At 48.1% G+C, this 142,889-nt stretch overlaps 3 protein-coding genes, 1 long non-coding RNA gene and 2 pseudogenes across 9 annotated transcripts; 1 reads left to right on the top strand and 5 right to left on the bottom strand.

The window, feature by feature from the left end:
* The first annotated feature begins 6,105 nt into the window (after positions 1 to 6,105).
* Positions 6,106 to 32,857, top strand: CTSB (cathepsin B). The gene is made up of 10 exons (XM_067567597.1): positions 6,106 to 6,210; positions 17,847 to 17,999; positions 20,968 to 21,053; positions 22,631 to 22,745; positions 23,551 to 23,669; positions 25,372 to 25,457; positions 26,839 to 26,985; positions 27,906 to 28,022; positions 29,043 to 29,171; positions 30,776 to 32,857. Exons 2-10 carry the CDS (start codon positions 17,874 to 17,876, stop codon positions 30,871 to 30,873), a joined length of 1,023 nt encoding a protein of 340 aa, XP_067423698.1. The 5' UTR covers positions 6,106 to 6,210; positions 17,847 to 17,873; the 3' UTR covers positions 30,874 to 32,857.
* A 2,643-nt stretch (positions 32,858 to 35,500) lies between these two features.
* On the bottom strand, positions 35,501 to 56,289 carry LOC137166042 (squalene synthase-like). 5 transcript variants are annotated; one of them, XM_067567602.1, is made up of 8 exons: positions 56,102 to 56,289; positions 53,928 to 54,025; positions 48,704 to 48,887; positions 43,331 to 43,459; positions 42,187 to 42,378; positions 40,869 to 41,045; positions 40,410 to 40,562; positions 35,501 to 37,612 (listed from the first exon to the last, which is right to left on the bottom strand). In XM_067567602.1, the coding sequence occupies exons 1-8, from the start codon at positions 56,201 to 56,203 to the stop codon at positions 37,391 to 37,393; spliced, it is 1,257 nt and encodes a 418-aa protein (XP_067423703.1). In that variant the 5' UTR covers positions 56,204 to 56,289; the 3' UTR covers positions 35,501 to 37,390. The 5 variants fall into 5 exon arrangements, with proteins under 5 accessions (XP_067423703.1, XP_067423706.1, XP_067423705.1 ...); XM_067567605.1 differs by lacking the exon at positions 56,102 to 56,289 and adding an exon at positions 54,422 to 54,475; XM_067567604.1 differs by lacking the exon at positions 56,102 to 56,289 and adding an exon at positions 54,359 to 54,377.
* A 2,318-nt stretch (positions 56,290 to 58,607) lies between these two features.
* Positions 58,608 to 62,756, bottom strand: LOC137166043 (endonuclease 8-like 2; annotated as a pseudogene).
* Positions 62,757 to 78,969: 16,213 nt separating this feature from the next.
* On the bottom strand, positions 78,970 to 96,373 carry LOC137166039 (squalene synthase-like). 2 transcript variants are annotated; one of them, XR_010923540.1, is made up of 9 exons: positions 96,272 to 96,373; positions 92,832 to 92,929; positions 89,891 to 90,074; positions 87,232 to 87,360; positions 86,271 to 86,462; positions 85,070 to 85,246; positions 82,917 to 83,069; positions 80,777 to 81,230; positions 78,970 to 79,402 (listed from the first exon to the last, which is right to left on the bottom strand). XR_010923540.1 is itself a non-coding variant. In XM_067567598.1 (9 exons), exons 1-9 carry the CDS (start codon positions 96,287 to 96,289, stop codon positions 79,394 to 79,396), a joined length of 1,167 nt encoding a protein of 388 aa, XP_067423699.1. In that variant the 5' UTR covers positions 96,290 to 96,353; the 3' UTR covers positions 78,970 to 79,393. The 2 variants fall into 2 exon arrangements, 1 of the variants encoding a protein (XP_067423699.1); XM_067567598.1 differs by having other exon boundaries at positions 81,024 to 81,230; positions 96,272 to 96,353.
* A 17,529-nt stretch (positions 96,374 to 113,902) lies between these two features.
* On the bottom strand, positions 113,903 to 138,164 carry LOC137166041 (endonuclease 8-like 2; annotated as a pseudogene).
* On the bottom strand, positions 125,401 to 128,181 carry LOC137166034 (uncharacterized). The gene is made up of 2 exons (XR_010923536.1): positions 128,046 to 128,181; positions 125,401 to 126,017 (listed from the first exon to the last, which is right to left on the bottom strand). It is a non-coding gene; the product is annotated as an uncharacterized lncRNA (long non-coding RNA).
* Positions 138,165 to 142,889: the final 4,725 nt, after the last annotated feature.

The raw sequence follows: 142,889 nt of genomic DNA, 5'->3' as shown, positions 1-142,889 counted from the left end.
TTACAATAGTACAATAGTAATCCGTTTCCAGAGGCTGTCTTACATACATTTCCACACACCCCTTTATGTCTACTGAGGGGAGGCAGTGTGGCCTAGAAGATAGGATACCGGCCTGGAAATCGGGAGACCTGGTTCTATTCCCAGCATGGTCACTGGCCTGCAGGGTGACACTGGGCAAGTTCCTTCGCCACTCCGTGCCTCAGTTTGCCCATCTGTAATATGGGAATAATGATGCTGACGTCCTTCGTAAAGCACTTTCAGACCTCCTGATCTTCTTCTTCTTCGTCTGGCATTGGTTTGGTTTGCAGTGATCAGTTTATAGGTCAATGTCCAGGTTTGAAACCCAGTTCACTGCATCAGGGGTAAGTCGGTGAATGTCAGTGAGGCTATCCTTAAACAAATTCTTAGGGCAGGAGGAGTATATGTGTTCCACAATCACAGCCCGGGCTACTTCTCATTTTCCACTGGAAGAGTTTCTGGATACATCTTCCATGCAATGTTCTTATGCAGTTAAGTCTGCACCATTCTTTCCGTCGCAGGTCAAAGCCTGGCAGTTCTTCAGTAGGGTCAGTAATAAGGTGCTTATTTGGGAGATTGATAAGATATCCCAGGTTGCACACCATTGATTATCACCATTGAAATCCATCAACGTACCACTGAGAATCCAGAGGGAGTTCCTAGATTTTAATCTTGGTCTAGGAGAATTCTTCAGGTCATTGCGCAGGGGGATTCTGGTGTTTTGGTTTACATTGGAGAGGAAGTTGGAGTTTGGGAGTCCCTCCGTATTTTTGGAGGGTGAAGATGGGACAGAACAGGGAGTCAGTCTCTTGGAGTTGACATTAATGTTCCCGAGATTATCCACATTGCCGTTTAGTTGTGTATCCAGGAACTTCGTGTGAGAGCTCTGGGCCTTCACCTGTGCACAGTTGTCCCCTGCAGAGTAGACTAGGACTAATGCTGCTCTGCGCAGTGTCCTGGGACCAGAACCCCAGGATGTTCCCGCCAGCCATCTTATGAGGCTCACCCTCGTCTTAATCTTGTCTCAGGTGTTCTCGTGGTGTCCTTGGAAGGTCGGGCTGCGATCCAAGGTCACTCCTAGATATTTTGGGGTGGCTTCATCTTTAACTAGCTCACTGCAGAATGTCACTGTAAGCTCAGTTCTGGCGGTCTACTTCCAAAAGTGGAAACTTTGGCCAAATCCTGAAAAAACAAGGGTCTCTGCCTTCCACTTAGACAACAAGGCTGCCAAGACTGAGCAGACGTCCTGATGAGTCCCTCTTTGAGGCAACGGAGAGGGAGCACAAGGGTGGAACCAAAGCCAAAGGAGGCCAGAACTACTGTGGAAGTACAGAGCCTCCACACGGATGGCCCTGTGGATCCCTGAGATATCTCAGGCTACCTGCAGGGTTTATGGGTAGGCCAGACCCTCACTTTTTCCTTCAGTGGACAAACCCTGCCCTCCAACAGACGAGTGCAGGGGGATCTTGCACCACGTCCTGCCCTAGGTGGCATTACCTTGTCCAGGTAAGATCTGGCCTCTTGTGCTTTCTGCCCCTGCCTGGAGGGACCATTAAGGACAAGAGGCCCTGGCTTTAAAGCATGCGGTAAGGAATGTGTGGCGAATGCATGCTGAAATTGGGCTGAACTCAGCAGCCGGTGGAGAGTGAAGTGATGCTTGTTACCTCCTGTTGCTGAGGATGAGTGAGGGTGGGTACAGGAGAGCCCCGGGCAGAGGCTGCAAGGGAAATCACTGGTATGAGCATCACCAAGAGGAAATGCCAGGCAACCAGGCAGCACAGGGGCAGCTGGAACGACAAGGTTAGTGAGTTTCTCCTGTGCCCCCTTCCTATCCTGGAGCTGGCGCTTGGATTAAAACGGAGGCAAAGGGAAATGCACTGCCTGTAAGTTGGTGATGCCATTGAGAATGTCACAACTCCACGACTGGTCTATTTGACCACCGGGGCTCTGCCCTCCCTGCCCCTCTGATGATCTGAAGCCAAAGCCAACAGCTTAGCTGCACTTGTCCAGGAAACGCCTGTGGGAATAGATTCTTGCTTACCTCATCGATTCCTTATTTGTCTTTGGGTTAAAAAAACCAACTTCCCTGAATCACGTGAGTGTCATCAGATATTGCAGCTACAGAGAAGTAAATCAGGTGCTCACTGGGGGCCACCCGGGGGGGGGGGGGGAGGGGCAAAGGCAGCTGATCAACCTTCTGAATTATGGAGGGGTCTCCAAATTTCCCACAGGCAGGGTGCCCCACTTGGCACCGCTCTACTACGCCCATAGGCACATCTCAAATTCTTCTTCTCCGGTCTCTCCTCAGACAGGAAGCATCTCAGTCCCCCTCTGAGCCTCTCCTGACTGCTCGCCCAGCACCGTCTCTTTTCCGCAACACAGCAAAACAACCAACCCCAAACTCTAGCAGCTGGATTTTGTGGCATCCGCTTTCAATCTGTTGCTCAACTTGTGCAGAGAAGCTGATTTTTCAAACAGGTCAGTAGGGGTTAGTTAGTCAATAATACAGTGGCTGTTGCTGGGCAAGCTCAAACATTGAGGCTTTAGCCATTGTCCCGTAGAAAATCTGACATCATTGGCTAGTTTCTTAAAGGTACAGGAGTAGCATGGGATCCAGTGATAATACTGAACACTGATGTAGCGCTTTTCATGCATTACCGAATCAACTTTCTCAAGTGGTATTTCCCTCATTTTATAGACAAAGAAACTGAGGCAGAGTGACTTGGTCAAAGTCTGCATCAGAGGCAGGACTTGAACTCAGGATTTCTCAGCGCCCAGTGCCGCTCTGGGACAACTAGACCAGTGTGTAGTTATTACAGTGATGGACCGTCAAGCAGATTAACGGCCTTGCACAATTCTCCTTACCCGTTGTCCATGGAGGGGACATTTGGGCAGGCAGGTATTTAAATTGTAATTGCCATTCATGTTGTCATTGATCAACATGGGACGAGGCAGGAAGATGTTTCCCCAAGGCTGGAAAATGTCTATGGCAGTTTTGCAAGATATAGATAAACGAGAGGCAGAATCTGACCTAAGGTCCTTGTGTATCCCACATGACCACAGTGTTTGAGTTCCTCATATTCACTTCATGTGTTAAATCTCGCCACTCCCCAGTGAAGTATAGACGTTTTTTCTCCATTTTAGAGACGGGGAACTCTGGGTACGTCTCCGCTACAATCCGAGGGGGGGATTGCAGGCCGCACATCTAGACATGCCTGAGCTAGATTAAAGCTAGCTAGCTCGAGCGCCAGCCCAGACTAACCATGCATCATCCTGGGGGGGCTCGTACAGCCTGCCCTTAAGCAGCTTCATTGCCATGAGTGTCCGAGCTAGCTAGGGCATGCCGCCAAGCTGCAATCACTACTCTAAAAGACTTGCCCAAGGTCAAGTGGAAGCTCATGGTAGAGCAAGGAACAGAAGCCGGGTTTTCTGAGTCTCAGGCTTATACCTTAGCCACTATCCACCTTTCCTTTGGTGCTGAGCTGCATTAGCCCACGGCTTTGGGGTTACAGTAATCACCACATTTTGACCTGGAGATCAACTTCCTGCATTTCATGTGTCAGCAAAGCCTGCGATAAGCCCTGATCCTGCAACTTTTTTCATACAGGCAGCGACCTGGGCCCGCGCAGAACCCTACTGAACTCAGTAGGGTTCCGCCCAGAAAGAACGATCTGCCCATGTAGTATGAGCTGCAGGATCACAAGGCCTTGAGACTTGTCTAGACGAACAGTTAGTGTGCAGCGAGCTGGGGTGTAAATCTATCTCCCACTAGCCTGCCGTGCGCTGGAAGTTCCCTAGTGGGCTTTGATCCACTCCCATTTCCAAGCAGGCAGATGAAAAGGCACTAAGGGAACTTCTGGTGCACGCAGCAGGGTCCACACACACACTTAGTGCAAGGCAGGCTAGTGCGAGGTAGATTTACACCCCAGCTTGCCACAAACGAGCTGTTTGTCTAGAGAACCCCCTAGTTGTAAATGGATCTTGATCTTCTGCTTGCCCTGAACAATTAAGCTGAGTGGGCAATGTTCTGTCATGTGCTGAGATGACTCAGCAGCATCCATGCATCCGCCATTGCTCACAAGTTGAATTGCATGCATTTTCAAGAAGATAAAACAGGAACAAATGTTATAGAAGTACCACGTTGGCAGATGGCAACTGGAGATATTTCCCACTCTAAGGCCTGGTCCACACTAGGAATTTCCATCAGTATAGATACGTTTCTCAGGAGTTTGAAAAATCCACCCCCTTGAGCGACACAGCTATATTGACCTAACTCCAGGAGTAGACAGCGCTAGGTCGATAGAATAATTTTTTCCATCAACCTAGCTACTGTGTCTCAAGGCGCTGGATTACCTACACCAATGGGAAAATCCCTCCCATCAGCATAGGTAGTGTCTACACTGAAGCATTACAGCTGCACCACTGCAACAAGCCCTAAGACTCTGTTTTCAGCTGCTTATAACTTTGCCAGACTTTAACCATTCAAACTGAAATTTTCCATGCTGGGTGTCCACCTCAGGCTGACGGGGGATTTTTTTTTTGGGGGGGGGGGAAGAAGAGGAGGAATTACAGCCAAAATGGTTCATCCATTTCCAAAAACAAAGCCAGGGGAAAATATGCCATTTTTCACATGTTAAAATGTTCTGGTGGCCTTTTCCTCCAGAAGCTCTAGCACCTCCATGCTTTGGAGCAGGGATAGAAATCCAGCAATGGGTGATCTTTGTGTCAGGCATGTGCCTTTTGCTGTCCCTGTAAAAATCTGCATTTCTGCGTCACATCCTTCCTTAGACAAAGGGTAAGGTAATATCTTTTATTGGGCCAACTTCTGCTGGTGAAAGAAACAACCACAGGCTCAGATCCTCAAAAGCATTTAGGTGCCTAAACATTGGCATAGTTTTGGAGGAGGCAGGGGGGACATTGCTCCCTGCCAAAACTGCAAGTCCAAGCAGATGCAGAATTTCCCCCCTTCCTCCCCTTTGTACAGTCCCATTGGCCTGACTGGAGCTACCCCCAACCCCAAGTATAGAAGTCAAACCACATCTCTGTGCCTACATCAATTTGAAGAATGAGCCAGCTGCTAATGCCACAACACATTACATCATACAGTCCAGCAGTGCACTTTGGTAATAAATCCAATGACCGGATCAGTCTCTTCCACTTGTGACTGTTATGATTGCATGGATGTTCTATGGTGCTATTTCAGGGGTCATAAATATAAAGACAGGACTTTGGGGGGCACTAGGGATAGGCTGTTGATAGGACCGATGGCTGCAAAAATAAATGGGGACTTTCGCCCAGCACAGCACAGTGGCCTGAGCATAGCCCTCTGAACCACAAGGTCATAAATTCTACTCCTGCCTTCGCTATATGACCTTAGGCAAAGCGCTGGGCCTGGGAAATGAGGGTAATAGCTGAGATGCTTCATCATTTGAGGGCTGTAGGTTTGCCTGGCAGGAAGGAAGGCTGCTTCTGTTCCAACGGTTCTATGCAATGCATCCTTGCAATGCCTGGAGAAGGGGGAGGGGGACGGAGGGGGAGGAAGGGGACTTTGCAGAGATGCACCCTAGCAATGCCAGAAAAAAAAGGGGGGAGGCTGGCTTTGCAGGGATGCACCCTAGCAGTGCCTGGAGAAAGTGGAGGGGAAGGGGGCTTTGCAGGGATGCACCCTAGCAATGCCAGAGAAAAGGGGGAGGCTGGCGTTGCAGGGATGCACCCTAGCAATGCCTGGAGAAAGGGCGGGGGGGGCTTTGCAGGCCGCAGAAGGGTCGCTGGTGGGTGGGGGGCTGCGCTGCCAGCAGGGGGTGGCCGCTCCCCTTGACGCCAGGCCGAGGTGATGCACCTGGGAAAGACCTAGCCGTGCCCGAGTTAAGGGGGCCCCTCAGGGCGGAGGGCAGGTCAGCTGCAGAGGAAAGCCGTCACATGACGCAGCGGGCTGGGCGCAGTCACATGACCCGGCGGCTGGGTCAGGCGCTGCCGCTGTTGAGGGCGGCAGCGGCAGCAGCTGCGGAGAAACCAGCCCACGTGGGGTGGGTGAGTCAGCGCCGCGCGCCGGGCGGGGCGGGGCGGGGGCAGCCGAGTGCAGATAAGGCGGCGAGCGGCGGCGCGCGGCTGAGCTGTGCTGAGCTGCGCTGCGGGGTGACTCGGCATCTGCACTTGCATCTGCACGCGGGGTCCGGCCGGCGGGGCTGGCAGGTAAGGGGCGGATGCTGTGCTCTGGGGTGGGGGAGGGGCAGTGGGGTCCTGGGGGGGGGGGGGATGCACTGGGGCAGAACGGGTGGGGGAGGGGTAGTGGGGGCCGGGGGGATGCACTGGGGCAGAACGGGTGGGGGGAGGGTTTGCAGGGATTCCCACGCTTGTGCTGGGTAGGATTTCCTGGTGGGGGGGAGGGGGGAGTCTCTGGGCAGCCATGAACGCAGGACAGGAGGGTGGAGGGTGTTGTCCTGTGCTGCAGAGAGCTGTTGGGGGCTGGGTGGGCAGAGGAGCTGCGGGGGGAGGGGATGGGTAAGGGCTTTTCCCCTGCCTGAGCTTCCTGGTTGGGTGGGGAAACATAGAGGCTGGGGATGAGTTGGCTCAAATTGTGCAACCATCCTGGAGTGCCAGGAAATGTGAACCAGGGGATTTTCTTGCTGTGCTGAGTCTATGCTACAAGGCACAAATCTAGGCTCTCCGAGGTGTCTGTATTAGCAGATGGACATCATACCCCAGACACTCACTGCCTCTGTTATTGCCTCTTCCAGCTTCTGAATTGTGACCTTTCTAAGGGTCCAGCTTCCTGCAGGGGCCAGGGCCGGGGAGCCCAGGTAGTCACTGCAGAACTGGGGTAGCCCTGTGCTTAGGAGCTTGCGTATGACATTGACAGCCATTTCCTGCTATCTACTGATGTATAGCCAAGATCCCTATGGAAGCTGACTTTCTAGCAACAGGCTTGATCAGTGGCTGTGAATGTGCAACCAGTTACCAGGGCCTCTGAGGATGTGTAAACAACTCAAGGCTTTTAGGGAGCCCCAAATGAGTGAAGTCATTCTCCTTATGAATTCTGTTGGCCTGTCAGTTTCCTAGATGCAGCTCTCAGCAAAAAGAGAGAGTCTGTAGATTTTATCAGCTAACTGCAAAACTTAAGTATCTTGTCTGGAGGGGGTGAAGAACGTGCAGTTGTCATGCAGCTGCATTTCTGGACAGCAGTAAGATTTCTGCAAAACCCAGTATTAGCAGACATTTTGCCTCGCTGTGGTGTTGATATTGAGATCTCTGGTGTAGTGAATGGATAAACAGTCAGCACGCAGGGAGGAAAGATGGTCTTATGGTTAAGGCACTGAACTGGAATTCAGGAGATTGGGGGTTAATCCTTATCTCTGCTGGGTGTTTCTAGTGTGACCTTGGGCGTGCCACTTTGATCCTGCTTTTCAGAGTTACAGAGCAGCCACTGTTCCCTTGACTTCAATAGGAATGTTAGGTGTTGAACATCTCAAAAGACCAAGCCTAATATTAATCTTTCAAGCCGATATCCTTAAAGGTATTTAGGCATGTAATTGCCATTGATTTCATGCCTCTGTCTCCCACCACTAAAGATAGCATAATACTTCCTACCTTACAGGGTGAATGTGACTGTTACTAATGTTTGTAAGGCACTGAGGCCCTAGAGATCAGGGCTGTGTAAATAAATTGTGGATGGGGCAGGGAGGCATTGTGATCCCTCTAAGTTTGCAGAACAGGCAACATGAGGAAGAGGAGATGCAAGGGGCAGAATTTGTGGTGTTTTTAATAATGGACTTAAGGCAATCTGTTTTAAACACTGTTTTTTGGCAGCAATATGGCGGAAAGATCAATAAAGAAACTAAATACAAAACTGGGAGGAGGAACTTCCCCTGCAAAACTCTAGCAATGAATCATCTCTAGTGCTAGTCCTGGAAATCTTTAGCAATTACCTGTAAAAGCAGAGGGTTTTTTAAAATTTTTTTACTGATAGATGTAGCCACTTAAGGCTGGTAATATCTGATGATTTTTGCTAATGCCAGCAGTTGATAAAATACAACCACTTCTTTTTAGAGCTAAAATGTAGGAGCAATCTTTTGTAATGAGTCCTGAATCAAGTGGTTCCAGTGATAGCTGAAAGTAGGCCCTGATTCTGCACTGTGGGGCTCTGTGCCAGCTTAGACAGGTGCTGCTTCAACCCAAAGTCTTCTCTTGTTTGTGGCCCCTTTATTTTGTGCTCTGTGTCCCTTATCCATATCTATCTGCCTGATTGAATTGGCTGCCTCCCCCATTGGTAAATATCAGTACTGGTTGTAAAGATGGTCTGAAGGCCAGCTTTCCAATCTGGAGCAGTAAAATCATGTGCTAATTTGGAGACAGCACCCTTAGAGAGGCTGCTTTCCCTTAATTTTGACTGTTTACCTGATCTGGTTTGCATGTTTTTAAACCTCACACTGGGTGTTTTGTCATCTTGGTTTTAAGATTTCACTTGCACTTAGCAAGGAACCACACATGGACAGCTACTTCCTTCCCCCCACCATGGTTCATGGGCTTAACAGGCCCACAGCCACTGACTGCATTGCTCTTTCCTGGTGTACAGGATGAAAGTGGTGGCTGCTGCCTTACCTTCTAAGAGTGATCAGACAAAAAGCTTTCTGCAGCCAATGGGACATGCCATCGGGTAGCTCTTCTGCAGCTTATCTGCTCCTGATGTTGGTCCCACCCTGCAGCAGGAATCTGGCTGTAAAAAATTTGATAATTTGAGGCCATGTCCCTATGAGGGCTTTGGTCACTGATGCAGTTACCTTGGTGCAGACCCCTAGATTGTGTAGATGTGTGCATGCCACAGGGTTACCCCTCTGCAGTAAGGGTTAGCACTAATCCAGCTATATCCTAATGTAGACAAGACCTGAGGAAAGGGAGTGTTGAACAGTGAATGTGTGGTGCATTTTTAGAATGTGAAGGCAATTCAGAATCTAACATAAGAAGCGTCCTGGGGGCAGAGATTGTCATTCTCTGCCTCATGCAGTCCCAAACTGATTGTGCACAGCAAATCAGTAATGCAGCATATTTTAGGACTGGTGTATCCAAACCATAGGGACCTTATTGCACAGTTTGGGCCTGAAGTGCTGTTGACTGCATGAGACCTGTCTGCTCCAGGATAACTTAGCCAAAAACTCCAGTCAGTTTTTAAAGTTAAATCTACATTAGAAGTGCTTTTCTGGCATGTTATACTGGCAACATGCTTCTAGTGTGGACACACCTCTGGGCTTTGCCCCCATATGGTAAAACCACACTTCACAAGTGAAATGAGCTATAAACTGCACTTTGATGGGTATAGCTATGTCTAACACTAGGGGCTTTTGCTAGCCCATCTGTTTGTGTCAAGGATCATATTTAATGGACATAGCTATACCTGCAGGAATCGGTAGTGTAGACACAACCTAAGAACTGGGTCAGCTAACAATTTTGTAATTGGTTCCATAAAAACTGTTCAGACCATATGGAAGCCTCTTGTAGACCAGGGCTCCAAATGATTGAAACCAGTTCAGCTGAACTGGTTTTGAAACTAGTTAGAACTCTTGGGGGGGCGGAAGCAGGCAAACCCTGGATATATGCATATAGCTGGAAGATAGTCTGTAAACAGTTTTTAACCAGAACTAACCTAAATGCTGCAGTGGGGTGGAATTTCTAGGGTCACATGCTTCAATGTTCAGGTTTTCTTAAGATGCAAAGCCTGAGATGTTACTAATCAACAGACTGGAAAGGGCCAGACTCCATTCATTCTTATCTTTTTAAAGGACATCGCTTTAAGTAGCTGTGAGTGGCTGCATGAGCATTTAATAGCCGCTCTTCTGTAAACTTTCTAATCTGTACCACTTGAGTCTAGGTCTTGGGTAAGAATCTGGATTAAACTTGGTTCGTAGAGAATCCTCATAAATGAAGTCAAGCACGTTTTAAAGAGAAGCAGCTTTTTAACATCAAACAGGCTCACTCTGTTTAGACCAGAACTGCGAGTGGCATCAGGTATGCAAGGATAGTTTTTTACCAGCTTTCTAGCCTCCATAACAGATTGAGTTTTGCAAAGAATAATGAGGAGATACAGCTAATGTGTGTTTAAAACTGTTCGCCTTTGGTGATGATGCAGTGATGTCGACAATAAATCTGGGGTCTGGTAGCTTTATAACCATATGAGTTACCAAGTTAAAGCTGGCAGTTCATCAAGCAAAGTAATATTGCTTTGTGTCTATGCCTGCTTTATCCTGGCTCCAGAGTCATGCACAGAACACTGGCAACTAATGCAACAGCCTTAACGGAGGGACACGGTTCAGGTTTGTCTTCAGAACAGAGGAAGTGGTTACAGGAGGATTCCAGACTTTATTTTCAAGTTATTGTGCATCTAAAATCCCAGACCAACCTTTTTGGTTTTTTACAGCTCAGATGTTGGAATGATTTATCTCCACCTCTTGCTCAAGGATATAAAAGTGTGAGGTGGAGAGTATTGCATTCGCCTACAGATGGGTAAACTGAAGCACTGGTGTGACTTCCCCAAGGTTAGAGGCAGAAAGAGAATCTGGGAGCCAGGGTTCTGTTCTAACCACTCCCACCTATGATGTGGAAGAGTTTTCTGGCTACTTACTAGTGAGTGAATAGTTGCTAAAACTCCAGCATCTAGTGCTTCTGTGATAATTGCTTCAAATGAGAACTGAATTCATTTTTAGCCGGGTCTTAACTCTAACGAGTGAATCCTTTTTTGGGGGGTAGTGGTGTGTCACATCAGAGTAGTACTGCAGTACGGGAGGGAGTGATGCATTCTTCAGTTCTCTAAATCTGTCCAGCATAACATGCTGCATGCATTGGTTCTCCCCTTTCCACTGGGTGATTAGGGGAAATACATATGGATTGGTTTGCAGCTTCCAAATCGGCTTGTCAGTTGGGGAAATAGTTGAAATGTGATCAGGTGGGTGGGAAGACACTACAGTCCTAGTCTCGTTAGCCAAAGACTAGTTTCTGGGTCCAAGTATTTGTTCCTTTTTTTGAGACCAGCTCCCAGAGGCTTCTGGTTTCAGATTGCACAGTAAGACCGAGAATGAAACCATTGATCACATGTCTAAAGTGTCCTTAACATGTGGAAGTGAAATAACCCCTTTGGAGGCTTCTGGCTCTCATTAAACTTGTGACCAGGGATGATGATAGATCTGGGGGAACTTGCTCAGAGTCTGCAGAGTTTGTTGATTTAAAAAAAAAAAATCTTTTAATCCCATTGGGGCCCTAATTGTGTTTTAACATGGATTATCACTTTGCCCCCTTCAAGCCAAGTGGTGAAACTCTTGACTCAGCATTATACTTTGACTCCCTTGCAGATCAAAGACATCAAGGTATTGTTCTCCATTGTGAAGATTATCTTTGCAATCGGAAGAGCTAGACAGCTTAAATATGCAGAGGAGCTCTTCTATATTTGCCATATAGCAGGGCATAGAAGTCCTGGTTGGGTGGTGTGGGGAGTTTTATGCCAGTAAAGCATCTAGAGTTTGCCATCTTATGATAAGAGAGACATTTTTTTAGACGCAGCAAGGTTTAAGAGTATAAATCCCATCTTCTAGTGTGATTTAGATACTTAAGCCCCGTTTTCAAAAGAGATGTAGGTACTCTTGACAGCTTTATCCAAAATCTGTGTCTCTTCTCCCACCCTTGCCTATTGTGGGTCAAGATGCAGTTGCATGGGGACTTGGAAGTGGTTGAACAGTCCGTCAGTCACTTTCTCCTAACGCTATTTTGTTAGAAAGAAACTTGCAGTGAAGATCAAATGCTGCCATGAGACTTGTTTGTAAAACCTCCGGTGGATTCTGCCTGAGCAAGCAGCATCCACAAACTACATAAAGGTTGGATGCAACCTACTTTAGTTGTCTACTTGCACAAAGCATGACCTCAGCTGGTTCAGTCGATTATAGGGCTGATTCATTCATACATAAGAGAGCATACTACATGAGGGAACATAGTTCAGAAGGCTGTCAGTTGGGATTTTAACTTTTGTTTGACTTGACCCGATCTCACTTGCAGCTTTCTCTTGAAGTTACTTAACTGCTCTGTGCCTCCGTTTCCATATCTGTAAACATGGAGAGAACACTGCAGATATGCCAAGAAGTAAATATTTGTAAAGCATACTGGTCCTAAGCATTGTGAAGTGCAAATCTCCATAGCACTATACTTGAGACACCAACAATTCTTCATCTAAGAAACTTTTCCAGGCTCTGAATTTCCTACTGTTAAGGGTGTGATACTGACTGAAAAAATTTGAACTGATCAATTGCAACTGAAAAAGAAAACTGAGTGTGGGGAGAAGAGGAAGTGATGGGGGCAGGAGGAAATATTAACCAATTTCTTCAGTGTGTAAATCGAACCACCCCAGCCTGGCTTGTGAGGGCATTGGGCAGAGAAACTGGTGCTTAACTGAGTCTTTTTCTGCTTTGCTTTTCACCTTGAACAGACTTAAAGCCTCTTTAGAATCTTTGTTATGCCCTGGGCTGGCATGTCGAAAGCTGGCAGTCAGACTTCTTTTGTTGAGCCACTTCAGCAAATGTTCTGCTATTTGAGGCTTGTAAGAAACTTCGCAGTTGCTTCTTCTGCCGGACTCGCTCCCTGATAAACTAGGCATGTCTCTTTTAAAAAAAAAAGAGAGAGAATACCATGCAGCATGTTGAATTGCTTTGTTGAACAAATACAGAAGAAGAATCAGGCTGCTTAAAACCTGTGTGTTTCCTCTCTGGCTGAGGACCAGACTGAATTGCAGAGAGTGTGTATTTGTTTTCAGTTTGGTTCTGGCTCACTGGAGAGCAACTTTCTCTCTGTCTCAGTATCTCAAGTTGCAGAATCTGATCCAAATTCATGCGCTTATCTGTCTTTGATTTTTTTTGTACAAACATACAATGCTGTCTACTAAATCTCAAGCTCTGCAGAGCTGTCCTTTAGAATCCCACCGATTGCCCTATTGTCTAAAACCAAAACCCCTCAGTTTATGAAGTGCTTTAAATGCCAGACAAATGCCAGGCACATCTTCTGATCCTTTTGAGGTAGGAAAGAACGCCCATCCTACAACAGCAGTTCAGTGACCTGCTCAAGACCACGGAGTGAATATTAGATTAGAATAGAGTTTTAGGCTAACACGTCCTCAGAACACTTAGGGCCAAATTTTCCAAAGAGCTCTTAGGGAGACTAAGGTTCTGCAGAATTTAAAGTTTTACTGAAGATTCGAGCCCTTGTGGCTGAGAAGAAAGCCATCAGGATGTGACTCATTGCAGCGCTGGCTCTCTTAGGTCTGCCGACACTTGTGGCCTGATTCCCCATTACCCTGTGTGGCCTACGTCAGTGGTGAGCGAGTGTAAAACGACTTGATAGCGAGTTACGCTCGCTTTCCACTGACGTAAATGGCTACTTGAGGCACAGGCTATTAGCTGCTTGTGTGAAGGGCTCAATTCTCCATGTTCAGCCTGAATGTTGACTCTGAAACCTAATGACATCATTGCTGGTGTGCTGAATGTTTCTGCTAAAATGAGAGCAATAAGATGCTTATCCATTTTGTTGGCGGCAGCAGCAGCAGTTCTAACATGAGGCAGCTTCTTCTCGGTGCTTTCTGAACCCCCTTGTCCAAAGGTGAGTGGAGGTGGGTAGAAATGAGACCTGTCACTCACTAGCAAGTGATGCTAATTGCAACAGCTAAGGGCTGTAGTTGTATAAGGGCCAACCTCCACCTCTGCAGGCTGTGAGCGGTGGAAGGAGGCAGCAGTTGAAGTGGAGAAGGAGATCTCGAAAGTGCAATATGGATGAGATGTTGAATGACTCATGCTTCTTAGTTGCCATTGGTGAGCTCTGTGGTCGGGTGACCTTGGCTCTAAGTTAATAGAAGCTTATTGCATGGCAAAATAGCATACAACAAATAATCTAGTAAAGATTTGGTCGAAGTATCCATCGGTAACTGTCAGTGGCTTGACTCCTTTTTCGGTAAAAGGAGGCTTTCTGGAGGGTGCCAGGGGATGTAATTAAGCAAGTGTAGCACCTTTAAGGCTACTGGGAGCAATGGTTGGTTTAGAAACTTTAGAATTCCTGCACTTCTCTCCCTGCAACATAATCCAAAAGGGGAGGATGAAGATTGCTCAGTAATACCAGTGACTCCTTTCTGGGCATTGGGTAGGACCAATACAGACTAGCTTTTGTGTTTATAGCTCGCCATGTATAATTAAGGGGACGTTTTCAGTTTAAAAATCACACAAGTGTCTAAAATATTTTTACAAGTAACTCCCAAATTCATTAGCACTAAAAGTGATAAGAGGAAAATGATGTTTTTTCTCTATCAATGTTTGTGCATTGGACAGTGTTTTGCGTATTGTGAGGTTTCGCAGTCCATCCCCCCCATGCTAGTCAGTTCCTCCTATCTCTGTAGACCTTTGCACGCAGCAGCAGGGGAGAGAAACAACTTACCATATAGGAAAATGTGACTAAAAACCACAACAGAAGAGGATCTGTGGGCAGCATCTAACGTCTCTGTGAAACACTGACTAGATTTCAAGTTGTGTCCCACAAAAAGTTGTAGTCCATAGGACTAGCCTGCTTGCTTGCATATATATCTTTTTCTTATGGATTTAATGGCTTGTTTTATTATAGTAGCTTTATGGATTTGTATTAGCGTATCTTGGCTGTAATGCAAGAAACCTGCAGGCCACATCCTGAATGATGAGCTAAGGCAAGTTAGCGTACGGGAACTTTAGCCTAGAGAAGTGATGATGCGCTCAAGCAATGGTTCCCAACCTTTTTGGCTCGAGGGCCACAAATATAATTTTTACAACCCTGAAGGGCCACCAGTCTCCCGCCAGCAGCCCTCTTCTTCCCCCCCTGCGCAGCTGGAGGGAAGGAGTCCAGTGAGGCAGATCTCCCGTCCCCTTGGCTGCAGCAGGGAAACTGTGCGCTCCACCTGGGTCTCTAGGCAGTGTCTCCCTTCTGCAGCCAGAGGGATGGGAGATCAGTGCTCCCCTCCTTCTGGCTCCAGCAGGGACCCCAGAGCCTGTGGACCCAGGTGGAGCGCTTTGCCTTGCTCCCTGCTGGGGGGGGGAAGCACTGCTCTCCCATCCCCTTGGCAGCAGCAAGAAGCCTGCACTGGCAACGCGCTCTGCCTGGGTACTTAGGCAGCAGCTCCTTTCTGCAGCTGGTGGGAGGGGAGCCGCAGACTGCTCTGAAAGCCCCCACGGGCTGGGAACCAGTGATCTAAAGCATAAAGTATATCTGTGCTTGTAACCTTTCTCCTAGATAAGCCAGGATGTGTTAAGCTGGGGAGGGAGGAGGCCACCTCAGTTCATGCCCTCGCTACACCACAAAGAACATGGGTAGGCCGGAAATAACGGAGGTGTGAATGAGCTTCTTGTCAGGAAGCGGTATGGCTGTTCGTTAATACTCACGAACGGGCCAGCCTGTAGAATAAGTGCACCCGGATATTTTGTGGGTCAGGAAGTTAAGTTTGGACATAGAAGGAAGGCACATAATGCTCAGATTATAAGAGGGGCAATCCACCTTGTTAAGACTAGGAATAAGATTAGATTTATCCACTTTCTTGTAGTTACGATAGAACTTAGTCTTTCTGTAGCTCTTCGCTCGCTCGCATCTCCTAAGCTCTGCAGCGCCCACTCGAGAATTGAGGCACCTTGACATCAGCATACAGGGGCGAGGCTGGTCCGTTGTTATTTAGCACTAGGTTATCAAGGAAGAGGGGGGTGTGTTAATCTAAAGACTTTCTAGTGTAGAATACCACGTGTCTCTAGAACAATACTATTGCCTTTGTAATTCTCATTGATTATTAGCCATTTGATTATTAGTCTTTTATCTCAATAAGTCTAAGTGTTCTTGTCATACAACCCAAGGATCCTTGCAAAACTTTGTGTAGCCCAATTCTGGGACAGGAACCTTCTCTTCTGATCAGATTAATTGGCGAGCATAGAAACCCTGTTCTATAAACAATAATATTAAGCAACAAAGTGCTGATATAAGAAGGGTTAGGTTAAAAAGAAATAACGTTTACACGGTCGGAAAGTTTTCCAGGGAAGTTCTTACGGTTCCCCTCTCAAAGGAAGAAGCCCATGTAAACTCTGGAAATGGCCAGAATGACGTTAGCAGTAAAGATCGCCCAGCGATACGCTCTGCACTGACTCTCCTCGTCTCTGGCGGAAAGTGGGACACTCCTGTTGGCAACTGTCTGGAAACTTAAACTTAGCCTGGGGGACAGTGAGTGCCCTTCACTTGAACCAAGCTCTGTATAAAGGACCCAGTCAGCTCCAGAACATTAAAGCTACTGGCACTGGGTACTTGGCAGGCCATTGAGGGGATGTCTACACTGCAATTAAAAAAACCACAGCTGGCCCGTGCCAGCTGAGTCAGGCTCAGGGGCTGTTTAATTGCAGTATAGACATTTGGGCTGGAGCTGAGGCTCTAGGGCCCCGTAAGGTGGGAGGGCAGAGCGCCCAGATGTGTACACTGAAATTAAATAGCCTCATAGCCTGAGTCCCATGAGCCTGAGTCCGCTGGCAGGGCCAGCCGGGGGTGTCTAATTGCAGTGTAGGTACACCTTTGTGCTTAGTCCTTGCCCAGAGAGCTTTAACTGTACACATCCACAGGCGGACTACACTCTGTTTGGGGTTTGATCGCTATGTCCATTGGTCAGTGTGATGCTGTGCCCCTAGGTTGATGATTAGCAGGGCTGGAACCTGTTACCTCTGTATCTTGATGCATGAGCCTCTGTTGCCTGTGCTAAAAGCCCCAGCTCTTAGTTGAGGCTCGATTGTCACTAGAGAGGAGCAGAGTTGCACACTGAATGTGGCTTATATCAGCAGCGGCATTTCCTGACCTGGTGGAAGGTTGCTACGTGGCATGAGACACGCTCTGCTGTCTCTCCTCTCTCCTGAATTAGGTGTAGCTTTTCTGCATTGCTTGTACCCCTGTGAGGTATCAAAAAGGCCAAGCAAAGATCACTGCAGCTCCCTCTGGGGTGGAACAGAAGACAGTTCACCAGTGCACAGCAACACTACACAGGAGGCAAAGAATAATATAGCTAATTAAAATGTGCTGGACGGGGGAGGAGTTCTAGGTAAGCACAGTGGTATTTCCTGAACTGATTCTTCTTAAGACACACAGGTTGACTCCCCATCTCATGAGAAGGCCTTTAAGTCCTGCCTATGCAAGGGGATTTTAGCAAAAGATTCCCACTGCTGTGGAGATTCCATGGTGTGGGCTGGGCCATAATGACAAAATGTCAGCGCACTCTGTCTCCAGCAGTACTGTGCACCCTTATCCATCCTGCTGGGGCACTGATTCGAAAGGAAGAGCGTCACCTACTGAGTCGCTGTGCTAATGAGCACTTTGGCTGCAGTTCTGTGTTGAAATTCAGGGAGGGAAAGGAATTGGGGGCGCAGGGATAGTTCCTGTTAGTTAATTTGTTTTGAAAAATCAGAAGGACATCATTTCCTGAAGAGCCTTTTGCATTGTGTAGTACAAAAGGAATAGCTTTGTTGCATTGAGTTTTATTTAAGTTGTTGGCAGGGAAGAAGAATAAATTGGTGCAATTCTGGATTCTCTGCATGTAGTCTCTTGCCATTAGGGAGGGACTGTGTGTCTAACAAAGCAGTGCCGGCCCCATACAACAGCCATCTCCACTCACTTGCGGTATGTATTGTTACCCTGCTTATAACAACATGACAGGCTCTGCCTACCAATACCTGGAATCTGTTTCTAAGAGTCCGGGCCAGGAAGAATGCCAGTTAGAAGGGGTTAGCCGTGCATCCAGCAGTGCGTCGGTTGACGTGTGGATCTCTTTCCAGGTTGAAGAGTACTGCTCCGTGGCCAAGATGTGGCGGTCTGTCTCTGCCCTGTGTGTCCTGGTGACCTTCGTGAGTGCCCGCAGCGTCCCCTACTTTGCTCCCCTCTCGCACGATTTGGTGAACTACATCAACAAACTCAACACTACATGGCAGGTGAGTAGCGGTGCTTTTCCTCCTGTGTGCTCTGTGCCTGTGGCCAGGTGCAGATGGAGAGCAACGGCCCTGTGCGCTGGTAGTGGATGGATGGATGTGAAATCACTGCCCCGCCAGCATATTCCAACCCTGACTTAGAGGGGCTGCCTCACACAGCCAGGACAGCCGAGTCTAGACAAACTTTGCCTCTTTTAAAGTTGCCTGCCATGGCTGTGGATTTTGCTGGCAGTTGTTCACTGGCGGTCAGAAATCCTCTTGCGTAGGCAACTGAGCCACCACTAATGCATGCTTTCACATAGCGCCTCTGCTTTGCAGAAAATCTCAAAGCACGTTGCAGACTGCATAAGAAGGGGTCGCTCCACTTCCTCTTCAACAGCCTGCAGCAAACTAAGCAGGAAGTGACGAATCCTATAATGAAGGTCCCGTGGGCAGTGCCAGTTAGGTAAAGCCTGTGAACTCGGTTTGAGAAAACTCATCCTGGGAGCAGCACAGTGCCTCCTTTCACCTTGTGAAGGCGCTAGCTGGGAGGGAAGAGCACCGGCCAATGAACTGCCAGCCCCACTTCCTGAGTCATCTGTGACAGTCACCCAGCCACACAGTGCCCAGGCCCCTTTTTTTCCTTGGTTTATTGCAAGATTTGATGCAGTTGCAGCCAAAAGTGGGTGTGATGGGAGCTGGTAACTAGGTCCTGGTCCTGGATTCCAGTGGCCTGTGGGAGGCGGTGTGGCCTAGTGGGTGGAACACTGGTATACAGATCCGGAAGACTTGGGTTCTGTTCCTGGCTCTCCTACTGGCCTGCTGGGTGATCTTGGGGAAAGTCACTTCACTGGACTTACCTGCCTCCGTTATCCCCATTGTACAGATGGGGAAATGATACTTTTCTTCTGTGTAAAGTGCTTAGATAGGGCTCTTCACCAGCAGATTTCAAAGCGCTAGGTAGACTCATCAGAGGCAAACCTGCATCCTGTTAACCTAGCCTTGATGCCGCTTTATACACGCAGTACAGCCCATCATGCATGTTTCTTGTATGCTGGTGCAACACTTCCCATAGCTTGGACCAAAATTGCTTACTGACAGTATGAGATACCCCAAGGTCCATCTGTACTAGGACAATAACCCAGAGCTCCTAGTGGCTCTGACCCACCGACTTCACTATATGGGCCACTGGGCAGCAGCAGCTTCCATGCTTCTAGTAACAATACTGCCTAGGAGTGTAGCCTTGCATGGAAGGCCGTGTCTGCTCTGCGGGGACTATGGCAGCAGTTTGGGCACCGTAGCTATGCTGGCATAACCCTGTAGCTTAAGTACAGCCTGTAGCAAGGGTTTTTCCATTGCTGTAGAAACACCACTCTCCAAGCGATGGGAGCTGGTTGATGGACGCATCCTCCTGTTGACCTAGCTGCATCCGCGGACCTAACCCGTGGCTTTGGCGCTCAGGGCGAGTGGATTTTTCACACCTGTCAGTGCTATAGCTCTGTTGACCTAAATTTGAAATGTCGACCAGGCCAAGCATCTTTTGGAGTGGAGGGAGATGGTGTCTGCTACCGATACAGCCGTCAGTGAAGCGTGCTCTCCCTCCTTTGGAGGAATCCTGGCTAGCCCAGCTTTGAAATGCAGAATGGCGGTTTCCATGCACCACGCGTGGTTGTATGAGACCTGCTCTACTCAGTAGGCTATTAAATGCACACTAAAATGGTACAGAATGAGGCATGCTCCCAATTTACCAACCCAGTTGCTTGCCCGCCACTCTTCGTGCAGCTGTCGTTGACAATGAGGAGACCAGAAAGAGAGCAAGCCGTGCAGAGTGTGCGAGACAAATTGCGTCTAGCCAGACATAATTAATAGAAAGGAAGCAAACTGCTGCAAAACACGGCAGGTCTAATTGGAGAGCTGGGCAACCTTCTGACCGAACCCAGGGTGCTGGGGAAACCCAGCTGACAGGGTAACCCTCAGGCAAGACTTAACATACAAGTGCATGTTGAAACCAAAAGTACCACTTGTTGCCTGTGGAGATCCCTCCTTGCTGGAGTGCTGGGCACAGGTGGTTCTACTTACCTGGACAATCGGATGGCGTTGCTGTGATTTGCAGTGGCTTGTCCCGTTCACATTGGCAGGATATGTCTTCCTAACCGAACAGTATAAAAGGACAAATGCGTAGCAGCAGAACGCCAGGGGCCTGACAGAAGAGCGCACGTGCATCTGAACCTTACCTGCTTGTGTTCCTACTGGCACTTCGGCTACATCTACGTGTGACTCCCAGCTCATGCACATGTACTCGCACTAGCGTGATGAGAGCCAGCACGGGTACAGATACTGGTGTAGCCCCGTTCGTGGCCTGTGGTACCTGCAGTGTTCAGGCGGGTTTGTGCTTGGCCTGGCTAAGCTGTGCTTCCTCTGCCCGTGCTACTGCAGCTATTTGCTATTTACTCATGATAGCTCAGTGTATGTGTACGTGACCCACACTCATAGCTGGCAGTGCAGACTTAGCCTTAGCGTGTGACCACTGAAAGGAGGGAGAAGGGAAGGGTGATCCAGCAGTTACGGCACTTGCCTAGGGCTTGGAAGGTCTGGATTCTGTGGTGGTCTCAGCTTTGAGCAGGGGTTGGACTAGATGACCTCCTGAGGTCCCCAAATCTTCTATGATTCTATACAGACTTACCCCCTATTTTACAGAGGAGCAGAGACACTTATATTTTCTTCAGTGAGGGTGCATTGTTTTCTCTGGTATAATCACATAGGGGGTTTTTGGGTAGGAGAGGTTGATCTTTCGCTGGTGATAGAGGAAGGACACTTCAGAAAATGGGCACTTGTGACTGTAAAACGGCCAAGGTTTGGCAGAGGGAGGGTCTGAGGGGTAGGTGTTGCCCTCAAGAATACTTGGGAGTTCCTCCTTAGAATGGACCTGCTGGCAGGTGATGCTCACTGCTGGAGCAGGTGTTCGTGTTCATTCCTCTCGCTCTCTCTCCAGGCTGGGCACAATTTCCGTGATGCAGACATGAGTTACGTGAGGAAACTGTGTGGCACATTCCTGCATGGGCCCAAATTGCCAGTGAGGTGAGTGTGGTGGGGTGTAACTCTTGGGGCTCTTTCCCTTTGGGGCTGGTCATGAAATGAGGGGTGGGAAAGGAGAGGTGCTTCCAGGCCAAGCTCCTACCATGCTTCATATCCTTCTCTTCCCCCTCCACCCTACCTCTGCTAGCCTTTCCTGGCACAAGATCCGAGAGTTGTGGAGATCCCTTGCTGCGGTATTGAACAGATCTCCCCCTCGAACTTTGCTAATGCCCACTTGTGATTTGCCAGCACTTGGTGTGTTTGAGCCTGTGTGAAACTTGCATAGACCATCTTAGGACCACCCTTCTGTCCAAGCCCCCACACCCTTTCCTGCACCTGTCCCTTAATAATCCAGTGTGCTTCAATGGCTCCTTCATTCGAAGATCTCCAACACCCTGTATCTCATAGATGTGGGGGAGCGGGAAGGGACGGAAGCAAAGTGGCTTGTCCAGCATCCTACAGGAAGTTGGAAAGTGCTGGGACTGGAACCCAGAACTGACACCCCATCCTGTTTTTGGAATGCTGCGTCTATTTACACAGCCAACATCCATCTGGCTGAGCTGAATGTGGGAATTGCGTGGTAGAATTATGGGCTGGATGTGGGAATCGCGGGGTGGAATTTTCCGGCCTTTGTTTTGCAGGATGCCAGATGAGAACTGCAGTGGGCTCCTTCTGGCCTTAATCTGTGAATCAAACTACAGTAGAACCCTGTTTATCTGACTCTCCATTATCCGGCTCTCCGTATTAACTGAACAACCAGTGCATGCAGGTCCAGAAGCTGGTGTTCTTTCCTGTGGCCGCTAGATGGCGCTGCAGCCTCGCACTTCCCATTCACTTGATTATCTGAATTTCCGATGATCCGATCTGGCCTTGATTCCAATCAGATTGGCTAAATCAGGTTCTACTGTATGCTGGAGCATTGTTTCCCACCCTGTGTGCCATGGCCATCTGGTTGCCCTCAGGCCTGAGCAGCTGGGCCACCGAATTCTTTGGAAAACTACTTGAAGGGTTCTGAATTGGCTCATAAATATTCATGAGCTCATTCGGAGATGGCTGGTGTGTCTCAAAATATTTAAAGGTATCCAGGTGTGCTGCTGCAGAGAAGTACTGTACCCCTTCCAGGAGTCGGCTTTGTCTTGCGTGCCCCCAAGTGTCACCTCACTTAAAAACTATTTGCTTACAAAAACAAATATAAAAATACAAGCGTCACAGCGGAGTAGTGCTGAACAATTGCTCACTGTCTCATTTTATGTGTATGATGTTTAGTTGGTACTGACCTCGCTAGTGCCTTTTATGTAGCCTGTTGTAAAACGAGGCAAATGTCTAGATGGGTTGATGAGTTGTACCTCCTGCAAGACCTCTGCATACCCCCCCAGGGGGATGGGTACCTTGTGGTCTCAGAGCAGTGTGGTGGGTCTCTTGTACCCTGAACCCACCTAGTCATTGGGTGTGTCTCAAGCTTGAGACATTCGTCTTGGGTCTCTTCTAAAGACGGTCAGTGTGGAACTCTCAATTTCTCTTAACTTGGTCCTACAACATTAACGCTCCATGTAACCTGGACTTGCTGCCTTCCATTACAGGGCAGCTTTTGCTGGAGACATAAACTTGCCGGACAGTTTTGACTCCCGGGAACAGTGGCCAAATTGTCCAACCATTAACGAGATCAGAGACCAGGGTTCCTGTGGCTCTTGCTGGGTAAGAGGATCATACCGCTCAAGGATACATCTGCCCTGTAGTCAGAGCCGTGGTTGCAGCAGTGTAGACGTACCCAAACTAGCTGGATCCAGATCTAGCTTGAATAACAGTAGCAGTAAAGCTGTAGCAGCATGGGCCTGCCACTCAAGTATGTACCCAGGATTCTGGGCAGGCAGGGCCAGCATGTGCCACTGCCCGTACTACTGCAGCTTCACTGCTGTTTTTCTGGTGGCTTATTTAGCTCTGCATACACAGAACATGCTGAGCAAAATTGCTGCATGGATGTATGGGCTTGCCATTAAACTGCAGAGATGCTTTGTGTCAACACATGGCACATCACATGAAGGAGGGGACCTGTCAGTCTGTATAATGGGAGGTGAGGGAGTGTGATCTGTTGCCTTATGTTTCCAAGAGAATCCAAGCCTCTGTCGGCTGCAGTGGTGTCTCTGTCGCCAAAAAAGTGGACTGAGACATGGAGCCCTCCAGAGTGATCTGGTACACCTGTCGGAGGGAAACACTGGTGTTAAGATAGTTATGAACTTAACAGCCACCTGCAGTTGGCTCTCAGACAGATGGCTCTATTTGCAGGCTGGCTGAAATGTCCATCATCCCAATATATGCAGACTTGTCCACATGCCCCTCTGGACCAGAGTGCAATCACCACAGTCAGAACAAATTCCCTTGGTCCTTGAGCCACCTTAGTGCATGGTCCAGTTGTCTCTCTCCTTGGTAGCAAACAGCCCAGCCCCTTTCCTTCCCTTGGACGGTGCGTGATGCTCTTCCCTCTCGGGGTCTTGTTTTGCAGGCATTTGGTGCGGTGGAGGCCATTTCGGACAGAGTCTGCGTTCACACCAATGGCAAGATGAACGTGGAAATCTCGGCGGAAGATCTGCTGTCGTGCTGTGGCTTTGAGTGTGGGATGGGGTGAGCGACTCTCGTGCTTCAAAGAAATGGCTAGCAGGACTCCCCTCCCTTGTGCCAACCCAAAATATAAACCAATAAGCCTCCCACTGACTTTCCAGTCTAAGCTCAATAAACATTTAATGTGTTGCATGGCGGTAGGGCGTAAAGGGAGATCCTTGGTGGTGGTTCTGGCACGCTCTGCTGCCGAGGACTTTTCGAAATGCTCTTCAGGCATCTCTCAGGGGTAGAAGGCAAAGAAATAGCAGCAATAACCTGTGTGCTCCCACATCTCAAACCCCTCACCTCTGAAATGTTCAGCCTCCAGTAGTCCTGTTTGATTCTCTTGTACCTGTTGTGCCTCTGAACTGCGTAGACCCCTTGGCACTAGGATGTCTCCTTTCTGTGTCATACTGACATAAGAACACACACAGGGATTTCAAACCATCTGTAGCCTGAACTGCGAAGTGGCAGGGTTATTAGAATAGCCTCTCTCATTGGAAGAATGTGGCGTTTAAATGACTCGCATCTGTTTTGTCCAACCTTAGCGCTGGTCATTGCGGATCTTAGATCTAGGACTCTACGTATCTGTAACTTGTAACCTCCATGCCATCTCCCTAAACTGAGGCTTTATAGAAATGCAACGAATTTATACTCTCTCCTTCGATTTAGAACTAGAAGCTTTAGTGTCGTGCATGGCCACACTTTTCTGTGACTCCTCTCCAGGTTGGAAAGTTGGCAGAAATATTAAATCGTGCGAGAATAAAACTCCAGTGTGTCATCTTAGAGCTTCCCCTTTGATTGGTTGGCGGAAGACCCTGTGAGAGAGGGGATTACAGTGTCCATTCTTGACCTGCAAGCAGATTATGCATGGTTTTAACTGTAAACCCGTGTATAATCCCATTGCTTCAGTGGGACCACTCATGTTTTTTTGAATTAAGCTTGTGCATAGGTGTTTGCAGGATTGGGGTCTGTGAACACTCCTTTCCAGGACATTCCCCCGGGCCCGCAACAATCCCAGTGTTGCTGTATTTCCCTGTCTCGTATCACGCACAAACAAGAGTTACACCTGGGGAGTGCAAAGCAGTCTCTGCCTGTTAGACCCAGAGCTTGGGAGTCAGGACTCCTGGGTTCTCTTCCTGCCTTGGGCATGCCTAGTTAGTTAGCCTTCAGTCGAATGGGCACACTTGGCTGCAGAGGTTTGAAGAACAGCTGATGAAAACATGAGGCAGACAGCAAAAGCTGCTTGTAACCGAAGAGGAGGCAGTGGCCCAATGGCCAGCGTACTGACTGGATCTGTTCTCAGCTCTACCACTAGCCTTCTGGGGAACCATGAGCAAGGCCCTTCACCTCTGTGCCTCAGTTTCTCCATCTGTAAAAAGGAGCTATGTATTGCTGCCCTCCTTTAAGCACGGAGATCTACAAAGGCAAAACCTCTAGGAATAACGGTCTCAAGCACCTGGCTACTCAGAGCTGTGACAGTTCTATTGTAACACGAGCCTGACCATCAGTGATCTACCTGGATACTCCCTGAGCATCTTAATTCCCTAGTGAGTGAGCTCCAGAGTTATTGACGGACTGGCTTGTGTCTAAAGCTGCCCTCTTGCTATACCCAACCCCTTCGCCCCAAGGCCTGTGTGGAAGCCAAGCGCTGAGCTAAAGTTGTGCCTAGGAGGTCGTTGGGCTTGGATCTGTGACTGACAAATGCACGTGGTGGTTCTTGCAGGTGTAATGGTGGATATCCTTCTGGAGCGTGGAGGTACTGGACCGAGAAAGGCCTGGTGTCTGGTGGACTCTATGACTCCCACGTGGGTAAGCCAGAAGCCATGCAGGCTGTCACTGCTAACTGAGAGGGTGATGCTATTGGACTATGTAGGTGTCGTGGGTACAGGGCCACTGACCCTTCTCTGGTCTTGTGCACCCACACACACCCCGAAACAAGCGTGATCCCCTGTGCATGATCCCCACTTACCCCAGCAGCCCTTCGGCACTGTGGTTCGTCCCTTTGGGAGCAATGGGGAGTACAGTGACCCCGAACAGCCATCTTAAAAACCCAAGGATTGTGTAGCCAGAAGAAGAAAGGGTTTTTAAACTAGAAGGTGCCTTCCCTCCCATCCACCCCCTGATCCCTCAGCAGTCTGGGTTCAACTTTTAAATGCAGCCAAAGGCTCGCTTGCTCCCTTTCCTAGGCTCGAACTGCTGCCTTAGAACCAGCCAGAGCAAGGCAGGCTGAACATCTGAGTGGATGGGTCTAGTGTCGTGTTCTTAAAAAACCTTCTGGGAAGGCTGTATTTACACACAGGCACACACCCTTCCTCCCTCTTCGCGTTACCAGACAGTCCTGTTGTTGAATTCACTTGTATATGTGCACACCGTAAACATCCTTACAACAAACACACAGCATTCTCACTAAGTACCAGCTACTGGTTAGCATTACAGCTGACGAGTGGCTCTGATGTAAGGAGTGTAGGGATGCTAAGTGTGGGTAGAGACCTGGTTTTAACATCGACATATCTCTTACGAGAGCACAGGCAAGGTGGCATGAGTCATTCTCTTCCCCACTCATTGGGAAGTTCCTGGTTGCAAGGCCCCTGGTAAACTGGACCTAAATTCCTACGGTCCCTGGATTCTGCGGCAGGCAGGGATCACTGCAGCATTGTCAGTTTTTTTGAATTATGAAAGCTAATACAATCAATACATCAATTCTCATGTCCACATTTATATTCCATTTGACAACGTTGTAGATTCTTGTACTGACAACACACTGTGTTAGACATCAGGGGAGGGGAGGGGAAATACTAGTAACTGGGTTGGTGATGCTTGGCCCATGAAAGAGGTTGTTTGAGAATGTGGGCTAAGTGCATTTGCTGGCTATTTCTATCCATCAGCGGTGGAAGTAATTATCAGTGGTGTGACTTGGCTTGTCACTAGGCTTCAGAGTTAACAGCCTAACTGAGATGAATGGATAGGTTACGGGTGGGCAGAAGGAGCTGTTTCAGGCTGCCTATGGACAGTCTCACGGCATCACTTTACACTTCGGGATCCTAGAGCGCAGCGTCGGGTCGAAGGGCGGCCCATTGTGCTGCCGACTGGTTGGGTGTGTGGGGTCTTGCAGCACTCTGGGGGAGCAGCCTCTGTTTGAAAGGGGCTAGCGGGGGAGAAGCTGTCTGACCTCTTCTGTCTAACCCAACAGGCTGCAGACCCTACTCCATCCCTCCGTGCGAGCACCATGTCAATGGGTCACGCCCCCCGTGCACCGGGGAGCAGGGGGACACCCCCAGGTGCGACAAACACTGTGAAGCAGGCTACTCGCCTTCGTATGAGAGTGACAAGCACTTCGGTAAGAGGAAGTCACTTGCTCTGACCTAAACGAGACCCACGTGTGTTGCCTTTAAGTTCAGAAGGGTTTGAGGTCCTGCCTGCACCAGTGGTCAGCACCGGGGCCTTTGCTCATGGCCAGTCACCGGGAGTTGTGAGCATTACGTGAACAGGGGACAAGCCCTTGTACTGCCCTGCACGCGGTGTTCTGCTGGCCTAGAACCCCACATGGAGGACGCTCCGGCAGAACATCCGCTGGCTCTGCCCCTGCGATGTGCATGTTCCCAAGAAGCTCTTGCCTTGAATTCTCCTTCCCCATCTGGATTAAAAACCCAGCTTGTCAGCTGAAGTTAGTCCTTCATGCCGAAATGAGCCCCACATTTGAAGTCCCCTGAATGCTCCATGTTTGTCTCCGTACTGGGGCTTAGCCAGAGGGTGAAACTGAGGCACGTGCTGCTCTCACCTCTGCAAGACCTAGAGTGTCGAGTACAAGACTGTCTCGCTGCACACCCACAAAGAAGGCAAATATCCAACCTCTCATAAGTGTCTGTCAACAGCACTGGCAAATCGGTACCTCAGGGGACATGATGCTGCAGGATGAGCCTTCTGCCATAACAGACTGCAGCTTTCCTTTGCTGTGCAGGAGAGCGAAGTCTATGAGATGGAGGCAACTCGTCCCCTGCCATTAGGGGTAGAGAAGTGTGGGTCAGCCAGCTTGACTGGCCTACAGTCATGTTTGTGTTTGTATTTGACTGGGAGGAAAGTCAGTTAGTGGCTTCCAGTTTCACATCCTCCAGCGCTCTGGAGTAAACGCGTCCCTCAATGGGGGAGTGGCTCTCCGTAAAGATGCTGAGGCTTACCACTGCAGCTAACGCTGGCTCTGGGTGGGTTGACATAGGTGCCCAGAGCTTCTGCTGAGGTGTATGTCCTTCTGCTTTCCAGGAGCTACGTCTTACGACGTCCCTCGCAGTGAGAAAGAGATAATGGCTGAGATCTACAAGAACGGCCCAGTGGAGGGAGCGTTTTCGGTGTACGAGGACTTCCTCATGTACAAATCTGGTAAGCCCTGCACATATGCCTTGGCGTTTTAGCTGAGCAAATGCTTCCCAGAGCATGATGGTCACTGTTCAGGGGAGGAGATGGGAGTCTCTGGCCCAGCCACACTGGGCTAGAAGTTCAGGGTGAAGTTCTCTGGGTTGGGTTACGAGAGAGGTCAGGCTTTGATCATGAGCATCCTTTCTTGGCCTTTATAATCGACACACTGGGCAAACACTCCACACCCAGTAAGGCAGATAGATGATGCTCGGTTTCGTTTCATGCCATTGTCATGTATGGGGAGCCTCAGGCAGAGGCGCACAGTCCAATTTGAAAGGGCAGTTTTTGAGTGCCTAACGTGAGAACTTGGGCCCAACTTCCAGAGGCTTTCGGCCACAGCTTCCGCTGATTCGTACTGGATTCCTGGCAGCTCTGAAAATCAGGCCTAAGTTGGACACCCAAAAGGAATAGCTCAGCTCCACCAAGTGCCTTTCCTAAGGGGGCACAGTGAGTTAATGCCCCAAGTGGGTACTGAGATCCGGACTCCCAGTGCGTCATGGTTGTGCTGCCTCCTGAGGAGAATTCTCCTCACTCCCACGCTCCTCTTCAAACACGGATTGAAAACATGTGCAGCTGCTTTTTTTTTTTTAAACTTTGATTTCCCGTGTGTAACGAATACCAGAAAGGCCGTGGGGCTGGGTTTTTTGTTTGGAAATACTAGGAGTGTCACCTCTGGTGTTCAGTTTTGTCTGGGGTGTGAGTGTTCACAAATTCGTGTGTGTTGAATTGCTAAGATGGCCTTTCTCAAAAATGGCGGTTGGTCGCTGAAGTTAAAGATACGTTGATTTAACAACAACAAAAATCCTCCCCCCGCCCCTCGTTTGTGCTGGCTTCATTCTCTTGGCGCTCAGATGCAGTAAGAACTTAAAATAGAATTGATGTCTTCATCACTTTGTCCCCCTAAGTGGAGTTTGCACTAGGAAAACCCAGGCTCTCGATTAGCTGTGGTGTCTAGCATCTCTCGTTCCGTGTCACCCCCTGCAGGTGTTTACCAGCATGTCTCGGGCGGAGAGGTTGGCGGCCATGCCATCAGAATTCTGGGCTGGGGTGTGGAAAACGGCACTCCCTACTGGCTGGCTGCGAACTCCTGGAATACAGACTGGGGTGACCATGGTAAGCAGCCGGGATGCGCTTTGGAGCAGACCAGAATTGTGGATTTGTTTCTTCCTACAGATGTACTATCCCTATCTGTAAGCCTTAGTATAAGTGCAGCTCTCCTAGGAAGTGGGGGTTTAGAGAAGACCCTCTCTCTTTAATAGCAGGCTGGGTAGGAATAGCCAGATCCCATTTGTTTAGCAGGAAAGTACGGACACAGGTGCTAAACCCTGTTCAGTACATGAGCTTGGGCAGTGGGCATTTCACGCAGGGCTGGTCTGGCTTTATGACCCTGTCGGACAGTGGTTCCAAAAGTGGCCCGCTGCTCCCCTCCCGCTGGCTGCATAGGGAGCCGCTGCCTGAGGACCCAAGTGGAGCGCGTTGCCATGGGGCTAAAAGACCAGCGCAAGCTCCTTGGTGCAGCCAGGGGGATCAAATGGGAGATCAGGGAGCACGCCAGCATGGCAAAGCGGTCTGCCTGGGTCCCTGCTGGAGCCAGAGGGAGGGGAGCACTGATCAACCATGCCCCTGGCTGCAGAAGGGAGCCATTGCCTAGGGACCCAGGTGGAGGGCACAGGGCTACAGGATGTCTGTGGTTTCCCTGCTGGGAGAATGGAGATCAGTGAGGAGGCAGCCTCCTTGCTGAACTCCTTCCATCTGGCTGCAGTGGTGGGGAGGCGGGGCTGCTGGCGGAAACTGATGGCCCTTCAGGGTTGTAAAAATATCTGTGGTCCTCGAGCCAAAAAGGTCGGGAGGCACTGCTGTAGGACGTGAGTCTCTGAAAGGTCTCTCCAGATGCTGCCTGAGCCTGCCTGTGTCAGCTTCTCTATGGCATTCCTCACCGAGCTGCTCAGAGCATCTCACTTCTAGCATCCCACAGGAAGCCTTCTCCTACAGAGGGGGAACTGAGGCAGAAAGGGACTTGGCCACGGTCAGCCAGGAAGTCACTGCCAGCACAAGTGGCATTTGGGACCCATGGGATGCCTTGGGTGTTGGTGAGCTACTGGCCTTACCTGCCCCACGTGCTCAGACTAAAGGATGGGGATGAGATGGGAGTAGTTTAGCAGCAGCCTTCATGCTCTTTATTCTGTGACATGACACAAGAGGAAACAGTGGCTAAAGCAACCCTGCTGGGGAAGGGAAGGGTGGTGTAGTGGGTAGGACATTGAGCGGGGGGGATCAAGCGTTCTGGGTTCAGTTGCTGGCTCAGCCAGACTCCCCCTGTGATTCTGGGCCAAGAAGTTCTCTACGCTGTGCCCTAGTTCCCTCTCAGAGCTTCCTCCCATGGTGGGGAGAGGATAAATCCATTGGTTGTGAGGCACTCGGTGGCTTTCGGCACAATAGAAGTACCTAGACAGAGTGACCATCCTGTCTCTAAAGGAGCATGGCTTGAGGAGCTAACCTGTATTTACAGATGTAGTAATTGGGTGTAATAGAGAATCTCGTCAAAAATGCAGTAACGGAGCATATATCCTCTTACCTGGTTCAGCAGAGTGCTGTTGGGAAGGAATTCGAGCCTTCACGCCATTGGGCGAGTTTGATGCCAATCTGGAAAGTAAGTGTGTGACCCACACTTTTTTCTCTCCCATGTGGGATTAATGACTTTCTCTTTCCATCTCCAGGTTTCTTTAAAATCCTCCGAGGGCAGGACCACTGCGGAATCGAATCAGAGATAGTGGCTGGCATCCCCAAAACAGAACTGTACTGGAAGAGGATCTAACCCCATGGTTTGAACGCAGCTGATGCAATCAAACCACAAATGTTCACACCTCTGATTCTTTTAACCGGGAGCAGGCTGGGCACAGAGCCTGCGCTCTTGAGACTTGTTGAAGCTACTTATTAAAGCCTTTTATCTTGTTTGTGTGGTGGGGATGAAGGAGGAGCTTTCTGTATTGATGTGCTAGCTGCCTTCTCTGCTGGAGATCTCCGCTTTCAGGCAAGTTTGTGTGGCATCACCACATGAGCATTCCCTCCTCAAAGGACGAGAGAATAGCGGGATTGCTAGTCTCTCACTCCAATGTTGGGGTGACTGAGCAACTGTCTACCAACCTGGTTCAGTGAACCCTGTTTTCCAAGCTTGGGTGAAGCAATCACTTCGTTTTGGGAACGTGCTAGGCCAGGTACCTGCACTGGCAGGAAGGCGGGACTGGATGGCCTAGTACAGGGGTGGCCAACCACTCAGATGAAGAGCCGCAAAGAGCCACCTTTACCTTACCCTCTGCTGAAAATTCGTGCTGATCCTCACTTTTGGCTGCAGCTTGTCAATTTCACTTTTCAGTCTCTACCCTCAGAAAATTAGCCCTGATCCCTCAATTTCCCTGGCAACTTGTCAATTTCAAAGAGCAAAGAGCCCATTGTACAGCAAAGAGCTGCATGGGGTCAGGAGCTGCGGGTTGGCCACCCCTGGCCTAGTAGTCTCTTCCATCTCTGATGTGATGTATGCTACTGCAGCAGGTGTGTTACTTTGTGCTGTCCCCAAGTTTGACTTCCACACTGCAATGCGCCTAGATTCTCAGAAGTGGGTATGTGCAAACCCTTGTGTGTATGTAGAGGACATTGCATATGCACTTTAGAAAATTCATGCCTAGGTTGATTTGCTAACCTTGTTTCCTGAGTGGGGGAGCCTACTCATGACACAATACTGACAGATGGGCTGGCTGTATATGGAGTACACCACCGCCCTTCCACAACTTAAGCTTTTCCTAAATATCTTTCTCTGCTGTTTTTTTTTTTTTAAAAACCACTTGGCTCCTCAACTCCTTGTTACAGCTCAGGGGTTACGGATCAGTTGGGTGATGGGATGTAGTCAGCCTGCTACACTGGCCTGTGGGTGCTAAGAACATTAACTGGACTAAAGTGACTGCAGTGTTCAGACTGAAATCTCTGAGGCTTGCAGATCAAATAAATTGGGCAGTGTTGCTTCCTCTTTCTTCTAGCCAGATGCTTATCTGAAAGAGCCGTCACCTGGCTTCAGCAAATTGGTTAAAGGCAAACTTCTGGCAGTATGCTGACTGCTTAAATTACTATTCTGTCCTGCTGCAAACTTGAATTCAGAGTGGAAGAGGAAGAGAGTTGAGTACGAGTCTAAAGGCTTGTCTGTAGTAGGGTAATGAGCCTTCTAAAGTGTACTGCTATAGAAATGGGACTCAGCTAAAGTACACTAGGAAACCTTTAGCATGCACCATGGACCAATTAATGCACACCTAGTCTGCTTTAGAAAGCAAACCCTGTGGTGGTGTTGGTCTGTGTAGACAAGCCCTACTTTAGTTAACTTGCTTCACACACTTCATCCTTAAAGCTTGTGATGACTGATTTAGCTTTATTTGCACACAAACACATTCATTAGCTGCAAGGTTTTTTAAATAGAAATCCTCTGTTACTGCAAAGTTATGTTGAGGCTAGGAGGGGAACAGGTGGTGTGTGTGTGTGGGAAGAACCATGCTGGGGAGGTGTGGTAATTGTTCTGTTAACTGCTGTTAGTGTAACAAGCTGGAACAGTTTGGCTGTTTTTGTAAGCACAGGGCAGGTTTTGTTTACTGGGGAGATGCCTTGTTCTGGGATTGAGTAACACTGGAATCACCTGTGTAGGAGACTTGCATTGTGTGTTTAAGTATGGACTAACTTCTGTTGTAATCACTTATCCCATAGCAACATGGCTTCAGCTAGCTGAATGGAACAATTGTGCCAATAAAAGACTTCTCCAATCTCTTGTACTTTGTTCTTGGAGGCAGTAACAGGAGCAAATCCACAACTGGGCCTCACTGGTTCAGATTTGAAGTGTGGCGTGGGTGAAAAGGTCAGATTTCCTGCTCACTTATTTCCTGCAGCTAAGTGATTGCCTCTCCCAACCCTACCCTTGTGCAAGCTGTAAGGTACTCAGGGGCCCCTATTACTGTAGTGAGCACCTCCCATCTTCAATGTTTGTCCTGCCAACCCCAGAGGGGTGTTGTGAAATGTTTCTATCCCTATTTTACAGAGGGGAAGTGGGGGGCCTATAAACCAGGGGCTAGCTCCACCAAGGGCATTTAGACTGGACTACTTAAATCCTGCTGCTGAGGGGAATTCACAGCCTTGAAACTTGGGCAGCCAGGCTCCCTCTCCAATGCCCAGGCTGAGTAAGGTGCCTCCAGCTGGATTCACCCAAGCCAGCAGGCTGATCTGGGGAGGTGCCTAACCTACCCACTAAGTGACAGAGGCACTGGGCAACAGGGACTGAGAGCTTTGCCTATACCTAACCAGCAGGGATTTAGGTAGCAGCTGATTGGGGGCATGAACCCTAAATGTTGGCTGTAGGTGCCTAATATACAATTCAAGAACCTGTAATGCAGCATGGAAGTGAAGCCAGATGTCCACACCCATGCTCCTCCTCTGAGCACTGGATCATCCTTCCCTGCCTCCTAAACTTTTTTCTGGTAGGAGGATCTCATGCTTCAGCTGGCACCTGGTTTGCTCAGTGTGAGGCTGGCAGTAGGGGAGTGATTTAGGACAACTCAGGATTGAAGGAAGTCATGCCCATCTGCACAATGTGTTCTTTGCTAATCCAGCAGCTGCCCTACGGGTAGGGCCCTATCAAAGTTGTGGTCTGTTTTGGAAAATTTCAGTCCTAGGATTTCAAACATTGTACAGTTCCTGGTTTCAGATATTTAAAATCAAATACCAGTGTTTAAAGGGGGGGCCTGACCCAAAAACTGATGGGGGGGGGGGGTTGTGGTATTCCTATTGTTACTTGTGTGCTGCTGTTGGCAGTGATGCTACCTTCAGAGCTGGAGTGGGGCAGCTTCTGGCTGGCAGCTGAACTGTCACTTTTTTGGGGGGACAGGGCTCACCTTAAAGCTGGGCAACTGCCCAGGGCCTCATGGTCCAGGGGGCACTTGTTAACCCCCACACACACACACTCCAAGGCCCCTTTAACCCCTGAATGCTGAGCTCAGAGACAGGGAGGGGCAGAACTGTGGCCTCTTGCTGTGCTGCTAGTCCCAGCTGGCTGGGGAGGGATGGGCCTGCTGCTCCATGGGATGGGTCAAACCAACCTTTGGGATCTTCCTCCAGCTGTAGGATGCTCTGCAGCCACTGCCAGCAGCACACAAGTGCGGGTGGCATGGTATGGGGGGTTGTCACTTTGGGGGGGGCAAGGCCAGCCTTACAGAGGCTCACTCCTCCCCACAAACACAGCTAGCCCCAGGCCCTTTTAATCTCCAAGTGCTGGGGGCAGTTACTGTGCATTGGGCTCCCTGCTCCTACCTCCCAGAATCTTCCCTGGCTGCAGGAAGCTGCTGCTGGTGGCAGCACAGAAGGAAGGGTGGTAATCCCAGGCCACCCCTCCCCCCCATAGCCAGGTTTCATAGGGAAGAGCAGAGTCTACCCTCTGTTTAAACAGCCTCAGCTGCTACTTCATGGAGCTGTTGTAGATGCTGACTGTAAGGAGCACTGATCTAACATGACCTGTCTAACACATGCCCTAAGGCTTCCCCCAAATAATTTGCTTGAATTAGTTTTAGGAAAACTCAATGTTGATTTAAAAGTTGCCAGTGGTGGAGAATTTCCCATCCTTAAATAAGCTGTTTCAATGGTTAGTTACCTGCAGTGGTAAAGGCCTGCATTTAAATCTGTCTATGCTTTTGGCTGTTAGAGTGAAGAGCCCATTAACACATCTGTTCCCTATATTGCTAGGGATCAAATCATTGCTTATTTCCTAAGCTAAATAGGTTGAGCTGCCTGAATCTATTAGTATCAGAGCCAGCTCCTAAGGTGTTTTGTTTTTGCTTTCACTAATGTATAGAAATGTTCACCCAAGACTGATCTTTTGTTACACAAAGCTGTCCAGGTTATGGTCATGTCACACCTGTCCACGATCCAGCTGAATAATGGTACCTGAGAGCTTTTTGGCAAAGAGCCATTTATTTTTATAAGGGAGGCTGAGAACTGCATAATGAGCACAATGTTTGCATTAACACTTTGACTTAAGCTATGTACACAAGTAACCAGGGAGTAGGTGTCCCTTCAGAGTTTGCTATGTAATTGCACTGGTCTTTACACCCAGCCAAGAGACTGATTTCCCAGAGGAGACCAACACCTTAACTTGCAGTGACTACCTTTGCCACAACAAGTACACCTCCACACCTCCAGCTACTGCTACTATATGGAAGCAGCCACATTGACTTTACGCTGGAGGAACAGGCTTAAAGGGGAAAAAAAATGCTTCAACAGCAGCACTAATAAATCACTCCTCACCCTCTACTTCAGGGCCTTGTGCCACTCCATGTTAATGAAGAGCAGGGGAGTCACAGCCAGCCTGTCCAGAAACAGTCCACACTGTACTAGGAGGTGGGGTGAGTTAAAGCAGCAACTTACCTCTATTCAAAGATACAGCTTTAAAACTTGAGCTGGGCTAGCTTAAAGACAAATGGGGGGAGATGGGGAGGAGTATTGCAGACAAGCCTCCCCGCTGAACTCAGCTAACAGACCTGCTTTTAAGCAGACTTCTTGGTGCTAGCCCTACTAGTTTTGCAATCAATCAGTAGGATGAACCTTTCAAGCCTATTTCAGAGCAGGTTGGAGAGTTTTCTTCCAGCCAGAGAGACAGGTGTCTGCTTCCTTCATGAAAGTTCTTCACGAGCACAGACTTGTGAAGATTGCCACCTGCTGACAGAGGCAGGACACAGCCAAGCTCACTTACTGTCAGTGGCTGTTAACAGACTGAAGAATTTCCAGTACAGGCACTTTTGAGTTTTACAAGACCTGGCAGCAAATCTACAACTTCAAGATACCAGTATTGACTGGGGTCTACTTCAGCTGAACAGCCAGGGTCCTGAAGGGCACAGCTGGCAGGTGTCAAAGCCAGCTCTTTAGTGCTGTAGGGATGGTAGTGAGTGCAGGCTATACAGGTGCACCTCTTCACTCCACAGATAGTGTGAACAGGGCATGGGTGAAGGGAACATTGCTTGAGCTACAGAAAATGGTGGCATGTGATTCAAGAGAGGCAGGTTTCAAAAGAGAGTCTGAGTGCATGGGCAGCAGCTATGCAACCACCCTCATTGCAGAGCCAGTTAGTTCCCACTCTCAGGATACCTGTGCCAGACAGGAGAGGGAGAGACTCCAACTTCCCCTTGTTCTCTCCAGGTCAGGAAGGTTTGCTCTGGCTCCCCCACAGCTCAGCTGGCTGGCAGCTTTTCTACTTCCATTCACACTTACTGGTGGCATACAGTGCACCGCCTTCACTCAGGAAGGGGCAAGGGGACCCTCACTGCATGGCTTGGTGGGAAAAACCATCCCTTAGGGATGGATCAGGAGCCACTTTTTCGATCCCAAGATACCCCCTGGATGGCTTATTGCTCATTAACAGTACAGCTGTATTCATACCCCACTTAGGAGTCATTATTATCTATAAACCATCCAAGCCTGGCCCCACAGAGTCACTACCTTAGCTTTTGTTGAGAAATAAGCTTTGCATGTACCACTGCCATCTACTAGGATTTCAGAAGAGAGAGTAAACATCTTTCAGCCTCTGAGGTCTTGAAACTACAAAAATGATCTCACCTGAAAGCTTAATCCAGGTTATCATAATAACTCTAATAGTTAAGGCTAGTATCTCTGCACAATTCTTTAGTACAGGGGGTGTTGCCAGAACTTATACACATCTCTGTACTGCAGGACCACCCGCTATTTACAGAAAGGATCATAAAACAGCCAGACTTAGCCCCAGTGAATTGAAGATTTCAGCCAGTTGAATGAATGGGGGCTTCCATGATCTCTGACTCCTGCTGGAAACATTCAGTTGCTAAGAAATGAAGGGACACAGACAGAAACCTCCCCTTCCCTCCCCCGCCTTCCCACACACAGCAGAAGAGAGAGAACCCAGAGGCTCATGTCATGCAACTTTTTACAGGAAGGAAGTGTCAAAATCCCAAGTGATATAAGAGGCAATTTAAAAATATCCGGCCAGAATTCAGGTAAAACAGTCTCCCAGAAAGAGCAAAGGTGGGACTCCACCAGTCTTACTTGTAACCTGTTCATCTGCTCAATGAAAGCAGCCAAGTCTGGCTACCAGCTGCTACCTAGCAGCTGCAATGCACCTCATAGCTGCAGGCCAAACAGCACCTTCAGTCTTGCTATTCCTTTCACAGCTTCCAGGGCCCACGCCAGGCTAGGATCCCACAGGGCAGCAGATCCAACGGGGAAGAGACAGGAACCCATTCCCGGCACTAACCATCCACTGAACTTCACTCCCCCACCAACCCTCAGTTCTCACTGGCCTGTACGTACTCCTCTGATGCCTTTGACACTGCACTCAAATACTGCCAGCTCAGCGCTGCCAGCAGCATGGCGCACGAGAGGTAGATGGGGGAGTAATGGTTACGGGACACCACAGTGCCACTGGGCAAACTCATTGTCCGGATAGAGATGATGATCTGCTGAGTCTTGTTAGCAGAAGGATCTGTGCTTGGGACCTTCTGATAGATCTGGAGAGAGAAAACCCCGCACCTGGTTAGGAACCATGAAAACAAAACACACACAATTCCTATGACAACATATTGCTTTTGTGGAGGAGGTGCTCTGCATATTCAAACAGGATAAACACATTAATAAGGATCCAATTCCAGCACAGGGATCACAAATTCTGTGACTTTAACAGACCTCCGTGACTTCTGCTGCTTCAGGTGGCCGTCAGGGCCGGCACGTGCAGTGGCCACTGGACAGCCCCCGTGTCAGGAAAAGCAGCAGGGCTGGAGCAGAGGCCGGCGGTCAGCCCTGGCAGAGCTCCAACTTAGTGTCCTCCCTCCCAAGAGTATTTTTTGTAAAAGTCAAGGACAGGTCACAGGTTTTTGTGAATTTTTTTTTTTAATTGCCCGTGACCTGTCCCTGACTTTTACTTAAAAAAACACCTGTGACAAAATCTTAACTTATTCATTAACAGCAATCTTGCCAGTTTGAAAACCACAGTAGGATCTGAATCGCCCCAAGTGAGCAAAGTTCCTAGCCCTCCCCCCATTTCCCTGACTAGAGTGAAGAGGGAGTATTTTACCTGCGAACTGTGCTAACTGTAGAGGATACACCCCCAGCGGTCAGTCTGCAACGGAATTCAAGCCACATTAATGAATGTTTAGCCAAAATTTGGCTAGTCATGCTGGGATTTTGTTGTACTGCAGATTCTATGATAAGGCACCTACAGCCCTGTACAGGAGTCTGTGATATAAATCTAAGTAAACAAACAGCCAAATGATTTTGCGTGGAAACCCTTGCAAACTGCTCCAAATCCCAGGGCAGTCACAGGGCCTAAACATGTTATCATAAGACATATTATTCATATGGTTAGGCCAGAGCTCCTAGGAATTTGTACAGCCACTAGGAGACGCTGCCTGGCTCAGGGATTTGAAACTGTATTTGCACCTTGCTTGCAATGTCTATTAAACAGGATTGTCTGATTGGCAGATCCAAGGTACTCCGTGGCATGGACTGACAATACTGTTCTCATACACCTCTCAGGCAAGAGTCCTATCCACACAGTGCAGGGAAAACATGATAGATTGTTGCCACCACAGACTCAAGTGCAGCTGGCCCTGCCCACAGGGATGACACACACCACCCAAACCCACAACTTCCAAGAATCAGTGTTGTTTAAACAGAATTCTCAGTTTCAGCCTTGGTATAGAAGATGACAAAGGGGGAAATCTCAGCCCTATCAAGGCAGAGAGTTTTGCCCTGGATTGTAATTGAGGCAGGATTCTACTCCAAAGTCCCCTAATATAAATATTGTCAAAAGGGGACTGTTTAAAGACAGATTCCCCAGTGTAGAAAAGGGAATATTAAATAACTCAGCTGACTTTGTTAGGCTTGTACCAGTCCTTCCTACACTTCCCTTTCCATACAGCAGGGGAAAGCCACAGACTGCTTTATTCCAGCCTATTCTCTAGTGCAGCGGTTCTCAACCTTTTCCCCCCCGAGTACCACTCGGGAAAAAAAGGGAGGAGACTTGCGGCGGGGTTTGGCGGCGGGAGGGATTTGTGGCGGGGTTTCGCAGCGGCGGGGAGAGACGGGCGGCGGGGTTTCGCAGCGGAAACAATACCCGCCGCCGAAACCCTTCCACCGTTTCCCCATTTTTGGCAGCAGGGTTTCACACAGGCGGGTGGGAGGGCCCTTCTGGCGGCGGCAGATTCAGCGGCGCGTGTACCACCCAGCCGTCCGGTAAAGTACCACCGGTGGTACGCGTACCACCAGTTGAGAACCGCTGCTCTAGAGATACACAACAAAAGGTAACTCAGACATCGAAAAAGGCTGCTTGGCTTATGCAATAGACACTTTGGTTTTCCAGTCTAGGTAAGTACATGAGTGCACCAGGTACATGGTGTTCAGCATTTGTGAGAGATCACTCATACACTGGACAGCCATGTCAATGTTCTCTGGCTTAGCGAGATTGAGGATCTAGCCTATTTTTGTAACTCCTCCCTTGCCTTTCCCTTTCACCATCTTTTGCCTATTTGTCTTGCTTGGGACATGTTAACTTCAGACTGTCATGCCAGGGACAGCTGGCCTGATTTTCTATGGTAATGCAGCTCCCACTGATTCCAATGAGAGCACTACAATATACAGGATATGCACCATGGGAAGACTGTTTTAGAAACAGGTTGATCAAATCACTAATGTTTGCCCTACAAACAGGGCAACTGGGATGGCCACAGCAATTAAAGGTCTTTATTTTACGTGAGAAATTGGACATATGTGAATCTACCAGACTGTAAAAGAAAATGAGAAATCCCACATTAAGTTTACTCAGTAGAACATTGTACATCTATACAAACAAATGTGGGATTAAACATGTTATACAACTCCATATAAAATCTGGGTATTTTGAGTGAGGACAGGAACTTATACTGGCAGTTTGATTGTCATCTCAACTGTGGCTTTCAATTCTGCAAAAGGTATAATTATATTCCTTGAAAATGGAAGAGTGGCTTTTCTAAAAAATCAGGAAGCGCTAACATGTCTGGAGAATAGACTCTGGACTTTAAGAATGTATAGCATCAGAGAAGAAAAAAGCCTTTTTCCAGAGTTTATTACTTCAAGTTTTTTCATGCTGATGTCCTTGTCCCTAGAACATCTTCAGCAATTTTAGCCAAAGCAAAATGAAAAGTTGCTAAATTGCTGAATCAGGTGGTTATAATGGAACCTCAGCTTAGCTCTAACAGTAGAACTCTGAGGATTAAAGAGGGAACAGCGACATCTGAATATTAGTCTTTGAAAACAAGCCACCAAACCTACCTCTTCCACATACTGGTACATTATTGCCTTGACAGCCTGTATGTTTGTAGCATCCATCATTAAAGTGACAGCTTGTCCTTTCCGAATCTTCACAACACCCCTGAACACCTGTTTGTTATTGTAACAGGCAGCCAGCGTGGCAATGGCCATGACCTATGGAGAAACGACAGACAGCATTTATTCTGTGCTTGCAGGTCCTGTTGATATTACAGAGAATAGCATGTGTATCTGAGAGTAGTCATTCTACTGGGAACAGACCCAATCTCTCAAGACAAGGAAATAACTCAAAATGCTTGGTGATCTCTATGTTGAATAAATTTAATATCTGAGAGATAAATAGGGTTAGTATAAATACTATGTATAGAACAGAAGAGACATCCAGCCCCAAAGGGAGTGGAGGTGGGAGGGGGAAGAGGCAATGAAAACATCCAGTTCAAACATCTGGAAACATTAACCAACCTGTGGAATAGCACAGAAGTTGAAGACACTTTGGTTTTTCAGTCTAGATAAGTATGTGAGAACATCAGGGACATGATGCAATGCATTTGTGATCAGTTCATTCATACACTGGACAGCCACATCAATGTTCTCTGGCTTGGCGAGATCAGAGAGCTTCTTGACATACCTGCTCCAAACCTGGAAACACCGACAGTACATAATTCAGCATTTAGCATTTTTCAGATATTCATAAAGGGGCCCGTATCCTAAACTGTCAAACACAAAGATCGTATTACTGAACTTAATTCTTGTAATCAGACCTTGTTACAGTCAGAAGAAAGACCCTTAACACGGTTCACTCAGGCCTACAATTCCATTCTGTCCCATTACAGCAGCCCTTTCAGTAAAGCACACAGAGAAAAAAAGAGGCCAACTGCTAGGAAAGAGCTGACCAAATGGTAAAGTTTTGGACAGATATGTGGATCCCATTTTCCTGAGAAGAATTTGACCCAGCTGCTAGCTCTGAAGTTAAGCATCCATGCCTCTGATTCAGAAAGGCACTTACACACACGGATAACTTTAAAGCGCGAGTAACTGCCCTGACCTCGGTGGGACTACTCCCAGGCTTAGAGTTACACATCTGCGTAAACGCTTTGCTGGATTGGGGCTGGAGCAGCAGTCTCGGTGTTCTCAAGATGTTCAAAGGTAGATTATAGGAACCCTGTAACAGCCTGTGAAGAGCGCTGGTGCATGGAGCAGAACAACTGCATCCAAGATTGACTGTGACAGCAGAGGTTTCTCCAGACACTCTGCTGAGTAGATGGCATGACCAGTAAGAATAAACAAGATCTCTCGTAGCACAGCTTTGCTCAATGATCAGAGCGTAACAAAAACACTGCAGGCTCTCCACCTTCTCCTGGAATTTTGCTTTCGGATTTTAATAGTATGCCTGCCACTCCTTCACACATGGTTACTGATGTGCAAGGTTTATAATTCCTAGCAACAGATTTCACCTGAGGGACAGGCATGCTGACAGCTGTGACTACTCAGCTATATCACCGTAAGATCTCTATGACAAGAGAGTTTTGCCTAACTCCTTACAGACAGATTTGTGCAACTTTGTTTGGAAGAGCCCAGAACTTTCTACATCAGCATAAGAACCAAAAGGTAAATCCTATGAAACGAGCCTCCTAACATGCAGTCCTGGCTAACTCTGTATCAACGCAGTAGCAGTATCTCCAGTCCTATTCCTTTCTGATAAGCTGTCTGCACTACAGCTCTAACACTCTCCAATGAGCCACATTTAGCTGACATCCTAAAAAGCGGTGGTTTCCTTTACCTCTCTGGGCCAGAATTCTCTTCCCTCCAGCTGGTCCTCCGCATAATCACGAATGATGTTTGTTTTCTGAAGAAAGAGGCCCATGGAATTTGCAAGCCCTGTGTCCTGTCCTATGATAGAGTCTTCTAGCTCTGATGCCGAGAACAGACGGGAAAGGCCAATCCCCACCAGCCCAGCAACATAGTGACAATACTGCAAGGTTTGGAAAGAACAAAATCAGTTGTGAAATGTGCCTCCCGCAGCACATGTGGCTATATCAAAGTTAGTCCGGTAGGTTATTTAATGTGCCTGTTGTATGCATCTTTAGGGGGACTTGCCCAAGACAGTTCCCATGCAGTTCAACTTGCCGTATATCAAGCCCCTTTGGCTGGATACATCAGTGGTATTCGGGTTTGGTCTGACCACAAAGCAACACAGAGCAAGAGCTCCCTGGCATGTCTCTTCATGCCTGTGCTCAACAGCCAATATCCCCATACCAGGAACATGCTTCTACAGTGTCAATTCTACCACCAGAGCACTGCTTCACCCAGGAAAAATAGCAAGCGTGTCATTCACAGCTGTTAACAGCACAGGGCTTCCCTCATTCAAATGAAAGACCCAAACAAGAACAGCAACCCATGTGGCCCATTTTATACAGTGCATGTTCCAGTATAAATGCTCCAAACCAGCATCAAGGCTTTATGGTGTGTAACTGCATTTCAGTGAACAGCCTGGCAGCCAACGCAAGTGTTCTTAGTCAAGGAGCTAAGGGGCAGGATGGTAAGACAGCCCACCTAAAATTCTGCACTACAACTGTAATATGTTTACTTATCAATAATGCATACAGTCACTGTCCTCCACAGAGCCAGTGACAAAATAGCTAATCAATGCCTTGTGAAATTTACACATGGATCTCATCGCTCAGATAAATCTTCAGTCACATGGAAGCAGGCGGCACACCAAACAGCAAGACTCACAGTTAACACTTTGTTCTTTACTCCTCACGGGTACCTATGCATAGCCAGGGTGTGCATCTCAACTCCCCAGGGATAATAAATTGTAATCATCATGACAGAAGTGGCAAGTGCAGAAAGCCAGGCCTCCAGCAGAGGCTGTGCGTGTTGCCCAAAGTATGCTCTCAATGATCACTTACAGATTTACTTACCTTATCCCACTCATGCTGGGAGTCAACTTTCTTTTCCAAGAACTCTGCCATTCCTGCTCCCATCTTGTGACAAATATCTGCAATCACATCCCGATACACCTTTGCCAGCTTTCTGAACTCCAAGGAGATCTACAGCAGAAACCACAAAGAACTATACATTGTGCCAAAAGGGGCATTTGTCAATAGACTAGGAAGGGAGAGAGGAGGAAGAGATTATGGGCTACTGGGCTCTGATTCTGCTCCCACTGAAGGTGTGGGCAAAATTCCCACTGGCTTCAATGGAAATAGTTTCAAGCTCCTCAGCAGTAAACACAAATTCAGCATGTGCTGAAACGAAAACTCCTATGATCTTTGGCCACAGCTCAGATGCAGTTCGTAATTTCTTGAAGGCAGCACAGCCTTGGACAGCATCACTTGGAGTTAATGCACGAAGGAGTTATAAAACAAACTCTATACACCAAGAGTAACTTTGTGGAAGAGTCCCACCAAGTGAACAGCTGGTAAAATAACGAGAATGATTTCCAGTGTTTAATTGCAGCTCTGTGCTCTATGGGCTCCCCAAGGCCCAGCTCTCCCAGACTTCAGCATGCGCAATAGTTCACACATTTGAAGACCAGAAGGGATTACTATGAGCCTCTAAGTTTGGCCTCCTGCACTACGTAGGCCAGGCAATTCCAACCAGTGATTCCAGCCCCACCATTTGTGGTTGAACAAGTGCACCTCTTTTAAAAGCACCCAGTCTTGATTTAAAGGCACCACATGCTGAAGAATCACCATATCATTGGGCAGTCTACTCTCATTGTTGACGTCCATCTTATTTCCAGTTTGCACTTTGATGACATCCACTTCCAGCCATTTCCTTTATTTAGGCCTTTGTCCGCTAGATTAAAGAGCATTCCAGAGCTCCTCTCCCTATCTGGGTAACTATAGACCGTTCAAGTAGTCTCTTAGCATTTTAGCCTCTTTCAGATAAACACATTGAGAGATTAAAGGAGCTCAGAGAAACACAGCTGTGGATAAAGCACTGGCTGGGACTAAGGAAACCTGGACTCTATTCCCAACTCTGCCACTGGCCTGCTGGGTGACCTTGGTCAAATCACTTCCACTCCATGCCTCAGATTCCCCACTTGTAAAATGGGGATAATGATTATGACCTCCTTCGTAAAGTGTTGTGAGATGTACTGATGAACAGTGCCATCTAAGAGTCAGGTGCTGATATTTAGCAGTTTCTGAGACTTCCTATATCAAAGTTGTATTGTAATATAGTTTGACCAAGACTTGGATGTGTTAAAAAAGCAGATCTGTAATATGAATGCAGCAAACAACAAAAAGATTTCACAGAACAATGTGACCCACTTAACTACCACTTAAAATACCACTGCTAAATTAACAAGTTGTTTGTACCCCAAGCCTACATATTTAACTCTTTTGTACTGTAATGGCATTCCTGAAAACTGCAGCAATTCTCTGATGAAGCAGCTATTAGCATGGATGCTTTCAGGCCATTCACAGCAACCACTGGACTTCCCAAACACTCCTTTGGGCTGGGATTATCAAAGGGAGTTGATAGGAGTTAGGTGTTCAAATCACAATGTAACTGAACAGGATTTAGGGCCCCGAACTCTCAGGCTCCTTTGAAAATCTCTCAAATTATCATAAAATTAACAACTCCCTCCCATGCCTAAAAAACACCACTTTCCTCCCGCCCTATGACTTTAATGGAAGTAGAATCCAAACTTTAACAGATCAATTAAAACTCAAAAAATGTACAAATCCTGTAAATTAACTGAACTTCTTCAGAAACTGTACTGCTACTGTTCTTGTGAGAATTACTATGCCACATGTTACATGCACTTCTTGGAATGCTAGACTAAAATCTACTGCAGAACAGACATGTTCAGTGAATCCCAGACTGGTCACTGACACAAGCTGCTCAACAAATCCCAGCACAGCTCTCAGCTGGAGCACTGAAATAACACTGGAAATGCTGCATCTAGAGGGCAACTGCTCCAGTGTGATGGACGTGTCTTGTTCCCATGCACACTCCCAGCTGGTGTTTGGTTTGCAAAGGGAGAAGAGGAATTTTACACAAAACAGAACTAAGAAAAGGGAGGATGGAGTTAACTAGGGCCCCAAAGTTTAGTGGCTTATCAATAAAATATCAGTGTCAGTTTATTAAATTACATTTCAGTTATGCACAAAGCTTGTTAAATTACTGTTAATTGTAGTTCAGGAAACTTGTGCTACAGGTCTATGTATTTATACGGCCCCCTCATTATCTGGCATCTGAATGCTTCAGCAGAACTGCTTCTGCATACAGCGCAATGGAAGTGTAAATGTGTGCTGTTACAAATCAGTTTACATTTTTAAAATAGTAATTACTTTCACACTAAGATCTTGGGTGAAAATTTCAAAAGCACCTAAGTGACTTGGCACCTAAATTGTCAGGCTTTTGGATTTCTTGACTTTGCAGTTTTAATGATGCTTAGTGTTGAATTACAACACACAATTTTTTGCATTTAATTCCCTAGGTTTGGCTTTGTTATGCACTGGTCAGGCATAGCCTCAGAATTATAAACTCGTCCTTAAAAAGAAAAAGGTGGAAGCTGACAATGGAATATTGAACTATGGAGAATATAAACAAAGTTTAGAAGAACTGCTGCCCTGTTATTTTACTTTTAATGTATTCTGAATTATGCTCAAAATTTTTTTCAGCTATTTCCACAATATATCTAAGTGTTTAATAGTGAATACAACAGAACTGACCTCTTGCCGTCAGCCATAATAGTAACACAGTGAAACATTCTGGAGCTAGCATTTTCCCTTCTGTGCTTACATACTTTAGACTGAAGGTATCAATAGGTTCAACAGCTGACTCAGCAAGGATTGGGACCCTCATTGATTCTGAGACCTGGGGGAACCACGATGATCATCTCATCTGACCTCCCACTAGTACAGGCCAAAGACTTTTACTCAGTAAGCCCGCATCGAGCCCAGCAACTCTTGGTTGAACAAGGTCATAAAATATCCAGTCTTGATTTTAAAACTTCAAGTGACCGAGTCCACTGCATCCTTGGTTAACCTGCTCTAATGGTTAATTGCCCTTGCTGTTAGAAGTGGCTCACCTTTTTTCCAGTCTAAATTAGTCTAGCCTTCCCTTTCAGTCACTGGACCTTGTTATGCCTTTGTTTGCTAGATTACCATCCACAGTTTCAATCATCTTCTCTCTCTATAGGTACTTACCCTGTGGCCAAGTCACTTCTCAACTTTCTCTTTAATCAGGAGATCACTCTATTTAGCTTAAGCACCTCATAAGAAAGAAACAGATTCTCCAAACCTCCAGATTCTCCAAGGTTAAGCCTCTTGCTTCAGGCTTGAATTAATCTCTAGCTGTTAAAGATCAGGAGGCAATCCAACATAGGAACAGAGTATTCCACCTCTGCTTAATGCAAGGTTCCCTGCACATTCCTCTGAAACACAGAATCATAGATTATAATGTCAGAGGATCTATTATGATCATCTATTCTGATCTCCTGCATAACACTGGCCATAGGACTTTGCTGAACTAATTCCTGTTTGAACTAAGGCACATCTGTTAGAAAAACATTTAACTTAGATTTAAGAATTGCCAGTGATGGAGAATCCACCACAACCTTTAGTAAATCGTTCCAATGGTTAATTACCCTCACTATTAAAAATTTACACCTTATTTCTAGTCTGACTTTGTCTAGCTGTGACTTCCAACCATTAGCTCGTGTTATACCTCTGCCTGTTAGTGTCACACTGGGTTTGTCAACCTGTCTGGATTAGGGGTAACCATGTATAATATTATTGATATCAATATTGCAAAATTACAATAATTTGTACGAGATAGGCCATGTCAGGTTCTGTTGGAAAGGTTATAATTTGCTAAATATGATAATATTGTTTATGTACATGTAACATCTGTGTATCTGAAGATACAGATATGAATGTCCATCTGGATTTCAAATGTGTTTGCTCCTAGAATAATTGTTTGTATCCAGTCTAGCTAGTTTGTGAATGAACAATGCCAGTTGATGGCCCATCAAAGGATACTTTAGATTTCACAATGGACCATAAAAGAAGTTCATTCCCACCTGTTGAGGCTTCCTGTGGACCTGTTAGCCAGGTAACAAGTAATGGCTGCTCCTATGACTCAACAAGGCATGCAAGGACAGGTGACCTGCTCAGGTGGCCCTGGACTCCATCTTGTTTTTGTGAATTTCCACAATCTTAGCTAGAACAGAGAATCCACTCACAGGGCAGAAGGGATAAAAGTACCTGCAAACCATCCACACCTTGTCTTCATTCCTGCTTTTCTTACCTCTGGATTAATTCATCTGCATCTGAAGCTGTGAAACAAAGGACTGAAAGTAGACCCATCCAGGTCCTACCAGATGGACAGCACAAGCCTGCAAACTCCACAAATCTACTGCGAATCTGATACATACAAGTGACTTTAAAGTCCATATGTATCTGATTGCTTTGACCATTTAACATTTCTCTCATTGTTTCTTTCCTTTTATAATAAACTTTCAGTTTTAGTTACTAAAAGATTGGCTGGCAGCGTGGTCTTTTGGGTAAGATCCAAACTTACATTGACCTGGTACTGTGACTGACCCTTTCGGGATCAGGAGAACCTTTTTGGTAAAGGGAGTAGAGTTTTAATAACTTATCTCTTTACTGGACCTAGTTGCTAACTGGGGGTCCGAGACTGAAATGCAATAAAGGGGGAGGTATTTTTTTTTTGGTTTTAGCTTCTTGATAACCAGTGTGGGAGATCAGAAGCACTGTTTATAACTGGTCAGGGAGTCTAACTTCAGTGTTTCTCCCAGAAGTGGTGGGTATCTGCTCTCCTTTTGCATCCTGCCCTGATCTTGGCATTTTCAGGTGTGCTACCCTAGGCACAGACGGGTCACACCCATTATCAAATTTGTATTCCCCAAAGGCACTTATAGGCTATAATTAAATTACCCCTTAACTTTCTCTCTGTTAAGATGGATATAGACCGAGCTTCTCGAGTCTATCACTATAAGGCATGATTTCCAATCCTTTAATCATTCTCAAGGCTCTTCTCTGCACCCTCTGCAACTGATCAACATTCTTCTTAAATTGTAGGCACCAGAACTGGAAACAGTATTCCAGGAGTGATCACACCAGGGCCAAATATAACATCTGGTACTGGCCACTGTTAAAGCCATGATACTGGCCCAGATGAACTTTGGGTCTGATCCAGTCTGGCAATTCCTACGTATCAAGGTGCAAAGAGGTTTAAAGTAGATACCTGTAAAATCAGCAAGTCATATATTATAGGTTGAAAAAAAAAACAAACAAAATAATCTAATGGCTCACTGTTGGGAAGTCCTCAAGAACCTGCTTGTCTTTCTCCTTGCTCTCCATGTATCTCCAGTCCGGCTCATACAGATAGGAGTGGAAGTCATGCAACATTGGAACCTTTAGTTCTAAACTGATGGTCATATCATCTTCTACTGTGTCCAAAGCTCGGAGAACCAGGTAGAATATGCATACAGCGTGACTGCAGAGGGAGGGAAGGATTTCCTATTAATCAGGATTACCTTTTACATAGGCAAATAGTTAAAAATCATCACATGGCTTTTGTGACAGACATTTTCAAGTTAAAAAAAGGTATTTCCAGTTCTGCATTCTGGGAAATATTTCTGATTTCTGAACACAAATCAGAGATGGGTTCAAACCATAAAATTCAGATCAATATTTTTAACACCTCCAACATTTGGGCAGGTCAGAAGCAGGGCTTTGATTCAAGCCCATCTCTACCAGAGGGGCATTACAACTAAAAAATCATGAGGCAAAATGTAATTTCATATCATTATCTGTCTTTGTAGTAGCTATGCTAGTACTGGTGATCACCATTAAAATGTGGATACCTTTTAAAACAATTTAGTGGCAAACACTGTAGATACAATTCAAATAGATTTAGATACTACATGTGCCTAGAGAGAGCATCAAGGAAGGACCCACTACAGAAATTCCTTGGCCTACCGATACACCTGGGTTAGGCATTCGGGCACTAGAGAGGAAGGACAGTCCAGTAGCTAAAGTGCCAGCCTGGACCATGGAAGACCTGGGTTCAATTCTCTGACCTGCCAAGGCTTCCTTGGGGACCATGGGCCAGTCACTTAGTCTCTCTGCGCTTCACCTCCTTATCTGTAAAATGGGGATGTCAGCACTGTCCTATCTCACAGGGATGTTTTAAGGATAACTACACTGAAGTTTATGCGGTGCTCGGATACTACAGTAAGGGAGGTCATGTAAGTACCTGGGATATCCCACACATCATGTGAGTATTCTCCTGTTACTGAGGCCAAGAATTCCACTGCAAATCCATAATTCACTTCAGCCCTAATCACAAAGGAAAGTGCCTTGAATTTTTACACTGGGGATTTTAAGTGTTCTTTATGTACTTACACATGGAATCTTAGTTCCATGGGGCAGACACCTAAGTGACTTGCAGCGTGCGACAGATCCTTTAGACACCACAGACTAGTTTCTTCTTCAAACTGAGTTTTGTTGTTTTGGGAGCAGAGTGGGGAGGGTGTTCCTTTCTTTTTGCCAGGGTGGGAGAAGACAAAAAGCTGAGGTTTTTTTTTTTTTAAACTTATCAGTAAAGGTACTATATCATTAACAGAATAATGTAATACTGATCCAAAGCGCCACGGGCAGCACCATCCACTGCTGTACTGAGAGATCCAAATTTGCAACAAGTCTTGGGAGGGCTGGCCAGAATAGTGATGAAAGTCACCAAAACCCAGTGACAACTAGCAGAGAAAGAAGACTATGGGAGAGGAAAGATAAATTCTTAGCTGCTCTGTAGTTCCCTTCTCTTCCAACTGTCCCTCTGCTGCAGCAGCTTCTCTTTCTTACCACCGTGCAGTAACCAAGTATTGGGATCAAGGCAAGAAATCATGGCTGAGTCAGGCAGGGGGGAGGGGTGGCACAAGTAGAAAAAGTCTGAGAGACTGGAATAGCAGACTGATCTAGGCATTCAAGGGGTCTGCTCGTGTGTTTTTAAGCACTGGAATCTATGAAGAGTTCTGCTAAAAAAAGGAGGACACAATATAGCTCCTGAATTTGAATCCTGTTTCTGCTCTGGCTTGCTGAGTGGTTTTGGTCAAGACAACTCTCTCTGCTACACTCAAATCTTTGTGCCTTCAGTGGAAGTTTCGGGAGTGTAAGGAAAGCACGTTTCAGCCCTAGGATTATAAAAACAATCCCCTAGTTGTAAAATTAGGATAATGACTACTTCAAAGAGTTATTGCAAAGGCTAATGAGGTACTGTCTAACACTTTGGAAATGTTTAAGTGCTAATTAATGCAGAACAGCATAGATAAGCTAGGACCATAGTGAGCAATGAAAGAATATACGGTAATGGGAAAGTAAGTGGATCCTTCGGCTCAGGGGCTCTCAAACAGGGGGTTGCGAGGTTATTATGTGGGGGTTGCGCACTGCTGCAAGCGACAGTGCAGAAGAAAGAGAGGCAATGCGGTCCTAAGTCTGCTGTCAAAAGTGATGGACAAAGTTTCTTCGGACCTCCCCAGTATTAAATAAATAACTCAGTATTAAACCATAACTATTTTTAACAAATAACTTTTCTGCTTATAACAATTAGATAAAAATATGTTTTAGTCTTAATTTGAAAGTGGTGAGAAAAGGTAAATTTATTTTAAACAACGATTATAATATATAAATAGTGTTAAATATTAAAAAACGTAGTTTTAATTTACAGGGGACGAGGGTTGCACACAGAGGAAAGGGGTTGCCAATACAAAAAGTTTGAGAACCACTGCAGTGTAACTGTTCACTACTACACTTAACCTTGGGTTTGTATTTATTAAAGGAGGAATTTTTTTTTCTGGTAAATAAATTATAATTATTAGGGGATGTCAGCCAAACTGTAACAGAACACACTTAAAAGAGGGGGAGAAAAAGGGTTGGAAGTTTGGCTTTTGTTTGGGAATAATAGCAAAAGGATGCATTTTTAAAATTTTTAAGGCCTGTTCTTATCACACTACATTTCAACATAATCTCTCATACTACCTCTTCCTTTATTCCCAAAAGAATTACTGGGGGGGGGGCGGGGGGGGGGGTTGTAAATTAAGCAATGCTACAAATATGTTTACAAAAGCTTGTTACCAATTTAAGCAGTAATATTAATTTAAATGGTGCTTTCGCTCTGGACTACTATGATCTATGCTGCAAAAATTCCAAGCAAAGCTTTCAACAAGTTATGTGCTAGTTTCTAATGACAGTAATTGGGGGCATTCAGAGTTAAAACTGGATCTTGGCCCTTGACAAACCCAAGATGGATGTCCATACTGCACCACAAGGAAAATGAACAGTCACCCACTGTTCAAAAACTCTTGAGACAAACAGTTACTGGCTAAAGTTAAAAAATAACCAAACACATCCCACATAGTCTTAACTCTGAATTCCCAGACTTATTATTAATGGCTATAGTACCAAGTACCTGTACCACCCACAATAACCAGCTATCATCCTCAAACTCTGAAGCATCACCAATGAGAACCAGTACTACACAGCATTTATGGGCTCCAGTCAAAGACCAGGACCCCCAGGGGGTTACAAGCTGTATAAACAGAACAAAGAGATAGGCCCTGCCCCTAAGAAATTACAATCTAAGTATAGGACAAAAGATAACAGATGGATACAGCCAGACAGAATAGGGAGTATAAGAAAACAGTGAGACAATACTGGTCAGCATGATAGGCTTCTGTGTACATTAAGGATTCAGTAAATTACATGTTTTATATTGTTTGTTTTCAGGGTAGTTCTTACCTCATACAAAGTATATATCTGTGCTTTATATGCATCTGTAGCTAATCAAGCATGAGGGGAACAGAGGTGCTCTTTAAGCACAGCTGCAATTTACAGTGCATGGAAATAATTTAGCATTTGCATTCTACAGCATGAGAAGTTTCATCATCTCAAGTGTCACTGTAAGCAGAGCAGAGATGTAGATATTAAGAATTACATAACATGGTAAGTCTCTTCTAACGAAAGAACCCTAAAACTGAGGTCCTCACCACTCTGGTTGGCTGTATTTCAGTGGCAAGAGAAGTGATCCCTCTATATCCATTACTTAAGAAGGTGTCGCAAAGCTTTATAATTATTTGTATTACGGTAGCACCCAGAAGCTTGAATCAAAATTGGGGCCCAACTGTACTGGGCCCTGTAGAAACACACGATGTCCAGAGAGCTTGTGATCAAGTTAAGAAGAGATGCAACAAGTGAGTGCAGAGAATAAAGAAGAAAAGGAATGGGAGACGAAGCTAACATCAATGGAAAAGCAAGGTCACGGACACCAGCTATGGACATAACTGGCAAGTTTCAGAGGGCTTTTTTTTTTCCCAAGCCACCCAGAAGAGATCAACCAACCTCTACAATAATGAATGTTTACAGAGCACACGGAGGGGGGAAAGAAGGGGGCTTTTGGTCAAGGCACTGCACCAGGACTCAAGAAAGCTGGGTTCAGTTCCTGGATCCAAAACAGTCTTCTGGCCTGACCATGAGCAGGTCATTTAAATCTCTCTGTGCCACCTCTGTAAAACAGGAGCAGTACATCCTTACCACACGGGCATTGTACAGTGCTTCGTTACTGATCACAGAGATGAGGGACATAGCAATACCAAAGCAGACCCTTGGATGAGAAGTACTGAATGGAACGGGTACATTTTATTAGTGTACATTGTACGTTGTTTTGATGATCTAATTAAATAAACGCTATATATTAAAATATGTGGACTCCAGTATATACATAAGCCCTGTCTGTCTGTATCTATGTCTTGTTTCTTGTCCAACACTTAGACTGTAAACTCCTTGGGACAGGAATGGTCTTTTTCTTCCATATTTGTACAGCATCAAGCATGATAGGGTCGTGGTCCATGACTAAGGCTCCTAGGCAGTATGGTAATATAAATGATAATTAACCTGTACTCAGGATCAAAGACAAAGCCTGACTGTTGACATATAAATACATATCCTGTCACCAATAACGCTAGCGGTGTTTCTTACACAGACTGTTATATGAATGTTTGTAAAGTGCTCCACGATCATTACGTGAAAGGCGCTAGACAAATGCTGGGAGTTTTGACACTAAATTAGTAAGTTTTCAAGCAGCTCTGGTGAGCCATTTGCATGGCAGGTGCTGAATACAAATGCATGACTGAGACCCAGCCCCCGGGGAACTCAGAAGAGGTTCAGAGGAGAATCTAAAACTCCACAGCCAGGCCTCAGCCCCAATGACCATGTAAAAGCCAGATCCTGGATGTGGCCAGTAACACGTGGGTGGCTGCGCTGATGTTTAACCCTCTCCTGGCCCACTCAGCCGGGGATGCTGCTGGGCTCCGGCTGCTCGGAGAACCCTGCCCCGCCCCGCCGGGCTCGGGGCTCCTGCACTCGCTGCTCCCCAAGGCTGCCCAGGGACCCCTCCCGCATCCCGGCCTGGCAGTGCCGGGCTCCCGCTGCGGGGACCCGGCGCAGTGAAGCCCTGGTGCCCCAGCCCCGGCCGGACGCTCACCGCAGCTCCCCGTCCAGCGCCTGGATGACGGCGGCGAAGCTCCGGCTGGTCTGGCTCAGGTGCCGGTAGCAGGTCTGGAGGCTGTCGCTGAGCGCGTCCTGCGGGCAGAGCAGAGAGGACACGGGCTGCTGGAAGCGGGGCGAGGCCGGGCAGGCCCCCGGCGGAGAGCCCCGGTGCACGAGCCGGCTGCCCCCGCGGAGCCGGGCCCCCGGCAGGGGCAGCGACGAGCAGCGCTGGCCGGAGCCCGGGCCCCGCGGCGGGGACAGCGCCAGTGTCCGCTTGAAGAGGGCCACGGCCTTGGTGCTGGCGGCCATGGGGGCGGGGCGGGGCCGCTGCCCTGCCAGAGCGCGCGGGCGGGACGGGCCGAGCACAACAAAAACATGGAGCGCGGGGCGCGCCGCTGGGCCACGCAGGCTGCGGCCGACACCTACCGCCCGGCCCGCCCCGCCCGGCTGGGAGGGGGCAGGGGGACCCGCCCCGTTAACCCCGCGCACCCCGGAGACCGCGACGCCCCGTGGGCCGCGACTCAGAAGCAGAGACCGACCCTGCCTCCCTGCAGCGCACCCTGGCGCCCTCCCTCCCCTATTAACGGGGAGAGCCGCCCCCTCCTCCCCTCAGCTGGGAGAGCCCCTCCCTCCTTCCCGTTAACCCTTTGTGCCCTGGAGAGCCCCGCCCCCGCACTTGTACGGGCTGGGGAGAGACCCCCACGTCTGCCCCCCACGAGCCAGGCACCAATAACCCGAACTGCTGCAGATACTGGCCGAGACACCCGCAACTCTCCGCATGAAAACAAAGTAGCCGGTTCCAGCAGCTCCTGCCTTAATCCTGTGAACCAGCCCCGCGTGTCACCCCAACATCCTGCAGCCTCAGTGCGGACGGTCAGTGCAATAGCCCCGCTCCGCGCTCTGCCGCTGCCCAGGGTTAAGGAGCTGCAAACCTACCAGCTGAGGAAGGAATACCGGCAGCCTGGAAATCTAGCTACTTGTTGAACGATCAGGTTCATTGCAGGTACCAGACTTTCCCGGGTCCTGCTGATTTATAGTTCCACAATCACATTTCATTCCTTTCCCCACATTTGTCAATACCCTCATGTAATGTGGAACAACAGGGATAAACCCATCCACTAAGGGGAAATGCTGACACTGACTATAGATAGCTCTTGTCAGACACAAAGAGTACAACTGGGGGGTGAGAGATAAAAATTACAATAACAATGATTAAAGAGGAAAAAAACTTTTATCGTTTATAATAAAAGTAGGTAAAATGACCGAGATTACCAGCAGGGCCCGGTGTTTTGTCTGTGTCTGTGCAGCGCCTAGCACCATGGCACCCTGTCCCTGACGGGGCACCCCAGATGTCATGGCAATACAAACAATAGTAGTCAAATGTTTTCAGACGAATGTGATGTTTTGGGGACAATGGCCTCACTTAGTTTCCTGAGCTAATAATATGAATGTTACAACCCAACAGCTCTCAGCCCCAGCGTGGGCCTGGAGGGAACGAAATGTGTGTGTCCCTGCACCGTGTAGACAGTCCACTCACACCCCGTCGCATCTCAGCACCAAAGGCCAGGACAGTTACAACCGGGGGAGATCATCGGACCTAACGGCGCACAGACTAGAGGCTGGTTTGTACAGCGTGGGAAACGTTTTTAACTCACCTCCAGCTAATTGCACGGAGGAGCTGGTAATTAATTGCACGCAGGAGCTGGTAATTAATTGCACGCAGGAGCTGGTAATTAATTGCACGCAGGAGCTGGCAGGAGCTGGTAATTAATTGCACGCAGGAGCTGGTATACATGGCAGATCATTAATTGAAGTGGGCACTGATGATCCTACCCCCTGCCGAAGAGGGGCAGCCAACGGTGCCCAGTGCGGGGCCGCAGCAAACCCAGCCCCTGCCGGCGGAGGAGCGCGGCTGGAAGCGGATCACACCCGCACCCAGGAGTTCCCACGCCTGACAGCCGCGGCCAGGGAGGTAATTCGGTGCAGGCGGAGCTGGGCAGGGCGATGGTCCCGCCCCAGGGACCGTCTGAGCGAGAGACACCGCGCGGCCGGGGAGATGCGCGGGGCTGAACGAGGCCGCCCAGAACCGATCGCTGGGTCCGTTTCATCGGGAGGGGAGGGCAGAGGAGACGCTCTGCAGCCAGCACCCCCCGCCCCGCCCCCGCTCACCTGCTCCAGCGGGGGCATCACCGCCGCGCCGCCGCCCAGCTTAAACCGCAGCAGGTTGTAGATCTCCCGCGGCCGGCCCAGCCACTTCCCCACCCGCTCCATGGCCGCCGCCGCCGCCGCGCGCACCGGCTCCCCCGCCCGCCCGCGCAGCCGGTTCCTCTCAACAACGGCGGTTTCCCCCTCAGCCGGAGCCGAGCATCTCCCGCTGCGCTGCGCTGCTTTGCGCTAGACGGCCCCGCCCACGCCCGCCGACACTGGCCTATCAGACCGCCACGCTCGCGGCTCCGTGGGCTGACGGGGGCGCTCATTGGCCGTCCGCCTCTCGCACCAGAATGACGCTGGCCAACGGTCCGGCTCCAGGGCTGAGGTGACGGATTTGGAATCCCGCTGATTGGCTGAGAGGGGGAGGCTACGGCCCAGTCACCCGGCGCGAGGGGAGCTCGTGAGGAGCAGGCGCCGGGTTTCTTAAAGGGGCCACGGCCCAAAGGGACAAGGGGCTGCTGGCGGCCGCGTCCGTAGCGCGTGGCTGGAAGCATCGGGCTGGTTGAGGGTCGGGCGCACGTGGAAGCATCGAGCGCTCCCCTGGCAGCGCCTCATTGCCTCTCCCGCTGTCTGTGCTCCGTGCACAATGCGGGTTACCAGCACACGAGGGTCTCTCCCCTTTGGAGCCGCCTGTGCAGGAGCCTGGCTGGCTCCAGCGGCCAGTCCTGCCTTTCCCCGCCCCTGGGACGCCTCACCCCGGACCCTGTTTCTCCGATGCAGACAAGCCACCGCTCTTCAGGCCCCTGTGACCTCCCCGGCTGCGCCCCACACAGAGCTCACAGCCGGCTCTGGCTGAAGCTCGCTGGGAAGCTGCAGCAGGTGCAGGATTCAATGACCAGCTACTTGCTAGGGTAGAGGCAGGAGGCCAGTAAGTGCCCCATAGACCGCACTGCTTTCCCCTCGCTTCCCACTGCACGGCTCCTCCAGCACCAGAGGTTCTGGCTGCACTTCTTCCCGCACCTCCTGATCTGCGCACACCCCATCTCATCAACCTCCTCCTGGCCTTGGCCAAGTCGGACATCTGCAGCACCAGGGAGGGGAGGTTGGCAGAGGAGCTGCTCTATGACTGTGGGGCCTCCTTCCTCCGGCCCATCACTTCCCACGGCAATTTGCGCTGTCGCTGCTGATTCACACAGCTGTACGTGTTAGGGTCCAGCTAAGGCCTGAGCCAGGACCCACTGGAGTCACTGCACTTTGGATCAGTGAAGTGACAGAGGGCCTCTTTCCTGGGCCCTGCCACAGCAGACCAGGTCAGCCTTGGTGCCTTTGCTGAGCACCCCCACATCTGGAATGGCGGGTGGCAGGCTGCTCCCAGTGGAGGCTTTTGACTCTGACACTCTCCCCACCCTGTTGGTCTGACACAGCCCAAGTTTATTAACGTCTAGTTGCAAAGTGTAGAGACCATGGGCCAAGATCAGCCCTGGTGTTGCCCCCATTGAAGTAAAGTTACACCAGGGCTGAATGTAGCTTCGTCTGTTTATTCAGACTTTTGCCTGAGGCAGGCGAGCAAGTGATGCGTTTGCAAGTTCAGGGAACTGCCCAACTGTTAAGAAATCATGATTACTTCTTATAAACAGGGCAATAGGCTTAGGCAATGGACACATCATCTTAAAAATAATTGTTTCAGCAGCTTCAGCACCTGGTTAGTACATAAGTAGCAGGGATCTTAAGCCACAATGCAAATTAGGTGATTGTAACATCTCAGTTCCTTAAGCTTATCCAGATCATGATTTCTTTCTCCAACAACTCAGGCTGGTGTTAGCAGAAAAGAGTTTCTCATTGAACGATGGGAGCTCCCCAGCCCAGAGACAGCAGTCAGCACAGGCAGTTGTGGTAAAAGATTTCCCCACTCTGCCCTAAGCAGGAAGGACCACTTTTATATTTAGGCTCGCAGCTGAGAGTGTCAATAAGGGTGCCAGTGGTTGTGAAAGGTGAACACGCTACACGTGGAACTGAACCAATAGCACCTCATTTCACACAGGGTGCCAAGCTGCTTGGCTCATAAAAATGTTTAATCACCTGAATGTTTGTCTTAGGAGAGAAAAGTTCCATTTTCCATAATTTACTCCTCCCAGGCAGGAGGTTTGCTAAACAAACAAACAAGACAATCACACTGAAGTTGTTTATATTGCTCCCCTGCCAGAAAAAAAATTAACATATTAAACTTTTTACTTCAGCAAACCTGAAGGTACCAGTATTTCGGTGGCGACAATTCCTAACTTCTGGGGCAGATTTACATCTGCTCTTTGCTTTATTTCTCTTTATAACGATAAATGGACTTGGGAGCATCATGAAAACATTCCCTCCTTTCTTAACAAAGCTCTATTTTCTCTCCATATTTTTGCTTCCAGGAGAAGTGATTTCTGGTCAGTACAACTGACAGCATGTCACAAAGAGACCAGAAGGTAATTCTCTGCAAGAAAGAGAGCATGTTCATAATCCACATTAAGGTGGGCATATTGGCTTATTCAATGTTTAGGGGATTGGGGTGGGGGGGCCCATTTCCTTCAGGTGACACTCTAGGCTGGCACTGAGGACACCACCAGTTCAGCCTCTTAAACCCATCTGGGGGTCCAAAAGTTCCCTGCATCACCTCATGCCCAATAGGTCATTTTTCTTTCATTTAGATCTGATAGTGTATGTAGGAGAGTAAAAAGTTAAAAGCTGGGCAAGTAATCAGGCCTAAACTACAGGGAACGGAGTCATAGCACAGGCAAACCCTTGTTTCTGTTACTTGTTGTGAATTTTAGCTAGAGTCTGTTATCTCTCTTCTTTCCCTCCCTTCCTCGCCATTTGCGCAAGGAATGAGACTAACAAATAACTATTCTCCCTTCTGTTCAAGGTCTTTGGTGGGAATACAGCATTATCTTCTTTCCCTCCCTTGCATACAGTATATTTTAAAGAATGTTAGTAGGTTTCAATGTAATGTGCCTGCACTCTGTGCAATAATCTTCTAAACAACAAACAGGGGCAGGTATAATTGTATTCATTATGTAGTTATTAATATTCATTTTATAGGGGTCAATGTAACCAAATAAGGGTCTATGGGGAGTTGCTGGAAATGTATACAGTTACATACTGTTATGGATAAAAGGATTGTAAAGTAACCCCCTCGTTGCTCACTCGTGGCTTTGAGGTGGAACAAGCAGGCAATAAAGGGTTCCGTCTCCCCAATCCACACCCAGGACAACTTGTTTGATTATTTCTAACAGTGTAATCCTTTTCCATCCAGCTTCCTATGCAGCCAGTCTGTGCTGAACTGAACAGCATGATGAAGGAAGGAGTCAAGATCTCAGAGAGCCAGGAACAAGCCCTGCAATAATGGGTGGATCCTTGCCAGATATAAAATCTCATTCTTAATGATATTCCTGGAACATGGAGTGAGAAGAGAAGTTCATAAATACTGATGCAATAGTGAGACAGTGAGAACTTATCACATAAATGGAAGGCATGGTCTAGTGGTCTGAGCACTTGCCAAGGAAGAAGCTATTGACTTGTATTTGTGCCTATGATACCAACTCCCTCTGTGGTCTTGAGGAAGTCAGGTAACATCCCTCCGCCTCTGGTTCTCTGTCTGTACTCCAAAAACAGACTTCAAAGAGAAACTGCTGAGTTAGAAATGATCTGCAAACTTGACACATTCAAACTGGGTTTAAACAGAGATTTGGAATGGCTCTCTCAATACAGAGGTAAATTGCTTTGCTCACCCATTCTCACCTCCTACTCAATGACTGTCATTACACCTCAAGTACCCGGCTTTCATCCACTGCTCCCATTGTTCTCTATGCACTTGTATATGTATATGATGATCCTATGTTTCTCATTTCTACCTCTGCATGTGACAAAGTAAGCTGAGCCTCACGAAAGCTTATGCCTGCTAAAATTAAATTTGTTAGTCTTTAAAGTGCCACAGAACTCTCATTATTTAACACATGGCATTTGCAGGTAATAAATCTGAGAACCATCTCAAATGGGGCTAAAACGTCACTATTCCTGGAGGCCATACCCCTCCCTGGTGGAACATACCAAGACTGGAGAAATATCGCTGGTCCAGAAGGGTGCAGCAGGTGGGCATCAGCTGGTGAAAGGGTACCAAGATCTGCCCCCTGTGGAACTCTGGAGACAGGCTGTCAGAAGCAGGTTTGACAGTGGCAGAGGTGGGTGCACCAATGTATCTGGCAGTTGTAAAAGGCAAGGAAGCCCCTGTTGTCGAAGTGCAGAACCAACCTACACTAAACAAGACGGAAACTAGAGTGAGAATATCCTGGCTTTGCAGTGTCAATCCAGAAACATGACAAGGACAATCATGTTCCACTCCAGCCGAATGGGCACGTAGAGCTGGGAGAAAGGGGAGGAAAAAAAGTTGGTGACCAAGGGAAATAATGGGAACAGAGCGGAGAAACGGTGGAAGAGGAGGGAAAAGCCCAGTATATTTGCTAGCTTTGGCAATTGCCCAGCCTTTGGACCTGAGCCTCTGAAATCAATGGGAGTTGAGGGCACTCAGTACTTGGCAGGTTTAAACCCGCTTGTGAGCACTGCTGTGTTTTCCTATGTCTGCTACTCCAGACACAACACTGCATTCAGTCATTCAGAGCTAGATGGGAGAATATACTGTAGTGACCAGAATAATACCTGCAGTGTTGCAGAGGAGGGGAACTGAGGGAATCAATTGAGAAAAGGAGCGTTGTCTTTCCTGATTTGCAGTAATGTGGATTTAGTCAGCATCCCCTAGGGCAGATCTCCCACTGTTCTTTACCCCAGTGAGATTACATCCCTATTTATATCTAAGCACAGCTTTTCTTATTGTTTCTTCTTAGCTTGAGAAACCTGCCAGTTTTACAGGAAAGCTCTGCAGGAATCAACACATGCAACACCCGTAATTGTCCTGTTGTGACATTACACAAGCAAGCAATAATGAAGCCACGTTAACTTCTGCTTCTTTAGAAACTGGGCATTGGGGTGGGAGGTGGGCAAGAGGAGAAGGAAGAGAAGCGGTGTTTGCCATTACAGAGCATTCAGTCAATACCTGGCCCCAGTCCCCTCATTTGTTTGCCGCCTTAGCTCTTGAGAACTCATTAGCCCGGAGGCTGCGGAACAAACCAATATGTGTGATTTGTGAATCATTCATGTTCACCCTTCTAGTGTAGCTGTGTGTTGCCTAATGCAAGGTGTGCCATGTACGTTGGTTTTGGAATGTTCCTGGCGTACTTAAACTCCATCACCTGCTGCCTGAGACGTACCAGGCAGCACTGAGCACGCTCACTGAGGGGTAGGGTGGGGTCAGCAGTGGCATTTCCACCCCTCCCCTCTGAGGCTTGGGGAAGGTACAAAGGAGGGGGAAAAAACTCTGTGCACCCCTAGAATTTCCCTCCCTTTCCTCTTTCAGCATCAGCAAGGAGGGAAGTAGAAGGAAAGAGCGACGCTTTCCATCTCAGCAGTTAGGGGCAGAGCGATGGGAGGGAAAGTGGAGACAGTATCACACAGCCAACAAATTCACAGCACGCCCATCATGGCCCAGCTTGTCACATCAGCTGATGAGGTTACCTACCATGGCATGTAGCCGATCTGCAACTGCTAGCAGCAAATATCGACACCGGCCCGTGATGGGACAGTAGATGGGGAGGTCTTGGAGTTATTACAGATAATTCTTTCCCAGGTCTTTGGCTGGGGGGGTCTTGCCAAAATGTTCTGGGTCCAACACAGATCGCCATATTCGGGGTTGGGAAGGAATTTTCCCCTGGGTCAGATGGCACAGACTTTGTGTGTGTGTGGGGAGGAGGAAGGGGGTGCTGCCTTCCATTGCAGCACGGGTCACTTGCAGCTTTAAACTAGTGTAAATGGTGGATTCTCCTTAATCTGAAGTCTTTAAATCAAGTCTAGAGGTTGGCGTCTATTACAGGAGTCGGCGGGTGAGGTTCTGTGGCCTGTGGTCTACAGGAAGTTAGACTAGCTGATCATGATTTCCCCTTCTGGCCTTAAAGTCTATAAGTCTGTGATTATTTTGTGGGCTTCTGCATAGCATTCAATAATGCTTTGGCTCTTGACGATGAAGCAAAGTTGGCTTAAATTCCACTAGGAAGTTAATTTATTCTGTGTTATGACCAGTCAAAAGGCAAAGCATTCTGGGTATTTTGCCCTGCTTACCGTGGTTCCCCTATGTCCCTCCCTTTCTGTAATCCTGACTCTGAGCTCACCCGTCTCGATATAGAGTGGCCACTGTTCACGGTTGAAGGTGCCATCATATTACTCCTGTAGCCACGTGGGTAGTGCCTATGCCTGTCTATACAGCTCCTGTTCAGAGCCACACACTAGGGACATGCTCCACACTGAACCCAAGAGGCTAGCCTGATGTTACTGTCGGTTTGCCCATATGCTAACACCCTACACCTTCACTGCACCAGCGCTGCAGTTAGGGCGAGGGAAGAGAAATTTGGGATGCAGACTGACACGGCCAGACAAGGCTGCCGTTTAGCACAGCTCAGCTGAGAGTCCTGGAGCCTCATTACTTTCAGATCATTCAGGTTTCTCTGACTGCTGCTTCCTCCCACCTTGGCCTCTCCCTGCCCCATAAAAGGAGCAACTGGAACCTCTTCACAGACGGGCCTTCTGGCATCTCCGCCTGAAGTGAATGGGAACTGCAGGGGTGCACACTGGGGGTCTCCGGCTGGGTACCCTAGAGCCAAGGTGCATAAAATCAGTGATTGCTTATGGCAATGGGGCTGCAAATACAAGAGACCGCTGTCCCTGCTCCTCTCACCGTCCGTGGCCATGCACCTCACCCAGACGGGAAGGGTTATAGAAACACTCAGATCATTTCCCTTCCCCACACAAACTCCGGCTGCCACAGGCCAGTCCGCAGGGGGCCGACCCCGGCCTGTGTTTGTCAAGGTGACAAGCAGCAATACTCTGGCCCAAAGCTTATGCTCTCCCATTCGATTCAATGGATGGGGCTTCTATTCTCCTCGCCACATGGTCATTATAAAACAACACAGCCCTGGTTCCCCTGCTGGAATGTCCCTGCCTCCCCGTTGCCTCACCTTGGGATGCCACTGGGCATGGCCCCTGTTGCGTACTTTGGGATGTGGATCCTGGGGAACGGCACTGAGACCACCACACAGCCAACAGAAAGTCACAGCTTTCAATCAACAGGTGCAAGCCGGAGAACGAGAAGTGACGTGCTCTATACACCATGCCCAGTCTCCTGGAACCATCCAATCCGCCCTCCTAAACTTTTCTGTATTTCTCTCTGCAAATGCATTGGCAGGAATATCTCATGAGGGTTGGATCATGCTGCCCATCTGAACAGTGATAGCAAGGAAGCAAAAACACAGCCTTGTTTGCAGAGCTGCATAGTGTGAATTGTCCCTGCTTCTGTTGCTTAAAAGGGATCAATGAGGGCTTGATCCTGTGATGTTACCTACACACTAGGGCACCTCACCTTTACCCCAATCCGTAGGGCTCAAGGCATAACCCGGTTAATTTAGGCACTCCCACCCTTTTCCAATTCACACTTTAAGGCTCAGGGTCACCCATTCCCAGTCCGTAGGGCTCCGGGTGAAACTAACCTGGTTAATATAAGTACCCACACCCTTTCCCAAATTTGTAGGGTTCCGGGTGTATATTACTGTGGGTTTGCAGGATCTTTTACCAGTGAAGGAGCCTTACACAGTAATTTCCTTATTCTCTATTTATTAACAATCACCGAAAGAGAATACACACGCTAAGCATACAATGCTCACCACTCCCAGTAAGACGGACAAACTTCTGGTGGCCAGTCAGGATTAGATCATCTGGGGACTCCAGCTTCTGCACAGTGTGGTTGGCAGGATGTTGAGGTCTGGCAGCTCTGATCTTCTTGGGCTGTGTTTGACCTGGAGTTAGATTCCAAAGAACTTCCTTTTGGATCTTAGTTGATATAGTTAAAACTTGGGTCCTGCTTAGCTATTCCTTAACCAATCATTTAAACTAAAGTACTACAAAACACCAATCCTAGCCCATTATGAAACAGTCCCTTAACCAATCATAGCCCACCAACTTAATTGATTTAAATAGTGCACACTTAGTTTTGCAACAGACAGAAACAATCAAAGAACTAGACAGAAATCTTTCAGATAAACAATAGAGAATCAGGTACCATAGAGGCAAAACAATAAGAAGTGTAGATTTTACAACCACAACTGTTGATAAGTGATTTCTTTCCAGACAGAATGCTATCAAACCAAGTTTTCTTTAAGCATCTTAATATCTGTTTCTTTATCCGGTGGTGGTAGGTACTATTAAGACAGTAGCACCTTCTTAACAGCCTGATATTACATTGTTTTGAAGTAGTTTCAGGAATGTGAAGATGTGACCACCTACCACTTAGCTTATGGCTGCTATCTCTCCTGATATGGCAGCTATTGCTTAGCCCAAGAACAAGACTTAAGCTTAGACAAAAAACAAGGCCTCCTACCTTACAGTGACATCAATGAGAGTTGGCAGAATAAGGAATAGGACCCAGGCGTCTTGACTCACAGTCCGCTGCTCTGTGCACTAGGACATGCTGCTTCCCTTATAATTAAAAAATAAAGCAAAGTTAGTGCCCCTGGAACGTATCGTTCTAAGCCATATATTGTGTTCATCCCTCCCAGGCAGCGCTCGTCTCATCCCCACAGCTCCCTGCATTCCCCCAAAATCGAGTACCCCTCATTTTCATTGCCAAGAATGATTCACATCCGAAATACAGAATCCCTGCACGGAGGAGAGAGAGTTATTTGCCCTGTAGGAAGGAACCCCACAACACCGTTAATTTCTTGCATGCTGTCCCTCATGTTGGATCTTTGGCACACACCCCACATCCTGCATTTGGGCCTTCGTCAGCTGAAAGCAGGGCTGCATCGTTACTGGCCAAGCAGCCTGGTGCCTTAAACACCAAGGCGCTTTCTTTTTAATTGTCTTAAACGGGGTGATGTCAAACTATGAAGACAGGAAGAGCCTCACGTCCCCAGTGAGGAAATCCATCACTTTCACTCACTGTACTGCCTGCCAGCGCAAGCCCCCCAAGGGGGAGCAGAGCCCCTCTGATCCCAGCTCATGCCCCATGTCCCCAACCTGCCAGCCACCCACTGATCAATCCTCTCCCTTGCCACTTCCAGCCACACACCCACCCACTCTTGCAGGCTTTGCACAGAAGAGGAACCATTTCTCAGACCTGCTCAGCCCAATAATTACAGCTCTCCAGAGCAATCGAGGGCAGAATAACTGATCGGGCCATGCTTTTGTTGGGTGTGTTGCCACTGCCATTGAAGTCAAAGGGAGAAAAACACAGAGTGCCACTCAGGATCAGGCTCTTTAAGGGCAACTGTGTGAATTTCCCATGATGTTATGATTAGGTGTCTTACGGCCTAGGCGGATACATGTGGCATTCGCTCCTGAACATCACCCATTGGCACATTCTTCCCTGTAACTTTACTGCCACTGGGTTATTCCAGGATCACCTACTTATGTCAAACCTCTGTATGCCTGAGGCCTAGTATGTCTACACTGAAATCTTAAAGGCTTCAGCCTGTAGGTCTTCCATTACAGCCTTACTTTACTTAAATGCCTCAGTTTCCCTCTGTACTTTGCATGGCTAGCCAGTGGTTGCAGAAGGGTGAAATCTGCTCTCAAGGCTAGGGTGACCAGATGTCCCTATTTTATAGCAACGGTCCTGATATCTGGGGCTTTTTTTTATATAGGTGTTTATTAGCCCCCAAATCCCTGTCCCAGTTTTTCATAATTACTATCTGGTCACCCTACCTGAGGCAGAAGAGGAGACATGAGATGTTATGTAGCTGTCTGCGGTAGGAAGAAAGGGTTATTATGGGACAGGCTGAAACTGACCCATATCAATGGAGGGTCCAAAAAGACAATGGAAGCCCCAATGACTGAACAATTGACCCTTCTCCGCAGCTATCTCCAGACGCGGCGCCCATGAAGGCAGCTGGGTCTGCAGGAGCTGGGCAATGGACTGAAAAGTGTCAGGTGGCTGGGATAAGAGTTAGCTTGTGAGAGAGACACAGAGCTTTCACCTTGAACGACAAATGGTGTGATTACACTGCACCCTTTTTTCAGCGGTGTGTGGTATAAACACACACGTAGTCTCCTAGCCTGTGTAACCCCTGCCTGCTCGGACCGGCACTCTGTCACCTCTGGGGGGGGGGCTAGGCCAGCTAATGATTGTTGAGCCTGCTACAGCCTTGGTTAAAAGAAGTGTGTCTTTTAGTTCCGGCAGTAGAGGCTCATGCATTTAGCTTGAGAAGTCCCAGGTTGGAGCCCCACCAATGAAGACTGGGGTGGTCGGTGTTATATGTGGTGGCCCATACATGGGAACTGAACTGGAAGGTCTCTGAACCTTGGGAGGAGCTTCCCCACCCAAGGAGAGAGTATGGAAGCCATGCCTGCTAAGTGTGACACTCCATCCCCCTCTAGTGGTGACTAGGCCCAGCTAGAGATTGATGAGGTTCACGCATTAAGCTCCAGCGGTCCCATGTTTGATCTTCACTGCCAGCAACTGGGGTAATTGGTGTTACACATGGGCTAAACTAGCAGTGAGCTGCTGAGGCCTGACTTGGGGGAGTAGAGTAAAGGCACACCTTCCGGGTGTGGGTATGTATGTGAGTACGTACCCTACACAGCTCTCTACTCACCCAGGCTGTGCCTCCCTGCCTACAACGCCCTGTTTTAGCAGTGTAGGGTCCCGCTGCCAGAGCCTTCCACTGACACATGCAGCTACCCCTGCAGCCTGGATGGGGTGTGCTCTTCACTGCGGTGTGCAGCTACACGCACACTACACGCCCCCACCACTGGTGTGTTGTGTAGACGTAGCCAGAGAGACAAAGGGAGAAGGCCAGACTTGGATTCCATGCCAGCTTGGCTGGGCAGTGCTGGCTTGGCCAGATGGACGATGGCTCAAATTTGGCTTCTCTGGGCTAACCTCAGGACTTCCCCGGTGCTGTGTTCTAGCTGACTGGTCAGTGCTGCTCTGTTCTGGAATGGCCGGCTGGTGTCACTGCAAAGACTTGCTGAGGGGCGCTGGTTCCTGAGGAGTGGAAAAATCTCTGACCAGGCGTCTGTCTCAGTTGGACTTGCTGGGCAGAGCTCACGGGATGGAGTAGGAGCGCTGGAGTCCAGAGGTTCAGTCTTTGGGCCACTGTTTATTCAGCTCCTCAGGGTGAGGAACGCCTCTCGCTACCTGTGTGACACAACGGGGCCCAGTCTTGGCTGGAGCCTCTGGGTGCTTCCATAATGTGACATCAGCAATAGCTTTAAAAGGGGTTAACCCCCACCCTACCCCCAGGAGAGCCAGAAACTGCTTTTCAACCGAATGGTTGGGCTGTGTAGACCCGGCTTGACACAAGTAAATGAACTTGTTTTCTGGAAGACAGGATTAGAGAGGTAAATGGATCAGCGGCTGGAAACAGAACGTCTAATTAAGCCAGGTAAATGGGTCCGTGAGCTAAGAGACAGAATGTCTGTACTAGCTAAAGTAGGGGAACACCCAGGGAACCTTTTACAATGGACAAGCTAAGCCTGGAATGTAAGATGAGGTAATGAGTAAGTAGGACGTCGGCAGAGCATGGACACAGCATGCTGCACAGAGTACTTCTTGCAAAGTAAGCAAGCCAATCCCAAAACCTTGATGCCACATATAGTGAATGCAGTGTCCTGTGTAAAGGGAGAGGTTTTTCTGTGCAACTTTGGATGTGTGGAGTGCCCGCTATCCACCCCCTACGCTTGAGTCTGATCCACTCAGCGTAGCTTTACCGTCTGCCAAATAAAAATGCGTGCGAGAAAATCTGGAGTTGAGCTGAGTTCTTGGGAAGTCAAATGGAAAGAGGTCTCAGAGGGAATCCCAACATATTGGGACCATGACCCAGGCCAGGTCTACACTATAAACTCACACCCCTAAGTGACACAGTTATACTGAGCTAATCCAGGTGTAGATGGGGCTTCTCTCATCAGCATAGCTGCCGCCTCTCATGCAGGTGGATTAACTGCACCACTGGGAGAAGCTCTCCCGTCGGCATACGGGCATCTTCACTGAAGCGCTACAGGGTGCAGCTACACCGGTGCAGCACTTTAAGTGTAGACCTACCCTAAGATCCCATTCATCTTGGGCAGGGAACATACAGATTATTATACGTGTAGCTTTAAGGTCAAGGACTGTACCCAGCCGTGTAGCAATAGCATTTATGTGTCTAGAAATTTAATTGCTACATCCCCTCCTCAGGTGACATGTACCCAGTCAATAGGGGATAGTTGAAATCCCCCATTATTGCTGGGTTCTCTCTTTTTGTAGCCTCTCTAATCTCTGTGATCCTTTCAGTCACTAACACCAGCCTAGTCGGGTTGTCCGCAGACTATTCCTACAGCTATCCTCTCAATATTTAAGCATAGATCAGTTTGTGCTGCAGCTAGTGGAGGTGGGCAGGGAAATGGAGGGTCTAACTGGTGAGGACCAGGTGATTATATGGCATAGTCTTTTGGGATGGGGTACCTTGGGAATTGATGTGGCAGGGCTGGCAAACACATTTCTGATCCCGGGACAGGTGGCAAAACAGTTGTTTGGGGTGTTCTCTCATTGTGCTGAGATGAATAAAGTGGGGAGAATCCCAGGAGAGGTGGGCCGGGGTACCCTCAATCGCATACAGGCATGGACACGGTGTTGGGAGGGTCCCCTGGGAGACCTGTGGGTGATGGCCCAGGAGAGAAGGATGGGACCTAATGTGGGTGCAGAGATGCTGGAAAAATGGCTAGAACTGAGTGACCCACAATTTGTGGGACACTTGCGGTTGCAGCACCCCGAACCTGTCCCCAGTCAGCTACCCCAGTTTCTGGAACAGGCGGCTGTGCGGAGGCAGATGCATCAGAGGGGGAAACCAGTCCATGTTATTACCCTGGACGGACAGTACAGAGTGGAAAGGGGTGGGTCAGCTCGGAGGGGAGGACATAGAAGAAGAGGTCATAGCTTTGGGCACAGTCAAAGACGAGGGGATAGCAACAGAACAGGAAATACAGAGGCTTCAGGCTGGATTGGCCATGCAGGATGTCACCAGACCAGAAGGGGAGCTAGGGGACTGGGACTGCCTGAAATGCCAGGCACATAATTTTGCTAAGAGACAGGAGTGTTTTCGGTGCCAGGACCCCTGGCTCCCCTCCAAACCAGTGGGAGGGACAGCGGTGGGTGCCACGACTTAGGGGCAATCTGGGAGTTGTCCTGTCCATATTCTCAGTTTGGGATGGGATGCATTCGGTCACTCCACGCTCCAGGGGGCAATCGAAAGGAGTCCAATGAGGGATTTTTTGATAGACACTGGAACAGCCATCAGCTTAACCACATGGGGGCAGGGGAGACCCACAGAAGGAACTGTGACAATTGTAGGGACAGCAGGAGGGGAGACGCAATGAGCACTGAACTGGGGACAGATTAAAGCAACCTGGGGAGAAGGGGAAATTATGTGGGGGTTGTCATGAGATGCTCAATTTGCTGGGGGAGGAGATTTGCGTAAGCTGGGACTTGTACTGGATTTGGCTAACTGGGTGTGTCTGCGGGGACAGACGCAAGGTGGACAGGGCTATACAATTCCTATGGGGATAGCCACTATGACCATTAAGGCAGCATATGCACAGAGCAGGGTGGGAACACATCCCTGTGTGGGCTAGGGAGAGTTTGGATTGTGGTAGGGGCAGTATGGAAGTATTGCTAGAGGGAGAGGATCCTCCCTCACAGACACAGTATCCTATTCCCGGGAGGCACTGGCAGAAATAGCAACTGTTGGGGAATTGGAACAGAGGGGACCGATTAGAGCAGTTGCATCCCCTTGTAATGCTGCTGTGTGGCCGGTAAGAAAGCCGAACGGCACCTGGTGCCTGACGGTTGATTACAGGGCACTGGGTGCTCTGGCCCATTCCCCCGCCTCAGTGGTGGCAGCATCCCCTGCAATGTTGGCCCGTATTGGACCCCAGTTCCGGATTTTCACTGGTTTGGACGTAGCTAGTGGATTTTGGTCTCTACCGCGAGCTACCTCATGTCAGGATAAAACTGCATTCACATGGGAGGGCAGACAATATTGTTGGACAGTCCTTCCCCAGGGACACCAGGATTCCCCTTCAATCTTCCACAGATACAAGAAACAAGCTCTGGAGGGGGTGGATTCAGCAAGGCGCATACACTATGTAGACGACCTGTTGCTAATGTCAGGGACAGAGGAGGAAGACAGGGCACTAACCGAGCAAGTTCTGCAGGCTTTGGCGAAAGCGGGGTTAAAAGTCAATGGGAAAAAGGCTCAAATGGGACAGACAAGGGTGATCTACCTAGGGGTGGAGGTGTCCCAGGCGGGAAGGGAGACTGATAACGGACGGGTGCAATTAATCCAGTCCCTGCTGCTGCCCACTGATGTTAAAAGCTTGCAAAGTTTTCTAGGCCTGACTGGATTTTGCAAGGTTTTTGTGACCAATTATGCAGAAATAGCCCAGCCTCTGTGCGACCTAACCCAACCCTAACTTGGGAGTGGTTGGAAGAGTGTACTGAGGCAGTGAGGGTGCTAAAGGAGCACCTGGCCAGCGTGCCAGTACTGGCATCCCCAGAGGGGGAGAAATCCTTTTACCTGTACCCCTGGGTATCTGCCACCACCATTGGGGGTGTGCTTTTTAACACAGGTGTATGGGGCAGAGGACCAATCTGTGGCCTTTGCCTCCCGACTTTTGAGTGCTGTGGATCTTAAGTACGGGTGGTGTGAGAAGGTGCTGTTATGTATCTATTGGCGGGTGGGGAAATTCAAATACCTCATGGGTATGCAGATGGTAATAGTTTCAGTCCCATCATGACCCACCCCGGCTGTTAAACATGCATACTGTTTTACAGGGACAAGTGAGTAGGCAGCGTATTGAAAAATGGTTGCTGGCTTTACAAGCTGAAAACATGAAAGCAGAAGGTATTGAAGGACCCTGTAGTCTGGGTAGCCAGATGACACCAATGGGAAGCCAGCCCAGGTTAAACCCAACATCAGGTGGTTCGGGCGGCCAACCCCAACCAGGTAAAGGAGGGAACACTGGTATGGTTTTTGAATGGAAGTTTTATGTATCCAGGGGGGGCGAAAAACTGCAGGCGTAGCTGTTGTGGGAATCAGAGGGACGGAGACCATTGGTTTCTCACTAGAAGCAAGATCAGCTCAAGAGGCAGAACTGGCAGTCTTGCGGACAGTTTTAAATGAAGTAGATCCCAAATTTGAGCCAGAACGTTGGGTGGTGGTGGATTCAGATTATGTATTTCATGGGGCCACACTGATGCTGGGATGGTGGGCAGATTACCACTTCAGGGCAACAGCCAGCTTCACGCCCAAGCATGCTAACTGGTGGAAACGGGTGGAGGTGCCAGTCACCGTTTTACACGGATCAGTGTGGTAAAGGAAAAGGCGCACAAGAAGGTGGGGCTCTTAAACAAAGGGAATCACCTGGCTGATGCAGAGGCAAAGCAGGCTGCAACAGAGGCGCCCCCGTAGCCATGGGAACCACAGCAGAGTGGGCCTGCAGCAGTGTTAACAAGAAGTGGGGTGGACACAGATCGGGGAGGGTGAATTCAGGTATTGCAGGAATCTGACCCAGGACTGAAAGGCAGCACAAAACTCGGGGACAAACACGTGCCAAAAGTGGAACTAAGGGAGGGTATTTGGTGTGTCTTAACAGCCGAGGGACCAGTAATGCTGTGCCCTCAGGGAAGCCGGGAGGCGATCTTAAGCTGGGTGCATGGGAGCATGGCAGGAGGACACCCTGGGTTTGAGGAGGCCTTGGGAACTGAAAAGGTTGTGCTGGTGGCCAGGAATGGCAGCCGACTTCAAGTCACACTTGGAACATTGTTCAGATTGCGCTAGGCACAATCCACTTCACAAGGTGCTAAGGGGAGACTTAATGAGGCAAGCCCCAAGGGCACCTTGGGAAAGAATACAAACTGACTACACGGACCCCTGCTACCAGATCAAAGGGGAAATCGATTGGTGGTGGTGGTAGATGCTTTCAGCAGGTGGGTGGAGGCGTTCCCCACAAGACACCAAACTGCCTGGGTAACTGCTGAAAAACTGGTAAATGAAGTATTCACTGGCTGGGGGGTCCCGCAGGTGATTGACTTGGACCAAAGAGCTGCGTTCCGGTCAGACCTGTTGGGGGAGCTCTCAGCCCTCACTGGAATCACACAATTGTTCCATATTGCTAATCAACCACAGGCTGCTGGGCAGGTGTAACGCATGAACCGTACTATCAAAAGTGAACTGAGAAAGGGGGTGGAGATGGGGGGGAAACTGGTCACAGTTACTGCCCTTTGTCTGAATGAGGATAAGGGCCCGGGAATCAAAGGGCACGGGATTCTCGCCATATGAGGCTCTCATGGGAAGGCCCATGGAACAGTGGGAAAACCTACTTACCCCAGTACCTGGGGAGGTCAGCACCAACACCCTAACACAAGAGTGGGTGTTAACCCTAATCGACCATGTGAGACAAGTACAGCCGGCAGTGGCCTGGCGAGATGAGCAAGGAGCCGCAAAGCTCAAAGCATGGTATGTCCTGCCTCGAGAGCACGCTCTACCCACGGTGGGAGATCGAGTGACGTACCGGATTCCAGGACAGCACCATCCATTCCCGGCTCCCAAATGGAGGGGCCCCTATCTGGTCCTGGACCGATTAGGACCCAGCCTGCTGTTATCAGGCATAGATAATGGAGGGCAGGAATGGGTTCACTGCACACAAATAAAAAGGTACCAAAAGGAGATTGTATTATGTTATGTATGTGTTACAGGTGAAACCAAAAAAAAATAAAATTGGGGATTCCCTGGCCCTGGATGGAGCAATCATTGCTGCTAATCACACTTGTTACAGTGATAAAATCCACTCAAATTCCACCATGTGAATTGTCAAGAGGAGGAAACAAATGGACTACTACCCCCGCAACTTGTGGTAATGAAGTAAATGTGAACTGTGAGAATTTGCCCGTAGAAAGATGTACCACCAGTCCTCCAACAGGAGTTTGGCAGTGTCAGTATACGGTTTATGGATTGGATGGGGAAATCCCAACCCCGTGGAGAATATCAAATATCAGGAAATATTGCATGGTATTCCGAGTGTTGGCCTGGTTAATGATAGTGGGAGACCCAGTTATTCAGCCATGTGCTTTGTCAGAGAGGGTCCCAAGAATATAACCCTCTGGTCTCCTGAAGTGTATAAACCCTCTTTGGAAAATAAGGCCCCACAACCGGGGTGTGATGTCACCACACGTAACTACAATGGTATTTCCATGGAGGATAATCCCAGCAGGTGTGATTGTTATGTACATATTACAGTGGAGGTAAAGTCCCCTTTGGGACATTGGATATATGAAGGTTTAACCATTTTACAGACTGTAACCCTACAGGTACAATATGGACGCCAAGCTGGAAAAATCCACATTTAAATTGGCCGCAGCCAAGAGTTGGAAATATTCCCCGACGAGCAGATGCGTGGGAGCCATTGTGGGACTGGGGGCAGTCAGTGCTTTTCAACATGTCTTCTCACTCTATTACATGGGTGGTATGCCCTAAGGAATGGTGGGTGGGCCAAATTAATCCCAACTGTAGTGTATACATAGAAGGGTTAAAACAACAATTTGATTGGGGGGGGGGGGGGGGGTGAGGAGACGTACTTGGGACCGTCACCAGAAAAGGGATTTGTGGGAAGCCAGGAACACAGCCTGGGTACATGGAATCTGGGTGATGAGGGGGTAACCAAACAACTGATGAGCCAAAATGTAAAATTTCAGAAACAAATCAATGAATTAATGGCACAGAAATTATCAGCAATTGCCACAGGATGGAGGAAGGCAGCAGAGGTAAACGCGGGGGTAACGCATTGGGCAGAAGATCTTGTGACAGGGATGGGGGATGGTTTCAGAAGGCTAACCTGGGGAGAAGTATATGGACATTAACAAAAACGTTAACCCTGTTACTGAGTATCATTAAGGATGCTTGGTCAGAAGGATGGCCTTCTGTGTTAAACCATGACGCTAGTCCATATTTATCCACACTTGCAAAAACATACCCGGCCACTCGGAAGGTAATATCTCCACCTTGTGAGGCCAGCACTTGTGTAGTATAGTTGCTATGATACCAGGGGAAGGGAATGCAACCGAGGCCTATGGGTGTAACAAGGGCAGAAGAAGTGTGGTGAGAACCATTGGGTGATAGATGGGGCGGGTAGTGGAATGGTGTAAATTGGACTATCATCACGTTAAGTAACGGTATATCTGATGAAAATATCTGATGTGCCCCTCTCCTATGGCTATGGAGGAGCAGGATCAATGGGTTGTTGCAAAGGGAAGGCATTTAGGGGTAATGAATATAGGGCATGGAGTATTCTGTTGGGAATGCATGCAATCCTGTAATAGAACACTAGGAGGCAAACTCATACAAGCATATGACCAGATTACGAACATCTATATACTACCACCTGAACTATGGTGCACAAATGGATCAGTAGACCTAGTTTCTGTGAACAATCACACCAGCATCTATTATCCCAGCCCCTGTAGTTGAATTGGTTTGAACAATACCAAATTTCACTGTGAATAGCCAATGGACACAATATGGATGAAAGAACACAAAAACTATAGGAGCAACTCACCACAACCGCCAATAAGTGGACACATTTACGATATACACTTCTGGATGGTAGCAGCAGGATTTTAACCCTGTCAAAGGAAGAGATGCAGTGTTTCTGGTGGTTGCCAGGATGTTGGACTATATTACAGTGGTCCAGATTCTCGCTGTTGCTGGGGATTATTCTAGCGGCTGGGGTATTGCTAAGTATACTGATGTTACATTGCATATGGAAACAGTCAAAAGGGACACCAGATCTGCACCCAGTGTTCATGTTGTGAGCATAGCATGGATTTATAATGAGGCAATATGATATTTTCTGTCTTATGTGTTCCTATCCTAATGATTCCCAAAGTTCTGTTCTCTTTTTTGACTGCCGCTGCATATTGAGTGGATGTTTTCAGAGAACTATCCCCATTGACTCCAAGTTCTCTTTCTGGAGTGATATCAGCTCATTTAACATTTCAGCGAAGGCTAGCATGGAGGTCCTGGACTTCAATCTCTTACCTAGCTGCCTAAATTTAGGCTCCATGACCTTTCTCCTACCTTTCCCTAGGTCACTAGTACCTATATGGACCATGAGCACTAGCTCCTCCCCTGCACTGCACATATTTCTATCCTGATGTCTCAAGCAATCCCTAATCTTTGCACCCAGCAGGCAATTCTTTATGAGGTTCTCCTGGTCACCACAAACCCACTCTATATTTCAAATAAACAAATGCTGGTATCTGTCTCTTCCTAACAACTGGGGTCTCCTCCTCTGCAGCGGTATCCTCAGTGCAAGAGGATACCATTACAGAAGGATCTCACCTCTGGGATCATTTTCTCTGCTCCAGCTTGATGTTCTCCTTTCCTGAACATTGACTCTATAGCACTGGTTCTCAACCAGGTGTATGCATACAGCTAGGGGGATGCAGAGGTCTTCCCGTGGGTACATCAACTCATTTAGATATTTGTCTAGTTTTACAACAGGCTCTATAAAAACCACTAGCAAAGTCAGAACAAAGTAAAATTTGATACAATGATTTGGTTATACTGCTCCATACACTGAAATGTAAGTACAATATTTATATTCCAATTGATTTATTTTATAAATTGTATGGTAAAAATGAGAAAGTCAGCAATTGTTCAGTAACAGTGTTCTGTGACACTTGTATTTTTGGATTTTGTAAGCAAGTAGTTCTTAAGTGAGGTGAAAATTGGGGTATGTGAGACATCAGACTCTTAAAAAGGGTAAAGTAGTCCAGAAAGGTGGAGAGCTACTGATCTATAGAACCATATTTATAACACTGTTGTACTGAAGTGAAATATGGGCACAGAGGAAGACTGAAGAACACCAGACTGAAATATTTTCAATTCTCATCATCTCTCTCAGCTGCTCCCTATCAAGTGGCAAGACAAGATCAGAAAGAAGGATATTCAAAGGCAAACCCAGCAGCCATCAGCACTGATTGAGTTTCAGCAACTTTCTTGGAATGGCCACATTGTTAGAATGGAAAAGCACCGAAGTCTGAAATGCGTCTACCAAAGAACGCTGCTACCTGGCTGGTGATCACATGGCATCAAAATCTTCACTGATGGAATATACAATCATGCCCCCTTAAGCACCTTGCCAGAGATCAATCCAGGTGGTGCTCAACCTGTGAAGAGACCGCATCCCTTTGGGGTTTGCCATGACGACGACAACAATTACAAACCTACCCCGGCATGGAGAGGGCGGAGGTGTCTTTTTTGCTGGGGAGTTAATATTGTATATCTGTGTTGTAACTGCTCTAGCTATACAATGGCATGTAAACTAGAAATGGCAGTTCTCACGTAGGCCCACTCCAGTATTTGTGCTTCTGGTTCAGTTAGCTGGGTTCAAGTATTGCACACATCACACACATGCTATATAATGTTCCAGAAAACACAATACTATTCAATATTTTGATTAACTGAAACATGCTATTCTGTGTCCCGATGTATGTAGTTTGTATGGAAGGGCTGAGCTTTGTATTGGTGCTGTGTGACTTGGAAACTTACCCTCTACTCTTGTTCAGCTAGGTCTGGAAGGTTCCTGGTTTGACCCATGCAAAATGTGGCAGCTGTATTGCTGATTTCTACAGCTTGGCACTAATTTCCTTTTTGTTTCAAGATGCACAGTCATTGTCGGAGTGGTGTTCCTCGTATGGCTGTCCCTTGATGTCAGAGCATTGGCTCCCGACAACTCTAGGGTATCTACAGAGCCACAGGGAGGGGAAAGGGTACCGAGAAAGGGAAGTGGGGTGGAAAGAAAGATTAAAGGTACAAACAAATTAAATAAGAAAGAGTACATGCTTGACACAGAGGCTTCCAGCAGGGTTGGATGGATGGCTGGCTTTCAGTACCGTGTGCCATTGAATCATAGCAGCCTTGTTCAAATATTAAACCATTTGTCCCATTTTGTCACAAAATAATCCCAATACCCACAGGTGCTTGAAAGACCCAGAATGGAAGTTCGGAGAAGTAAATACCTTTGTGGACCCGGGCTTTAAAGACATAAGCCATTTCCCTCCCACTAGCTATACATCAGATATTTTACTTCCATTGTGTTATAGGAAGGGAAGACAAAGGAATAGGGGTACATGGCCACTGTCCCAAAACCAATTAATACATACCTCAACATTTTTTCAAATAGACAACCATGACCCTAGCTCCCCCTCTATTCACAGCCCACACACTACTGCAATACATGTACAATATGGCTTGTGAGGTATCATGTGACAGCTAATAACATGCCGGTTATTAATGCCATTATAAAATGTATGTGTTAGTGTTATATGTGAAGGTATGAATTCCCTCTGTATGATGTCCCTACAATGTTTTTGAACCAGCCTGGTCTGAGGAGTGTGTTTTCCAGTCAAAGGGAAGGCCAGCGCCTCCATCCAGGTGTAATCACAGTCACATAGCCATTCACTGGCATATTGAAAGCTATAGGGACAGATCCATTTGCTTTGTAGAAAGCACCAGTGGTGAAGAAACCAGCACGGAACCTTCTCCCTCAGACTCCATGGCATCTTTCCTCACAGAAGCAGCACTGGACATTGAGAAGATAGACAGAGGAACTGAGCACTTTGTATTTTGTGCGAGATCCTGACCATGGAGGTGGTCAGCCATCTTGCTGGAAGGAAGGGGTGGTAAGAATTGTCTCGAACCAAGACTTTAGTTTTGTTAAGCCTTAGTCACTAGAAAGCGTTTTTTGCTTTTCTTTGCTTGTAACCATTTCTGACTTTATCCCTGAGACTTGAACTCACTGAAAAGTTCTCTTCTTCATTCAATAAACTTGGTTTACTGTAATTCTAAAGCTAATGCTTGGTCCTGCCATGAGTACAGGGCACGGCACTAGATGACCTCGTGAGGTCCCTCCCAGTCCCATGATTCTATCAACCCAGTGCTGGGTTTGACGTGGAGTGATTATTAACTCCAGCTAAAGCAACAAGCTGCTGTGCTTTTGTCTCTTTAAAGGAGCAAGGGACCTTATTACGCCTCTGAATGTTCCAGGAAAGGGCTGGACATTTCAGGGAAGACAGTCCGGGGGAAATTTGGGACTTCGGTGTGTGCTGGGGTCACTTGGCTGGAGGTGACAAAGGCTGGTGCAGACAGTGTGGCTGTGATGTAACAAGCAGGCTGCTTGATTCAGAGCTGCTGATCCAGGGCTGATGAACACAGACACTCAGTGCCAGCTCATAGGCTAGCGGGGAGCATCCAGACCGGGAGCGACAGCAGCAGAGCCTTTTAAGGCACTCAGGGTTACAGGAGAAGTGGTCACCCAACCTCTCACTGGTCTGAACTGACCTCAGAATGTGACACCCCGTCTATCCCAGTAAGAGCCAAACACTGTAGTCACCAGAACAGAGGTGACACTGCAGCAGCCTCCCCATCATTAGTCAGTCATTACAACACCCAGTTCGCATTTACACATTTTTTGTCTGCAGCGCTGTATGCCACCCCTCCCCCACCTTCACACCTAGGCCAGTCGGGCAGGCCAAGTTGCCATTATATTCTGTGAAATGACACAGTGCTGCCCCACTCCTAGAAATCCTGAGATACAAGGTGTGGGAGACGGGGAAGAGTCAAAGTGATATGGGCTGGGCAGCAAGGAGGAAAGCACAGAGAGGGAGGGTGTTGTCAGGATCAGCTCACACTGTACCAGTGAAAACTCAGATTCAATTTCTTCACTGCAAAGCGATTTATTTGAAAGCAGGTGTCACAGACAGACAGCAAAGGCTATACAATGCCTCTGCTTAGTCACCCTCAATTTCCCAAGCATAAACCCTCAGTAACTGTGCTGGCCATTCACAGTGTCCTGATTAGTAAAGAAAGCAGGCATAGCTACCAGTTGTAGATAGAGACTACTTTTCTTCTTGTCCCTCCAGATACCTGGTCTGTTTTCTTCATCCTTGAAGCAGGGTGTTGGCTATCCAGAGGCCCTTTCATCTAAAGTCCCTCAAAAGAGGGTGTTGGTTACTCTGAGTCCCTCTGGTTCCAAAGTCCTGCTTCTATCCAACAGTATCACCAGCCTTTTTAGGTCGATGGGAGCGTGCGGATATAACACGTGATATTGCCCAGTACTTGTACCCTTTTGCCAAAGGGGTCACATGTCCTGAAAATATGCAAAATATGCTTTGCTAGTGTATCATCTCGCATATCGTAATTAATTCCTGATTTGGAACAGAGCTACAGGGATCGGCTGACATTCACTCTCTCGTTAACTACTGACCCAGGCCCCTGATGTCACACTGCTCTATAGGGTCAGTTACTCCCACATTCACGATTACCCAGCTCCACGTGTACACACCAGGTGAACTGGCCATTGCCTGACTGTAACCATTGGTCTTCCACAGCAGCACAGCTACACACACAGGACTGGAGAAACATTCCTGGCTCATGTCAGTGCCAAGTATAAGTTTGGCCCCCTCAGTGATTTTCCACTCTCTAGCACTGAGGCCCTGCTCCCAGAATCCTCCAGCACTCAGATTTACCAAACTTCTCCTTTGCAATACTACACAGCAATGCAGCACCATCCCAACACAGGGCAAACAGGGTAATGGCATGTCAGGGGAAAGGAGCCAGGCAGGGGGAGAAATCCCCACCTGCAACTTGTGAATTATTTCTAGGAAGCCAGGGTCTTTTGATCAATAGGCACTTGCCCCTATGCTTAATCTTTAAAAGCACAAGAGATCTCTGGTAATTTGATACCAACTAATGTTGCTTCCTTCAGGTCATTATGGCCCACTGTAAATGCAGCTGAGATAACTGTGCCCATAACTCCTGTGTTACAGGTGCAATGTGGAATTGAAGGTGCTGTTTGTTCCTGCGCTAGAAGTGTAATGCTCACATGCAGCGATCCTGCTCTTACATCCAGAGAAGGGGCTTCCATGACCTTGGTGCACAGTTCTGAGTAAGTCGGGTGGGGAGTAACTCTCCCCAGGTGTTACCTTTTCTGGTGGGGGGAGCCTTTATTTTGGCAGGGGAGGAGTTAAAAGTGGCAGATGGACACAGCCTAAGCATCTCAGCCTTCCTACATCCAGACAGCTCTGCAGCACAACCTAGTCTCTCTCTGCAGTGTTTAGTACAAGGATGAATGCACAGCACACACCCACTTGTCACTGCAGTGTAAGGCCACCACCTATTTAGACAAGGGGTCAGACACAGATTACCCGCACACTGAAGGGTTCATCAGTCTTAGGACAGGCTAGCTTCCAAGCTCAGTGACACAGGCTGGAATTGTTCAATTGCTGAGCAATTGAACAAAGTGGGGTCAGAATGAAAAGCACAGGGCAAAGGAGAAGATGAAATCCACAAATGCTGATGTCACATAGCCTTGTATTGGAAAAGGGTGTCAAAATCCATTCAGGCAATCAAAATCAAGGCAGGCCATTTGTATTTCTATTTTAAAATATCCCAGCCAGAACTCAGGTAAAACACTGATTCCCACAATGACAAAATGTGAGACTTAAACTGTTGCATTTGTTACCTGTTCATCCGAACAATGAAAGCGTCCGAGTCTGGCTGCCATCCACTACACAGCAGTTGCAATGCACCCAATAGCTGCCGGCCAACCAGCACCTCCAGACTTGCCATTCCACTCACAGCTACCAGGGCCCAGGCCAGGATGGAATCCCACAGGGCAGCAGACCCAATAGGAAAGAGACAGGAACCAGTTCCCAACATTGCCCATCCACCGACTTCACTCTCCCCACCAACCCTCAGTTCTCACTGACCTGTACGTCCTCCTCCAACACCTCTGACATCGCACTCAGGTACTGCCAGCTCAGCGCGGCCAGAAGCACGGCGCATGAGAGGTAGATGGGGGAGTAACGGTTACGCAATACCACGGTGCCATTGGGCGAGCATATTGTCTGGATAGAGACAGCGATTTGTTGGGTCTTGTTAGAAGATGGGTCTGTGCTTGGGATCTGCCGATAGATCTGAAGAGAGGAAAAAAGCCCCCACAAGCTTAGAAAATAACCATGAGAACAACACACCATCTAGTAGCCCCTCAAACATCAAACGGGACCTCCACCACAGGGGCCCTATCATCACAGAAACGCCATGTGTCTTCAACCAGGACAGTGCTCCCCATCAGTGGTGAGCTGCCCAGTTTGAAAGCTGCACTGGGATCAGAACTGCACCAGCTTAGCAGGATTCTAGCTCCATTTCCCTGACTAGAGTAGGCAGGGAATATCTTCCTGAGAACTGTGCTCACAGCTAAACTCTGCTTTAGAGCGCACTCCTCAGCAGTCAGTCTGCAGTGGAGTTGGAGCCATTAGCCAGAACTAGGTGTATCGTTTCTGAATGCTGCTGGGATTTTGCTGCACGGCAGTTTCTGCATTCGGGCACTTTCAGCCGTGTACAGGAGTCTGTTGTTTAAACCTAAGTAACGGTTCCTGTTTGGGAGTCCTTGCTAGCTCTGTCTGTATCGGGATTTGAAATTGGGACACGTTTTTAAAAGATACCTAGGTGCCTAATTTCCATTGATTTCAATGGGATTTAGGAACATAAGTACCTGTAAAAAACTGGGCTATGGAGCCTAATCATTTTGTAGCCCATCATAAGCATATTAATCACAGGGCTTAAGTCAGGTCAGCCCAGAGCTACTCGGAGTTCATACAGCCACTACAAAATGGCACCTAACTCAGGGATTTGGGGCAGTGTTTGCATCTTGCCAGCAAGGCCTGTCTGTGAACGAGTTCACTCTGATTTTGACCGGGCCAAGGTCCCCCCCTGCACGGACTCACAATACTGTTCACATACACATTTCCAACACAATCCCCAGCCACATGGTCCAGGGGAAACATGACAATGTTGCCAGGCAGGACCACAGACACTAGCCCGGCTCTACAGTGACCCTGCCCAAGAGTATGTGACACCACCTGAGCAGAACCGTTTTCTTTAATCAGAATTTGATTGGCCTGGTTTTCAATGGTAATTGATGCCATTTGGGGCAACAGATACTCAACAGCTCCTTAGAGATCAGGACCAGGTCCTCATTTCTGTACAGTATCTAGCACACTTCTGAGAGCTGCCAGTGACTGCAGTGCTACCTACATTATGGGATTGTGTCACTGTGAGAGGACAGTTTTAGAAACAAGCTAAAACTTCCCCTACATATACAGAAACAACTTGCACTCCCATAGCAGGTTAGAGGCCTTTTGTTTTCCCTCAATGCTCTGCCAAGTTATGAAGTTACCAGACAGGCATAAAGAAACAGTGATACTCCCTATTATGTTGACTCAGTAGGAAACTCTACATACAAATATATGGTGTTTACACAATTTGTAGCATAAAGCAACACCACACTATATAGTTGTATAACGTGGGTGTTCATTATGCTACAGACTGTATAACATCTGAGACGAATGAGTGAGGACAGAGAATTAAAAGCATCATGGAAAACAGTCAAGTCCCAGATTTTACCACTTCAAGCTGTTTCCTGCTGTACTTGTTTCTAGGTCTTCCGCAATTTTGACTAAAGCAAAATGAAAGATACTAAACTGCAAAATCAGGTGATCGTAGTGGAAACCCAGCTTAGCCCTAACAGCAGAACACTGAGGATTAAAGAAAAAACAGCGGCATCTGAATATTAGTATTGCAAAGCAAGCCACCAAACCTACCTCTCCCACATACTGGTGCATTATTGCCTTGACAGACTGCATGTTTGTGGCATCCATTATTAAAGTGACAGTTTGTCCTTTCCGAATCTTCACCACACCCCTGAACACCTGTTTGTTATTGTAACAGGCAGCCAGCGTGGCAATGGCCATCACCTAGGGAGAAGTGATGAAAACAACATTTACTCTGTGCTGTAAGCAGTGCACATGGGTTGAAAACCTGGCCCCATTTGAAATCAATGGCAAAGCACCCATTCATTTCAAAGGGGCCAGGATTTCAGCCACAGTGTAAACAGAATTCATAGAACCACAGAAGATTAGGGTTGGAAGGGACCTCAGGAGGCCATCTAGTCCAACTCCCTGCTCATGCAGGAGCAACCCCAAATAAATCATCCCAGCCAGAGCTTTAGCAAGCTGGGCCTTAAGGACTGCTAAGGTTGGAGAGCTTAAAGGAGAGGATAGGGGAATGATTTCTAAAGAACCAGTGCTACTACAGGACAGACCCAACAAAGAAAACAGAAGACCACTGGTCATCACCTACAGTCCCCAGCTAAAATCTCTCCAACACATCATTAAAGATCTACAGCCTACCCTAGCAGATGATCCGTCTCTCGCTCAGGCAGTAGGTGGCAGACCCCTTCAGGCTTACAGACAGCCCCCCCCCCCAACCTGAAGCAAATACTCACCAGTAACCATACACCCTACAAAAAGTCCAATCCAGGAATCTATCCCTGCAACAAACCCCGTTGTCAGCTCTGCCCACACATCGACTCTAGTGACAGCATCACTGGTCCTAACCACATCAATCACCCCATAAGGGGCTCATTCACCTGCACATCCACTAATGTTATATATGCCATCATGTGCCAGCAATGCCCCTCTGCCATGTACATTGGCCAAACTGGACTATCACTACGCAAAAGGATAAATGGACAAATCAGAAATCAAAAACAACAACATCCATAAACCAGTCGGAGAACACTTCAATCTCCCAGGGCACTCTGTCGCTGACCTGAAAGTTGCAGTACTTCTCCAAAAAAACTTCAAAAACAGACTTGAAAGAGAAACTGCTGAGTTAGAAATGATCTTCAAACTTGACACATTCAAACTGGGTTTAAACAGGGATTTGGAATGGCTCTCTCATTACAAGACATAATTTGCTCTGATCACCTATTCTCACCTCCTACTCAATGGTTGTCATTAAGCCTCAAGTACCCGGCTTTTATCCACCTACCCATTGTTATCTATGTCCTTGGATATGTATATTGTGAAGGGAAAAGAAGATGGGGTCTCTGTTTCTGCTGAGAATTGATTTTAGAAATGGCTGTAAAAAGCTTGAGATGGAAAATGTCTTTTTAGCAGTTATTTAATCTTAGAATGTTCTGAAGTTATGAAATAGTTAAGAGGCCTAGACACCAGCAGGGATGGAATGCAGAGAAAGACCTTGTAACTTAGATAAGGAAAGTTGAAAATACTCAGCTAAAAAATTCCTAGATAACTTTTTTAGTATGCATGAACATGGAAACTGACGTATAAAGACTTGTTTGTGTGAGCCTATAAAAACTGTTAGATTTTGATGTTAAGAGTCGCCCCTTGCATCTGAAGGGACCACCTTCTTTACGTAAAGAATAAACTCTGACTTTGCTAATCTGTTGTTTGGCTTATTCTGGACTATCCCCTGGGCAATGGACTTGTTAAGTAAGGACCCCTGAGTTTGGGTTCTTCCACAATATATTTCCTATTTGCTGTATCATTTCTACCAACTGCATCTGAGGAAGTGAGCTGAAGCTCACGAAAGCCTATGCCTGCTGAAATTAAATTTGTTAGTCTTTAAAGTGCTACAGAATTCTCATTGCTTTAGTCATCCATTGTGAGCACTAAAAACAAAGACAAGGAAGAAACAGAGGACATCATTTATGTCAGTGGGATGAGCATGTATATCCAAAAGCAAGGTCATTCCATTGGGGAAAGAATTTCTCAAGCCAGGGCTAACACTCAAATGCTTGGTGATCTCCATGCTGAATTTATTTATATGCAGTTATTAAATAATGCTAATACTAAACACTATGCATAGATCACAAAAGACATCCAGTTCCAAGGGAGAGGATGAGGCAGTTAGAAGATCCTGTTTAAAATATCTGCAAGTGTTTACTTACTGGTGGAATAGCACAGAAGTTGAAGACACTTTGGTTTTTCAGTCTAGATAAGTATATGAGGACATCAGGGATGTGGTGTAAGGCATTTGTGATCAGTTCATTCAGACACTGGAGAGCCATGTTAATGTTCTCTGGCTTGGTGAGATCAGAGAGCTCCTTGGCGTATCTGCTCCAAACCTGGGAATGCCGACAATACATAGCAACACTACTCAGCATTTAGCACTTTTCTGACATTCATATTCAAAGGGGGCCTGTATCAAGCTATTAAAACAAGTCTTATTACTGAACTTCTCTCAATCAGACATTGTTGCAGTCAGGAGAAGGACCCCTGAAACACTCGAGTTTTCTCCGCGCCTTCAAGTCCATTTAGCCCCATTACAGCGCCCCTCTCAATAAGGCATACTAGGATATGGAGACTAACTTCTAGAGGAGAAGCCTACCAAAGTGGTGAACTTTGAGACAGACACAAAATAAAGGCATGGGGATCCCACTTTGCTGAGACGCATTTGACCAGGTGGGAGCTCTGAAGTTGAACATCCATGCCTCTGATTCAGCAATGCACTTGCACTCTTATTATAGTAGTGTTATCATATATTGCCAACGATGCAGGTGCATGGAAAACAGCAATAGCATCCAAAGTGTTCTCTGACATCACATTTCTCTAAACCCTCTGCTGAACAGATGCATGACCAATGACAATTATCATGGTTTCCTAGATTACAGCTTTGTTCTATGATCACACGGAGACAAGAAACACCAGACGTCCATCTTCTCCGGAGTTCTGCTTTAATGGACAAATTAATAAGATGTTGGGATGTCTGCCTGCCACTCCTTTGTATGACAGTAACTAGGGTTCGAGTTTATCATTGTTAGCAACAGAGTTTAGCCCCTTGAAATACACACAACTAAATGCGACTGCTCAGGTAGATTATTGTCAGAGCTCTAGGGCAGAGGAGGTTAGCTTAGTTCTGTACAAACACACTTGGGTCAGTTTGTTTGGGAAAGCCCAGAGATCTACCGAAAATAAATTTGGTGAAATGAGTCTCATAACAAGTAGTTCCAATTAAACTGAACCAAAGCAGTACTAGCCTCTCCAGTCCTGTCCCTTTCAAGACGAGCTGTCTGCATCATAACACCAGCACTTCGAAATGAGCCATATCTAGCTGAAGTTCTTATCCAGAAAAGGGCTGGTTTCCTTTACCTCTCTGGGCCAGAATTCTCTTCCCTCCAGCTGATCCTCCAAATAATCACGGATGATGTTTGTTTTCTGAAGAAAGAGGCCCATGGAATTTGCAAGCTCTGTATCCTGTCCTCCGATAGGGTCTTCAAGCTCCAGTACAGAGAACAGATGGGAAAGGGCAATGGAGAACAGCCCAAAACTGTAGCGACAATACTGCAAAGATTGGAGAGGGAAACTTTTTTTTAGGAATATATAATATATCCCCTAGTCCAAGAGGTTACATCAAAATTACATCTCTAGGTTACAGAGTGTCTCTAGGTTACAGAGTGCACCTTGTGTTGTGCCTTTCCTTGTTTTGATGACTAGGTCGGGGTATTTGCTTTTCATCTTTGAATTCAGAGCGACAGGTACTAAGCATTCCCTGGCATGTCTCTTCATGCCCGTGCTTCACAGCCAACATCCCCACATCAGGAATATGCCTCTGCCACATGGATTCTACCACTTCAGCACTGCCTCACTCAGGAGAAACAGTAAATGTGTCAGGCACAGCTGTTAACGGCTCAGAGCTTCCATCTTCCAGATGAAAGACCCATCTAAGAGCAGCTGCCCCAGTGGCCTATTCTAGTTGAATGACTCCAAGACTTCATTGTGGACATTTACAGACACTGTCATCCATGAGGGTCAATTACAACATACAGCAGCCAGTCAATGGCTGGTGAAATTTACAAGGAGATCTCACCGCTCAGATAACTTTAGATTCACAAGGAAGGAGGCTGCCCAAGTAGCAAGACTCCGAGTTGACACTTTGTCCTTTTCTCATCTTGGGTACCTGTGTGACTGGGTGAGCATCACCACTCCCAGAGGAGAATAAACTGTAATTCTCCTGATGACTGCAGGCAGTGCAGAATGACAGGCCTCCGGCAGGGACCATGGATGTTACCCTGAGCATGCTCTCCCGATGCTCACTCACAGATATACTCACCTTATCCCACTCATGCAGGGAATCAACCTTCTTTTGTAAGAACTCTGCCATTCCAGCTCCCATCTTGTGACACACATCTGTAATCTCATCCCGATATACCTTTGAAAGATTCCTGAACTCCAAGGAGATCTACAGCAGAAATCACAAGGAAATATATTGCTGAAAGTGAAGCAGAATTTGGCATTCATGAACAGACTATGAGAATGATCATCTACAGCTTAAAGGGGCCTTATTCTGCTCCCACTGCAAGGTTTCACAGAATTCACCACTGGCTTCAATAACAGCAGATTCAAGCCCTTCAGCAGTAAACAGAGATTCAGCAAGTTCTTCAACAACAATTCCTTGGATCTTTGGCCACAGCTCAGAGGCAGTTTGTATCTTCAGGAAGACACTAGGACCTTGACCAGCATCACTTGGGAGTTAGTGAATGACGGACTTACAAGAACACTCAGTGGGAAGAATCCCACCATGTGAACAGCAGGTAAACTGACGGGAACAGTTACAGGGAAAGATTTCCAGTGTTCTTTTGAAGCTCAGCTCTCTGGCCTCCCCCAGGCCCAGCTCCCCAGATGCAGCATGTGTGCATTGCCACTGGATGCTTTTTTCCACAGCAAAGCTGCATGCTCACATTTTTCCCATCCTCAAACTGCTCCCACACTTCTCCATTTATTGCAGAGCCTCATTCAAAGCTGCCCTCCTTGTTTTCAAATGAAGCCATGGACTTGGTCTCTATCTTCCAGACCTCATCTTTTCTTTTCTCCACTCCCCGAATCCACTATTCACTGAGCATCAGCCTCTCTCTCTATCACAGCCCAGTCCTCCTCCTTTGACATCTGAAAGATCCCCCTTATACTGCGCTCCCCCAGCCTATGCTTGCTACCATGTCTTTCTCCAGGATTGTAGATTTATTTTAATATTTCAGAGTTAATGCCTGAAAGGACCACTAGGGGCACTTGGTCCGACCTGCCACATAACACAGACCAGAGAATTCCACCGATTCCTGTGTCCAGCCCAGCAATGTCTAGAAAGAGTTGTTTAGTTCAACCTCAACAACCAGTCTTGATTCAGAGGCTCTGAGGGACAGAGAATCCACCTTGTCCCTGAGCAAACTGTTTTAACGGTTAATTACCCTCACTGTTAACAATTTGCATCTTATTTCCAGTTTGAACCTTGGTGACGTCCACTTATGGTGACGGAATTAACAGGAGTGTCGTGTGTAAGACACAGGAGGTGATTGTTCTGCTCTATCAGTTGGTGAGGTCTCAGCTGGAGCACTATGTCCAGTTTTGGGCACCACATATAAGGCAAGATGCGAACAAACTGGAGAGACTCCAGAGGAGAGCAACTAAAATGCTAAAGGTTTGGAAAACATAACATACAAGGGAAGGTTGAAAGAAGTGGGCATGTATAGTCTAGAGAAGAGATGGCTGAAGGGGGACCACACAACGGTTACAATCTTTTATATATTTGAAAACTAAGAGGGTGGTGAAGGTGATCAATTCTTGTCCATGTCCACCAAGGGTAGGACAAGTGGTAAGGGGCTGAGTTTGCAAGAAGGCACATTTAGGTTAGATATTAGGAACATTTTCTAACTATAAAGCTACTTAAGCACTGGAATCAGTTATCTATGGAGGTTGTGGAATCCTTGTTATTGGTGGTTTTTAAGAATAGGTGAGAAACGTTTTGCAGGAATGGTCTAGGTAGACTTGATCCTGCCTCACCACAGGGGGATAGACAAGATGACCTCTTGAGGTCCCTTCCACTCCACACATTTCTCCGATACGATAAAAACCTTTAACTGAGATTAAAATAATGACAAAACCCTGTAAATTAACCAAACTTCTCTCAATTTCAGAGCTCCTGTTCTTCTGATTATGACGACATCAAGTGTTAAATACAATCCTTAGAATGCTAGACTGAAATCTACTGTAGAACAGATGTGGTCAGTGTATCTCAGCTTGGTCACCAGCACTGTCTGCTTGATGAACCCAAGCGGGGACTCACTTGGAGCACTGAAATAATGCAGGAATTCTGTGTCTAGAGTCTACTATTCTGGTGTGATGCATGCGTCTTGCTTCCATGCACATTCCGTTTAGGTTGCAATTGGTGGAGTGAGTGGAGAAAATAGAAATTTTAAACCAACAAAATCTAAGAAAAAGGTGGATGGAGTAAATTAGGGCCCCAAAGTTTAGTGGCTTACAAATGACATATCATAAAAATTAGTGTATTAAATTACACTGTAGTTACACTCAAGGGATTTTGTTAAAATACCATTAACTGTAATTCAAAAAAACTTGTGCTATAGCTGTCTAGGTATTTAAAGGTCTCTCCTCCCACTGCCAAGCTTTTGTACCTGAAACCTCAATAGAATTGCTTCTGCATACAATACAACTTAAGCGTAAAAATGTACTGTTGCGAATTCAGAGATTTACAGGCCAGAAAGGACCATTATGATCATCTTGTGTGACCTCCTCTGTGACACAGGCCATAAACCTTCACTCCGCAATTCCTGCACTGAACTCAGTAAGTCTTGGTTGAACTAGATCTTCAGTCATCTGGCAATTCCTATGGACCAAGTTGCAAAGAGGTTTGAAATGGATATCTGTTAGTCAATGTATGGGTTATATTATAGTTTGAAACAAGGAAACTAATGGCTCACCGTTGGGAAGTCCTCAAGAACTTGTTTGTCCTTATGCTTGCTCTCCAAGTACCTCCAGTCCGGCTGATACAGATAGGAATCGAAGTCATACAACATTGGGAGCTTGGTTTCTAAGCTGATGGTCATATCATCTTCTACTGTGTCCAAAGCTCGGAGAACCAGATATAAAATACATACAGCATGACTACAGAGGGAGAAAAACATTCTCTATTACTCTGGATTATCTACTACTCAGACAGATAGTTAAATTATCACATGGCTTTTGTAAGAGACAGTCTCAAGTTAAACAGTCCAGCAGCACAGTGGGGGCTATCCAGTTCACTGCACTGAATGCAGCATGTGTGATACCTGCCTTGTGGGTAAATGTGTGCATTCGGTACAAGGAACTCATGACCCTCAAAGACCAAGTACGGGCTCTTGGGACCGAAGAGGCTGAAATGAAGGCGCTAAGGGAAACAGAGGTACATCTATGGGACTTTGGGACACAGCAGAGCAGTCCCACAGCCACTCTGACAGCATCTATGCTATTGAAGAGATGAAAGTCTCAGGAAAGGAGAACATCAAAGTGGAGCGCAGGGAAACAATCCCATAGTCCAGACCCTCCTTCCAGACGATGTCATGGTATCCGCTTGCACAGAGGTACCTCTCAGGACAGGGAATCCCAGTTATTAAGAGGAGACATGCAACAGTAATGGGGGATTTGATCATTAGAAATACCAATAGTTGTATACATTGGCCAAACCGGACTGTCACTATGCAAAAGAATAAATGGACACAAATCAGACATAAAAAATAAAAACATCCATAAACCAGTCGGAGAGCACTTCAATCTCCCAGGACACTCTGTAAATGACCTGAAAGTTGCCATACTTTTACAAAAAACTTCAAAAACAGACTTCAAAGAGAAACTGCTGAGCTTGAACTGATCTGCAAACTTGACACAATCAAACTGGGTCTAAATAGAGACTTGGAAGGGTTATCTCCTTACAAGAAGTAATTCTCTGTTCACACCTTCTCACCTTCTAATCAATGGTTGTGAATAGGCCTCAACTACTTCCCCATTGTTGTTCCTTTAGCTTGGATATGTATATCTGCTATCTGATTTCTATTCCTTGCATCTGAGGAAGTGGGTTACAGCCCACAAAAGCTTATGCCTGCAGAAATTAAATTTGTTCGTCTTTAAAGTGCTACACGACTCTCCTTGTTTTTACCAATAGTTGTGTGACGGGGCACACTTGCCTCACACTGGTTCTCCAAGGGTTAACTCTACCCTGTGGGCTGAGGAGGCCACACCCCTTCAAGCCTGCTGGGCATGCTGAAGCTGGAGACTGGGTGTTTGAGGGAGCCAAGCACCTGAGTTGGGGCTGGCTGCTGACGGGAGAGGATGCAGACTTTGCCCGCTCTCTCCAGGGAGCTGCAACAGCCTCCAAGCCCAGAGCTAATGCACGCGGAGCCCCAGATGCAGTGGCAGGAGAAGCGATCCCACTATATCATTACTTAAGGAGGTGTCGCAAAGCTTCATAATTATTTGCATTATGGCAGAAGCTGGAATCAAAATCGGGGCCCATCTGACTGGACTCTGTACAGACACAGACTGCCCAGAGAGCCTGTGATCGAGAGATGACCAGATGCAACAGGTGAGCGCAGAGAACAAAGAAGAAGGGATGGGAGGCAAGGGTAACGCAAGGTCAGACACCAGCTAGAGGCATAAATGGCAAATTTCAGTGGTTTTTGTTGTTGTTGGAAAGCACCCAGAAGAAATTAACCAGTCTCTGCAATAGTTAATGTTTACAGAGCAGGGGGGGGAGGGGTGTCTTTTTTGCTCAAGGCGCTGCACTAGGACTTAAGAAAGCTGCATTCAGTCCCTGACTCCACAACAGCCTTTTGGCATGACCTTGAGCCAGTCACTTACATCTCTCTGTGCCACCTCTGTACAACAGGAGCAGTGCAGCCTTGCCTCATGGGGGCATTGTACAGAGCTTCGTTACTGATCACAGGGAGGAGTGACAGAAGTAGCAAGGCAGAGCCTTCGATGCGAAGTACTGAATGTAGCAGGTACATTTTATTAGGGTGCATTGTACCTTGTTTTGGGGATCCAATTAAATAAACGCTCTGCCTTCCTGGTCTGTATCCATCTGTTGTATTTTGTCCTACACTCGGATGGTAAACTCTTTGGGGCAGGGACCACCTTTTTCTCCCGTTTTGTAAAGTATCAACTATAATGGGGTCTTGGTCAATGACTAGGGCTCCTAGGTGCAATGGTCATACAAATAATTAACCCGTACTCAAGATCATAGGCAAGGCCGGACTGTGAACATAGAAACATACAGCACAGCACAGTAACACGTGCGGTGTTTCTTACACAGGCTGTGCTATGAACGTGTGTAACCTGCTCCACGATCATGACGTGAAAGGCGCTGGAGAACTGCGGCAGTTTTGACACTACATTAGTAAGTTTTCAAGCAGCTCTGGTGAGCCACTGGCATGGCAGGTGCTGATACAAACGCATGACTGAGACCCAGCCCCCAACCCGCCGGGAGCTAGGCAGAGGTTCAGAGGAGAATCTAAACTCCACAGCCAGGCCTCAGCCCCACTGACCATGGAAAAGGCCCGATCCTGGGTGTGGCCAGGAACACGTGGTGGCTGCGCTGACGTTTAACCCTCTCCTGGCCCACTCAGCCGGGGATGCTGCTGGGCTCCGGCTGCCCGGAGAACCCTGCCCCGCCCCGCCGGGCTCGGGGCTCCTGCACTCGCTGCTCCCGGCCGGCCCGCACCGCGGCACCAGTCCCCGAGTCCCCTCGGCCGGGCCGGCCCGGCTGCTGCCCGAGGCTGCCCAGGGACCCCTCCCGCATCCCGGCCTGGCAGTGCCGGGCTCCCGCGGCGCGGACCCGGCCCAGGGAAGCCCTGGTGCCCCAGCCCCGGCCGGCGGCCGGACGCTCACCGCAGCTCCCCGTCCAGCGCCAGGATGACGGCGGCGAAGCTCCGGCTGGTCTGGCTCAGGTGCCGGTAGCAGGTCTGGAGGCTGTCGCTGAGCGCGTCCTGCGGGCAGAGCAGAGAGGACACGGGCTGCTGGAAGCGGGGCGAGGCCGGGCAGCCCCCGGCGGGGAGCCCCGGTGCACGAGCCGGCTGCCCCCGCGGAGCCGGGCCCCCGGCAGGGGCAGCGGCAGGGCCGAGCAGCGCTGGGCGGGCCCGGGCCCCGCGGGAGGACAGCGCCAGCCTCCGCTTGGAGAGGGCCCGGAGCCCGGCACGGACGGGCTCGGCGCTGAATGCCGGGAGAACCCCGCCCCACACACTTGTACGGGCTGGGGAGAGACCCACACGTCTGCCCCCCACGAGCCGGGAGCTCAGGCACTAATAACCCGAACTGCTGCAGATACTGGCCGAGACACCCGCAACTCTCCGCATGAAAACAAAGTGGCCGGTTCCAGCAGCTCCTGCCGTAATCCTGTGAACTAGCCCCGCGTGTCGCCCCAACATCCTGCAGCCTCAGTGCAGATGTTAAATGCAATAGCCCCTGCTCCGCGCTCCACCGCAATTCAAGGCTTCATGAATTATCAGCTACTAGCTAACGAAGGAATACTGTCAGCCTGGAAATCGGGCTAATTTTGTTTAAGTTCATTTCAAGTACGAGACTTTCCTGGATTCTGCTCATTTATAGTTTCACAATCACATTTCATTCCTTCCCCACATTTTTCAATAGCCTCATCTAATGTGGAAGGGCAGCACAAACAACAGGGATAAACCCATCCACTGAGGGGAAATGCTGAAACTGACTATACATACATTGTCATCTAGAAAGAGTAAAATTCAGAGGAGAGAGGTGAAACCTTTATCCTCTTTAATCTCTGCTATTGTAATCTTTATCATTTATAACAAAGGTAGGTAAAATTACTTCAATTGCAAGCAGGGACCAGGGTTTTGTTCTAGGTCTGCACAGGGTCTAGAACAATGACATCCTGTCAATGACTGGGGGATCCTAGATGTTATGGCAATACATATAATAATGGTAAAATATTTTCAGACAGGCATGATGTTTTAGGATAATGGTATCAGTTTAATATAGTTTACCGAACCAATGCAGAATTTTACAACACAAAAGCTTTCAGACCCAAAGTAGGCCTTTATATAAAGAAATCTGTCTCCTTGCATAATTTAGGTAGTCCACTCCCCATCTCATCTCAGCATGATAGGATAGGATAGTTACAGCTAGGGGAGATAATCAGACCTCGTTGGACAGAGACATGAAGTTTGTTTGTAAAGAGGTAAATAACCGGGCAAAGAACTCAGCTCAAATTAATTTCATAGAGGAACTAGTATAATGTGAAGATAATTAATTAAAATTGGCACTTATGATCCTACCCGCCTTCCAAAGAGTGACAGCTAACGGTCACCAGTGTGGGGAAGGTCTAGATCCTGCCAGCTGATGAACAGGTGGAAACAGATCATACCTACACCAATGAGTTTCTACAACTGACTTCTTACGTCCATGCTTCTGAAAGTCACTCTGCCCAGGCAGACACCTGCATCCCTACAGGGTGACTTGCAAGATCAGGTTTTTAAACAGTAAAACTAGTTTCAAGAGTTACTAATTATGCAATTAATACAGCAGTGAATTCTGTATCCTCCAGGACCAGTGTTCTATTCTGACCCAAGTCACTAGTGATCAAGGACCCAGTCCTGTTCCCACTGAAGTCATTGGAGTTTTGCCACAAAATTTAATACTAGCTACTAAAATCCAATCCTGCTATTACTCTGATAGCTATGCATGGGCCTATGTAAAACTACTGACAAAGATGAGTGGATGAACCTCCTCTCCTTCCACCCATTTTCTTTAATTGATCCAGGATCCTACACTCTGACCTATGCATGAATTTGTGTGTGCAGAGACTCCAGTTCAGAGCCTTGCCTTGACCAAGAGCCAAGTGTCAAGACCACAAATTTTAGCTGAGAATATTCTCTAGACTTCTCTGGCCAAGAAACAGCAGTGTATGTATCAAGCATCAAGGGTCTTACCCAGTAAGGCTAAATGGATGCACCAAACATTTTTAGGCATCAACAGGTTAAGGAACAACAACAAGAGTCCTGTAGCACCTTAAAGACTAACCAATTTCTGCAGGCATAAGCTTTTGTGGGCTGCAGATGCAAGTGGATTGCAGCCCACGAAAGCTTATGCCCACAGAAAATTGTTAGTCTTTAAGGTGCTACAGGACTCTCGTTTTTGCTGTATACAGAGTAACACAGCTACCCCTCAGAAACAGATTGAATGAACACTTTCAAAAGTTGGGAGAGCTACCATCCCACCCTCAAATGCCAAGTTGTTACAATTATTAGCAAAGTCATAAATTCTATGTGTCTCCTCCTTCCCCTAAAGCATACTTCACTACAGTAACCCGGAATTTATGACTAGCCCCACAATAAGCCAATGCATGTTCAAATGTGAGGAAAACAAGAGGTCTCAAAATATGAGCCCAATTGGTAATTTATTCATGACTGTTGTATAGGTCAACAAGATTGAACTGATCTTCCACAAGCACATTGGCAGGGGCCTTGCTGTTTGGTTTTCCCCCCAAGAGCACTGAACATAGATTATCCTGTGTGAGATCCAGGATCTGTTACTTGCAGCTCTGGGGACAGTGAAGAACTGTTGAGCGCTGGCCTTCCCCATCTTTTGTACTTCTACAGAAACCAAAAAGGAAACCAGATCAAGCGTTCATAATATGGGAGATGGCATCCTATACAAACCAACAGGAGCGTGGCAGAAAACACTAACCTGTACCTGACTCTCTGTTTAACGGAGGCTCCCCTCCTGCCAAAGGACTAGACACTATTGACATCCATGAGGCTCTGGGCACGGGCACATCTCTTTGTGCCACATACAGCACAGCGCTGATTTTCCAGAACACTCTGGAGAAGATCCCGGCTTGGGATAAAAGCAGGGAACAGGCTGCTTCCAAGGTGCCCGCCTGACCTTCCGTTAACCCCATTTGCGGTTAACCAGAGGTCAGAGAACCCGCACAGGACTGGATGTGAAACATTCCGTTGCAGCCCCAGGCATAGCAGGAGCCCCGTATGTGCAGCGCCCTGCACCCGCAGAGGGAAGCTGGTCCCACGGACACCAGTGCGGCGTTGCACTAGAGCAGGACTGGGCTGGCCGGGAGGCGATTGTAGCCTCGTGGCCAGGGAGGTAATTCGGTGCAGGCGGAGCTGGGCGGTGCGATGGTCACGGCCCAGGGACCGTCTGAGCGAGAGACACCGCGCGGCCGGGGAGATGCGCGGGGCTGAACGAGGCCGCCCAGAACCGATCGCTGGGTCCGTTTCACCGGGAGGGGAGAGGAGGGGAGACGCCCTGCAGCCAGCACCCCCCGCCCCGCCTCTGCTCACCTGCTCCAGCGGGGGCATCACCGCCGCGCCGCCGCCCAGCTTCACCCGCAGCAGGTTGTAGCTCTCCCGCAGGCGGCCCAGCCACTGCCCCGCACGCTCCATGGCGCCGCGCGCACCGGCTCCGGGGACCCGCGCACAGGGCGACTCGCTCTGCCCAGCAGCCGGGCCCGCAGCATCTTAAATGCCCTCGCGCGGCGCCGAGGTGGGAAGGGCCCCGCCCACACCTGCTCGCACCCGCCTATCAGCGTGCGGCGCTCGTGGCTCCGTGGGCTGACGGGGCGCTCATTGGTCAGCAGCCTCGGCTCACTCCGGCCACCAAGTTACAGCGGGGCTGAATGTAGCTTCATCTCTTTACTCAGCCCGTAGCCCGAGGCGGGCGAGCAAGTGACGCGTTTGCAAGTGCAGGGACCCGCCGGACTGCGAGGAAATGGTGATCACTGCTTGTGAACGAGGCGAGGGCTCAGGCAATGGAAACAGCGTCTTACAAATCATTGTTGCAGCAGCTTCGGCCCCAGGTCAGTACAGTCACACTGAAGTAATTGGTACAGCTGCACTGGCAGACGAAAAATGTAACAAATTAAGATTTTTACATCAGCAAATCTGAACGTACCAACTATTTCAGTAGCTACAATTCAACTTCTGGGGGAGATTTACCTCTCCTGCTATTTGCTTTATTTCTCTTTATGGCCATAAATGGACTTGGAAGTGTCATAGAATCATAGAATATTGGAGTTGGAAGGGACCTCAGGAGGTCATCTAGTCCAACCCCTGCTCAAAGCAGGACTAACCTCAGCTAAATCATCCCAGCCAGGGCTTTGTCAAGCCTCAGCTTAAAAACCTCTAAGGATGGAGATTCCACCACCTCCCTAGGTAACACATCCCAGTGCTTCACCAGCCTCCTAGGGAAAAACTTTTTCCTAATATCCAACCTAGACCTCCCCCACTGCAACTTGAGACCATTGCTCCTTTTTCTGTCATCTGCCACCACTGAGAACAGCCTAGCTCCATCCTCCCTGGAACCCCCTTTCAGGTAGTTAAAGGCTGCTATCAAATCCCCCCTCATGGAAACATTCCCTCCCTTTGTAACAAAGCTCTGTTTTCTCTATATATTTTCACTTCCAGGAGAAGTGATTTCTGCTCAGTACAACTGACAGCATGTCACAAAGAGACCTGAAGGCAATTCCCTGCAAGAAAGCAGAACATGTTCATAATCCACATTAAGGCTGGCATATTGACTCATTCAGGGTTTGGGTGATTTGGGGTGGGTGGACCCATTCCCTTCAGGTGACACTCTAGGCTGGCACTGAGGACACCGTCCGCTCAGCTTCTGAAATCCATCTGGGGGTTCAAAAGTTCTCTTCATCACCTCATGATGAAGTCTCATTTTAAAGACTTCAGGAGACAGAAAATCTACCACATCCTGGTTAATTTGTCCCAATGGTTAATTCCCCTCAAAGTTTGAAAGGTGCGCCTTATTTCCAGTCTAAATTTGTCTAACTTGACCTTTCCGTCACTAGATCTTGTAATGCCTTTGTCTGCTAGATTGAAGAGCTCTCCAGTGGCAGACAATCCTCTCTCTATATAGGTATTTACGTACTGTGAACAAGTCACCTCTTAACCTTCTCTTTGATCAACCAAATAGAATATGCTCCTCAAGACTCTCGTAAGTAAGTAACAGATTCTCCAAAGCCTCCACCAAGCTAATGCCCTTCAGAAACTGCGCATCAGGTGGTCACAGAGCAAGTTGCTATCATTACTTGTCGCTCCAGGGGGCACAGTTTGCCACACACAAAGTCTACTGACATGGAGGGCAAAGATTAACAAGTCTGTCATTTCACAGTATGAAGCTGATCTGCTTTATCAAAACCCAAAGGAACATATAATGTTTTGAGCCAAGTTGTCAGAGGGTGGCCCTCACTGCGCACATGCAATGTTTCCCCCCAATTCTCAATGCAGTCAGATGTGCAAGTGAGTAGACCCCGAAGTCTCCACAAACACACACAATTGCAATGAAATGTACATGAGTGTAAGTGTGTGAATGGATATGATCTTGGGCCTCTGTTCTTTAAAACACAGCACTCAGTGTCAAAGCTGGGCAGTGCCTGAAATGCTGGGACAACTGAGAGTTATCAATTAATAGTTTTAGGCATCCCTCATTCCTATATTGAACAGTGCAGAGAAACAGCAAAGCCTCTGACACTCCAGCAGGCATTGCTGATGACCATGTCTTCAGCCATCTGGCAATTCCTAGGTGTTGATAATGGACACTTAGTGAGCAGTGTGGATACCAGTGAGACACGGTAAACCCAATTTGCAGATCAATAAGGTTTAATGTGCAAGGTTTACTATAAATATACTAGTTGAATACCAAGCCGAAAATTAACTCATTAAAATTAAATTGAAATTAAAATGATATCATACTCACTAAGCCTGGAGAGCTGAGCAACTACTTAGAAGACTGTATACAGAAACGGCTTTCTTCAGGGGCGCCCACCAGGGAATAAGTGGTCCAACCGACAGCACCTCCCACGGAGTCAGGTGTTGACGGAGCACTCCCCTTTCTCTAAATAGTGACTACTCATACCCTTCCATAAACAGCTTTCACCTAATTACCTCTCTACTAATTATCATATGTGCTAATTACCTACATTGGGTTTTCACCCTTAACTACATTCCATTCTCACCATGAGAATTGGGATCATCAAAACAACATCTGGTGATAGGAGGGGCGGTGTAAAAATATGACCCTTGGCAATGAAAAAGTCTACCCCCAACGTTCAAGGATAGCTTCTTGTTCCCAGCACCGTTATCTATGTGCAGCTGCAAGCATACATGTTGTGTTTTTTGTCTTGTTATGTGCTGGGGTATGCAGAAACTGAGACATCTGCAGGGTTACTCAGTGGTCCTATTCATCTCTGCCAACTGGAAGATGTCATGCTACAGGGATCAGAATAGCCAAGCAAGCAACTGAAGCTATGCTAGGCCTGTAGGGCAGTGGTCCAGCAACTCAAATTGTACTGGGCCTCCAACATTCTCCTCCTTGGTGGCCGCCATAGCTTACTAGGCCACCACGACGACTCCTTGATACACACCTCCAACTCTGACTCAAGGCACCCCAGGTGGGGTCAGAACGGATTAACATCTTCTCGTCGGCAGGGTATATCGCAGAGCGTCACCTCATTCGTATATGGGGGTCTTTTAGTCCCTTGAGTCGCTTTAGGGATCTCTAGTCCACCAAAAAACTCCCATTGCAGCCATTATAGAAACTATCTGCAACACACACACAAGCACAATGGGATGCAATGCTAGATTTAAAATCCCAGTGGCAGTGGGGGACCACCCCAGTTGGGTTTCCCACCAACTGTGCTTTGTGGCAGCTTTTGCAGCATCTAGGACTTCGATTACTTTAGTCCCACCATGTTTGACTAACAAATTTATGGTCTTCAAGTGTTCCTGACTGTGTGTAAGCAGGATTATCGTGTTTGAATGTGTTAGCATGCGTTGACCAAATGAGTATTGACTCCCAATATCACAGGTTGAACATACTCTGCAACATTAATATTTACTACTACTAACTGAAATATATTCGTTGATACTTAATAAACTACGTCACACAATTCCAATACAGCAATATTGCAATAACATTTGTTTTGGACAGGATTAACATCTTTTTTTAAAATTCCATTAATCACAACTTAGGTACATTGCGTGCGTACACAAACACGGCCTTGTCCAATGTACACAATGGTAGAATTAATGCTATTATTGGGTAACAAAGCGTATTGACAATTCCATACATCCAATTCATCTTTCTTACAAGGGTATGTAAATTGTGTCAGTGGGTCTTCACAAATATATCCCAATTCTGATGCCAACATGGCTTCACGTGTGCAGCTTTGTAAACTAAGGAATCGAGTTTCATTTCCTTCTTTCGATCCCCATGTCAGCCATTGAGGGCTAGGGGGACTACTCTGTGTATGTCTATGATGTGAGCAGTAGATATTGTCATTACATACACTGTAATCACTTGAGCCTGGGCATCTACTGTGAAATTTAACATCTTCCCCCAATGACTTAAGACCCTTTTTTGGGTGGTGGCATCATCCCAAATCAATTTCTTTATTTCATCAGGTAGGACTCCACTAAATCCTTGTCGGATGAGACCGTGGCCTATTCCTTGAGCCCAAAGCTGTGCTTGTATGCAACCTAATGCTTTGGAGGTAGCATTTATCGTAATTTTTGTGAGGTTTAATAGGCTTAGGCGTGCTTTTTCATTGTTCATTTCCCAAGGTACCAATATATCTCCAAGTAACTTTTCTCCATATCCCAAGGCTGAATGTGTGTGTACTAAGGGATCTGATAGGGCTCCAAGGCTTCTGCTTAGGACACTTAACTTGTGAGTCAAAACTTCTTCATTAATTGCATTCAGCACTCCTGCTGATGCTCTATACCTCCCAAAATATCTCCTCCAATATCTCGCTTGGGACGTGCATGTGTGTTAGCGTTGTGTGTTACTCAGGTGTCCATCCAGTGCAGCCATTCTCATACTGCAGTGTTACAAATGGTGTGCAGTGGGCATGTAGGTGGGATATATTCATATTTTGTATGCCTACATGTACTTTCAAAAGGTGTACCTTTGGGGTCTCCAGTACTTGGCTCTTATAATTTTCTTTTAACACCAAGTCCCCAACATTGTATTCTCTGGGCTTGGAAGCACAGTGTACAACTACACTCAGATAGGTGTTTATGTACATCACTGCACTTGCAGGGGGATTCACTAAAACCCATTGTGGATAGTGGAATATCCCCATGTAATAATAGCTAAAATTGGCTTTGTTGTAAATTATTTCAGACCGATTTTGACACCATAACAGTGTGTTGCTCTGTTCCTCTCTCGTCCAAATCACTCTGTGTAAATAAATCAAATCATCTGGGACAGCTTCTTCTTGGGGGGTACTCATTTTGGTGACATTAATTGTGAGTTTCCCCTCAAAATTACAGAGAGTCATTATCTTAAGCTCCAAAGCATCTTCCCCAACCACACGGTAGTGGGCAGGGATACCATCCCACAACATGTCTGAGATTGCACCATCTTTCCCGTTCAAACTAACATACACAGCAAATACGCAAAGTAAAACAATAGCAAGAACGCCATACAACTCTCTTTCATATTGCATATAGTGATCTTGTGCTTATGTGTGTCATCATGCATGTGTGTGTTAAGTATCTACAAACAAAACAAAAGTGGGATCTATAGACCCCATTAGTATCAATTATTTACAACATATATTTAATTTCCATAATAGAGGAATTGTACTGAGGTATTCTATAATTCTTCTCGCCTATAAATTCTATTGGTCTTGCTGAGAACCACATGAGTTGGCCATCATCACACTCAGTTTGCCATTTGACTATGCAGCAGTCACTTTGCAAGTAAATAAATCAAAATGGGCTGTGGCAAAAGGTTTGATATATTATAATAACGGATTCTCCGAATTCAGGGTGGTTATCTATGGCATAATCAACAATGTGATTCAAAAATATCAATAACAGGTGCTTTAAAGGATGCATCATGGGCCACAGGCTTCGTCGTCTTCGTCCATAATTTTGGTATTGCCTTTCCATGCCTTGAGCTGTGAAGAATGAAAGCAATACAAAGTTTTCTTCTTTTTATTTTTAATCTCTACCTGATATGCAGTGGGGCTGGCTTTACCCACTATGAACACAGGTCCCATCCATTGTGGGCTCAAAGCATGTACAAATTTCTTTCTAACTCTGTACAGCACTCGATCTTCAATTTGCCATTCTTCGGGTTTTAATATGGAGCCAAATTGCTGATCCATTTTCCTAATATTCGTGCCGAGTGCATTGGCCACTTGCTGATGTGTGCGCGTAATATTTTGTAGCAACTGCGACACATACTGGTCAGCTAACAATTTGGGTTGGAGCTCATCTGGAGGACCGATTGACCACCAGTGCTCCAAGGATCTCATCTTACGCCCTGTCATAACTTCAAAGGGGGAGTACCCGTAGGCTGCTTCTATTACTCTCAAAGCCATGAGTATCAAGGGCAATTTGGCATCCCAATCTCTGCCTTGAGCATTGATTATTTTTTTCAAAGTCAATTTCAGAATTTGATTAGTGCGTTCTACTGCTCCCGAACTTTGAGGATGGTATGGTATATGTCATCTTTGTTTTATGCCTAAGCCTTCACAGGTGTATTTCAAAATCTCACCAATAACGTGAGGACCATTATCACTATCAATCTCCTTTGGGAGCCCCCATCTGGAGAAAACGTGATCTACCAGTATCTTAGCTGTGGTACGAGCAGTGTTGTTTCAAGTGGGAAAGGCCTCGACCCATTTGGTAAACGGATCAATAATCACTAAACAGTAACAATGGCCTCTTTTACTGGTGAGTAACTCAATATATTCCATCTGGAGGCGACACCAGGGTCCTTCAGCCTTTGGTGGCCTAATGGGCCTTTCTTTTTAGAAACATCTGGGATGTTTACTGCACAGGTAGGCAATTGTTTACCCAGCGTTCCACATCTTGTTTCATCTCGGGCAACCATTCTGCTGTTTTTAAGCATCTCCAAGTTTTTTCTATACCAAAATGGCCATTTTCATGAACTGCTTGTATTACATCATCTCGTTGTCCTGTTGGAACAATCCATACTGGTATTCCTTGATCCCCCTGTTTGACCAGAAGCAAACCACTTGAATGCTGTTCAATTTTCCACCCATTCATCTCCCCTTGTGCAGAAGCTGTTGTCTGCTAGCATCACTTTTTGGCAAGACTGCTAAATCTATAATGGGTACAGATTCCTTCTGATTTCCCGAGTAACAACTATTGGAGTGATTGGCATCTGCCTTTCCAAACCTGTTTGTGCCCCCCGCCCTCCTTGGCTTCTTTGACTGCCTTATTCTTCCATTCTGCTATTACTCCCAATTTCTTATGGGCGGGTACTTTCAGCAGCCAGACTGGAGCTTGCAGTGCACCTTCCCATAACGCCTCCATTTTTTCAGCATGGCAGATAGGTTTCTAAGCTATGCATGTTTCTTCCCTCCCCTATGGGCATCCAATCGAAGCATGCTCCTAGAGCCCAGTCAGAGTCTGAGGCTATAACTACAGGGGTATTAGTCCAAGCACCCATTAATGCAGCATGCACAGAACAAGTTCAGCTGCTTGCGCAGAGTGTGACGTGCAGCTTCCTGCCATAAGGATTCCATCTGGGTAGTGAATCGCTGCAGACCTTGTTTTGGGAGATGGTTGTATCATGTAAGCGGATCCATCCACAAACCAAACCTCCGGCTTTCCAGGTAGAATTTCTATGGCTTCCCAGTCATTTACAGGCTGAAAAGGATTGGGGAGGGCTGGTTCTATCCGAGCGAGAGCGCAGTTATACTCAGCACCATCAGTTATTACACCATAGGGGGCCTGGTTGGAAGCCGGAGGTGGATGGACTTCCACACTTCTATTCATGAAAGCTATGGTCCATTTAGCCCAGCCAGGGCTGGATCCATGCCTTTATTTGATTTTCCCAGACACTATGTATTTAAGAGGTGTGTCAGCCCTTCGCAAAATAACTGGCGCAGAAGCAGTAAGGTATTGCCAGTGCCGCAAGACCCACACCAATGCCAGCCTTTCTTTTTCACAAGGGGTAAAGGTAATCTCTGGCCCTTCCAGTATGTGGGAGGCAAATGCCACTGGCTTTTGACCAGAAGGCCCCTCCTTGCTTAAAATAGCTCCTATTCCCTTTGGGGAATGAGCTAACCACAACACAAATGGTTGAGTGTTATCCGGGTATGCTAGTGCAGGGGCGGAGATTACCGCTTGCTTCAGTTCTAATAGGGCCGGATCCTGTTCTGGGCCCCACTTCCAGGGTACTCCCTTCCTCAGTAGATGGTACATTGGCTGTACATTGGACTGTACATTGCCTTTAAGGCAAAATTCTCCACATGGTTGCGGAGCCATCCTGTGAGCCCTAAGAAGGCTCGCAGTGCAGAGACATCAGTGGGTGCTGGCAGTTTACAAATGAATTCCACTCTCTGCTGATCAGGGGTAATTCCTTCTTGTCCTAACACTGAACCCAGGTATCCAACCTCTTGCTGACACAATTGGGTTTTTTCCAAATTAATTCAGAAGCCTTCTTGCTCAATCAGGAAGATGATTTCATTGAGCAAAAGCTGGTAAGTGCGGGGCTGGGAGAGCTCAGAGGGAAACTGCAAAGGCCAAACTAACACTAGGGGCTAAGGTGGAGCCGACAAACTGATCAGAAAGTTCTCCAGGGAGCCAAAGCAAGAAGGTCATGGCCCAGCTCGGCAAACAAACCAACCGTGGGGGGGCAGCAAGAGGGAAGAGGGGACTGTGGGCGGGACAGAGTGGGGGGGTCCTGTCCGTCAGGGGCAGCTACAGGGAAGGGGCAATAATCCCCTATAAATGACATTGTTCCAAAATATGACAATTGTTTTAAGTTTAAATGTCTGCCTCTCTCTCTCTATCTCCCCCTGTCCCCCCATATGACACATTTCACTGGATATGTCAGACTCTGACATGTGATTTATTTCATCTGTTACAAGAAAAAGCATACATGTTTGCTTATAAATGCTTCCCACTGTGATCTGGTTTGAACATTGTCACATTACAGAGGTTGTCATTGTTTAAAAAATAATCATTGTTTTCCTTAGACTCCCAGGTTTCAAAGGCTACAGCGACTCTGTGGCTCCCCAGAACTGCACAGTTCTGCTGCTGCGTGTCATGTGCATTCAGAACTTCACAGCTCGGTCTCAGGCCCCCCCTGCTCCATCCAGCACAGATCCTTCTTAGCGCTTGATTTCCCTGCAACTAACACACATGATCCACACGAGCAGTTCTGAATCCATCCAGGAGAGCGGAGTGGTGTGCACACAAACAGGTTGTTTTCAGGACTGGACACGGGCAGGGTGCAAGGGCCAGTTCCAGAAAGGGGTTCAGGAACCGAGCTGCCTCTGAGGTACCTAAATCCAGTATTTAGATGGCAAGCACCTTCTCTAAACCACTGCTCAGCTGCCACCTAATCTGACAGCTGCCTCAGTTTCCAGGCTGTGGCATGTACAGAGTTCCCGCAGCACTGAGCCTGGCCCAGAGCTAACAAGTTCCTCAGAGCCTTCACTAAAGCCAATCCAAATCAGGATGCTCAAAGCAGATGTCCCCCCAGATATCTTACCATGGGCTGTGAGCCCATAGGCTTCCCCAGAGCATGCCGAAGACCTGTCACCAGAGACAGCTGGGGCAGGGGTGCCTCTCTCGGCCATAGCGGTTCTGGCACTTACCTGGGATGTGTGAGGCTCAAGTTCCAATCCCTATCCTTGTGCTGGAGCAGGGGTTTGAACGCAGCTCTCCCAGAGCTGGAGTGAGTGATCTGATCCACAGGCAATTACCTGCTGCGGGATGGAGCTCGCCCCCCTCCTCTGTTGAAGCCGTTACAGCGGCAGGTGCAGCATAGGAGAGCTTGTGCTACCCCTACCTACGATGTGATGTACCGATCTGTCCCCCACCGCTGTAGTATGTGAGTACCGCACACGCCGACGTGTTCTCCTCAACACCCCGGGGCGGTAGAGAAGTGCTGTTATCCCCAGTTACAGATGGGGAGTGAGGCACAGAAAGGCCGAAAGTGCCTTGACCGAAGTCTCACAATGTCTGTGGCAGAGCAGGTCTGCTGAGATCCAGGCTCACGCCCAAATCATTCCCCGTCCACCTTCCCGCCCAAGCGCTCCTGGGGGAGGTCTTCTGCGCCAGTAGCTCCCAGACTGGCACCTTTTAACCCAGGCACTTGTGGCTCTGCCTTGGGAAAAGCTGCCTGGGCTAGAAGTGGAGAGACCCCTCGGCCCGCCCGTGTCAGACTGGACCACAGCGTGGGAGGACCCAACTCCGCTCACAGTTGATCTGTGAGCAGCTCAGCAAGTTTGCCATGTTCTTGCTCGTCACCATAGAGATAATAAATGGAACAGCCTCATAACTGCTGTTATCCCAGGGGAGAGATGGAGTCTGTGTTGCACCCGGGAGCCGTCTCCTAGAGGGGAGGCTGAGAACCGCAGCACAGGCCAGCAGAGCGTCCAGCTGTTGGCTGACCCTGGTGTAGGCAGCCGCGTGGCATCTGCCCTAGGTAATAGTGCTGCAGCCTGGCACTGCCCTGGAGTGAAGCCAAGAGACTTGTAGCGACGGCGGCTGTTTAATTCAACCATGCCACTGTCTCTGCTGGAGCCACCTGCTGCTACAAGAGCAGCCTGGCGCATGCCTAGAAATCAAGGAGCACCAGCAGCCGAGCCCAGGGCTGCAGTTTGCGTTGGAGGAAGAAGGCTGAAGGGGAAGGTGTTGCTTCCTCTAGCAACCGCACGGACCTTTTCTTCTGCTTCAGCTGGCTGCGTTGCAGGCCCTGCGCCGGTGCGTGCTAGTGAAGCGCTGGATGGCTCGGCCAAGGCAAGTGCAGAGCAGCTGTGCGTGTTCGTGACAGACACCAGGTGTCACTGCAGCAGTAGCAAAGGCCGGGCTGCTCTAACCACCTCCAGTGCTATTAAAAAGATGCAGCTTTCGCCCTTGAGCCACCCACGTCCAGTAGCTGCACGACCTTTAAAGCCAGTAGCTTAGAGAGGCAGAAGGTGGTGGGTGTTGGGAACAAAGGCCCCCCCCACTGCAGACAGCAAAGTTGGTGGGCCTCACCTTCGACTTTTCCCGGTGCCAGAAGCACTAGCTCTGCGAGCATTAGGGCTGGGCCCAGTTAGACGAGCTGTCGACACTTGCCTCCGATTGGCCCATGATTTCAACCTCTATTGCCCGTTGGTTAGATTTTCAAACAAGCACCTTTGTGCTTCTCCCACACGTCCCCCCACGCTGGGGACGCGCTCCCTGTACACAGCCACAAAGCTGCCTCCTTATCCACTTTCTCCTCCCTGGGCCATGACGCCTACAAAAAATAGTCAGGTGGCAGGTTGTGGAGACAACTGCCTGTCAGGCCACCCAATATGGTCTCACAGTTTCCTTGTGCTCCCCTGTCAGTCTGTCTGTCTGTATCCAGCTGTTGTCCTATCTACTAAGATTGTAAGCCCCTTGGGGCAGGGACTATCTTTTCATTCCACGTTTATACAGAGTCTAGGGGCCCTGGTCCATGGCTACGGTTTGTTGGCACAAGGCTAATATCATTAATAATTATTTATAAGACCTACGGGTTTTTCACACATTGGGGCTGGGTCCCATGTAGGAACAGCATTGAAGTCCTGTTTATGAACACAGCCATGGATACTCTTCTCCAGTGCGGAGGCAGACATCCGGTGTTTTTTGTGAAGGCTCCACCCGATCATTGCTGGACTCGTAACAACTGCCCCGTGCATTGTACCCTGTTTTGGGGATCCAATTAAATAAATATTCTTATAATACGTGAGCTCTAGTATATACATAAGTCCTGTCTGTCTATCTGTATCCACCTGTTTCTTGTTCTACACTTAGAATGTGAACTCTTTGGGGCAAGGATGGTCTTTTTGTGCCATGTTTGTACACTACCAACTATAATGCGGTCTTGTTCCATGACTTGGGCTCCTAGGTGCAATGGTCATACAAATAATAATTAACCTGGACTGAAGATCACAGACTGTGACATATAAACATACAGCACAGCACAATAACAGTTGCAGTGTTTCTCACACAGGCTGTTCTATGAATGTTTGTAAAGTGCTCCACAATTATTACCTGAAAGATGCTAGAGAACTGCAGCGAGTTTTTACACTAAACTAGGAAGTTTTCAAGCAGCTCTGGTGAGCCATTTGCATGGAAGGTGCCAAATACAAATGCATGACTGAGACCCAGACCTCAACACAACTGGGAACTCTGAAGAAATTTAGAGAAGAATCGAACTCCACAGCTAGGCCTCACCCCTGTAGATCGTGAAATTTCAGCTAAGCTGGGCCTACTTATAAAATAAAACTACCAAATTAATAAGTGCATATTGCAGAATATGTGAAATGGTGGCTGGAGTCCCTTTTGAAAAGGGGTGATTGTTTCTCATTGCAACACACCCATGCTGTCTTTCCATTCTCAGAGTATGTCTGGTATTTCATTAAGTAACTGTTTATTAAGTGCCTCTCTGTCTGGACCATTTTCCCTAATGAACTTATCCTCTGGGAGTAACTCATCTATGCAGTAAACAGAAATGTGTTAAATGCAGGGTGTGCTAGACCTCCACGGCTCCAGACCTCTCAAAATACCTTAGGATCAAAGCCCATGGCTGGATGCCACCCCAGCTATTGCTCAATTTAATCTCAACAACCGCAATACCCCTTTGTTTGAAGGGTGTGTGGAAGAGCCCAGACTCAAGGGTCCTTATTTACAGGTTCTCTTGCTCAACAGAACATCCTGAAATAGCCAAACAGATTAGGAAAGTCAATATTTATTTTTTACTTAAAGAAGGAATGACACCTGCTTCCAAAAAAAAAAAAAAAAAAAAAAACAGACCATATTTATAGAATGGTATAAACAAATTTTTACACATCACAGTTTCCATGGTCATACATACCAAAAAGTATTATCTAGGAATTTTCTAACTAAATACTTGCAACTTTCCTTATCTAAGTTACAAGGTCTTTCTCTGCATTCCATCTGTACTAGCATCTAGACCTCTTAACTATTTCATTAGTACAAAACATTCTAAGATTAAATAACTACTAACAAAACATTTTCTATCTCAGACTTTTTACAGTGAATTCTAAAATCAGTTCTCAGCAAAAACAGAGACCCCATCTTGTTTTCCCTTCACAGTTGGAACACTGAAACTAAAGAACAAATCTAGGTGGCTAGCACCATTTCATTAATTAGAGCACATGGGTCTCTCCCTCTTGTATTGTTTTCTGGAATTCCTGTGGTTTCTCATGTAAGTTACTAAAATGCTTTGAAAAACATTGGATTGAAGAATATAAAAGAGAAGCAATGGATAAGCAAGCAGGCAAGCTTCAAGAGAAGAAGAATCACCCTTGACAAGAAACTGAGAACTACCATCTTGCCCAGCTGTCTTCTGAGACCACGGATCCAGGCTCTCGGGGAAGCTGCTAAGAAACCATCACCGCCTCTTGCCTGCATTGGTGAGGATAATTGCTTTTGCAGCTAAAATATCCTGGACTTTTGGTTTGGGGGCTCATTGTATAGGTTTATAAGTATAGTAATTAAAGCCTTGCTGTCATTATCCCAGTCTGAGTTAACACCCCCCCCTCAATGACCATATAAAAAGCCAGATCCTGAATCAGGACGGGTAACAGTCACTGATGTCAGGACAACCAACACCGGGCTACCAGCAGCCTGTGAGAACAAGTACCTACCTAGTGTGTGGCCAGTAACACGTGGTGGCTGCGCTGATGTTTAGCCCTCTCCTGGCCCACTCAGCTGGGGATGCTGCTGGGCTCCGGCTGCTCAAAGATCCCTGAACCAGCTAGCTGGGCTAGGGACTCCTACAGTCATTGGTCCCATCCAACTGCACCAGTGACCTAGTCCTCTTTATAGGGCGGCCCGGCTGCTACATGAGGCTGCCCGGTGACCCCTCTCCCATCCCAACCTGCCAGTGATGGGTTCTCGCTGCAGGGACACGGCCTAATGAACCCCTGGTGCCCACAGCCCCGGCCGGTGGGCAGGTGCTCACCGCAGCTCCCCGTCTAACACCTGGATGACGGCGGCGAAGCTCCGGCTGGTCTGGGTCAGGTACCTGTAGCAGGTCTGGAGGCTGTCGCTGAGCACATCCTGTGGGCAGAGCAGATGGCACACAGGCTGTTTCCAGCCGTTTCTGGCAGTTTCCAGCAGTTCTAGCATTAATCCCATGAACTATCCCCCAATGTGTCCCACCAGAATACCTTGCAGCCTCTCAGATGCTAAATGCAATAGCACCTTCTCTGTGCTCTACCGCTATTCAAGGCTTCATGAAATATCAGCCTACTAGCTAACAAAGGAATACTGTCAGCCTTGAAATCGAGCTAATTTTGTTTCAATTAATTTCAAGTACCAGACTTTCCTGGATTCTGCTCATTTATAGTTTCACAATCACATTTTCATTCCTTTCCCCACAATTTTCAATAGCCTCATTTAATGTGGAGGGCAGCACAAACAGGGATAAACCATCCAAAATGAGAAATGCTGAAACTGAATATACAAACATTGTCATATGGAAAGAGTAAAATTAAGAGGAGAGAGGGGACACTTTTTCCTCTTTAATCTCGGTTATTGTAATCCTTATAATTTATAACAAAGGTAGATAAAGTTACTTTGATTGCAAGCAGGGACCAGTGTTTTGTTCTAGGACTGCACACAGTCTAGCACAATGACATCCTGTCAATGACTGGGGGATCACAAATGTTATGGCAATACAGATAATAATAGTAAAATATTTTCAGACAGGCATGATGTTTTAGGATAATGGTGTCAGTTTAATATAGTTTGACTGAACCAATAGAGAATTTTACAATAAAAAAGCATTCAGATCCAATGTGGGCCTTTATATATGGAAATCTGTGTCCTTGCATATTTTAGGCAGTCCATTCCCCATCTCATCTCAGTAGGATAGGATCAGTTACATCTAGGAGAGATAATCAGATCTAATTGGACAGAGACATGCAGTTTGTTTGTAAAGAGATAAACAAAGAGGTGAATAACCAGTAAAGAACTCAGCTCAAATTAATTTCATAGAAGAACTAGTAAAGTGTGAAGATAATTAATTAAAATTGGCACTTATGATCCTACCCACCTTCCAAAGAGTGACAGCTAACGGTCACCAGTGTGGGGACACAGAGGAAGGTCTAGATCCTGCCAGCTGATGAACAGGTGGAAGCAGATCATACCTACACCAGTGAGTTTCCACAATTGATGCCCTAAGTCCATGCTTTGGCAAGTCACTCGGCCCAGGCAGACACCTGCATCCATACAGGGTTACTTGCAAGATCAGCTTCTTAAACAGTAAAACTAGTTTCAAGAGTTACTAATTATGCAATTAATACAGCAGTGAATTCTGTATCCTCCAGGACCAGTGTTCTATTCTGGCCCAGGTCACTAGTGATCAAGGACCCAGTCCTGTTCCCACTGAAGTCATTGGAGTTTTGCCACAAAATGTAATACTAGCTACTAAAATCCAATCCTGCTATTACCTTCTGATAGTTATGCATGGTCCTTTGTGAAACTACTGACTGAAAGATGAGGGGATGAACCTCCTCTCCCGCCACCCATTTTCTTTAATTCATCCAGGATCCTACACTCTGACCTAGCCATGAATTTGTGTGTGCAGAGACTCCAGTTCAGAGCCTTGCCTTGACCAACAGCCACATTTTAGCTGATCATATACTAGAAACTTTTCTGGCCAACAAGCAACAGTATATGTATCAAGCATCAAGGGTCTTACTCAATAACATTAGATAGATGCGCGAAACATTTATAGGCATCAACAGGTTAAAGGGACCTTCTCAAAAGTTGGGAGATCTAACATGCTACCCTCAAATGCCAAGTTGTTACAATTATTAGCAAAGTCATTGTCAATTCTATGTCCCCTCCTTCCCCTAAAGCAAATACTTCACTACAGTAATCCAGAATTTATTATAAGTCCCACAATAAGCCAATGCATGTTCAAATGTGAGGAAAACAAGAGGTCTCAAAATATGAACCCAACTGGTAATTTATTCATGACTGCTGTATAGGTCACGAAGATTGAACTGATCTTCCTACAAGCACATTGGTAGGGGCCTTGCTGTTTGGCTTCCCCCAAAGAGCACTGAACACAGATTATCCTGTGTGAGATCCAGGATCTGTAACTCGCAGCTCTGGGGATGGTGAAGAACTGTTGAGCGCTGGCCTTCCCCATCTTTTGTACTTCTACAGAAACCAAAAAGGAAACCAGATCAAGCGTTCATAATATGGGAGATGGCATCCTATACAAACCAACAGGAGCGTGGCAGAAAACACTAACCTGTACCTGACTCTCTGTGTTTAACGGAGGCTCCCCTCCTGCCGAAGGACTAGACGCTATTGACATCCATGAGGCTCTGGGCACGGGCACATCTCTTGGTGCCACACGCAGCACAGCGCTGATTTTCCAGAACTCTGGAGAAGATCCCGGCTTGGGATAAAAGCAGGGAACAGGCTGCCCGGGGAAGGCAGCTGGGCAGTGCGATTATAGCCTGGTGGCCAGGGAGGTAATTCGGTGCAGGTGGAGAGCTGGGCGGTGCGATGGTCACGGCCCAGGGACCGTCTGAGCGAGAGACACCGCGCGGCCGGGGAGATGCGCGGGGCTGAATGAGGCCGCCCAGAACCGATCGCTGGGTCCTTTTCACCGGGAGGGGAGGGGAGGGGAGAGGAGACGCCCTGCAGCCAGCACCCCCCGCTCCGCCTCTGCTCACCTGCTCCAGCGGGGGCATCACCGCCGCGCCGCCGCCCAGCTTCACCCGCAGCAGGTTGTAGCTCTCCCGCAAGCGGCCCAGCCACTGCCCCGCCCGCTCCATGGCGCCGCGCGCACCGGCTCCGGGACCCGCGCACAGGGCGGCTCGCTCTGCCCAGCAGCCGGGCCCGCAGCATCTTAAATGCCCCCGCGCGGCGCCCAGGTGGGAAGGGCCCCGCCCACACCTGCTCGCACCCGCCTATCAGCGTGCGGCGCTTGTGGCTCCGTGGGCTGACGGGGCGCTCATTGGTCAGCAGCCTCGGCTCACTCCGGCCACCAAGTTACAGCGGGGCTGAATGTAGCTTCATCTCTTTACTCAGCCTGTAGCCCGAGGCGGGCGAGCAAGTGACGCGTTTGCAAGTGCAGGGACCCGCCGGACTGCGAGGAAATGGTGATCACCGCTTGTGAACGAGGCGAGGGCTCAGGGAATGGAAACAGCGTCTTACAAATCATTGTTGCCGCAGCTTCGGCCCCAGGTCAGTACAGTCACACTGAAGTAATTGGTACAGCTGCACTGGCAGACGAAAAATGTAACACAAACTTTTTACATCAGCAAATCTGAAGGTACCCAGTATTTCAGTAGCTACAATTCAACTTCTGGGGGAGATTTACCTCTGCTACGATTTGCTTTATTTCTCTTGATGGCCATAAATGGACTTGGAAGTGTCATAGAATCATAGAATATTGGAGTTGGAAGGGACCTCAGGAGGTCATCTAGTCCAACCCCCTGCTCAAAGCAGGACTAACCTCAGCTAAATCATCCCAGCCAGGGCTTTGTCAAGCCACACTTTAAAAGCTTCTAAAGATGGAGATTCCACCACCTCCCTAGGTAACCCAGCCCAGTGCTTCACCACCCCCTTAGTGAAAAACTTTTTCCTAATATCCAATCTAGACGTACCCCACTGCAACTTGAGACCGTTGCTCCTTTTTCTGTCATCTGCCACCACTGAGAACAGCCTAGCTCCATCCTCCCTGGAACCCCCTTTCAGGTAGTTAAAGGCTGCTATCAAATCCCCCCTCATGGAAACATTCCCTCCCTTTTTAACAAAGCTCTATTTTCTCTCTATATTTTCACTTCCAGGAGAAGTGATTTCTGCTCAGTACAACTGACAGCATGTCACAAAGAGACCTGAGGGCAATTCCCTGCAAGAAAGCAGAACGTGTTCATAATGCACATTATGGCTGGCATATTGGCTCATTCAGGGTTTAGGTGATTTGGGAAGGGTGGATCCGTTCCCTTCAGGTGACACTCTAGGCTGGCACTGAGGACACCATCCGCGCAGCTTCTTAAACCCATCTGGGGGTTCAAAAGTTCCCTTCATCACCTCATGCGCAGGAGGACACTTTTTTCCCGGTAGATCTGATAGTGTAATCCTTTCCCATCCAGCTTCCTATGCAGCCAGTCTGTGCTGAACTGAACAGCATGATCAAGCAAGGAGTCAAGATCTCAGAGAGCCAAGAATGAGTCCTGCAGTAATGGGTGGCTCCTAGCCAGATATAAGATCTCCTTCTTAATGATGTTTCCTGGAACATGGAGTGAGAAGAGAAGTTCATAGACACAGATGCAAGAGTGAGACAGTGAGAACCTATCACATAAATGGAAGGCATGGTCTAGTGGTCTGAGCACTTGCCAAGAACGGAGCTATTGACTTGTATTTGTGCCTATGATACCAACTCCCTCTGTGGTCCTGAGGAAGTCAGGTAACATCGCTCTGCCTCTGGTTCTCTGCCTGTACACAGATGATAATGCTCATCTACCTCACAGGGGCATAATGAAAGTTAAGAGCCTGATTTCTAGAGGCGCTGAGCAATTACAGCTCCCATTGCAGCTGGCATTCAGGAAAATTAGGTCCTAACACATTCGTTTTTGTAAAGACCTGGGATCTGAGGGGACAGAGGGTGCTATAGGAATGAGAAGTACTATCATAAACATCATGTCTCAAAGCTAACATTTAACACATAGTGTTTGCAGGTAATACATCTGAGAACCATCTAAAATGGGGCTAAAACGTCACTATTCCTGGAGGCCATACCCCTCCCTGGTGGAACATACCAAGACTGGAGAAATATCGCTGGTCCAGAAGGGAGCAGCAGGTGGGCATTGGCTGGCAAAAGGCAACCAAGGCCTGCCCCCTGTGGAACTGGGGAGACAGGATGTCAGAAGCAGGTTTGACAGTGGGAGAGGTGGGTGCACCAATGTATCTGGCAGTTGTAAAAGGCAAGGAAGCCCCCGTTGTTGAAGTGCAGAACCAACCTACAATAAACAGGACGGAAATTAGAGTGAGAATATCCTGGCTTTGCAGTGTCAATCCAGAAACATGACAAGGACAATCATGTTCCACTCCAGACGAATGGGCAGGTAGAGCTGGGAGAAAGGGGGAAAAAAAAGTTGGTGACCAAGGGAAATAATGGGAACAGAGCGGAGAAACGGTGGAAGATGAGGGAAAAGCCCAGTATATTTGCTAGCTTTGGCAATTGCCCAGCCTTTGGACCTGAGCCTCTGAAATCAATGGGAGTTGAGGGCACTCAGTACGTGGCAGGATTAAACTCGCTTGTGAGCACTGCTGTGTTTTCCTATGTCTGCTACTCCAGACACAACACTGCATTCAGTCATTCAGAGCTAGATCGGAGAATATACTGTAGTGACCAGAATAATACCTGCAGTGTTGCAGAGGAGGGGAACTGAGGGAGTCAATTGAGAAAAGGAGCGTTGTCTTTCCTGATTTGCAGTGATGTGGATTTAGTCAGCATCCCCTAGGGCAGATCTCCCACTGTTCTTTACCCCAGTGAGATTACACCCCTATTTATATCTAAGCACAGCTTTTCTTATTGTTACTTCTTAGCTTGAGAAACCTGCCAGTTTTACAGGAAAGCTCTGCAGGAATCAACACATGCAACACCCGTAATTGTCCTGTTGTGACATTACACAAGCAAGCAATAATGAAGCCACGTTAACCTCTGCTTCTTTAGAAACTGGGCATTGGGGTTGGCAGGTGGGCAAGAGGAGAAGAGAAGTGGTGTTTGCCATTACAGAGCCCCAGTCCCCTCATTTGTTTGCCTTATTAGCTCTTGAGAACTCATTAGCCCGGAGGCTGCGGAACAAACCAATATGTGTGATTTGTGAATCATTCATGTTCACCCTTCTAGTGTAACTGTGTGTTGCCTAATGCAAGATGTGCCATGTACGTTGGTTTTGGAATGTTCCTGGCATACTTAAACCCCATCACCTGCTGCCTGAGACATACCAGGCAGCACTGAGCACGCTCACTGGGGGGTAGGGTGGGGTCAGCAGTGGCATTTCCACCCCTCCCCTCTGAGGCTTGGGGAAGGTACAAAGGAGGCGGAAAAAACTCTGTGCACCCCTAGAATTTCCCCTACTCCCCTTCCCCTTGCAGCGTCAGCAAGGAGGGAAGAGGAAGGAAAGAGTGACGCTTTCCATCTCAGCAGTTAGGGGCAGAGCGGTGGGAGGGAGAATGGAGACAGTACCACACAGCCAACAACTTCATAGCATGCCCATCATGGCCCAGCTTGTCACATCAGTTGATGAGGTTACCTACCATGGCATGTAGCCCATCTGCAACTGCTAGCAGCAAATATTGACATCGGTCCATGATGGGACAGTAGATGGGGAGGGCTCGGAGTTATTACAGAGAATTCTTTTCCAGGTCTTTGGCTGGGGGGGTCTTGCCAAAATGTTCAGGGTCCAACACTGATCGCCATATTCGGGGTTGGGAAGGAATTTTCCCCTGGGTCAGATGGCACAGACTTTGTGTGTGGGGGGAGGAGGAAGGGAGTGTTGCCTTCCTTTGCAGCACGGGTCACTTGCAGCTTTAAACTAGTGTAAATGGTGGATTCTCCTTAATCGGAAGTTTTTAAATCAAGTCTAGAGGTTAGGGGTCTATTACAGGAGTCGGCGGGTGAGGTTCTGTGGCCTGTGGTCTATAGGAAGTTAGTCTAGCTGATCTAGTGGGGAGACAATGATGTTGGAACCTGAATGTCTCCAGGCTGTTAGCTCTGTAAGAGAACAGTCAGTGTCTCAATTTCAGAGGGAGAATTGGGCAGCTATAGTTACACAGCAGGACAGATGTGAAATTGATCTCTTGGAAGAAGGGGGGGGGCAGGCAAACTCTCACCTCTGAATGCTTTGGGTGTATTGTGTAATCTCTTAGTGGACTCAGGTACATCTGGTGCTATGTGGAGTCAGAGATTGGCAGTAAAAAAACATGAGAACCCTGTTTGTGAAAGGCTAGTGAAAATGGTTGATGTCTCTTTACAACCAAGCCCAGACTTGAATCAGATAACAGCCAAGACTTTGGAAACTCCTGAACTAGCTAGTGAGTGGGGGGCGTAGGGGGTAATGCAAATTACCTGCCCGGCAGGGGGGAGGAAAATCCACCCATGGCTGGTTTTGGGGGGTTTTTTCCCCAAAATTATAGCATTTATTCTGAAGTGACATTTCAGTGGGAAGAAGCACAGAGAAAGAAAAACAGAGGCTTTCGCACTTAAAGCACACTTTGGGACAGCCAAACTTTATAGTAAGAGTTGCATTAGCATCTTGTTGGGAGTCCCAATGCCCTCCTACTCGGGTGACTGCACATAACCAGAGCAGTGCGCTTCTATTTGTGTCATCCTTGACTGACTGATTTCACCAGCAATAAGCTGGAAGTTGATCAGCTTTGCCTCGTCCTTAATTTGTAGGATTCCAGGGACTGCACCGTAACCACCTTTAACTTTCTGTTGCAAAGAAACTAATTTCAGCCAACGTGGAAACAGGATCCATCTCCAAAAGCACAGATATCCCCATAAGCTCTGAGTCATTTGTGTCAGATGTGATTGTTATTGTTTCAAGTGGGCAAAACTGACAAAGAAAACTCCTGTCAGGTGTGGCCAGCTGAAGGTGGGTTAAATGTGTCTGGGATGGCTCTGAATTTGAGTGAAAGTCAGAATGAATTTGTTAGTGCTCAGCAGGAGGATGTTTCTTTGGAGGGGGCCAGAATGGGGGTCCAAAGCCCAGTCCCAGCAGGGGGAGCAGGTAGATTTTTCATGCATGAGGGCTTGCTATACAAAGAATTCCCTCCAGGGGAAAAGCAGCCTCATGGAAAAAACTGCCATCAACTTATAGTACCTGAGGGATATGAAATTGAGCTGTTGAAGATGGCTCACAATGATCCCTTTGCAGGACATCTGGGCATAGGAAAACTGTATGACAGGCTGAAGCAAAATTTTTATTGGCCTTACCTGTCTGACACAGTGAGGAGTTATTGCAGAAGCTGTGATTTGTGTCAGAAGCACAAGAGTTTGAAGGGTCCTAGGAAGGTACTCCTGCAGCTTTTGCCCATTTGGGAGGTGTATGCCAGAGTGTCTGTAGATATTGTGGGGCCACTCCCAGAACTGGGGAGGAGTATATTCTGGTGTGGGTGGATTTTGCCACCAGGTGCACTGAGGCTGTGGCTTTAGCTGATGTTAAGGCTGAGATAATGGTCTCAGCTCTGTTTACTATTTTTAGTAGGGTGGAGTTTCCCAAGGGAATCTTGTCAAACCGGGGTGCCAATTGTATGTCAATTGTGTTTAAGCAGCTATGGGAAAAGTGTGAAATAAGTCATCTGAAAGCAGCCCCTTTCCATACAGAGACCAATGGCTGGGTAGAAAGATTTAATGGGACATTAAAGGCCATGCTAAAAATGTATGTGGACAGATGCCAGAATAACTGGGGTGTCTGGTTACCTTATCTGCTGTATGCATACAGAAGTGTACCCCAAGAATTTACAGGGTTTGCTTCTTTTGAGCTGTTTTATGGGAAGCACGTCAGGGGACCCCTGGATCTGATTTGTGATTCCTTGGAGGGTAATGTAAAGGCGACAGAACAACCAATGGGGGAGCATGTGTCACAGTTCAGAGAAAGCTTGCAAAATCACATAAGGGGAGCATAGATTATGCACCAAAAACCCACTATTGAGCTAAATGAACCCTTACAACTGTTGTAAAAAACTGAACAACTTTGTTACCTCCACAGTGAGCCTTACAAGAAAAAAGCCTGTTTTAACTGAACATGATTTGGCTGTTAACATTTATGCCAATGCCACTGTTAAATCTTGTAATTTGTTGTCAATGCCAGAAACTGTAAAAATGTACTATGTGCCTGATATTTTGTAAAACACTTGAAGCATGTTAAGAACAGAAGAGGGAAAGTTTCTGTGATGCATTCAGCAGCGTCTGGGGACATCCCTTTCTCATAGGCATGAGCACGGGCTGTGCCCAGGAACACCCTAATACTGCAAATCTTTCTGATTTGGGCCGGTGGGGCTGCCGCCAAAAGACTGTGGGTGCGCGCAATTTGTCAGCGGGCAGGAAGAGAAAGCAAGCTGCCGCTGAAAGGGAAGGACACACACGATGCTGCGGCGGAAAGGAAGGCACCGCGCTCTGCTGCTGAAATCCCGTTCTTTGGGAGATTTCTCGGCGGCGGGTGGTATGCGGCGAGAATTCCACCGCTGGGAAATTCAAATGTGGCCCGCCGGTGAAATTGATGTCAACACCCCTGATAAAGATTCTGGGTGCATACCCTAATGTCAATTTCTGGGGTGCACACCCTAATCAAATGTGCTGTGCATGCCTATGCCCTTTCTGCATCAATTTTGCATGGGGGGTGTCACGTTGTCTGAATGAGAGGGACCCTTGGAGTGTATTCAGGAGCTCTGATTACTCCTTTCTACACCAATCTCGCGTTGGGGGTGTCATGCTAGGTAGATGGGGGGAGAGCATTTGTTATATTGTTTGACATCAATATGTCAAAATCATAATGATACATGTGAGATACACCATGTCCGTTACTGTTAGAAAGGATGTAATGTGCTGAGTAAGATGATGATGCTTATGTTCATGTATTATATGTGAAATGGAAGTTATGGATGTACTTGATATTTCTGTATGTCAATTTGGGCTAGCTGGGAAATACCCAACAAAGAGGCAGGAGAACAATAGCCTGTTTAATGGCCCATTAAGACACTCACCGATGCAAGGGACCCAGGAACAAACTAAAGGCATAGCTGAAGAGTTACCAGGATTGGCCCATGTGACGTTAGACTCCATTTTAGTTCTTGTAACATTCCACAAGACAGCATGGCTAAGGCCAGAGGGTTTATAAGGCCAAGCCACAGGAACCATTTTGTCTTTGTTCCTGTTCAGCTACAGACATACACCTGCCTCTGGATCAATTCATTTTGCAACTGAACTGAAGGGCTAAGACCCATCCAGGTACTGGATGTAAACCAGAGGAACTGTACAAGCCTGCAATTCCACTCTTCTTCTAGAAACCTGTTGTATATGGACTTTTAACCATTTGTATGTATCTGATTGCTCTAATTCTTTAACATTTCTCTTATGGTTTATTTCTTTCTTTTTACAATAAACCTTTAGTTTAAGTTACTAAAGGATTGTCTGGCAGCATGGTATTTTGGGTAAGATCTAAACTTATATTGCTCTGGTACTGTGGCTGACCCCTTGGGATCAGAAGGAATCTTTTTAGTAAAGACCATACCGTTTAAATAACTGATCTCTTTATTGGACTATAGCCGGGAGGGGTAGTCCCCCTTGGAGAAGGGCCCAGAGGGGGAGCCAGACCCACACTGGCTGGTAGAGCCCCGAAGGAAAACCCCTGACCGGAAGCAGGTGGGCGGGTCCAGGCCTTTAGAAGACCCAGGGACACCACCTGACCGGAAGCAGGGGGCGGAGCCAGGCCTTTAAAACCCCGGCCTGCGAGCCCAGTCAGGGGAAGACGGCCGAGGGAGAAGGATGCCTCTCCCCCGAGGCTCCCAGCTAAGACCAGGCCAGAGAGCCACACCAACAGGGAGTGGCCGGTCTTACCCCCAGCCTGGCAGCGACGGCGGGCCGACCTGAGCAGTACAGAGCCTGGGACCTGGAGAACCTACCGGCCCTACCCGCGGCCTGGGGGCTAGAGGACCTGGAAGAGCTGCTCTCCGTGGAGGACTACCGCACCCCAGTGACCCGAGAGAAGCAGGTACTGGAGGTTTCGGGGGGGAAGAAGCTCAGGGGCAGCCATAAGACCGTGGCTGAGTTGGGGGCAATCTGAGCGGCGTGTTGCGGCAGGAGCCCCGGCCAACTCCGGAGCAAACACATTTTGCCACTGTGAGGGCCCTGGGCTGGGACGCAGTGGAGACGGGTGGGCCTGCGTCCCCCTCCACCCTTCCCTAGCAGCCCTGAGAGAGAGAGCTTCACCCTCCATACCGCTCCAGAGAGTGGGCCCAGCCCTGGACTGCCTATTAGCCAGCCCCGCCTGAGGGCTGGGCGAAAGATTGCTTGCCCAGGAAAAGGGCTTGAGACTGCTCCCAGCAGGAAATAGCCGGGAGGGGTGGTCCCCCTCTGAGAAGGACCCAGAGGGAGAACCCTGGACGCTGCCTCCCTCTCAGGGGGGCCCGTCCACAGGACCTAGTGCTGATTTGGGAGCCAGGAGCTGAAATGCAGTAAAGGGGGCTGTGTGTATTTGTATGCTGGCTTCTGTGAAGAATCAGAAGTGCAGTTTGTGGCTGGTTGGGAAGTCTGGCTTCAGTGCCACCCACCCCTGCTGGGAGAATCTGCTCTCCGTTTGCAGCCTGCCCTGGCCTTGGCATTATCAGATGGCTACCCTGGGCATGGGAGGGGTTACATCATTTCAACACCTTTCTTTATTAAGTCATATCTTGTTCTGGAAGGATTTGGCGGGTACAGAGATCACTGAAGGAGTTTCACCAAAGGCAAACAACATACAGGAACAGAAATCACTCCTGCATCTCATTGCAGAACCTGGTTTTCAAAGCTTTCCTAGTGCAAAGCGCTCCGTGGTTAGCTCTCAGCGTAGTGCTGGCAGCTGGCTGCTCATAAGTAGCAGCCAGTTTTTCTGCCTTCACAGCCCAACCCTGCGGGAACCTCTCACCTGTGTGCTGTGTTCTTCACAATGTGCGTGAAGCGAAGGGTATCACAGAAGGGAGGTTCTTCAGTCATGTCCAGCCTAGTGAGAAGACTCCTCCATCTACCCTTTAAACACCCAAAAGCACATTCTACAACCATTCTGCAACTGCTTAACCTCTTATTAAAACACTCCTTGTTGCTGTCAAGGTGACTGGTGTACAGCTTCTTTAGTCAAGGGAGCAAGGGGTAAGCAGGATCCCCCAGGATCACTATGGGAATTTCCACACCCCCCCATGTGACTTTTATGATCTGGGAAAAAAGTGCCTGCCTGCATATTAGAGAACAGCCCTGAATTACAAAATACGCACGCGGCATGCACCTTCCCAGATCACCCCACACAGACGTCGGTGAAACAACCCCTGTGATCCACAAGCCCCTGCAGCACCATGGAAAAGTACCCCTTGCTGTTTATGTACTCGGTTGCTAGGCAGCAGGTGCTAAGATAGGGATGTCCATCCATCAATGGCCCCCCTTGCAGTTTGGGAACCCCATCGTGGCAAACCACTCCACTATGTCTTGCACATTTCCCAAAGTCATGATCCTTCGTAGTAGCAGTTTATTGATGGCCCTGCACGTTTGAATAACGCCGCTGCCCACTGTAGATTTACCGACTCCGAATTGATTCCCAACCGAGCGGTAACAGTCGGGGGTTGCCAGCTTCCAGAGAGCAATGGCGACTCTCTTCTCCACCGTCAGAGCTTGTCTCAAGCAAGTATTCACACGCTTCAGGGACGGGGCCAGCTCCAAGTACAGTTACAGGAAAGTTGCGCCTTTCGCATGTGAAAGTTTTGCAGCGACTGATCATCATCGCACAGCTGCATAAGGATGTGGTGCCACCAGTCTGTGCTTGTTTCCCTGCAGCAGAACCACGGATTGCAGATGATTCGTTACAGCCTGCAGCAATCGGGAATTGTTCTGCTTGATGACTTGTAGCAGGGCAACCTCGGTGGCCTCGCCGTTGTGTGTGATTTGGCTTCTTGCTCTACTTCAAAAATACTCGATAAGCCATGATGTATTTGTAATGCTCACAATAATAGTGCAGAGTTGAGCTGGCTCCCTGTCTCTGCAGCAATGGCGAGTGTGGGGAGTAAAAAAAACCACATGAAAATACTTTTCCTGTTTGGTTTGGGGCAGAGGGGAAGGAGAGGAGAAGAAGGGAGGGGGAAACAGCGTTGCATCATTGGACGATGACACTTATCCCAACAGGCACTGTGGCTAGTTGCACTGTGGGATAGCTACCCACATTGCACTGCTTTCTAATTCGAATTAAGGCTGGTCAGTGTGAATGCAGGAGACCTGTGCAAACAGTGCAGTGTATACATGCTGCTGTGACTTCTAAAAATCGGCTGCTGAAAGTAAGTCGACTTCACTCGGCAGTGTAGAGATGGCCCCAGTGCGGTTTGACTTGGAGTGATTATTAACTCCAGCTAAAGCAACAAGCTGCTGTGCTTTTGTCTCTTTAAAGGAGCAAGGGACCTTATCATGCCTCTGATTATTCCAGGAAAGGGCTGGACATTTCAGGGCAGACAGTCTGGGGGAAGTTTGGGACCGGGTGTGTGCTGGGGTCACTAGGCTGGAGGTGACAAAGGCTGGTGCAGACAGTGTGGCTGTGATGTAACAAGCAGGCTGCTTGATTCAGAGTTGCTGATCCAGGGCTGATGAACACAGACACTCAGTGCCAGCTCGTAGGCTGGTGGGGAGCATCCAGACGGGGAGCGACAGCAGCAGAGCCTTTTAGGGCACTCAGGGTTAGAGGAGAAGTGGTCACCCAACCTCTCAGTGGTCTGAACTGACCTCAGAATGTGACACCCCGTCTATCCCAGTAAGAGCCAAACACTGTAGTCACCAGAACAGAGGTGACACTGCAGCAGCCTCCCCCTCATTAGTCAGTCAATACAACACCCAGTTTGTATTTACACCTTCTTTGTCTGCAGCGCTGTATGCCACCCCTCCCCCACCTTCACACCTAGGCCAGTCGGGCAGGCCAAGTTGCCATTATACTCTGTGAAATGACACAGTGCTGCCCCACTCCTAGAAATCCTGAGATACAAGGTGTGGGAGACGGGGAAGAGGTCAAAGTGATATGGGCTGGGCAGCAAGGAGGAAAGCAGAGAGAGGGAGGGTGTTGAGTTGGATCCGTTCATACGCCCACAGCTGGTTATTCAATAACTGCACCAGTGAAAATTCAGATTCAGTTTCTTCACTGCAAAGCGATTAATTTGAAACGAGGCATCACAGACAGCAAAGGCTATACAATGCCTCTGCTTGGTCAGCCTCAATTTCCCAAGCTTAAACCCTCAGTAACTGTGCTGGCCACACGCAGGATCCTGATTAGTAAATAAAGCAGGCATAGCTACCAATTGTAGATGGAGACTCCTTTTCTTCTTGTCCCTCCAGATACCTCGTCTGTTTTCTTAGTCCGCGAGCAGGGTGTTGGCTATCCCAAGGCCCTCTGATTCCAAAGTCCCGCTTCAGTCCAACAGTATCACGAACCTTTTTAGATAGATGGGAGCGTGCGGATGTAACATGTGATATTCCCTAGTACTTGTACCCTTTTGCCAAAGGGGTCACATGTCCTCACAATATCATATCATTGTATCATCTCGCATATCGTAATTAATTCCTCATTTGGGAGGGGCTACAGGGATCGACTGACATTCACTCTCTCGTTAACTACTGACCCAGGCTCCCACATTCACGATTACCCAGCTCCACGTGTACATACCAGGTGAACTGGCCATTGCCTGACTGTAACCATTGGTCTTCCACATCAGCACAGCTACACACACAGGGCTGGAGAAACATTCCTGGCTCATGTCAGTGCCAAGCACAAGTTTGGCCCCCTCAGTGATTTTCCAATCTCTAGCACTGAGGCCCTGCTCCCAGAATCCTCTAGCACTCAGATTTACCAAACTTCTCCTTTGCAATACTACACAGCAATGCAGCACCATCCCAACACAGGGCAAACAGGGTAGTGGCAGAGCAGGGGAAAGGAGCCAGGCAGGGGGAGAAATCCCCACCTTCAACTTGTAAATTATTTCTAGGAAACAAGGGTCTTCTGATCAATAGGCACTTGCCCCTATGCTTAATCTTTAAAAGCACAAGAGATCTCTGGTAATTTGATACCAACTAACATTGCTTCATTCAGGTCATTATGGCCCACTGTAAATGCAGCTGAGATAACTGTGCCCATAACTCCTGTGTTACAGGTGCAATGTGGAATTGAAGGTGCTGTTTGTTCCTGTGCTAGACGTGTAATGCTCACATGCAGTAATCCGGCTCTTACATCCAGAGAAGGGGCTTCCATGACCCTGTTGCGCAGTTCTGAGTAAGTCGGGTGGGGAATAACTCTCCCCAGGTGTTACCTTTTCTGGTGGGGGGGGAGCCTTTATTTTGGCAGGGGAGGAGTTAAATGGCAGATGGGCACAGCCTAAGCAGCTCTGCCTTCCTGCATCCAGACAGCTCTGCAGCACAACCTAGTCTCTCTCTGCAATCTTTAGTGCATCCCTTCTTTGTACAGCACACACCCACTTGTCACTGCAGTATAAGGCTACCACCTACTTAGACAAGGGGTCAGACAGATTACCCACATACTGAAGGGTTCATCAGTCTTAGGACAGGCTACCTTCCAAACCCAATGACACAGGCTGGAATTGTTCAATTGCTGAGCAATGAAGACAGTGGGGTCAGAATGAAAAGCAAAGGGCAAAGGAGAAGATGAAATCCACAAACACTAATGTCACATAGCCTTGTATTGGAAAAGGCTGTCAAAATCCATTGAGGCAATCAAAATCAAGGCAGGCCATTTATATTTCCATTTTAAAATATCCCAGCCAGAACTCAGGTAAAACACTGTTTCCCACGAAGACAAAATGTGAGACTCAAACTGATGCATTTGTTACCTGTTCATCAGAACAATGAAAGCGTCCGAGTCTGGCTGCCACCCACTAGCCAGCAGCTGCAATGCACCCAATAGTTGCCAGCCAACCAGCACCTCCAGACTTGGCATTCCACTCACAGCTACCAGCGCCCATGCCAGGATGGAATCCCACAGGGCAGCAGACCCAATAGGAAAGAGACAGGAACCAGTTCCCAACATTGCCCATCCACCGACTTCACTCTCCCCACCAACCCTCAGTTCTCGCTGACCTGTACGTCCTCCTCCAACACCTGACATTGCGCTCAGATACTGCCAGCTCAGTGCTGCCAGAAGCATGGCACACGAGAGGTAGATGGGGGAGTAACGGTTACGCAATACCACGGTGCCACTGGGCGAGCATATTGTCTGGATAGAGACAGCGATTTGTTGGGTCTTGTTAGAAGATGGGTCTGTGCTTGGGATTTCCGATAGATCTGAAGAGAGGAAAAAAGCCCCCACAAGCTTAGAAAATAATCATGAGAACAACACACCATCTAGTAACTCTTCAAACGTCAAACAGGACCTCCACCACAGGGGCTGTATCATCACAGAAACGCCATGTGTCTTCAAACAGGACAGTGCTCCCCATCAGTGGTGAACTGCCCAGTTTGAAAGCCGCACTGGGATCAGAACTGCACCAGCTTAGCAGGATTCTAGCCCCATTTCCCTGACTAGAGTAGGCAGGGAATATCTTCCTGAGAACTGTGCTCACAGCTGAACTCTGCTTTAGAGCGCACTCCTCAGCAGTCAGTCTGCAGTGGAGTTGGAGCCATTAGCCAGAACTAGGTGTATTGTTTCTGAATGGTGCTGGGATTTTGCTGCACTGCAGTTTCTGCATGTGGGCACTTTCAGCCGTGTAAACTGCATTTAGTCCTTTGTGTTCTTGGCTTTTCCATCTTGCTTTGCAGCAACACTTTTTACCTAAGCCAGAGATCCCTGGAGTGCCCAAAAATCCTATGGGGTTTGCTCATCAAGGGGGTTGCTGCGAGAACAATTGTAGAGTGAGGGGGGAGCCAGCTGAGAAATGCTATTCTGCCTAGCCTACAGAGTCCAGGGGCAAATAAGGGGGGGAGGCAGCTGAAAAGTGCTGTTTGGACCCATCCTGCTCAGAAGTGCGCTCTATTCTGGTGCGGTGCAAAGGGGCGTACAAGGGTGGCCGCTGAAAGTGCTGTCACCCAGCCTGCTGAGTTCAGGGACTTATAAGGGATCAGCTGAGAGTGCTGATAGCCCAGTCCGTTCAGACGCACTTGGTTAATCTTGTGTGTGTGTGTGGGGGGGGGGGGGGGGTTTATTTGAATCTGGGGCTGGAGGAACCCAGCCCTGAAAACCTTAGGTCCTGCAGGATAGTTCCATTGGGAGGGGATTTATAGCCATATGAACACACAAGTAACACAAGCAGTACATTAGTAGAATCCTCCCCCCACCCTTTGCCAGGAAGGTAACCCTAATCAATGAGCATACCTCAAGGTGATGGGCATGTCTGGTAACACCATCCACATGGTCCAGGGGAAACATGACAGAATGTTGCTAGGCACAACCACAGACACAGCCCGGCTAGCACTGCTGTACATCACCCTGCCCATAGGTGTGTGACATCACCTGAGCAGCCTTCTTGCAAGAACCATTTTGTTTCATCAGAATTTGATTTTCAACGGTACTTGACACCAGTGGGAGCAACAGATGCTCCACAGCTCCTTAGAAATCAGGATCATGTCCTTATTTCTGTACAGCAACTAGCACACTTCTGAGAGCTCCCAGTGACTGCAGGGCTACCTACTTCATGGGATTGTATCACTGAGATGACAGTTTTAGAAATAGGAGAATCAAGCGACTGAAGTTTTGCCCTGCATATGGGCCAGCATGTATTCCCTCCCCTCACCATCTAGACGAAGACGGTGATAAGAAGTGCTTTCTCACACAGCATGCCTGTTAGAGAAAGCTCAGGATATCTTCCCCCATGTTCTTCCCTTGCAGTTGGTTCGTTAAGGAGATTTATGGTCATTCCACTGTCAAGATAGCCAAATTCACAGCAGAAATGCATATGCCACGCAGATTAAGTGGTAAATAACAAACAGGAACGGGTATAATTATATGCCTCTCTCATCCATTAAGATTCATTTTTTAGCCATTGATATCACCAAACAGGAGTTTTATGGAGCGTTGTAGAAGGGTGTGTGTTTACATGTTATTTTAGATAAAAAGTTGTGAACTCAGGGCTCACTTTGTTGGTTGCGAGACAAAGGGGAATGAGTGGACTAGAAGTTGTAACCAAACAAACACTCCTTATCACTCCACCCGGCTCAATATCTGTCTCTTCAATCAACCCTGCAACAGTTACTAAACTGCTGAATCAGCTGGTTATAGTGGAAACCCAGCTTAGCCCTAACAGCAGAACACTGAGGATTAAAGAGGAAACTGCAGCATCTGAATATTAGTCTTTGAAACCAAGCCACCAAACCTACCTCTCCCACATACTGGTGCATTATTGCCTTGACAGCCTGCCTGTTTGTGGCATCCATCATTAAAGTGACAGCTTGTCCTTTCCTAATCTTCACCACACCCCTGAACACCTGTTTGTTATTGTAACAGGCAGCCAGCGTGGCAATGGCCATCATCCAGGGAGAAGGGACAGAAACAGTGTTTACTCTGTGCTGTACGCAGTGCATATGGCGTGAAAACCTGACCCCATTCCCAACCGATGGCAAAGCACCCACTGATTTCATTGGGCCAGGATTTCAGCCACAGTGTAAACAGCAGAATTCAAGGTTTGGGGAGAGGAGGAAATAATTCTCTCTCTCTCTCACTCACTCACTCACACATTCCTCCCCCCAAAGTAGTTAAATCAAATTTACACCTCTAGGTTACGGAATATGCCATTTGTTGTGCCTTTCCTCATTCTGATGACTATGTTAGTGGTATTTGGATTTGGTCTTTGAATGCACAGTGACGGGGACTGAGCATTCTCTGGCATGTCTCTTCATGCCCGTTCTTGACAGCCAACATCCCCACACCAGGAATATGCTTCTGTCCCATGGACTCTACCACTGCAGCACTGCTTCACTCAGGAGAAACAGTAAATGTGTCAGGCACAGCTGTTAATGGCTCAGGGCTTCCATCTTCCAGATGAAAGACCCATCTAAGAGCAGCTGCCCCAGTGGCTTATTCAAGTTGAACAGCTCCAAGACTTGATTGTGAGCATTTACAGCCACTGTCATCCACGAGGGTCAATTACAACATACAGCAGCCAGTCAATGGCTGGTGAAATTTACAAAAAGAGATCTCATCACTCAGATACCTTTACAGTCACGTGGAAGGAGGCAGCCCAAGTAACAAGATTCAGAGTCGACACTATTCTTTTCTCATCTTGGGTACCTGTGTGACTGAGTGAGCATCACCACTCCCAGAGGAGAAGAATTCTCATGGTAATGGCTGCAGGAAGTGCAGAATGCCAGGCATCCGGCAGGGACTGTGCGTGTTGCTCTGAGCATGCTCTCTCGATGCTCACTCACAGATACACTCACCTTATCCCAGTCGTGCAGGGAATCAACCTTCTTTTGCAAGAACTCTGCCATTCAAGCTGCCATCTTGTGACACACATCTGCTATCACATCCTGATACACCTTTGCCAGGTTCCTGAACTCCAAGGAGATCTGTAGCAGAAATCACAAGGAAATACGCATAGTGCTGAAAGCGAAGCAAAATTTGGCATTCATTAACAGAGTAAGAGAATGATCAGTTACAGCTTAAAGGGGCATCCAGCCCAACAACTTCTAAGAAGAGACACTGTACTTCAACATCAACCTGTCTTGATTTAAAGGCTCCAAGGGATGGAGAATCCACCTCATCCTTGGCAAACTGTTTTAATGGTTAATTACCCTACCTGCTAACAATTTCCATCTAACCTCTAGTTTGAACCTCGGGGACATCCACTTATGGCCATTGGATCTTGTTATGCCTTTGTCTGCTAGATTAAAAAGTCCTTAAGCATCTTCTTCATGGGAGGGTAATTCTAGGTAGATCAAGCTGCCTTTTAACCTTCCCGCTGAGAAACTGAATAGCTGGAGAGACTACAGTAGCTCAGTTGTGGATAGAAGACAGGACTGGGACTCAGAAGACCTGTTGCTTTTTCTGCCTCTGTCACAGGCCCACATAAAATTATTAGAAGCAAACTAGGGAAATGTGGTCCACATGAAATTACTATAAAATGGATATAGAAGTGATTGAAAGGCCCTACTCAAAGAGTACTTATCAATGGTTCTGTCACACTGAGAGGACATGCCCTCTCTTGGGTCTGGTACCATTCAATATTTTCGTTAATGACTTGGGTGATGGGGTGGAGAGTATGCATATAAAGTTTGAGATGACACGAACCTGAGAGGGGTTGCAAGCACTTTGGAGGACAGGATTAGAATTCAGAATGATCTTGATAAGTTGGAGAATTTGACTGAAATCAATCAGATAGAACGCAATAAAGACAAGTGTGAAGCACTACACTTTGGAAGCTAAAAAATACACAAATACAAAATGGGGGGTGGGAGGGGCAGCAGTGCTGGGCAAAAGGATTTTGAGGGTTATAATGGAGCACAGATAGATTATGAGTCAACAATACGATGCAGCTCTGAAAAAGGCAAATGTCATTGTGGGGTATAGACAGGAGTGTTGTGTGTAAGACACAGGAAGTGACTGTTCTGCTGTGTATAGAGTTGGGGAGGGCTCAGGTAGATCACTGTTTCCAGTTGTGGGCACCACACTTTAGGCAAGATGTGAACAAATTGGAGAGAATCCACAGGAGAGCAACAAAAATGCTAAAAGGTTTGGAAAACGTAAGATACGAGGGAAGGTTGAAAGAAGTGGACATGTCCATTTCTTCCCTAGCCTACACTAGAATGAGCTCCTCAAGACTATTGTTAAGTAAGAAAGAGTCTCCAAAGCCTCCACCAAGGTAACAACCTCCATAAACTAGGCATCAGGAGGTCACAGAATAAGCTGCTATCATTTCCCATTCCTCCAGGAGGCACAGCATGCCAAACCAGAGATCTACTGACATAGAAAGCAAGGATTAACAAGTCTGTCATTTCACAGTATGAAGTGGATCTGCTTTTTCAAAACCAAAGGAACATATAAGGTTTAGAGCCAAGTTTTCAGAGAGTGACCCTCACTTGCACACATGCAAAGTTTATCGGCTTTTAATTTCCCCCAATTCAGAATGCAGTCACATGTGCAAAGGTGTAGACCCCTTAATCACCACAATTACGCACAATTGCGGTAAAATGTACATAAATGTAGGAGTGTGAATGGACATGATCTTGGGCCTCTGTTCTTTAAAAACACAGCACTCAAAGACACTTCCCAGCTTTGACAGAAATTCTGGGACAGCTGAGAGTTACCAATGAGTTGTTTTCTACATCTCATTTATATATGAGAAATGCAGACAAACAGCAAACAGACGCCTGGTCTACACTTACCTTCACATTCGATGGCAGTTGACTTCGCAACTCCTCTTCAATGTGGCGTCTTCACTGCGCTGTGCCACTTGAGGGGGTGGTTTTAACGTGTCGACTTCCGAATTGACTGAGTGGGACTTCACTTGACCATTCAATCAGTCCGGATAGATCGAGCTGACAGCGGCGAATTTGCTGCCATCAGTGAAGACGAACCCCTGAGACACTCCAGCATATGTCATCGATGACCATGTCTTTGGTCATCTGGCAATTCCTATGTACCAAGTTGTGAAGAGGTTTGAAATGTATGTTAACTAACAGATATCCGTGTTATATTGTAGTTTGCAACAAGGAAACGAATGGCTCACCGTTGGGAAGTCCTCAAGCAGTTGTTTGTTCTGATCCTTGCTCTCCAAGTATCTCCAGTCTGGCTGATACAGATAGGAGTGGAAGTCATGCAACATTGGGAGCTTGGTTTCTAAACTGAGGGTCATATCATCTTCTACTGTGTCCATAGCTCAGAGAACCAGATATAAAATACATACAGCATGACTACAGAGCGAGAAAAGGATTCCCTATTACTCAGTTAAAAATTATCACATGGCTTTTGTAAGAGACATTCTACAGTTCAACAGTCCAGCACCACAGTGGGGACTATCCAGTTTATTGCACTGAATGTGGCATGTGTGGTTACCTGCCTTGTGGGCAGGTAGTGTGTGCGCGCATTTGGTGCAAAGAGCTCATGATCCGTAAAGACCGAGTACGGGCTCTTGGGACTAGAGAGGCTGATATGAAGTTGCTAAGGGAGACAGAGGGGTATGATCAATGAGACTTTCTGGGACACAGCAGAGCAGTCCCACACCATCTCTGACAGCATCTGTGCTGTTGGAGGATGAAAGTCTTGGGAAAGGAGAACATCAAAGTGGAGCATAGGAAAACAATCCCATAGTTTGGGCCCTCCTTCCAGATGACGTCATGGTATCCGCTCGCACTGAGGATACCGATCGGGGAGGGAATCCCCGTTGTTAAGGAGAGACAGGTAACAGTGATGGGGGATGCGATCATTAGACGTACCAATAGTTGTGTGATGGGGCATGCTTGCCCCGCACTGGTTCTCCAAGGTTTAACTCTAACTGGTGGCTGAGGAGGCCACGCCCCCTCAACCCTGCTGGGCATGCTGCAGCTGAAGACTGGGTGTAAGAGGGAGCTGGGCACCTGAGCTGCGGCTGGCTGCTGAAGGGAGAGGACAGACTGCCAGCTCTCTCCAGGGGCTGCCACAGGCTCCGAACCCTGAGCTAATGCACATGGAGCCCCAGATGCAGTGGCAGGAGAAGCGATCCCTCTATATCCATTACTTAAGGAGGTGTCGCAAAGCTTTATAATTATTTGTATTATGGCAGCACACGGGAGTTCGAATCAGAATTGGGGCCCAACTATACTGGGCCTGTACAAACACAGACTGCCCAGAGAGCCTGTGACTGAGATAAGACCAGATGCAAAGGTGAGCAGAGAGACCAGAGAAGACGGGATGGGAGGCAAGGGTAACAAGGTCACAGACACCAGCTAGGGGCATAAATGGCAAATTTCAAAGTGTGTTTTTTTCAAACCACCCAGAAGAGATGAACCAATCTCTACAATAGTTAATGTTTACAGAGCATTAGGGGGAAGAGGAAAGATGTGTTTTTTGTTCAAGGCTCTGCACTAGAAAGCTGGATTCAGTTCTTGGCTCCACAACAGCCTTTTGGCATGACCTTGAACAAGTCACTTGAATCTCTGTGCGACCTCTGTAAAACAGGAGCAGTATATCCTTGCCTGACAGGAGCATTGCACAGTGCTTCGTTACTGATCACAGGGAGGAGAGACATAGAAGTACCAAGGCAGAGCCTTCGATGCGAAGTACTGAATGTGGCAGGTACATTTTATTACTGTACAGTGGACGTTGTTTTGGGGATCCAATTAAATAAATGCTATCTATTACAATACATGGACTCCAGTATATACATAAGTCCTGTCTGTCTGTCTGTCTCCAACTGTTTCTTCTCCTACACTTAGAATGTGAACTCTTTGGGGCAGGATGGTCTTTTTGTGCCATGTTTGTACACTACCAACAATAATGGGGTCTTGGTCCATGACTAGGGCTCCTAGGTGCAATGGTCATACAAATAATAATTAACCTGTACTGAAGATAACAGACTGTTGACATATAAACATACAGCACATCACAATAACAGTTGCAGTGTTTCTTACACAGGCTGTGCAATGAATGCACATTGGCATGGGCCTTGCTCTTTGGTTTTCCCTCCAAGTGCACTCAACAGAGATTGTCCTGTACCAGATACAGTATCTGTTACTTGCAAATGTGGGGATAGTGATCGCTGGCCTCTCTCATCTTTTGTACTTGTACAGAAGCCAAAAAGGAAACCAGATCAAGCTTTCATAATATGGGAGATGGCATCCTATAAAAACCAACAGGAACTTGGCAGAAAACACTAACCTGTACCTGACTCTCTCGGTTTAACGGAGGCTCCCCTCCTGCCAAAGGACTAGACACTATTGACATCCATGAGGCTCTGGGCACGGGCACATCTCTTTGTGCCACATACAGCACAGCGCTGATTTTCCAGATCACTGGAGAAGATCCCGGCTTGGGATAAAAGCAGGGAACAGGCTGCTTCCAAGGTACCCGCCTGACCTTCCGTTAACCCCATTTGCGGTTAACCAGAGGTCAGAGAACCCGCACAGGACTGGACGCGAAACATTCCCTTACAGCCCCAGGCATAGCAGGAGCCCCGTATGTGCAGCGCCCTGCACCCGCAGAGGGAGGCGGGTCCCACGGACACCAGTGGGGGCACTGAATTAGTGCAAGGCTGTGCTGGCCAGGAGGCGATTATAGCCTGGTGGCCAGGGAGGTAATTCGGTGCAGGCGGAGAGCTGGGCAGTGCGATGGTCACGGCCCAGGGACCGTCTGAGCGAGAGACACCGCGCGGCCGGGGAGATGCGCGGGGCTGAATGAGGCCGCCCAGAACCGATCGCTGGGTCCGTTTCACCGGGAGGGGACGGGCGGGGAGAGGAGACGCCCTGCAGCCAGCACCCCCCGCCCCGCCTCTGCTCACCTGCTTCAGCGGGGGCATCGCCGCCGCCCAGCTTAACCCGCAGCAGGTTGTAGCTCTCTCGCAGGCGGCCCAGCCACTGCCCCGCCCGCTCCATGGAGCCGCGCGCACCGGCTCCGGGGACCCGCGCACAGGGCGGCTCGCTCTGCCCAGCAGCCGGGCCCGCAGCATCTCAAATGCCCCCGCACGGCGCCCAGGTGGGAAGGGCCCCGCCCACACCTGCTCGCACCCGCCTATCAGCGTGCGGCGCTCGTGGCTCCGTGGGCTGACGGGGCGCTCATTGGTCAGCAGCCTTGGCTCACTTGGCTGAGTGGCGGAGGGGGCGGGTCCGTCCATCCACCCAGCGCGCGGGGAGCAGGCGAGGACACGGAGCAGCCGCCGGGTTTCTCTAGGGGACCGCGGCGCGAGGGACACGTGGTGCTGGGGCCAGCGTCCCTCGCGCGTGGCGGGGAGCGTCGGGCTGGGGCAGGGGCAGGGTTGGGCGCACGTGGCAGCATCGAGCTGCAGAAATAACTCGCGTGGGATTGTCGCGTGTGTGTTCGGAGAATTCACGTTCGGCGCCGAGCAAAACCACGGAGCGGTGCGTGCCTGTCCCGGGCCGTGCGCATGGTGAGCAGCCGCCTCTGCCCGGCTGGCTTCCGCGGCCAGTCCTGCTGTGCTCCGTCTGCGGGCCTGACCCCGCCGAGTTCACTGACTGCTAGCGGCGAAGTGTAACGATCCTGGGCCGCGCTCAGCGCTGGTGTTACCCCCTTCATGGCACGTTACAGCGGGGCTGAATGTAGCTTCATCTCTTTATTCAGCCCGTAGCCCGAGGCGGGCGAGCAAGTGACGCGTTTGCAAGTGCAGGGACCCGCCGGACTGCGAGGAAATGGTGATCACTGCTTGTGAACGAGGCGAGGGCTCAGGGAATGGAAACAGCGTCTTACAAATCATTGTTGCAGCAGCTTCGGCCCCAGGTCAGTACATGTGCAGCGTGGATCTAAAGCCAGAATGCAAATCAGGTGATTGTAACGAGTCAGTTCCTTGGCTTAGCAGGATCATGATTTCTTTCACCAACAACTCAGGCTGGTGTTGGCAGAAAAGAGTTTCTCGTTGAATTGCAAGAACTCCACCGCACAGGCAGTTGTAGTAAACGCTTTCCACACTCAGCCCAGGGCACAGAAGGACGCTTCTATCCCTTGGCTCAAGGCCGAGAGTGCCAATAAGTGCCAATAAGAGTGGTTTTGGGAAGTGAAGACGCTACACGTGGAACTGAACCAATAGCACCTCATTTCACACAGGTGCCAAGCTCTTAGGGGCATAAAAATGCTTAATCCCCCTTCAGACAGAGAGACTTGAATTTTTGGCTTAGGAGAGAAAAGTTCCACTTCCCATTACTTACTCTTCCCAGGCTGGAGGTTTGCTAAACTTTCAAACAAACAAGACAGTCACACTGAAGTAATTTGTACAGCTGCAGTGGCAGAAGAAACATGTAACAAATTAAACTTTTTACATCAGCAAATCTGAAGGTACCAAGTATTTCAATAGCTACAATTCAACTTCTGGGGGAGATTTACCTCTCCTGCTATTTGCTTTATTTCTCCTGATGGCAATATATGGACTTGGAAGTGTCATAGAAGATTAGAGTTAGGAGGGACCTCAGGAGGTCATCTAGTCCAACCCCCTGCTCAAAGCAGGACTAACCTCAGCTAAATCATCCCAGCCAGGGCTTTGTCAAGCCGCAACTTAAAAACCTCTAAAGATGGAGATTCCATCACCTCCCTAGGTAACCCAGCCCAGTGCTTCACCACCCTCCTAGTGAAAAACTTTCCTAATATCCAACCTAGCCCACTGCAACTTGAGACAATTACTCCTTGTTCTGTCTGTCATGCTGGGTAGATTGAGAGGGGGGGGGGGGGCATTTAACATATGGGTTGTCATCAATATGTCAAAATCATAATAATTCATGTGAGATATGCCATGTCAGGTAGTGTTAGAAAGGTTATAATATGCTAAGTCAGATGATAACACTTGAACATAAGTTATATCTGTAATGGAAGTTATGGACATATTTGATGTATCTGTGTTTCAAACTATGCTGTATAAGACACACCCCAGACAGCGAGGCGGCAGGACAATAGCCCGCTTCATGGCCCATCAAAACCTTTACCTCAGCAAAGGGCTCAGGAAGAAACTAAAAGCATACCTGAAGAGTTACCAGGATTGGCCCCTGTGGCTCTGGATTCCATTTTAGTTCTTGTAACATTCCACAAGACAGCATGGCCAAGGCCAGAGGGTATAGAAGGCCAAGCCACAGAAACCATTTTGTCTTTGTTCCTTTTCAGCTACAGACACGTACCTACCTCTGGATCAAATCACTTGCAACTGAACCGAAGGACTAAGACCCATCCAACGACTGGATGTAAACCAGAGGAACTGTACAAGCCTGCCACTCCACAATTCTCCCACAAACTGGATGTATATGGACAATCAATCATTTGTATGTATCTGATTTGTTTTGACCCTTTACCATTTCTCTCATGGTTTGTTTCTTTCTTTTTGTAATAAACCTTTAGTTTTAGTTACTAAAGGATCAGTTGGCAGCGTGGTATTTTGGGTATGATCCAAACTTATATTGATCTGGTGCTGTGGCTGACCCTTTGGGGTCAGAGGGAACCCTTTTAGCAAAGAGTATCGAGTTTAAATAGCTGATCTCTTTACTGGACTGTGGCTGATTTGGGAGCCAGGAACTGGAATGCAGTAAAGGGGGCTGTGTGCTTTTGTGGACTGGCTTCTTGATAACCAGTGTGGGGAAATCAGAAGCAGTTTGTGGCTGTTTGGGAAGCCTGACTTCAGTGTCACCCACCAGCGCTGGGAGAATCTGCTCTCCTTTCACAGCCTGTCTTGACCTTCGCATTATCAGGTGGCTGCCCTGGGCATGGACGGGTCACACTGTCATCTACTACCCTTGAGAACAGCCCAGCTCCATTCTCTTTGGAACCCACCTTCAGGTAGTTGAAGGTTGCTATCAAATCCCCCCTCATTCTTCTTCCATTCTGCAAATTAATAAATCCCGTTCGCTCAGGCTCGCCTCATAAGTCATATGCCCCAGCCCGCTAATCATTTTTGTTGCCCTCCACTGGGCTCCATCTAATTTGTCCACAGCCTTTCTGTAGCAGGGGCGCAAAACTGGACACAATACTCAAAATGTGGCCTCACCAGTGCCAAATAGAAGGGAATAATCACTTCCCTCGATCTGCTGGCCATGCTCCTACTAATGCAGGCCAATATGCTATTAGCCTTCTTGGCACTAAAGGCACACTGCTGACTCATATCCAGCTTCTTGTCAACTGTAACCACCAGCTCCTTTTCTGCAGAACTGCTGCCTAGCCAGTCTGTCCCCAGTCTGTAGCAGTGCATGGGATTCTTCTGTCCGAAGTGCAGCACTTTGCACTTGTCCTTGTTGAATCTCATCAGATTTCTTTTGGCCCAATCCTGCAATTTGTCCAGGTCACTCTGTATCCGATCTCCACCTCTCAGCATGTCCTGAGGCAGATCACACGGTGAGATTACTCTCCTGTTTACATTTAAACACAACTTATCTTATTGTTTCTTCTTGGCTTGAGAAATCTGCCAGTTTCCCAGAAAACCTCTGCAGTAGCCAACAGTTGCAATACCCAGAATTGTCATGTTGAGACATTACATACGCAAGCAGTAATGAAGCCAAGCTGACTTGTGTTTCTTTAGAAATTGGGCACTGGGGGCTGAAGGTGGGCAAGGGGAGAACAAAGAGAATCGGTGTTTGCCATGGTGGAAGATTCAGTCAATGCCTGGGCACAGGGTCCTCCCAGTCCCCTCTTTTGTTTGCCTCATTAGCTCTCGAGAACCCATTAACCCGGGGGCTGCAGAACAAACCGAAATGGAAGCGCAGCCATTTCCAAATGTCCCCTGCTGCATCTGAGACATCAGGCACTGAGCGTTCAGTTTCCTGCTTCCTCTGCACACTGTGTTCTGCAGAGCTTAGCTGAGGCTCAGAGACATTGTCCTCCATCCTGAGCAAGGGTAAGGGAACACACCCCGCTGTCAGCCTTTCCTCGGATGGTTGGCCCTTCTTCCACAGGCTCTGCAGATAGGCTTCCTCCCACGGTCCATGCTTCCAGAGCAGCACCAAATGCCAGGAATAAATTCTTTCCAGAGACTTAAAAATAAAATTCAAGGGAAGCATCTGTGGACTTTTACATTTGGCAAACAAATGTAGGTGACCCTCACCACCTAAAGAAGTTCACAGTGAAGAGCATGCAGTGAATGTGAGGGAACTGTAGGACTCTCCGAGAGATAAGAGCTAGCTAAATTGGAACAGTTTCCCACATCCCATGAAGTCTTGTTCTCTTTGCCAGTCTGACTAAAGAGTCGATCCTGCAATGATGGGCACTCTCAGGGCGTGTAATGCAGTGCCCCTCAACCTTTCCAGATGACTGATCCCCTTTCAGGAGTCTGATTTGTCTTGTGTACCCTCAAGTTTTACCTCACGTAAAAACTCCTGGCTTACAAAATCAGACATAAAAATACAAAAGTGTCACAACACACTATTACTGAAAAATTGCTTGCTTTCTCTCATTTTTACCATTTAGTTATAAAATAAATCAATTGCACTATAAATATTGTTACTTACGTTTCAGTGTAGAGTACATAGAGCAGGATAAAGGAGTCCTTGTCTGTATGAAATTTTAGTTTTTACTGACTTTGCTAGTGGTTTTTATGTAGCCTGTTGTAAACCTAGGCAAATATCTAGATGAGCTGACGTACCCCCTGGAAATCCTCTGTGTACCTCCAGGGGTATGTGTATCCCTGATTGAGACACACTGGTGTAATGGAATACCATTGTATTGTACTGTTCAGCCACTAGGTGATTCTGCGTGTAACATACCTTATTTAAGCGAACCGAGCCGTACCCGGCAGAGCATTAAAGGGACCATCCCTGATGTGTAGCTCTCTGAGAAGTAAGCTCTGTCGTCATTCTATATCTGATACAGAAGCCTGGTCTGTTCATAGCAGCCCCACAACCAGTGATCAGTACAGAGATCAGGCTGAAGACGCTCTTCACCACAGAACAGCTTTCCCAGTGTAAGTGGGGGAATGGTCCCGCTATTGTTTGGAACTTCCCTGGCTCATACACTGCCCCGGTGGAATTGGTTAGTAAAAGGATCTGAGTCCTTACTCCTACTCACTTTACCCAGAGGCCTGCCTGACCTCAAGGGCCCCCTCCCACTCTCCTGTGTGACAGGGTCCTCGTAACTCTGACAAGGCTGGGCCCAGGATTCCTGGGGGCTCGACCCCCAACCTTGTCATGGTCACTTACGGCAGGAGCTAGGGTGTTCCCACTCCAGGGTACCCTCTCTGCACTGGACACTTCTCTGACCCACTGAGCGATGCATATAGTTCAAAGCAATACAATTTATTAATCGGTAAACAATAAAAATAAGGATAAAAAGAGAAAGGTTAAAGGAAAACACCTAACGCCACCCCTGGTGCGGGGGCATCACACACACAGTTTCTGGGGTGCAAAGGATGTTCACAGTCTGTATCTCACACAGCACAGGCCTCCTGCCCAGGCCGTGGCTCTGCTGCAGGGGTGCAGAGCGTCAGACACTTGCTCCAGCGGGGGCCACACGCCCCCAGCGCTAGGTGGCAGGGCCCTTCTCCCGAGTGTCACCCCCCATTGGGTCACGATCCCCCTCCAAATCTGGCCTGCGCAGCCTCTTGGCTGGTGGCGTCTCCCTGTGCTGGGCCCGGCCCAGGGTCCCCTCGATCTCCTCAGCTGCTCACCTCACCTGGCTCCAGAGGGCTCCAGCCCCTGCTCCAGCCCCAGCTCGACTCTGCCTCAGCCTGGCTGCTGCTCTCTGCTCCCAGCACAGCTCTGCTCCCTGGGCAGCTTCTCTGCCGCTGCCTGGCTGCATCTCTTGATGCTGCTCAGCTCAGCTCAGCTCAGTTCAGTTCCCCTGACCTGGGCTTCCCCTTTGGCCGCCCAGCCACTGGCTGCGTTATCCTTAGCTCGGCCCCACTCTCTGCCCAGGCAGCTCCATCTCACACGGAGGACGGGACCTACCCCCTCCCTCCTGGCTTGCTCATTGGTCTGTCCACCCTGTCAATCAGGCTGACCTGAAGCATTGGCCCCTCCCCATTGGCCCTGGGGTCTGTCCGTTTCATGGCCCTGCTCCTTCATTGATTCTTCCCTGTTGGTGCTGAGAGATGCCAACCAAAACGCCCCACTAAGTTTCAGTGAGGGGCTACCAGTCCCCTTCACTAGGAAGCCTAGTGCCATCACACGGCAGCAGTGACATTGCCTGGGTGTGCTGACGTAGCACGGGGTGCCATTGGGTCTCAGACTCTGATGTCCTCATGCATTTGTCCCCAAACCGTGGGGAGCGCCTTTCTAAGGGGGATGGAGAAACACCCAGGGGCCCACAGTGGGGCCCAGGCCAGCCCTCACAAGGGTGCAGGGAGGGTGCATCACCCAGCCCCGTTCCGCCCCCAGCTCTGCTCCAGACCCGCTCCTGCCCGCAGCTGTGACCCTGCCTCTGCTCCTGGCCCCCTTTCCTGGCCATGGCCGTTCTCCTGGCTACGGCTAAGCTGCTGGCCCCCGCTCTCAGCTGCCGGCCCTCCTGGCAGCTGGCCCCCGCTCTCAGCCACAGACCCCGGCACGGCCAGGATTCCACTCCCAGCCAGGGTTCAACGGGGACGGACACGTTCTATTACTGGTAAGTGGGGCTGTGAGAGGAAAAGTTTGGGGACCACTGATCTAATGGGTCTTCAGCAATCTCCCTCTTCCAGTCGGCTGTGGGGCGAGGTCTGGAAGCAATGGTGCGTATTCATTGTGGGCTGGGGTATACGTTCACGGCTGCATGACTTTGAACATGTGACAAGTGTCTTAGGTCAAGTCCTGAACTGAGAGTAGTTTATACCTGCCAGCAGGGGAATCTCTGAAGGTTTGTGTGCACCTTCACAGTTTGTAATGTAATGTACAAAGGGAATGGGGGTGGGGAGCTGCTCAGGAGAGGGGGCCAGGTGCCCAGTTTTCTTCCGGAAAGTCCGGTCAAAATGGGGACCTGACAGTGATCTGAGCAGAGACTGAAAATATAGTTATTGCCAGCGGGCGAGGCGCCGGGTGGTCACCTGTGCCAACCCAATTCAGCCAGGTCCCCTCTGACCTGTGTCGGCAGCTGCAGCTCCCAGCCCTGGCGCCACAGGTGAGTCTCTCCTGACCCGGGCAGAGGTGGCGGGAGAGGGGAAGAGGAGCGAACAGGGGCAGGGCCTTGGGGGGAAGAGGCAGGGCGGAGGTAGAGGCAGGGCCTCGGCAGGTAGGAGGTGGGGTGGGAGGAGGTTCCAGCACTCCTGCTGGAGTGTCCGGTTTCTACATGTAATATTACAAAGCTGGCACCCCCGGCTCAGGGTTTCTTTAACACCACACTGGCTGCAGCCATTGCAGGACAGGGTCGGTTCTGCTAGTCTGAGCTGAGGAGAGGAGGCATCCGCAGCTGATGGAAGGAATGTCCGGCCAAGCCAATGCAGGCTGATGTACTTTACACACACATGTTACAGTTCCAGGGAGATTGTCAGAATGGGCAGCGGACATCAGTGACTTTGCCCAGCATGGCTGGTTTCTAACCCTGCTTCAGGGACTTCCATGGACGCTCTGGGCTGTAAAACCCTGTAGGGACAGAACCTGAGACTCGGGGGGCTCTGGGCTGTGATGTTACCACAGTGCCACAGGCCCAACTTCCCAGGTATCTTGACCCGGCTCGACTCTGACCTTGCCGTCTGCCGTCTGCCACGTGGTGCCCAGCCCTGACTTCCTGGCATTCTGCCCTGGCTCGCTCCTGGCCCTGCTGCTTGTCTCCTGATTGCAACTGAGCGTTGACCAGGGGACACGCAGCCGCCCACGGCCCAGCCCGAGCAGGGACATAGCAAGTGGAGTTCAATATCGCACCAAAGCCTCATTCCTCTTTGCCGCACCTGTGCTCAGCTTGCAGCTTTTAAGCTGCTTGTCACCTACAGGAACCGATGGTATGTCTGCACTGCAAAGAAACAGAACAGAAAAGAAAAGAAAAGAAAAGAAAGCTGCGGCACTGGGTGTCAGAGCCCACGACACCTGACTCGGCCTGGCAGGGCTCGTGCTACAACAGCAGTGTAGCCATTCCTGCTCTGGCTGGAACTCGGGTTCTACACCCACCCCCCGCCAGGTATCGGAGTCCGGGCTGTACGGGGCACTGTGATAGATCAGTAAAATGGACAGGGACCACTTGATAGTGTAATACTGATTATCATACTTGTCGTTAAGAGCAGCCAAAATCGGTGAGGCCTGTCTGCAGGGCTGTGCAGGCTTAGCAAGTCTAAGCCAGGAGGGGAGGAGCCTGTTCCTCAGCGTTATCTAACCCTGCACCCGCCCGATGAAATCTCTGGTGGACGTGCCGAGATCTGTGTTTAGGAGAAAAGCAAGAAGCTCATCTCTGGAGACCCTCCAGGAGATGCTTGTCAGGGCCTCAGACATGCGGATTCTGCACAAACACATCTGACTAATAAATCAGCTGAGGAAACCTCTCGATTAGCTTTTGAAACTGCTTGCCCAACAAGTTTTTTTTCTTGATGTGTTATTGTGTACAAACAAGGATAAATAGGGAGGGGAAGAGATTTGGACTCTTTGAGATCTCATCTTGGACACAGTTATGGGGTCCCCCAACAGCAGCTGGACGACTGGCCAGTAAGAAAGCTGCTGATG

This window comes from Emydura macquarii, unplaced genomic scaffold (genome assembly GCF_026122565.2).
Source record: "Emydura macquarii macquarii isolate MOO-44397 ecotype Brisbane River unplaced genomic scaffold, CSIRO-AGI_Emac_v2 contig_2792, whole genome shotgun sequence".
NCBI lineage: Eukaryota > Metazoa > Chordata > Testudines > Chelidae > Emydura > Emydura macquarii.
This window is presented reverse-complemented; position numbering and strand designations above follow the sequence as displayed.

What these genes read in the sequence shown, in the direction of transcription:
- CTSB (XM_067567597.1), top strand. Translation starts at nt 17,874, where the DNA reads ATGTGGCGGTCTGTCTCTGCCCTGTGTGTCCTGGTGACCTTCGTGAGT. An exon ending in AACTCAACACTACATGGCAG is followed by an intron (nt 18,000 to 20,967) that starts GTGAGTAGCGGT and finishes CTCTCTCTCCAG; the next exon opens with GCTGGGCACAATTTCCGTGA. An exon ending in CTTCCTCATGTACAAATCTG is followed by an intron (nt 28,023 to 29,042) that starts GTAAGCCCTGCA and finishes CACCCCCTGCAG; the next exon opens with GTGTTTACCAGCATGTCTCG.
- LOC137166042 (XM_067567601.1), bottom strand. Translation starts at nt 54,241, where the DNA reads ATGGCCGCCAGCACCAAGGCCGTGGCCCTCTTCAAGCGGACACTGGCG. An exon ending in GCGCTGGACGGGGAGCTGCG is followed by an intron (nt 48,888 to 53,927) that starts GTGAGCGTCCGG and finishes CTCCCTCTGCAG; the next exon opens with TCACGCTGTATGCATATTCT. An exon ending in ACTTCTGTGCTATTCCACAG is followed by an intron (nt 40,563 to 40,868) that starts GTTGGTTAATGT and finishes GTTTCTCCATAG; the next exon opens with GTCATGGCCATTGCCACGCT.
- LOC137166039 (XM_067567598.1), bottom strand. An exon ending in GCGCTGGACGGGGAGCTGCG is followed by an intron (nt 90,075 to 92,831) that starts GTGAGCGTCCGG and finishes CTCCCTCTGTAG; the next exon opens with TCATGCTGTATGTATTTTAT. An exon ending in TGCACCAGTATGTGGGAGAG is followed by an intron (nt 81,231 to 82,916) that starts GTAGGTTTGGTG and finishes TCCTCTCTTCAG; the next exon opens with ATCTATCGGCAGATCCCAAG.